Source organism: Cryptomeria japonica, chromosome 7 (genome assembly GCF_030272615.1).
Source record: "Cryptomeria japonica chromosome 7, Sugi_1.0, whole genome shotgun sequence".
In the NCBI taxonomy this organism is placed as follows: domain Eukaryota; kingdom Viridiplantae; phylum Streptophyta; class Pinopsida; order Cupressales; family Cupressaceae; genus Cryptomeria; species Cryptomeria japonica.
Genome location: NC_081411.1, coordinates 504,044,703 through 504,188,881, shown reverse-complemented (window position 1 = coordinate 504,188,881; position 144,179 = coordinate 504,044,703). Strand labels below are relative to the sequence as shown.

The window sequence follows — 144,179 nt, the reverse complement described above, 5'->3', positions numbered from 1 at the left end:
GTATCAAGATCTTTAGATCTACCTTGCTAAAGGATTTTACAACACTTATTCTAAAAATGTTGCACCTGGTTAAAGGCTTTACAATTTATAGACTTTGTTAGAGTCTTTTACCCTGTTAAAGGTTTCTCTTACAACTCAAAATATTACAATCAAAATCTTACAAAATATCTGCAACTTCACATCTGAAATGTTAAAGCAGATTCTATGTGCTCAAAATGAGATTACCTTGCTTATAGCATACCTCGGTAACCCATAAATTTACTCTGTAAACCTTTCTGTTTACTTTGTTCCTTGACTGTTCTCTAAAATCCTTCTCGATGACCTCTGTGTATCTGTAACAGTCATAACACTCAGTGCTTTCCCATGATTTTGCTTTTCACATATGTTTGTCTTCACACTCATACACACACACACACACTTTTGATCCTCAATTCATGCTGAATAAATAGATCTCTCATGACAGTGATCTTGTTCATGCTTTGATCTTACAAATATGATTCATCAAATGAATAACCAAACAAATTATTTCATTGGATAGATGTCCTCAAAATCATACAAAATCTTAAGTGCAATTTCCAATGTATTAACGGTTCCTTGTTCCTCGATCTTGTAACACGTTTCCATATGTGTGTCTAGGTTCAATGAATCTGGTAACATGTTTAACTCAGTGTGTATCAACTCGGTATACCATCTTTGTTGCTCGGTAGTCATAGAACGTTACTCGATAGACAGCTCAGTGTATACTAAACTCCGTGACTTGTAACTTTTGTAACCGACTAATCTGTGCTTACCGACTAATTATTTCGGTGGTAGTAACCGACTAGAGTATATAGAATGACTTTGGACATAAAACTAATGACAACTTAGTAAATAGTAACAATCTCCTCTTTTGACATTAGTTTTGAAATGTTTGACAAAACTTCTTTCAAAGTCATAACTCAAAAAAAATCTATATACTTACAAAATTTTACTGAACTGATAGTATATACAATTGTCAATAAAATAGTATACTCAAATATACTCCCCTTATCAATATACTGTACATAACTCTAATTATGCATGTGTTGTGATCAATATTCTATATTTCCTGCTCGGTTCACTGCTCGGTGATCACTGCTCCCCCTGTCAAAATTATCTGTATACTCGAATATGTTGATCTGCTCGGTATACTCCTCTTGTATACACTATACTCCCCCTTTTTGACAAACATCAAAACTAGTTAACATTCGGTGGAGGCAACTAGTCAAAAATGGATTTACACTTTGTTCTTGCATCAGTGAGAGCGGCAGAGAGTGCATCCTTGACACTATCCATGAGTGAATTTTGAATTGTAATATCAGCTAATAGTGAAATCAGTCCATCTAAAGTGCTTCCCTCTGGCTGAGTGGATAAGGAGATAGCCTTGTTGATCTATTCTTGGACGAAGGACAAGTGTGGAATGAATAAAGTTTGAAGAGTCATAATGTCGATCCTTATTTTGTGCTCTTCATTCCTAAGTTCCAATTGTTGAGTCATGAGCATTTGTAACTTGGTTTAGAAATTCTGAATAGAATTTGGCTCAGTGGTCAATTTATTGGAGATATTGGTGATCTCTTTCTCAATCACTTCTGTTTTATTCTTGATATCTTTAATGAATAAAGAGAATGTACAAAGTTTCTAAAATAAATAAAGAATATGCTTGAGTTGAGGGGACAACTTAGCAATAAATTTGACAAGTTTTACTTTGCCAATAGCAATGGCTTTCTGTACCTCTTCAATCATTTTTCGAGTTAGCTCTTTGTCCTTAAATTTGCTCAAGTATTCAAATGCGTCTACTCCAGATGCTTCTATTTTAGTGAGGAGTTCATCCAGTTGAATATGGATGGTTGCATCTTTTGCCACTGTAGCTTTAGGTAGCATATTTGTTAATAGTGCTTTGACCTTCTAAAGTACTTTGTTTTTCTTTTGAATAGCCATTTGTTTCTCTTGTTCTACTTTGGCTTTGCATAGTTCACCGAATTCAATAAGTGCTTGCCCTTTTAATTTGGATATGTCTACATCCCGCAACACAATTGGTTTTGACAAATCTAACTTGAAACTATGATTTTTCATTTTCTTTTCTTTAGATGAGGAGGCTTTCACCAGTTGAACTAATACAATGGCTTGGGAGGCTTGTGCACCCTCGGTAGGTTGCTCGGTAGAGGCAACACTTTTGTCGGTTTCTTTAGCCTCAGATGTAGCCTTCGGTGAATCCTTGCTCGGGGTCTCTATTGTAACATTTGCAGTACTTGTAGGGGCTTGAGAAGTCTATTCCCCAGTGGCCTGAGAAGTAGCTTCTCCTTTGGTAGACTATTGACCCTCTTTTCCTTTTTCAGTATCCTGAGGTGTCTCAGTTGAAACGTGTTGACTTACCCGAGGGTAGGATTTGACTTGTTCCAAAACTGACTCACTTGATACCAGTTTGGCATAAGAATTCCCTTCTATCATTTCCTATTCCTGTTCCTCGGTATCCATGACATCCTCATCAGGTTGTATAGTTTCAGCGGGATCTTTCTCCGTGATATCTACTATTTCAACTTCACCTTGCTCATCGGTATTCTTGATTCGAAAGATTTCTTGCCATTTTTCTTTTGTCTCTTTCTCTACATCAAGATAAAGACCATTCATCAGTTTCAGGGCTCTTTGCTTGACTAGAAAGTTTGTGTGGTAGTTTTTCAGATGTTCACTTATCTCATCTACCAACATGTCTGGAAAGAGATGTACCAGACTTCTTTCTCTCATCTTCTTTTCCGAGTCCATGGCATGTTTCCACCTGTTATCAATATGTAAGTACAAAGCTTTTGGAAGAGAATTAGTTACTTCCAATGGGACTAATCGGAATTTCAGAAGAGTGCAGATGATAACTTCTTCAATTTGTCTCTTTTCTGCATCAGATTTGGAGTCATATTTTACATATCTAAATTCTCCAAATCCACCATATTGCTTTAGATTGGCACAAAAATTATCAACACTATGTACATCTTCCTTTTTTCTCTTAACAATCTAAAATTTATTTTTGTCTTCAGATTCGGTGTCATTGGACTCTTTGTTCAAAATTAGTCTCCAAGTAGATTTCTTATAAGTTTTTGTTATCTTTGGAACTGCAACATTTTTCTGTTTCTTGCTCGGTGACACTACGGATGATCTAGTGTTTGGGCGTTTCACTGGAGGAGTCGGTGATACCTGTGATGTATCCTATTTCTTCCTTTTCAAAATTTTCCCTTTTGGCAACTCAGTGCTCAATGTAATAGCTGCTTCTTGGGCTTCAAATTCCTCCTCAGTGATGACTTGAACACTCTTGACAGGAGTGGAGGAAGAACCTTCTCCAAATTTCTTCGTTAATGCTTTAATCATTTTTGTTTCTTTCCTTGTAGCCTTTGGTACTACAATGCTCATTTTGACTTTTTCCTTAACTTCTTCATATGTACCGTATCTGATCTCGGTAGCATGCCTTGGCAGTGCAAGAAAAGCATTTATCTGTTGTTGTGTAAGGTCAAAATCAATCTCATAACCCATAGGTGGCAAAGATTGAGTTCTTGGTTCTACGACATTAACATAGCAGTAGTTGGTGTCCACTTCAAAACATATACTATCCTTGTACTTCTCCACTAACTGGGGTGGAATCATGTGCCTGTTATGCATCTTTTCCTGAAACTTGCTAAAATAATCATCCATAATATCATTGAAGTTATCACCTAGCTGTTTGATGAAGTCATTGATTTGATGGGTGATTGGTCGGTGTAGCTCCCAAACTACATTACCGACTGATGGAAAGAATTTCTCAAAATAGAAAAACATGCATACCAAAAGTGATCCAAACTTCAGTGTGTTTGCCGAGTTGTTCTTCTTTGGCTTCCTTATGGTGTTGAGATTTTCAAACAGATTTTTCAACAACACTTTGCATAGATCAATCTTCATGCCTTTCTTCACAATCTTATAGACTAAATCAACAGCAGCACAAGGTACATTGTTTTCCCTTGTCGATTGAAAGAAACAATAACCTATGACTCTAATTGCAAACTTCAGCTCTGCATCTATGACATTGTCCAATTTCAAACCTCTGCAATTAGATTCAACTCCGGTTAAAGTGATCAATTCTTTCTATGAAATCATTTTCTGAGCTCGGGCATGGTCGAAAATAGGGTAACCGGCGATCAAGTGGATGATTTCCTTGGTGATCTTGAATGGTTTCTCCTCTAACCACATAAAGTCATCATGAACTCTGCTCAAAACAAATTTAACCCATTGGGGTTTGAAGACTCGCAGGTAGGTTAGGGCTTCGGTCAATCCCTTGATTTTAATGTGTTCAAACTTGCTATCCAGTTTCCCATCGGTACACAATTCATCATATGTGCCCTTGATCTCAGTGTGACCTAATTCCTCAACACGACACTTAGTGAAGAATCTGACATCCTCAACTAATAGAACCCTATCTAGAATGAGTGAAAATGCGGTTTTATCATCCGGTTCAGATGCTACTTTGGGAGGTAGTGAATATTTCAATACGGGCTTCTCAATGTTCTCAACTACAACGGGTTTCTGAATCTTAGGAGCCATTTCAAACTTTGGATAATCACTAACGAATGAGCCTTAGGGTTTGAGAACTTTTAATCGGCAGACGTCTTTCACTTAGTAAATATAACACAACTGATATGATCGGTTAACTTGTAATCACAATGCATTGTGATTGATATAAATACCTTGAATTTTACTTTGGTAGAGATTTGGTCACCTTTGAATCGCTTTTCTCTACTTTCTGAAAACTTGGTAAGTGTACAATGACCGCGCAAAAGCTTTAAGTACACATTTTACCTTATCGGGCTTCGTGCAGTTAGGTCAAAAACATTAAATGCACTCGGTTCCACTAAACATTTTACCTTTCTTTTTGTGCTTTTACCGAGTAGCTAGACTTCCTGTATTTACTGACTAGATAGGCTTCCTGCATTTACCGACTAGACTAGTGCTCCAAAAGACTTGATAAAATTTCAAACTTGCTAATGCATCCTAGCTATGTAGATTTTGAATTAAGTACATGATAAGATATGATCTATTTAAGATTTTAACCTTGAGAGAATGCAGTCCCTTCGTACCTTTACCGATTAATTTGGAATAGATGCACCTAACTAGGTAGGTAAGGTGCTTTCTTCATTTGACACAATTTCCTTCTTTTTCCAAATCATCTGGAATTTGCTTTTTATTTCTTCAATATCTCCTCTAGGTTGATCTCTGTAATCTCTAGCCAAGTGTCCAACTTTGTGACCATGAAAACATGCCATACCAGGATTTCTCCATTATCTTCGGTTGTTCATTCCAAACCTTATAAAGCAGTTGGCACTTATATGTCCATATCTTCCACAGCATTCACACCATATCCTTGTATTGTAATCCCATGGTACTGTCATATACTGTCGGTTAAGATCTGTGTGAGTTCGGTAGCCTCTAGTATTTGCTCGGTGTGCAGACCACATATAGTTCTTCTGCTTAAACCAATACTTCTCAATACTGTGTCCATATCTATTGCAGTTTTTACAAAACCCTTTGAATTTTGTCTTTTGATAATTGCTAGTAGACTTTATCCTACATTGATTAGATGTGTGACCATATTTATTGCAATTGTTACAATAACCATTAGACCTAGTGACATTTGGTTGCTTACCTTTTCTGATTTGGCACATGTTGGCAGTATGTCCTTGTTTTCCACAGTAGTTGCAAATAGGATTCTTTCCTTTGATGTTCTTCTTGTTTCCAGCTTGCTTTGATTATTCTCCTCTCTCGATAGTGTGGATTCCCTTCTCAGTAGAGTCTTTTCCTTTGTAACCGAGTCATGCATCTTTGTTGGGTCTTCTTGTATTCAGTTGCTCATCCAACATCTTTGATGCTTCATAGCTCTTCTTCAATGTTTCCTTTGACTTCTTTTCTATTTCAAGTTCATCGGTCAACCTTGATATTTCAAGTTTCAATGTTTGATTCTCATCATCTTTCAAATTTGCTTCATGACGTGCATAACCCAATTGATCTGACAGATTACTTTGAATTCCAGTCATCCTAATGATTTCATCATTCTTTTCAGACACTAATGCTTCAAGCTATTGTTTTTCTCTTTCCATATCTCTTATGTTATCCTCGGTTGTCCTCAATGCATCAAGATTTTCAGTCATCTGTGTGCTGAAATGTTCATGTTCTCTTTTCATTGCTTTTAGCTGATCAGTCAATGCTTTGTTCTTTTCTTTCAATGCTCCAATCATTTCTTCAGTCTCTTCAGATATACTGTTCTCAGATGATGTCTCAATTTGTTCCACTAGCTCTTGAGAGTCCTGCAAATCATCAGACAATCTTCTTCTAACTTTCAGTGATCTTTGCATTTGTTTCTGCATGTCAGGAATCACTTGATTAGCATGATCCAATTCATTTTGAAGATTCACAATTCTCTGAGATTGTTTGTAGCCTTCCATTGATAAGATCTTTCTCTTCAGGCAGTTAAACCCTTTTCCAAGATTCAAGCTCTGATACCAATTGTTAGGCCCAATATGGAAAGCTAATGTACTGAGAGGGGAGGGGTGAATCAGTACTTCAAATATTTTCTTCAAAAATAACTTTACTGTTAAGCATAAGTTGAATATTGCTGAAACATAATATAATGCTAAAACAAATAGATAACAATCATACATGATTCACTCCATAACACATATATTTTGGTTACGCAGAAACTCTTGGTTAGAGAGAAAAACTGCGATGGGGATGGCACCCCCAACTTCACTACTACAATAATAAAGGTTGCTCAGTTAGAGCTACATATTTAGATATTTCTAATAGCTTACCCTGTCAGGAGTATCAAGATCTTTAGATCTACCTTGCTAAAGGATTTTACAACACTTATTCTAAAAATGTTGCACCTGGTTAAAGGCTTTACAATTTATAGACTTTGTTAGAGTCTTTTACCCTGTTAAAGGTTTCTCTTACAACTCAAAATATTACAATCAAAATCTTACAAAATATCTGCAACTTCACATCTGAAATGTTAAAGTAGATTATATGTGCTCAAAATGAGATTACCTTTCTTATAGCATACCTTGGTAACCCATAAATTTACTCGGTAAACCTTTCTATTTACTTTGTTCCTTGATTGTTCTCTGAAATCCTTCTCGGTGACCTCTGTGTATCTGTAACAGTCATAACACTCAATTCTTTCCCATGATTTTGCTTTTCACATATGTCTGTCTTCACACTCATACAGACACACACACATTTGATCCTCAATTCATGCTGAATAAATAGATCTCTTATGACAGTGATCTTGTTCATGCTTCAATCTTACAAACATGATTCATCAAATGAATAACCATACAAATTATTTCATTGGATAGATGTCCTCAAAATCATACAAAATCTTAAGTGCAATTTCCAATGTGTTAACGGTTCCTTGTTCCTCGATCTTGTAACATGTTTCCATATGTGTGTCTAGGTTCAATGAATCTGGTAACATGTTTAACTCGGTGTGTATCAACTCGGTATACCATCTTTTTTGCTTGGTAGTCATAGAACGTTACTCAGTAGACAGTTCGGTGTATACTAAACTTTGTGACTTGTAACTTTTGTAACCGACTGCTCTGTGCTTACCGACTAAATATTTCGGTGGTAATAACCGACTAGAGTATATAGAATGACTTTGGACATAAAACTAATGACAACTTAGTAAATAGTAACAATATCTCCTAGATTTTGTTATATACCCCATTTTCGTAGTTGATATGATTCTTGCTCCGATGAGACATTGTATATGACCGTTGAAAGCATTTGTACTCTTAAACACTGAGACTATGACGAGATATACAAGCTCTTGATTCTATTTCATCGTACTTGTGTTGATTGATTATGAGATGTTTTTCTATATGCTTTATTCTCTATGTATGCATATCTTTTTAGTATGGATGTATGTAATGGAGATGAATATGGATGTTTTTATTTATTTATTTCTTTTCAAATGCAATAAATGATGAAAATGAATAACTAGTAATGCAAATGTCTATTTTTCATGCAATAATATGAATGCAAATAAGTATATAATGAAATGTACGGATCTATATAAGATGCTCATATATGCAGCTAACATCTCAATACACAAGTACTCAATCAGAGAAATGATGATGAAAAAAAAAAGAGACCACTTAGCTGAGAAATGATGATTTCTTCAAACTCTCATTCAAAAGATAAAGAGATCATTGTTATCATGCCGAAATCACTTGAAATGCCTAAAATTTAGAATGAATGCAACCTAAACTTACTCACTAGATTTGGAATTCTTAATTTTCATCACTTAGCGTTTTACAAACACGTCAAGCAAAATAGAGTTCCTTTCTTTTCATATGCAATATTAATTATCTTGTCTGCAATGACCCTTTTTTCGTTCATATCCTTGGAAAGATTACGCATGTATCCGGATTGCACTTAAAGAAATTCCCTCAAAATAGACAAAGAAATGACTCCAACCTCCTTGTAGCATACAAATAAGTGGAGTTGAGGTATGTGTGGCAATTTCACTTTAATGTGAAGGCACTAATCACAGACACCCAACTTAATATATGTTTCCAGATCATTGGAATCACTCTTACAAGAAGAAAACAAAGAAAAGTATTATGCCCCCAATCCTTGCTCCTCTTAGTCAAGATAGACTTCCTCGAGTTACTAAGAGGGAATAATAATCGAAAACCAATGTAAAAGAAAACACACAAAGAAAATTTCAATCACATCTCAAACAGTTTAAAGATTGTTTTCAGTAATCTTGTTTAGCTTGTTTACTTAGTGATAAAACTCTTTAGTAGTTTGGAGACAGGTGACTGACTCGGATTGGATGACCTGGTACTACCAATAGAAAGATGACTTGGTTGATACTGTTGAGGACATGTAAATTGATCAGTCGATTACCCTAAGACTAGGACGTTGATCGGTTTCAAGCCACGAGGGTTCCAAAAGAACCAAGATGTCACAAAAGTGACTAAAAGATATATACAGGCGAAAGAAAAGATGCAGGAAAGCGGGAATGAAAACGGGAAATGTCAAATTTGCGTTGATAGATGGAGCACTTGAGTACAAGAGGCGCTTGTTTACCAGGTTTTCACCTGCTTGGCAAAGTTTTTTTTTTTACCAAGTTTTCACCAAGGCATTTGATTTTTTTATATTTTTTTATATATTTTTTTTTTCAGGACTTTTTAGTTGTATAGGTTACTGGAGCAAAGAATACTAAGTGAAGAATTTCTTCAAGTGGATGGTGTTGATTGGTTCACGAAGCTATCCTCATTCCGATGTTGACAGTTGATAGGCACCCGAGCTAAAGACAACAATAATGATGTAGGGACCCAACCAATTGGGTTCAAACTTCCCTTTGTTGTCTTGAAACTGTTGATTTTTAGGATTCTCTCTCAAAACAAGGTCACCAACCTGAAATTCTCTTTGTCGAACTTTCTTGTTATAACCTCTAGACATTCTCTTTTGGTAGGCTCTCATATGATCAAATGCCACTTGCCGACGTTCATCTAGCAACTTGAGCTCTTGCAATCTAGATATTTTGTAGTCTTTATCAGTAATAAGACCTTGCAAAGAAACTCTCAAAGAAGGTATTTCCACCTCAACCAGGAAAGACTACTTTAGACCCATACACCAAAGAAAAAGGTGTAGCCCCAGTAGGTGTTCTGATACTTGCTCTATAAGCCCATAGTGTAGGATTGAGCTGCATATGCCAATCCTTTCCAGATTTGTTTATTATTTTGTGCAAGATAGTTAGCATATTTTTGTTAGAAGCTTTAGCTTGTCCATTACCTTGAGGGTAGTATATGGATGACCAGTGCTATTTGATTTTGAACTTTTCACAGAGCTCATCTAGATCTTTGTTTTTGAGCTACCCTCCATTATTAGTCACAATGGAAGAAGGTATCCCATACCTGCAGATGATATAGTTAAGGATGAACAAAGCTACTTGTTTACCGATTGTTTTGATTAGCGGAACCACTTCTACCCACTTAGTGAAGTACTCAGTGGAAGTTATGATAAACTTATGTATGTTAGATGATGCAGGATATATTTGGCCAATGAGGTCAAACGCCCATTGTTGAAAAGGCCAATGTGTGATGAAAGGTATTAGATCCCTTGCTAGAACATGTATGAGGTTCCCATGTATTCTCACAAGTTTTAACAAATTTTATAGCATCTTTTTCCATATCTGGCCAGTAGTAGCCAGCCCTTAGTAGTTTTTGAGCCAGAGTAAGACCGTTTGAATGTGATCCATAAATACCTTCATGGACTTCAGATAACGTGCATTGGGATTCTTCAGTTTCTAGACACCTAAGCAAAGTACTATCCAAGCCTCACCTATACAAATCATTAGCGACGATAACATACCGTGAAGCATTTCGAATGAGGTTTCTTTTCTCATTGCGGGTAAGATTAGTAGGGATAATTTGGTCACACAAGTAAGAGTAAATGTGGCTATACCGAGATGAATCATGTCTGATGATAGAACAGACCATTTGGGACTCAAGGGAATCATAAGCAGGATAATATAACTCTTCCACCTGGAATTCATAGCGGAACTCAGATTCTTGTAGTTGTGGTATAGACACCAAGGTAGCCATAGCATCTGCTGCTCTGTTTGCTGATCTAGGAATCTGTTGAAATGATACAAAGGTAAAGTATTTCTTGAGGTCATCAACCATTCTTTTATAGGGCATCAAATTCTCATCCCGAGTCTAATATATATCATTGATTTGGTTGATAATCAACTAAGAGTCTCCATAGATGTGTAACTCAACAACCTTCCATTTGATAGCCATCTTGATTCCATTTACCAAGGCTTCATATTCTGCAATATTGTTTGTGCAAGGAAAGCGAATCTTGTAAGCCTTTGGGATAGAATATCTTTGAGGAGTGATAAAAAGTATTCCAAAACCAGAACCATGTTGAGTGAAAGACCCATCAAAGAATATTTTCCAGGATCATTGAGTAAGGTGCATGATGGATTCATCCAGAAATTCTATGTGCAAAGATTGATTGTCTTCAAGCGGAGTATCAACAAGTTGATCTGCAATGACTTGTCCTTTGATAGCTTTGTGTTCTACAAATTCAATATCAAATTCTACAAGAACCATGACCCATTTAGCCAATCTTCTTGTAAGTGTTGCTTTGCTGAGAAGGTATTTGAGCGGATCAATCTCAGCCACTAGCTTGATAGAATGTGCTAGCATGTAGTGTCTTAATTTATGTGATGCAAAAACCAATGCCAAACAAGATTTCTCTATGATAGTATAGTTCACCTCATAGGACACCAAGGTCCTGCTGATATAATATATAGCTCTTTCCTTTTTATTCTCATCATGTTGTGCCAAAAGTGTCCCTAGTGATGTATCAGCAGCCGATATGTAGAGAATCAATGGCTTGCCTTGAATTGGTGGCATCAATATAGGTGAATTAGAAAGATATTCCTTGATTTTCTTTAGATGTTGTTCACAATCTTTATCCCAGTTGTATGTAACTCCTTTCCGTAATGCCTTTGTGAATGGTTGAGCCTTATCTGCTAGCTAAGAAATAAAGCGTCTTATTGATTAGAGGCGCCCTTGTAAACTTCTCATTTGAATGACATTCTTTGGAGGTGACATTTCCATGATAGCCTTAATTTTTTCTGGATCCACTTCAATTCCTTTCGCTGAAACAATGTATCCTAGGAGCTTACCAGATGTAACCCCAAATGCACATTTCTTAGGATTTAATATGTTTGAATTTTTCCATCCTATCTAATATTGGACCTAGTTCTTATAAATGTGTTGATCTTTTCATAGATTTAACTAGAGTATCATCAACATAATCCTCCATATTTTTGTGCCTCATATCATGAAAAATTGTTGTTACAACTCTTTGATAAGTAGTGATTTCATTCTTTAAACTGAAGGGCATTACATTCTAGCAGAAAGTTCCCCATGCATAGGTGAATGTTGTTTTCTCTTGATCCTCAGGTGTAATTTTGATCTGATTGTATCCAAAAAAACCATCCATGAAAGAGTACACTTCATAGCCAGTAGTCATGTCTACAATCATGTCTATGTAGGGTAGTGGAAAAACAGCTTTTGGACAAGCTTTGTTTAAATCTCTGAAATCTGTGCAAACAAGTATTCATTTGTTAGGTTTGGAAATAGGTACAATATTAGATATCCACTCGGCATAATCAAATTCTCCAATAAATCCAGCTTTTAGTAATTTTTCTAGTTCAGCCTTAACAAGTAATGCAACATGAGGATGCATTTTTGGAGTTTTTGCTTAACAGGTTTAACTCCGGGAGTGATAGAGAGATGATGCATTATGAGGTCAGGATCTAGACCCGACATATCAGCATATGTCCATGCAAAATTGATCTTCTTTTCTGTGAAGAAATCAACAAATTCTTTTAGTTCTTCAACTGACAAGGATTGAGCTACATGTATGGTGTGTTGAGCTTCTTTTGTTCCAATGTTTACTGGTTGTGTAGGTTCAATTAGCATTTATGATCTCTCTTGAAAGTGATCAGGCAAAATGTCAAGTATCTCACCTTCAGGCGCCTCGGAGAGGTTTTCACCATTAGGTATGTCCTTTATTTTTACTATTTTTGATTCTGACACCGCCACAGTGTGGTTTTCGCCATCAGAATATTTATTTCTTTTTTTAATTTTTGTGACTAAGATACTTGACATTTGCTGCTATCATGTTCTCACTTTTTTTACTGGTGGAAGAGTCCATTTGTTCAACTGCATTAAGATAACATGTTAATGTATAGTCATTGGTAAAGATAGGTATATTCAAAGGTTGATCTTGGAGAGTACAGTCAATTAGCTCAGGATGTACCGGGGATAAAGATTTAATAGGTTCAAGGGAATTCACGGTATTATCATCACAACCTTGGACCGACAAGTCAAGTTCTAGAAGACTACCTTGCGTAAGTGTCTTGAGACCAGGAAGAGTTAGAACACGATTATCGAAGTTTACATAAGTATTTAGGGGATCTAACCCAATAGACCTACTACTAGAATCGTCTTCTACTTCGGACTGGACTACATATCATGATTCGACAGTAACAAGTTTAGCAAACAGAGTTTCGACATTCATGACAAAGTAGTCATAGTTTGGTGTCTAGTAGGTAATGTCATAAATAAAGCTTATGTCATAGTGATCAGAGTTAGAAGATGAAGCCTCTAACTCTTCTTCAAGTGGCTTAGTGAAAGCATGTATAGAATCAATATCTACATCTTTGATGTTGCAAGTTCCTTCGTGATTTGGCTCAATGATCACTTGTATTTGACATACCTGTTGACCTAACCTTGATGACTCTGTTAGTTGTCGTCGTCTTTTCCATTCAGCTTCCTCTAGACTAATGATCGACCCTACTTCTGTAGCCTCCAATTCTTCATTTGTAGTTCCATACCCGATTGGCTCTATCTCATTAGAGGGAGATATAGTAGTTGAAGAATTTTCTTGTCCTCTTTCTTCTTTTAGCTGTTATTCATAGTCTTCTTGTCTTTTTAGTCTAATTTCCTCTATTTCCTTTTGTAGTTTTAAGTGCACTATCTCTTGTGCTTCATCTATGATATCACTAGGTTCTTCAAAAGTTTCTTTAGTAGATGCATCTAAGAGAGGCTCTGGATCCTATTCATACTCATTTGAGTCAATTTCTGAATCATCTATTTGCATTCTACCTGTGTATGTGACCGGAATGTTCAGTGGTGCAAACAACTCTTTAATTCTTTCCATTTCTTCTCTCATATCTTCTGGGATTTCTACTCCTTGTAGTGTTATTGTTGATACAATTGGAACTTGATTACAAGATGCTTCTTCTCTCTTGATTGCCAATTCTTCTTCTTATTTTTCATACTCTTCACGAGTTTGCTGAGTATTTACTTTCTGTGATGTTGAAGGTAGTATCTTTTTCCTCCACTTAGACTGATGATGAGAAGTATGTTTTTGATTCGATGACTCCTCTAAATGGTATCCAAGTCTAACTTTATCATTTGTAGACTTAGTTTGTAACTGAATAGGTTCAACAATGCTTTCTTGATGCTTGCCCAGAGGACCAGTACCTGAATATCCCATGCATTGAATCATCTTATAGCTTGGACCATATTGTTCAAGGGGAATCTCACAGTGTTGCACTTCTTTGTTTTCACTATCTTCTTTGAAAATCCATTTGAGAACAACCTCCTCTTTTGTTTCATCTGCAAGGGAAGTAGAGGAATGTACAAAAATACCATCATAAATGACATTTGGAGTTGAAGTTTGTGGCTTCATAGCCTTTGATGGTTTTCCAGACTGTCTTGGTGATGGAGGAAGAGATATTAGTGAAAGGCTAGGTCCTATCTTGTATCCGTCCATGCCAGTATCTATGATTTTCAATTTCTTTTCTAAATCTTTCATAAAAAGTTTCTGAACTTTCAGCTGCAGAGGCTGCTCTGTTATGAGGAACAAAGGTATCAATACACTATTTTAATGTACTACAGGTGTAACTTGTATCAACGGGAATATTGACTTCAACTCCATTATAAGGAAATTAAGAACTGATGATAGGTAGATGATATTGCTTGCATTTCATGAATCCATGGCCAACCCAACAAGATGTTGTATGAAAGAGGAAGATCAAGCACCTGAAAAATAATATCTTTTTCCACAGGTCCTACCATGATCAGTAATAGTACCAGACCTTTAGAGGTTCTCTCTTCTTCATCATAAGCTTTGATTGTTATTTTCTTTGTTGGATCAATGACATGTTCAGAAAATCCCAACCGTGTCAGTAAATTGTAGGTACACATATTCAACCCAGCGCCTCCATCTATCAAAACACATTTGACTCAGTGTTTATGGATCATAGCTTCAATGTGTAATGGTTGGTTATGTGGGTGATTCAATGAATTGTCATCTACTTCAGAGAAGGTGAGGTAATGAGGCGAAGTCAGGTGACCCACCATAGATTGAAACTGATCTACATCTAAATCTTTGGGGACATTAGTAGTGAGCAAAGCTTTGTCCAAAATCTCTCTATAAGCAGAAGAGATCTTAAGCAGCTCAAAAATGGATATTTGAGTGGTAGTACGTTTCAATTGTTCGACAATGCTATAACCAGGAGAGGATGATGAAGCCAACTGTTTAGATTTAGTTGTGATTGTATCTGATTGTCTGTTTGAAGAATTTGGTAGGTTTGATGTTGTTTGCTCAGGAGTGGAGGAACTAGCTCCTTTTAGAGTAACCTTCTTTTGAGCGCGGGTTACAAATTTCGCAGTTTGCATTTTATTTTGTTTATCTTTGACTATGATCACGTTGCAATACTTGGATTGGAAAGATTCAATCATGTTGATCACATTGTCATTGTTAGTGTAGGTGTAATTGACTTTGGCATCTCCCTTGGATTTTGAGGAATCACCTTGTTCATAAGTAGGTAAGGGATCTTTAAAGGCTTTGTGATCAACATTAGTTGTGTGATTTCCAACAAAAAATTTGTTAGTATCGATGAGGTCTTGAATCTCATGTTTGAGTTTCATGCAGTTGTTTGTTGTATGACCCTTGTTTCGATGATATTCATAGTACTCATTTTCCCTCCACCATTTGGGTTTAACTTCTAGATCATAGGGTCTAGAGTTGTCTGGCAATGTTATCAGATCATTTGCCAATAAATTTTTAAGGGTTGATTCATATGATTCTTCCAGAGGAGTGAAATCGCGTTTAGGCTTTGAAAGCCAAGGTTTCTCTTTAAACCACTCTTTTGATTTCTTCGGAGGGTTTTCCGTCGCAGTTTCAGCTACTTTGAGGGTTTGTGTGTCGCTAGCCAGATTAAATATTGTGGGTTTTGATTTTTGTTTAACATTATACACCACTCTATCATTAACAACGTTTCTGTTGTTATCTTTTCCATATTTTCAGTATTTATTCTTCTCTTTGGAACTAGAACCTTGCCGTGTTTCTTTCCAAAGTGATATATCTCCTTTCTTTACAAGCGCATCTTCCATTATGAGGGCACTATCTACCATTTTGTTGAATGAAGGGTACACTTACATTTGGATATTGTATTTCAATTCAGGGATCAGGTTATTGACAAAAATGTCCATCTTCTCAGAATCTGGAATAGGCCGTGAATATCTAGAGAACATCTTTCTCCAACGTTGAAGAAAAGTGAGAAAAAGTTCTCCTGTTTTTTGTTTGGTATTGCAAAACTCGATCATAGTGACTGGATGATGAATGTTAGAGGAGTATTGTTGGAGAAACAATTCGATTAATTCCTCAAAATATTTAATTCCCATGGGTAGGCTTGAAAACCATTCCATAGCTTGTCCTCCTAAACTCCTCGGGAAAAGGTGCCTGAGATATGTTTGTTTGTGCATGAACTCCATACATAAAGCACAAAATTCTCTGACATGGTCTTGAAGATTTGCATTACCATCATATTTGTCAAACTTAGGAATCTCCACTCTTGAAGGAAATGGAGGCATGTAAAGGTTTTTGTCAAATGGGAATGGATATATCATGTCCAAAGAATATTGCTTTGATGATTTATCCTTGTTTTTCATTTCTGTGATTTCAGTTTGTAACACTTATAATTGTTTGTTTACCATCGCTAAGGGTGTCTCTTCCTTTTTAGTGATAAGGGTTTGAATGTTATAATCAGTAGAAAGTTTAGCGCCTTGTTTTGCTAGCTCTAGAAAATAATCTTCTTTTTCTCTAGCCATGATAATCTTCATCATTTTTCGGAAATCTTTATCCTTTTGACAACTATTTATAACTACTTCTGTAGGTTCAGAGGCTTCAAACTCACTAGATGAGGAATGACTGTCACTAGCATGGGTGTTGATATTGTCATAAGTATCGTGTTAAGCAGCTCCTCTTTCTTGCCTTTATCCAGACATGGTGGGAGATAAGGATTGATCGAAAATTGGTATATTTGATGATGAAGGTTTATTAGAGATGGGGTCCTCTACAAAGAATGGATTATCTTGTAATGAAAAGGATGATCCTTTACCTTTGGCAGCTTTCTTACGAGAACTTCTGGTTTGAGCAGGCATTTATAACTGATGTGACCGAGAACTAGATGCGATGCAAAAGTCAAGATCAAATTGAAGCTAGTTGTTTGTTTGACACAGTGATTTGAGAGAAGCGACTAAGACTCAGTCTGGTTTCAGGAATGATCTATCTCGTATAAGACATGATCTAAGTAACTTAGTTTGATTTGAGAGAAGTGACTAAGACTCAGTCTGGTTTCAGGAACGATCTATCTTGTATAAGACGTGATCTAAGTGACTTAAGTTTGATAAGTAATTAATTGAACTAGCTGAAAGATGATCGACAAAATTGTGCAACACAGCGGTAGGGGTACAGTATCAAGATTGTTTATGCCCAGAATTATGATGACTAGATTTATGCCCATTGTAGGCTAATTAGGCAAGTATGACAGTTTTGGAAAAGTGTGTAGATAGACAAATTTTCTGGACTGACAAAATCAGGAATTCGTACGATAGAATTTTAGGACCTAGATGATAATTTAATAACTCTCAGATGACACGGGAAGTTTCTCGTACGAGTTGCTGCCTAAACTCACACGATAGTCTAGTGCTCTACAAATGACAATCTGATGAGTATGATGATTATTCGTACGACAATAGACTAAAGGATAGACGACAATTCTCTAGTAATAGAACGACAATTCTGGCAAGACCAGACGATAAACTGACATGACCAATGAAGACTCGTACGACAACTCGTATATAGCCAGACGATAATTCAGTAGACTCGTATGACAGAGGACTGGACAAAGACTAGTTTCTAACATGGACAAAGTTTTGATGACTGATAGAGACTAGATTTTGACTAGGACAAAGTTTTGATCACTGAGTTGTTGATGTTGTTGATTGTTTTCTCCAATTTCAGTATTTTAGTTTCAGTTTCAGGGATGAACACATAGTAAACACGCAAGATGTATAATGACTTCAAGCACAACACTTTAACCCTACGAAAGTTGGCTTAGAGAAGAAAACCTTTGCTTGCAGACTCAGGTACACACCCAATAGCTAGTCTCACGCAATGGATTCTCAATACCGTATTAGCTGACTCCAAACGCTAATGGGGGCACGAATGTCAAGTATCTTGGGAGAGTTACTATCTCTCTTGCACAAAGAGTATCTCCCTTTTGGAGGTGAATCGGGTAGCCTCTATCTTATAGTTCTTAGTCAGGAATTTCGTTCGAAATTACCCCTTGAAGTCACGCAAGCATGATTGAGGCCTATAGCCGACAAGGTACCAAAACAAGTTGTAGTCACATAAACGTGATTGAGACCGTGAGGCCCTACAAAATGTTCGATATGAGATATCTCAAAGAGAAAACTCAAACAATCTTGTTCTCTGAGACTTTAATCACCAGAGGCCTATTTATTATAGTGATTTGGAATGCTCAGGTTTAGTTGTACTCACTTGGGTCGTTCTCACAGGGTGATTACTTTTTCCCACTGTGACAGGCCCGCTAAAGGTACACAAATCTTAAACTTAGAAAAAGCTTCGAGGGTCTGGATTTCTGATTGTCTGTGCAGACAAGAGCATACTCTCCTACCTCTTAGATTTTTCTTAAAACGCAAAAGACAGATTTGTTCATTAACCAGATAGCAATTTAAGTGCCAAAAAAATGAATTTAAAGAATACACGAAGCTCACTTGAATCTTCTCAAGCAACTTGCAAAAACAACGAATCAATAGTCATATTGTTTTTGTGCGACAGGTGTGTTCTTCGACAAACGTTTTGCAAAAAAATGGTTAGGCTGTCAAAATCTCTCAGGCAGACAGACAACAAGCCAAAGTCAGCATTAGTACCATAAAAATTCAATTAAAAAAAAACCCAAATTGCAATATGTTTTAATACCAAAAACTAGTATATCGTACGAGTATTCTCACTGATTCGTACAATAATTCGCGATGAACTGTACGATACCTACAATTTGTCGTTCGGGCCTCTGTGAAAACTCGTACAAGTTTTTGTAGTAACTGTACGGAAAAAATCTAAAAAATAGAAATAAGTTAATCTGCGAGGCCGAAAGATGTAGTCTTCTGCCCCACGGTGGGTGCCAAAAATGTGTGTGAAAAGTGGAATAAAGTCTGCAAGTTGTAAGACACAACACTTAAATTAAGTCATTGCATGCATGGTTAGACATATATAATCATGAATATAAAAACCATAACAAATCGACCTATTGCCTTCTAAAAGATGCGAGTATAGACTTGCTCTCAGATTTGTATAAGCAATACCAGTGACTAGACTACACCAAGACGAAGGATTTAATCTATATGAGCACAAGAATAAGCTAAATGTATGCAAGATTAAGCTAGATGAATTAATATTAAGCTAGACGATTGAAAGCAATAACAATTAAACTAAATATGCGAAAAGCTAAACTAAGATGCAATAATCTCAAGCACAATATTTTCAATGACTCTAGAGTAAAAACTGCACAATAACAATAAATCTCCAAGGTGTTTTGAATGAGAGATGAAGGCTGAATTTATAGAGACTCAAAAGAGAGACCAATGGTCAAGATCGATTAGCAATGAGCGGTTGAGATTCTTCAAGAAAAAGCACAATTTAGGATAACTGAAATAATTGAGAGATCAGATTCAGTTAATCTTGAGATAGATTCCAATTATAGCTTGATTGAATGCATTCTTATTATAAGTCTAAGTCTGCATTGGAGATAAAATTTAGTTGATTCCATGCACTTGAAATAAAAATAGGTGATTTCATGCACATTTCTTTAATTTGCTCAAGATTTTTATTTAGAAAATGGCCTTTTCAATGCAACTGAACTTCTTTCTTCAAAAGCTTTGAGTTTTAATTTTAGAGAAAATGATTAATTCAATTTAATTGCTTTTCTGATTTTTCAAGTTATCTCAATTTTAGAAAAAGAAATATCTTAAGTTTGATTTATTTCTTTCAATTGAATTCTTTTCTTTTGTTTTCAATTTAACTCTTTCCTTTTGTAGATTAATTCCTCTTTTTGTGATAAATCTCTTTTTGTAAATTAATTCCTCTTTTTGTGATTAATCTCTTTTTGTAAATTAATTCATCTTTTTGTGATTAATCTCTTTTTGTAAATTAATTCCTTTTTTTATGATTAAATAACAAATTTATTAATTAATTAAATATGCTAGGATATTTAATTAAATAAATAGGATAATTGATCAAAATGATTTACTTGGAATGATTTAATTAATTAAATAAATATTTAATTAATATAGAGTGATTAACTTGCCATGTAACATTAATGATTGAATAATTAATTAATTAGACGCTCAAGGTTGATTTAATTGTCTTTGGTTAGGACCTTGGTGATGTTGTCGAGATTAGGGGCTCGTGATTTAGATGACCATTTTTAGGGTATTACATTATGCACATTTTTATTAAACAAGATTACATCAACCAAGAAAATTAAAGTAACATAGAACATATTTATGTAATCCAATTGGAGGAAAGCATATAACTAAATGTTTGATCAAAACATATGATTGCTTAATATTTTTAACAATTGCTTTGTTGCTTCTTGAAGTATAAATATTTAGTCAAATATGATAATAGTATCAATGACTTGAATTATACAATTTTTGAGAAGGGTGCCTTCTTATAAGTTCATACATTACTCTGATAGAGTTGCCTAAAGTTGTACAATAGAACATTGTTAAATTTATTAATATTAGAGTACTATTGAATAACTAAGGATTGTGCAAGTACGTACATCTTTATATTGCATGAAAATTTGCAACATTGAGGATCTATTGTGATTAGTTGAATGAAGAATTTGTTGAACATTATGAAAACCAGACAAATTATTGTTCTTCCCTGAGAAGGAAGATGTTGATGAGCTACTTATAACTGTTATGCAAATTATACAATAACTTTGATAGAAAACCTATGAAAGGGGTTGAATGTATAGTTCTTTTATGTTGGCATGTTCTTATGAGAACCCCACATTGCTTGTGCCATTCATTTTGGTGAGGTGGATGGCACTTGCATAACTTAGTCACATGCACATGCTTTAAACTACTTGGATATGCTTGAGCCACAAGTGGATTCTTGTGACACCACACAATATACTATTGGAATAGAAAAAAAATAATGATGCCTTGCCTTCTATGGCTAGGGAATGGGGTGGTGTTATGCATATGACCATCAAATTCCAATTTCAAGGAAAAGTGAGCTAGAGGTTGCATTGAGGCTATCTTGATTGAACAAAAGGCCAAGAAAACACCTTACCAAAATATAAGGCAAACCCAATTTTGATCCAACCCTCTTATGACAACCTTTTAGAGGCTATTGCATATCAACTTTTCCATATGTTCACCAAAAACTTTAAGCACTCATGATAATGGATCTCCAAAACATGGAAACCCAAAGTTATCTTTACATTGATAATGGGATCCAAATGTTTCCTTTAACCATCAGACAGTCTAAAACTACTCCATGTTTCTATAAAAAAATTAATTCCAATCTCCACATATAATAATAGACCCCAAAATTCCACCACACAATGAAAAACATTATATGTTGACCCATTATCAATTTGAAATTTGTAACATACCTTGAAATTATAAGACGTAACATACCTTAAAGGCTCCAAATAAAATTGAAAAGTCTATAACAATCTCTATGGATTTGTCATAACTAAAACATTTCATTTTCTTGAGTATTTGTAAAGATAGAATTCTAACCATTTACTACTAGAGAAACTTACCTCGTAAACCGTGACTTTTGAAAGAGATTAAACATTTCTTACTTTGTGGAGTAGCCATTAGACTATGCGCACATATTTTTAAAATGTTACCAATGCAATTAACATGATCACTTTTTTGGCATTGTTCCTATTCCTATTACTTTGGAACTGCAATGGAAGCCCTCAAAACCAAGAGCTACTAACAAATTAACTAATAAAGATGACTTTCTAAGGGCCAAGCATGGGCATCAAGACAAGGACCATATAAATAAGGTTAAATAGTTTCTTAAAGCTAAGTCAGATTCTATGAATGTATTTGTGGACACTTAAGAAAACCAAATACCAAGTACCGACATAAAGGTCAATATACAACCACAAAATATAAAAATGGATCAAAGATGAGATAAGTTTATAAGAAAGTGGAGATCCCTCCTTGATCTATAACGCGGAGATCCTTTTTCCAGATCAAAGTATCCTCTAAATTAGTCTATTGTAATATCTAAGAAGACCACAAAAACATCAAGGACTCAATAGGGCAACGGGAATTAACTAGTAACCTTTCAAGGGCATCCCAAGCAATCCATAAAAATATAACCCCGTGGTGTTATAGGCTTTCAAGAGAACCAATCCCAACAAGAAAGACATTCTCTAGGTCTAGAATAGACGAATTAAATAAAAAAACACTTGAAAATCCATGCACAAATTTTAAGTGGGAGGCTAGAGAGTAGAGGTAGAGATTAGAGGAATTGGGAGGTGTAGTTCCCTTTCTTTTCAATAAATTTAGTCTAAATCAATAGGTATCATGCAGAGATGAAGAGGATATGGTCGTGGACTACCCATAGTGTTTAGATTATTGTGAATTATTGTGATCTCAGAAAACGATTTACGTATTTATGCATTTTTATTGTCCTCTTGCTCTCTTCATGTTGATAATAGACAGATAGGCAGCCTCTAATCATCTTTGGATGCAACTAACTTGTCGCCACAATGATATATAGATCGAGGATCATGGATTTGATGTGATTTTACTACTTGATATATAGAATAATGTCTATATAGAGACAAACCAAAAATACTGGAGGAAAAGCACAAAAAAATTATAAAGTCTTTAATAAAAGTGTTGGTCAACTAAAGAAATGCATCGTTACTGCCGATGTATCCTACAAGAGCTTGCGGAACCCATGTAACTTCAGTCAAAAACTCATAAGCCATTTGTTTAGCGTAAGGTAATTACACGCAATATAGAATGACATAAGATGCACCAGCCATTGTAACCACAACAGATGTGACTGTATGCTCTGAAAATGGAAGTTACAAAGATTATATTTATTATGGAAATTCACTGAACAATCTCAATTTACACCAACTAGATGAAAATTCATATTTCAATTAGCTAGTGGTACACGGCAACTTACAGACCCAACTCACATCAAATACCAACGAAAAAATATAATCCAAAGAAATTTACAGAAAACAATTTACCACTCACAAAGGAACAGATAGGGGGAAACAATCTTGCTTCTTTTCACACAATCAATACTATCGAACATTGTCTCCAATACTTTTTCTCATATTATTATCATCTGATTTCATCAGTGAAGGAATAAGATGAGGAGGTCATGGTTCTGGAACTGTCTGAAAATAGTTAGAAATCGCCTTCCTAAACCGTTTTTTGTATTCCTTTGGAGAAATAACAGTAGGTGACTCATTCTTTGGACCTCCAAGAATTCCAGAGGCTTTTACCCAAGTTTCAAGATGCTTATCCCACGTATATTGCCTCACAAAATCAATAATTCCCAAAACCAGTTCTTGTTGCTCTTCATCAACTCCAACAAGTAATGAATAGTCCATCACATTAATTGACTGTAACATCAAACACACATGAACAACCATAATAAGAATCTCAAAACAAACCCAAATCAACCTTTCAAGAATCTGACACCTAAGAAAAAGTGGAAGAGCATTTACATTAAGAAAAGAAGTATCATTCCAAACAGCTCGCTCCAGATGGTGCTTCGCCTTGTTCCCAACAAAGATTGGAGAAGATAGCATTGCTTCAATTAAATTCTGGTCTAGAAGAACTCCACTGGATTCTGGATTGTAGCGGTTGCGAAGAGAACCTTTAAGGTCATAAATCCTTGTTACAGATCTCCCAAAGAAAAGGTTTTCCATCACCATAAGATCCATTTTTCCATCTTTGCTGCCTTTGGACTGCTTTATACTAACCTGCAATAACAGTCAAATTATAAAGCATCCAGATTTGCAATTGGAAAACTAGAATCTTATTTCGGAACAGATTAGGGTATCAATACAGTTACATTGAAACAATCCTCTCAAAAGTGAGGATTATGTTATAGCAATCACCTGATAGACTCCAAGTACTTTTGCAAGACAAGTGGGGCTTCCTGTGCTTAGAGAGTTCGTAAGATGTTTGAAATATTCTGGGGCAAACTTCAAAAAGGACTCCAATTCTGTCTTGGTGAGCTGCTTGATAATAAATCTATCATCTAAAGTTTTGGCAAAAAAAACTTTGCTCTTTCCACCTTGTGCTACCCATTTTTTACAACGACTCAAAGAACATATAAAGTCTATCTCTGTTAGACAACATATTTTTCTAAGAGCACTAAAGTTTTTTGCATGATAACAAATTACTGAGTACTTCACCTTTCCAAGTTGACATACATCGCTAAAACTAATTTCTGCATGTGTGACCTTTGTATGTAGCAATGGTTCTGAATCTGCAGTCCCATGTGAACCAGAAGTAGAAGCATTCTCAGAGGAATTACTTCTACCTTCATAATCAAATTCAGACACCTCTGACGAAAGATCAATGTTTTTATGTAATCGAGAAACAACTCTATCAGTACCAATTGAATCTATGATTTCTCTCTGAATGTCCTCATGTTTGTCTCTCTGCTTCTCTTCCAATGTGTTATCTGAAATCTGGGCCCAGTATTGTTTAGATGAAAGAGCATAAGCTATTAGGCTTGTTGGTTCATCATCATAAACAGGAATTACAATATTATTAATGCCAGAAGGTAGGAGTAACCTGGCTGCACCTTGATTGAGCAGTGTAAAAGCCGAGTTTACTAACACTGGGGTGTATTGACTGATCAACTTATAGAGAAACTCTTGAGAAGCCTTGCTTAAAACAACATACAAGCATGAAAATGGATGCCAAATTAAGTTTTTGAAGTCTTTTAGTTCATTAAAAGATTTGACAGGCAATGAAGGTGTGCTTGTACTTGGCTTTAAAACATCCTTATCTTGCATGTTCAAATTAGAGTCACAAGACTCAATGTTAACAATTGATTGAATTAGGCTTTGTTGGACTGAATTCTCAAAAGGCAGTTCGCTGACTTCCTCAGAATTCAGTATCTTATTCAAAGCGTGGGATGCAAATAAGTGAGCACCAGTCCATGCTGCATTAAATGTATCAGAAAGATCAGAGACACCACAAGAATTCCCTTCTGATGGTGGTCTGTGAAATTGCAAATTTCCTTCCAAAAGACTCAAGTCAACCTTTCTACCCTCTAAACCAAGAGCTTGATTTCCTGAAATATTGTCCCTGGCAGAACATTTGTTGCTGGTAGACTGAGATGTCATTTCCTGCCCAGCTATATCAAAGTTTCTGATAGGCTGCTTTCCATCCACCATCAAGTCCAGAGACTTATCATATGTTTTTGGTACCTCTGTCAGTTGGTCCACCAAATTTACATCCTGTAGACTGCAAGGAATGTTAAGGGACTGGACAATTTCATCAGCAATCACTTTCTCACAGCCAAGTTTTGTCTCTTTAGTGCCAGTACATTCACTATTTACCCCATGGCCATCACCATGCATAGAAGATAAATTGAAGCCACTGACACTCCCATCATGATTATTGGCCATGTGACTCCCTATTTTTTCATTACTCCCGGTTTGCTTCTCCACAGAGCTATCGAGATCTTGTGGTTTAATAACAGAACTTATCAAAGATCTTTCAACTTCAACTGATGAAAGCAACTGACTGAAACGGCACTCCCATACATAAGATTCAAAAAGAAGTTTCCGTCTTAAACAATTGAGCTCCAAAATATCAGCAGCTGGTTGACCTGGCTGCCAGTTTTTAGTTATAGCCTTTTGCAATGAGTCCTGTTTCACAAACTATAATATATGAAGGCTGGTTGTATAATAAAATATTAGACAACCTAGACAAAATTTCGGAAATGTCGCAATCAGAATAAAATATTATAAGGCCTGAGAGGTCATGACCTTGAATTCTTGCCTCTCTTCCTGTAGCATTCCTTCAATTTTTGAAAGATCTCTCAACCCACCAGTAACATTGCATTTAATCCCGTGAATCAAACGCAAAATCTCTGAAAAGAAGTTTGACCCCTCTTCTGCAACCTGTTTGCTTGCACAATCAGTCAGTAATATTGTAAACCAGCAAATAATCCGAAAGAGCATGCAAGGCTTTGGAACTATTAAAAAAGTTAAAACACACACATAAAAGAGCACAGCATTCATCAAAGGTACCTCTGCCACTTTCTTTCCGAGCCATTCTTGCTGGTTTGAGTGGTTGAACATTATTTTAGAAGGCAAACAAACCCCAAAAACATTGATGGCAGAATAATGGAAACATGCTACCAGATTGCCCAACCTGCTCCAGCCAATTTGCAAAAAAAACATTATAACAAGTCATTCCAAGATTCTGAAATAGAAAAGCAAAGGAAAAGAGCTAGGAAGTCACTGCAGTTGATGACATTGGCATAAAAGACAAGTTATATTAATACCCGTAAAATTGAAGGCAGTCTCTTTGCAAGCAATGTCCACAACTTGCAATATGTGCTTCAATATGATTTAAGAAAATAAGCTCTAAAAATTTTCCATAGGAGAGAACTGAAGCTCCATCAGACATCACTACTCTCCTGTTTCCCTGTGGAATTCCATCTTTCCATTCACATCTCAGACAACGATGCCACATCCATATTTTCCCTTCCCCTACACTGGGTAAAATAAAATCAGAATGAAGCTGTTGAACAGATATTGTAAGCTTTCCCTGCCGATGTGTATAAAAATAAGCATGAGCAGTTGGAGGTTGATCACAAGCATGGCAGCGAGAACTCTGCAAAATCCAGGGAAATTATAGCATCCAGTTCTTACAACCAAAAATGCTAGATTTCATGCTCTATTCACTAAGTTATCAACCCTGGTGAGTTGAGATGCAGATTTGATCTACGTTTGCAATTCCATCTATGAACCCATTACTGCACACATTCAAATACATCCACACATGCAAAAACGCACACATATGCACATACATCTGAACACAGAGAAATGTCTTATGTGGATATATATACTATTATACACACACACACACACACACACACACACACTCATACACATACACATACAGATACATATACATATACATATACATATACATATACATATATATACATATACATATAAACATATACATATATATATATATATACATACATATACATATACATATATATATACATATATATATGTGTGTGTGTGCATGTATATGTATGTCTATATATATATACATATATATATGTGTGTGTGTGTGCATGTGTATATATATATATACATATATATATACATACATATACACATATATCTGTGTGTGTATGTATATGTTATGTATATATATATGTGGGATATATTAATATTTTAAAAAGGAAAAAAGGAAAAGACAGTTTCTAGGTCACAGTCAAACAAGACACTAGTTTGATCATTGATGTATGAGAGCTATCTTATGCGAACATTTCTCAAGAAAATTATTTTCCATTAATAAGGATATGAATGAATGTGAGAAAGGGTATGGGGATTGGATCACATTCTCGTAACCAAGTTTACTAGTAACTATGTTATCCTCCCATTTATATGTGAGCTTAGGTTCAGCACTTAAACTGTCTTCTTTGTGTAGGAAATCTTCTTCTGCATTTTGAAGTTGAATACATGTTCAGCACTTAAGCTGTCTTCTTATGTGTAGGAATCCTTCTTTCTGCATCTCAAATTTGAGCTTATGTTCAGCACTTCAAAAGTCTTCTTGTGTGTGGGAAATCTTCTTTCTGCATGTAAACGTTGAGCTTATGTTCAGCAATTAAACCACATCTTGTGTGTAGGAAACTTCCTTTCTATATCTCAAGGTTTAGAAAGCAGAACCAACGATTCAGACTAAGATGTGTAAAGTTTCAAATTGGATTTCATTTTGTGCACACATGTGCAATGATTGCAATCTGTCTTCATTCCAAGAGCTTATCATGCACAAAGCATTAGGTATCATACACACAAAGATCTGTGACCTTCCAAGGTTATAACCAAAGATTCCAAACACAACCCTGTAGTCTGTTAATGAAAAAACCTATAAGGTAGTAAGAAAATACTCGTGTCATAGAAAAGAATGCCTTGTCAAATAATCTATTACTCATCACAAAAAGGAATGCCCTGTCAAACAATCTATCTCTGTGTAAAATAGTAGAAAGTACTCATATCATGAAAAAGAATACCTGGACAAATAATCTATCCTTCATGAACCTTTCAAGAGGCTTGTCAGAACTTCCATAGTAGTTGATACGAGAGACATGGCTACATTCACACACAGTTCCCTTCAAAAGACAGTGGCTGGAAAAAGAAACCAGAATACTCTGATGTAAAGAAAGAGAAGTTGTTAAGCCTTCTTTAGAGATTCCTCCTTCATAATGAGTACAATCTTTGTTCTTGGATTCGATTTTTGGCTCAGAATCTAAGGAGTCAAAATCATTCCGAATATCAGTTATTCCTTCATTCTTTGACTGCACTTTACCAGGTGATTCTTCAGAGATCTTTCTACAATCATCAGTTCCAGAAGTATCAGAAAATGTGGATACATCACCTGTAGTGCAATTGTTAGATTCTGAATCCTTCATGCCCAAATAAGAAGTAATTGCTGCATATGAGCTTCTATCAGTAAGTGGGAAAGCTTCCCCAAAGGCCCATTTTAAAGAGGCAGATAACCCAGACATTAAAGGAGATGAAGATACAGGTGACAACAAAACCCCACGATAAGCTGCATTTATAGATTTTTGAAGCATCACCTCATTTGTTGGACAAACATCCCTGCAACTAGGCATGCTAACACATTCTTTTATCTGTAAAGGTCCAGTAGAAATAGTGGGTTCAGAATCTTGCTCAATTTTGTTCAAATAATCTCTTGAAAGATGAGGAGAAATGGCGAGACTTTTATCTTTGTTATGTTCTTTAAATTCTCCTGCATGTGCTTTATGTAGAACAGGAACTGCAAAACCATGTATTGTACAAATGGATGTTTCTGAATGCATTTGTCTGCTTGGTTTGCCAACAATTGCTGCAGAATGAGAGGGAGTTTCAAGAAACCTGGCCCTTTCATCTGTAAGGAAGGATGTCTCAAGAACCAAATGGTTTGCTGCAAAAACTGCATGCTGAACAACACGTTTAACTTTTTTCAGCTCATCTCCACTGGCCCCTTTTAGCAAAATCTGTAAACAAAACATGATAATAAGATTTGTCAATTAACTAAAAGAAGTATCCAAAACCACTAGAATATAATTATGAGGCACAAAAGAAGCCAATACATCCCAAATCAATCAAATAATAATTTGCTAAAATCCATTTAGATTAAGAAGAACAGTTGTTTTAAGTGTTAAGAAGGGCCTGCATTCCATCTAAGGTTGAGTGATGCAGGAAGGGAGGAGGCCCTATCCTTCCCATATTGAGGAGAATGGAGGAGGAAGCCTGCTTATCACAGTGGAAAGTTACTGAAATTACCAAAAGAGTGGTGCTGCTGAAGCTTCAATAAATACATCATTCATGCAACTTAAGTGTAGTTAACACACAAAAACAGTTAAGCCAGGAACTTATCTGTACACCATCATTCATTTTCTTAAATCTAACTAAAATACTCACAAGCATAGACACAAAATAATGCAAAAGTTAACCCTATATAAATATGGCATAAATGATATCAGTAAGCAAAGACATAACATTGATAGCAAGGAAACAAGCTGAAATATGTATTTGAATTCTATTTAAGACTTAAGTGAACAGAATAACAGCCATCTCCAAACCTGAGTTTTTCGGTTCCTTTGTTAACTTCATATATGCTTGATTGAAATTTAGCATTTTTCCTTCTATGTAGGTTATTTCCCAGTTATATGTGAAATGAACTTTGTGACTACGATTACAAGAAATTATTTAATTCCAATAAAATGTAAATGAAATTTGAATGCTTCTGGTTGGTATAGTATTGTTGATGTTAACAGCTTTTACTAGAATCTCTCCAAAATTAGTTAAAAAATACTCCAAACCTTAATATCATATCAAAAAGGAATATCAGCCTGTTTTCATGAAACGTGATTCTGACACTCATATGTAGCTCAAATAGAAAACATTTAATTTCTTGTTGACTGTAACTTTTGGAATATTTAAAATCTTCAAGTTAAAAGTTTATTCACCCTTTCGCTTGCTGGGACTTTGCTAAAAATGACTTGTGATTTTAATGGTGTTTTGAGTTTGAACCATAGAAATTTATGTGCTTAATTAAACTTTTAAAAATTTGTAAATTTAATGAACCTTCACCTGTACCTCTACCCAACGGTAAAATAAAAGGGAAATCACTATAAAACTTGAAGCTGAATAAACACCTAACACAAGCTCGTAAGCAATTTAAAGAAAAACAAATATAATACAGTAATCATAAATTACATGTCATTTCATCTATTCATTCATTTCATTTCATCATATTTGATTAGATTTGGGCCTTGGCTACTGCCCCTTACGTACTGATTAGCTATCCTAATCTCTGATGAGTTTAAAGGACTTTTCATCACCTGATTATATTGGGCTTTCATGTCTTTAACCCAATAATCCAACAATCACAAGCACACGTGGCTTGTACCCAATCATCCCCAACTATCAAAAGGAATTCAAGAGTTACACACAATCACTCAACTGTCACAGGCATTTATTGGTTCTTCAATATTTATCCCTCTTTTGAAAATAACAAGTATTAAATAATATTCATTCAAAGCTATGTTACCCCGAGATTCCGGGACGGGGACAGTAGGGGACGGTGGGACGCATTTCCGGGACGGCAAATTTTTTGCCAAATTTGGGGACGGCGAGGGATGGCAAAGGGGACGGCTATATAAAATATAGGGAAAATTTAAAATATATAGAAAAATTCTAAATGTTCATATGAAAACATGGATAAAGCAAGCATATATACATTATATTCATATGAAAACATGGATATAGCATGTGTATGATACTATGAAAAGTTGAAAACATTTTAGAATGTAAATTCTGAACATACAAAATTGTTAATACTCAATAGACAATATGAAATTATGCATTCATAAATCAGAATTTCAATTCATTCACATTGTCAATATGCATATCATAATAGATATTAAAGAAATAACATACAAAATGTCAAAATGCCCAAAGGACACTGCTGCCATATAGTTTTATTGTCAATTACGATATGAAAATCAAAATAGTACTAAGTAAAACTAAATACAAAAAAGAAAAGTATAATGCTGCCCCTAAACTGCATCTCCTAACATTGCATCAAAATCAGAGTCCTCTGAGTCTCTCCCATTATCATGGTCTACGTCCACCTCATCCAATGGAATCCCAACCAATCCCTGTGGTGTCTCCTCCTCATCAACCTGACAAAGTATAATTCTGCCCCTAAACGGCATCTCCTAACATTTTTTTTATTTTTAATAACAATTTGAATTAATAAGGGGCCTATATTAGAAAAAAAAATTTAAAAATTGAGAATACGTTTTTTATTATTTTAATATTTTTTAATGGCCTTAGATATGGGGGACGTCTGGCCATCCCCGGGACAGATTGGGGACGTCCCAGCTGTCCCCAGCCATCCCCGGGATGTACGGACGTCCCCCAGAGCTAGGGCAGGCATCCCCCCGTTTCGGGGACATCCCCTCAAAATACATGACAATTTGGGGACGGGGGGAAACATCCCCTGGCCGTCCCCAAGTCCCCGAAACGTCCCCGGGACTAGGATGGGGGTTTTCAGGTCGGGGACGCGTCCCCGGGTAACGTAGATTCAAAGTAATCCTACACATGCAAGATTCAGCAATTTTCTAAGAGTAAATATCCAGTCAAATTAAGCATACAAAATGGCTATACCTTTCAAAATAATTAGCTAAGAAGATAATTGCCTTATCCATACTTAAAAAGCAGTTTTTGCAACTTAGTCAATGAACACTCACAAAAACGTCAATGCTTGTTAACAGTATAATTTCTGACTAAATTCTTCTTCAAGAGGTCAAATGCAATGTAATTATTTTTTTAATATTGAAATAAGTCTACAAGCCAACGGGTACTTGGTCTACTAGTGAAGTTGAAAGGTTCTAAATGAGCCCACCAGGGGTCAAGTCTTGCTGAGTGCAACGCCCCAACACCATAAGGGATGAGGCCAGGATCATGCCCCAGGCAAATTTTGGTGGAATGGATACCCCTCAGACCTTGGCTCTTAGCTGAAGGAGACCCCCATGAGGTATCTCCAACCAAAAAAAAAGCCTACAAGTAGTATATTCCCAGAAAGAGCGAATGAAATATTCCAAAATACACCTGAAAGTGAAAGCTCCGAAAGAGCATACTATCATAAAACACAAAATAACTCTGGTTAATAAGTCTCAGCTCCCAAAGGGAAGCTATCCATGCAGAGAAAAACTTAAAATTCAACCAAAAAAACAATTGAGAACAACTTCACAATAATCCAATAGGATCCTTCCTTTCGCAATCCTTGCCCTCACCACCATCATTACCAACAGGTCCCTCAGCATTAACACCCTATATTTCATTGTCATGCCCCCAAAAGCGAATTTGCATCTGCAATGACTGAGTAGGGTTGATGCAAGGAGGGAATAGGGCATTTGCATTGCCTTGAGATAAGAAATAGAGCGAACACATTAAGTGCTGGTTTGTTAAGACAAATGAATTAGTTTAGGGCAGCGGTCATAATATTTGAAAAGACGCGATCTTTCAAAGGAGAGGCTCTTTCCCAAGGGACACATCATTTCAACATGGAAGAGAGATATAAGAAAAGAGGAAAGCATCGATGAGGGGGGAACACACAGAGACTACTCCCAAAAAGAAAGCAGATAATATCAGAAGTCCATGATCCAGTAGCAGATTGAACATCAGCAATTAGCTTCATAAACATAATAACTATTCTGTGGTATAAATATTGCTTACATATTATCTGCCATTCATTATCTGCATGTATACATACTGTTTATGTATAATAAAGACTATTTAAATGTATTTTTCTGTTGATAGAATAACAGATATGTTTGTCTGCCTGAAAACCACCCTGTAGGATGGGCCTGGGTTGTAAGCAGAAAAGGGCATACCCGGCTGGTAAGAAGCTGTTCTAGAGATCAAAGGGATCCCCAAAACCACAGGACACTTACCAAGAGGACCAAGTATTCCACTTACGACCCCCGCCCAATCCCACAAGGTGGCAAGTTGTCATATTCCCATGTAGACAGCAGGCAATGATTAGAAACATTAAACAATACATGTACATAAATATATATATATTCAATACATAAATTATTTTTACCACTTAGAATACATTTTATCTTAACTAGTAATGAAAGGATGCATCCATTCCCAAGCCACCTCCGGAATAGACACCACGTTTCAAAGGGAATCGCGTGGTTTCAAAGAGGTATAAAACCGCACCCCAAGGAAACACAAGAGAGGGAGTGACAAGGAGAAAGCATCCAACAGGTAACTTCGTTACTCAGTAATAATATTTATTTCAGTTTTCATAATTTATGATGCCTAGACAACCATGAGGATTGTCCGGGGAATGCATCAGTCAGCAGACGATGTAAAAGGGCTAGTCGCTGGTTCTTCCCAGCGATGAAGAACTAGCGCCTAGTAAGCATTCCTTCCCATCACCAGTAGGCTGGTATGTCCCCAAGCCAATCTGCTTAAATGTCGAAATGTTGAAGTATGTTTTGTGCCAGTTGTATTAAATCTGTTTTCATTCCTCATATAACAATAATTAATATAATTTAACTAGTGACCCAGATTAATTGCTAAATCGGTTCCATGCCTAAGAATGTCTTACCAAATGAACTAAGCACATCTATAATGTACAAAAGAGTAAAATGAACTTAATCTTCACGCTAGATAGGTAACCTGCAATATCAGGTTTAGAATGTTGCATTAAAATACACTTTAGTGATAGACAAAAGAATAAAAATAATTCATTCATTCTCAGACACAACTAATATGTAGAGAAAAGGAATACTAATTAATGATAGTCATGTTTTTGCAACTAAGCACAAATATAATGAATTAGTCCCTACAAATTTATATATAATGGATAAATGTTAACCAAGTAATATAGTCATTAATCTATGTTTTATGTATGCATTTGTTATCTTCCTGATATTCTCTGTTTGTTAGTACATTCAAGATAATGAGTGCAAGCCAGGGGTATGCTGGGCCCATCCTCAGGTGGCCCTATTAGCCCTAAGAGACGGGATGGGTTTGGATGGGTAGCCTAGCCAACCTGGAAAATCCTCAAAATCTAGAATGGGTCGTGTATGTATTTTGTGCTGCAATAATTATGCCACCGATCTAATATTACTGCTGGCATAAAATAAAATATCTAAATGTTGCAGGAAATCGTAATTTCCTTTTGTGGCCCTAAATCCAACCTTCGGTGGATAGATCAGGCCCTAATTATCAGAAAGGCAAGGCAGGTACAGCAAAGGTTCATTACAGTGGTATCAGAGCCTCCTTCCTGCCACCCTGTGGAAATAGTTAATGCAACAAAGCCAAAGATCCCGTAGGGCCTTAGAAAGAGAGAGAAAAAAAGGAGCCAACAACATGAGTGAACAAGCTAGTAATAAACTTAGGGCCTTCATGGAGCAAACTGCTCAAGCACTAAGGGAACAAACTGAAAGAACCATGCAAGCCTTCATTGAACAAAATGAGAGGAATAACCAACTAGTCCTTCAGGCCCTCCAAAACATAAGCAACCATAACACCAAAGAAGCCCAATCCAATCATTCTGAAAACCACCACCCCACCCCGTCAAAGGACACTAGCTCAAGGCCCACTCGACCTTCATTCCTACCTGAGGAAGCGCCAATAAGTGATGATAACCATGACATGCCCATGGGAAATGTAGATCAAATCCTTGCAGACTACCGCGGGTTGGATCCCGAACTACAAGATCTTGTAACCTTCAAAGACTATTGTGATGCCAAACTAAAGACATTGGGCCGGAATGAAAGACATCCTCCAGCCCACAAAGAGCTTCAAAACAAGCTCAGTAAGGTGACTATCCCCAACTATGATGGGGAAGGCAAGGTATTAGCTAGGTCATGGGTCCAAAAATTGGATACCTATTTATCCCTCAGCCCCATGACTCAATCCAATGCCATTAAATTTGCTATACTTCATCCATCCGGAGTTGCCCATGAGTGGTGGCACCATGGCCTTATCACTCAAGGACATCAACTTATAAACACATATGAGGAGTTCACCCAAAAGCTCATAAAAAGATTTGACCAAAAGCATCCTGAGTGGTACTTTCGAGAGCTCACCCAACTAAGGCAGCAGGGGACTATTGAAAACTATGCCACAGAATTCCAGAAATTAGCAGTGATGGTACCAGGTCTAACACAAGAAAGGCTTACTTACCTATTCATAGAAGGCCTGAGGGGATCAATCAAAAGCACAATGAGTGCCCATGAACCCCAAACATTAGATGAGGCTATACAGAAAGCTATGAAATTTGAAGAAAGCTCACCCAAGGACAAGACCAAGCCCTTTGGCAACTCCTCCAAACCTCCGCCCAAGGACAGTAAACACAATCAAGAAGGGATTGTAAGGTCTTGCACCTATTGCAAGGGAAAGAGAGAAAAGGGACATATGTGTTCAGCCTTGGAGGACCTTAAAAAGAAGGGACTTTGTTTCACATGTCTAAAACCCTATGAAGGAAGGAGCCATAAATGTCAAGGCCGGGCTCACAAAATAGAAGCCTCACCATATGAGGATGAGGAAGAGCCACCTAGCAAAAGGATGAGACTGGGGGAGGAAGATCAGGCCATAGTTGCCACTATCACCCATGCTGCTAAACACAATCTGTTTAGAATCAAGAGTTCGCTTAAAGGGAAGAAAGTAGTCGCACTTGTGGACAGCGGAGCCTCCCATAACTTCATTGATGAAAGGGTTGTCAAGCAGCATAACTTACCCACACAAAATTTTAAGGGGTTCGAAGCAGCAACAGCCACAGGGGCAAGGGTCCAATGCACTAAGTTGGTACCTAAGTTGGAGTTCATAATAGGTAGCCATCCGGTAAGGGAAGATCTCTACGTGGTACCATTGGACACAGATATCATATTGGGGACTTCATGGATTTATTCACTGGGATGTTTTATGTTTGATCTCCCAAACCAAATAATCAGATTTCAGAATGAAGGGAAGGAAGTTACTCTCAAGGGCTTACCTGATGGTAGCCCTGAAGTGGTTTCTTGTAAGAAATTGGAGCAAATTTTTAGAAAAGGACGAGGAGAATGGGTGGCCCAATGCATGATACTAGATAAGAGCAATACTCATGAGAAATCCACGCATATGGACATCATACCCATCATGGAGAAATATAAAGGGGTGTTTGGGGAAATTCCCCAAGGTTTGCCTCCCAAACGGGGGTTTGAACACACTATAGAATTGGAAGAGGAGGCAAAATCAGTCATCACTACCCCTTATCGCCACCCTCACAAATATAAGGAAGAAATTGAGAAAACCATTAAGGAACTACTTGCTATGGGACACATCCAACCTAGTTCCAGCCCTTTCGCATCATCAGTGGTACTTGTTAAAAAGAAAGATGGCACTCTAAGAATGTGTATTGACTATAGAGCACTGAATATGAAAACCATCAAAAATAGGTACCCAATCCCAAGGATAGATGAGCTAATTGATGAACTACACGGAGCCAGATATTTCTCCAAGATCGACCTTCGATCAAGATATCATCAAATCAGGATGAGGGAAGAGGACATCCACAAAACAGCTTTTCGGTGTCACTATGGACATTTTGAATTCTTGGTTCTACCTTTCGGTCTAACCAATGCACCAGCAACATTTCAGTCATGTATGAATCATACTTTCCGCAAGCAGCTAAGGCAATTTCTACTAGTTTTTTTTTACAACATTTTGATCTACAGCAAAACTTGGGAGGAGCACCTCAAACACATTGAGGACACATTAAGGATCCTAGAGCAAGAGTCACTTTATGCTAAGGCATCCAAATGTGAGTTTGGAATGGAGGAAATCCTATATGTAGGGCATAAGATTAATGCGGAGGGGGTTAGCGTGGATGAGGAAAAGATAGCCACTATCAGAGAATGGCCTAGACCTAAGTCCCTCACACAATTAAGGGGGTTCTTGGAGTTATGCAGTTACTACAGAAGGTTTGTACGGGGTTTCTCCAAAGTGGTAGCCCCTCTCACCGATCTAACTAAGAAAGGGGCTTTCACTTGGAGCGAAGCAACCCAAAGAGCTTTTGAAAGTCTAAAGGAAGCTATGAGCTCATGCCCCGTCCTAGCTATCCCTGATTTTTCCCTTCCTTTTGAACTACAATGTGATGCCTCCGGAGAAGGGATTGGAGTTGTCCTCATACAAAAGAAACACCCCATAGCCTTCGAAAGCCGTAAGCTGACAGAAACAGAAAAGCATTACCCCGTCTATGATAAAGAGATGTTAGCCATCATGCATGCCCTAGCCAAATTCCGCCAATACCTAGTTTGCACCAAATTCCATGTAAAGACAGACCATAACAGCCTAAGATTCTTTTTAAACCAAAGGGATCTAAATGATAGGCAACAAAAATGGGTCAGCAGGATACAAGCTTATGACTTTGATATTGAATAGGTTAAAGGAACAACCAATGTGGTAGTAGATGCCTTATCAAGGAAGCAACAAATAAATACCATAACTTCTATAAATGCTGATTGGAAATATGATCTTTTGGCAGAATACGCCAAGGACACTTTTGCTAGCGAGATCTTGAGGGACCCATCAAGTCATGCAGAATACAAAGTTGTGGAGGAGCTTATCCTATATAAGGACAGGTTGTACTTGGTGCCCAACTCTAAACTCAAGGAAGTAATAGTTAAAGAGTACCATGATAATCCATTGGCAGGACACCTAGGGTTCTATAAGACATATAAACAAATCAGAGAACGGTATTCTTGGAAAGGACTTAAGAAAGAAGTCCAAAAATACGTACAAGAATGTACACAGTGCCAGAAGAACAAAGCAGAACTCAACCACCCAGCTGGGTTGCTACAACCATTGCCCATTCCCGACCAGAAGTGGGAAAGCATTTCGATGGATTTTATCACTGGCCTACCCAAGGGCGAAGGAAAAGATTGTATATATGTGGTTGTGGACCGTCTCACCAAATATGCACACTTCTTTGCTATAACAAACAAATTCCAAGCATCTCAAGTAGCAGAAGTGTTTTTTAAGGGAGTTTTTAGACTTCATGGGCTTCCCCAAAATATCATAAGTGACTGAGACAGCCGGTTTATGGGGCAATTTTGGCAAGAAATCTTCAGGATGGCGGGGACTAGTCTCACTCCGAGTACTAGCTATCATCCCCAAACCGATGGACAAACTGAAATCGTCAACAAATGGATTGAAGGATATCTAAGAAATTATGTCATTGGGCAGCAAAAAGCTTGGATCAAATGGTTACATTTAGGAGAATACTGTTATAACACTACACATCATATGTCTATCCAAATGAGCCCATTCAAAGCACTTTATGGTTATGAACCCACCTCTTTTGGATCACTAATTACTCCAGAAAGTCAAGTACCACGAGCCAAGGATTTTATTCAAGAAAGCATGGACATCCTAAGGGCTCTAAAAGATCACATACATCAAGCCCAAAATCAGCAAAAGATATACGCTGATCGTAATCGTATTGAAAGATCATTTGAGATAGGGGACTTAGTCTTCCTACGGTTGCAGCCTTACAAGCAGTCTTCGCTAAAATCTAGTGGGGCAGAGAAGCTGAAGCCACGATTCTACGGACCCTACCCAATATCAAGGAAGGTAGGAGAGGTAGCATATGAACTTGAGCTTCCTCCAGGCAGCCGCATCCACAATGTATTCCATGTGTCTAGATTAAAAAGAGCATTAGGGCAGCAGATATCCCCATGCAAGGAGTTACCTCCAATAGATGACGAGGGAAAATTAACACTCGAGCTAGAAGCCCTTTTAGACGTAAGAGAAAGGAGAATAAAGAGTAAAAACATTGTAGAATACTTGATTTTATGGAAAGGGTTGCCGGAGGAGGATGCAACCTGGAAGGGTGAAGAGATCTTCAACCACCCAAATCTCCACATCGCTTGAGGACAAGCAATGTAAGGGGGGAGGACTATCATATTCCCATGTAGACAACAGGCAATGATTAGAAACATTAAACAATACATGTACATAAATATATATATATATTCAATACATAAATTATTTTTATCACTTAAAATACATTTTATCTTAACTAGTAATGAAAGGATGCGTCCATTCCCAAGCCACCTCCGGAATAGACACCACGTTCCAAAGGGAATCGCGTGGTTTCAAAGAGGTATAAAACCGCACCCCAAGGAAACACAAGAGAGGGAGTGACAAGGAGAAAGCATCCAACAGGTAACTTCGTTACTCAGTAATAATATTTATTTCAGTTTTCATAATTTATGATGCCTAGACAACCATGAGGATTGTCCGGGGAATGCATCAGTCAGCAGACGATGTAAAAGGGCTAGTTGCTGGTTCTTCCCAGCGATGAAGAACTAGCGCCTAGTAAGCATTCCTTCCCATCACCAGTAGGCTGGTATGTCCCCAAGCCAATCTGCTTAAATGTCGAAATGTTGAAGTATGTTTTGTGCCAGTTGTATTAAATCTGTTTTCATTCCTCATATAACAATAATTAATATAATTTAACTAGTGACCCAGATTAATTGCTAAATCGGTTCCATGCCTAAGAATGTCTTACCAAATGAACTAAGCACATCTATAATGTACAAAAGAGTAAAATGAACTTAATCTTCACGCTAGATAGGTAACCTGCAATATCAGGTTTAGAATGTTGCATTAAAATACACTTTAGTGATAGACAAAAGAATAAAAATAATTCATTCATTCTCAGACACAACTAATATGTAGAGAAAAGGAATACTAATTAATGATAGTCATGTTTTTGCAACTAAGCACAAATATAATGAATTAGTCCCTACAAATTTATATATAATGGATAAATGTTAACCAAGTAATATAGTCATTAATCTATGTTTTATGTATGCATTTGTTATCTTCCTGATATTCTCTGTTTGTTAGTACATTCAAGATAATGAGTGCAAGCCAGGGGTATGCTAGGCCCATCCTCAGGTGGCCCTATTAGCCCTAAGAGACGGGATGGGTTTGGATGGGTAGCCTAGCCAACCTGGAAAATCCTCAAAATCTAGAATGGGTCGTGTATGTATTTTATGCTGCAATAATTATGCCACCGATCTAATATTACTGCTGACATAAAATAAAATATCTAAATGTTGTAGGAAACCTTAATTTCCTTTTGTAGCCCTAAATCCAACCTTCGGTGGATAGATCAAGCCCTAATTATCAGAAAGGCAAGGCAGGTACAGCAAAGGTTCATTACACAAGTGTCTTTAGGGAGGCATCCATAGCCATTCCCCTTCATCATGCCATCCTTCTCACCCTCTTATGATTGAAGGTCCCTTGAGTTCATCTCAACAATCTATCAATATAGAGGTTGTAGAGGAAGCTGCAATAGGGTGCCCCAAAATGACCCTCTACCCAAGGCCCAAGAGCAAAACCCTATCCCTCTTGGCCTCATGTGGCCTTCCGCCATTGCATATGAGGTGGTGTACCTTGTGAGGGATCCATAGCCATTCCCCTCCTTGCATTCTCTTCCTCACCCTACCATAATTGATTGTTGCAAATTGGAAATCATATGTTTTCTCATATCTAATATTGTTAAATGCATAGGTATATATGTTATATTAGCATATAAGGAATCACACACTCATTTCTGCATACAAACCGATATAGATATACATATATGGTAAAAAATTATTTCTACATGCCACAAGAAATTAGAGTATCACAGTTCAGATCAGGTCTGATCGCTGTATATGAGAGCTCCTACTGTTCTTCCATGCCATTTGATGAATGCAGATTCCATGTATAAGGATTTCTGCTCTCCACCCTTATTTCCTTATATTGGCTGGGCTGACAATTAATAAAATCAGACCTCTGCCTATTAGTAGATCCAATTACTTATAATGTTTTTTCATATTCCCCTTATTCAAATCCTAGGCTTCAACTCTTTTATACCCCTTAAACTGGGAAGGGACATAGACTTTGGAAATATACAACCATTCTAAACACTGCCCTAGGTCGGCCCTTATTTAATTTAATTAATTTGAATAAATTTCATAGCTTGCTGCCCTAGGTCGTCCCTCAAAGCTTAGTCACTTATAAATCCTTGCTCAGCTCTCCCTAAATAATTATGCCCAAAATTATTATTTATTTGGGTCAGCCTTGCACCTATTAAATCGCCCGTTTTTTATTATTTAAGTTGTGGTTGATATTATTTTTCCCTAGTCTCAAGCAATGTACAACTAAAATCTCCACCTTTAGAATCACACTAGGAGCCAACCATGGAACACCGATAGTCGGCACTTAGGATTTCACATAAGATGTCCCTTTGTGGATTTGAACCTGGGTCTTCAAAATGAAAACCTGTGACTTTTGTTGAAATAATAGCTAGTTCGGATCAAATATAACTATTACTTGTATTGGGTTGGGCCCAAACGCATTAAGTAACTTGTAACATGTGTATGTAACTTGCAAATATGAAAATTGGGCGTGACCCATAATGTAACTTGTGGGTGACTAATTGGCCTATCGGCCTTAGTCACATTAAACGTGCAAAATTAAATATAACTTGTAATTTGGTCTAGCCCTATAATGGGCGATGTAACTTGTGGATAGGGCTAACCCTATATTGAACATTGTAACTTGTAAATGAAATGGGGCTGATCATATATTGGGCGCCAAGTTTAGGTCATCATATTATTATTAATTGATTATCCTTGTGACCCGACCTAGGATGAATTAGGTGGCTAAGATCACATATATATACAAGGTTCATTCATTCATCATTACACACAATGGAAGACATCGAATTTCATCCTTGATCAATAGTGAAATTATCCAATCAGCGAATATAACTACAAGGACAACAAATTGCATCATAAAGATCAGCGAGCATATCCCTATGGCAGCGAATTCATCTCCAAGAACAGCGAACTAATTCTGGAGCAGTGATTATCATTCATGGTCAGCGAATTGACTCCTTGATCAGCGAATGGTCCTATGATCAGCAGTAGCAAATCATGGTCCTATAATCAGCAGCAAAAAATCATCTTCAGTCAAGTATATTGCAGATAAGTTCATCATACTGCTGTGTATATGTTGATGTTCATATTGCTTCAAGTGTTGAAGTAAACTTGTAAAGTCACATATTGATGTTGGCTAATATAAACTGAGATTAATTGCTGGGTTTTTTCACCTCCAAGAGGGAGGTTTTCCCAGGGTACTCTTGTGTTCTGTGTGTTCATTGTGTTATTTCTGATTATTGCTATCAATCTGATCTAAAATTAACATGGTATCAGAGTCAAGTTCCTTGTATAAGGCCTGATAGCTTGAAGGAAGAACCTGTACTTCTTCTTGTGCAGATTAGGGCTGAAGAAGTCTACGGTGAATCAGAAAGTTCAACAGCAATGTCTGCTTGACAAATTGAAGGCATCGATGGGACAATAGCAAGAATAAGATTTCAGGTGTTCTCATTCCTCTATTCTCAATTGTAGGGTCCACTTGGTTTGGAGATTTGCATCTGATTGCCTTATTGTTATCGGTGTCTTATCTAGTGCACAAGGTTCTCTTGCTTGTTAACTACTTCATCTGAGGGTGCTTTCATATGTCGGTTTGTGCACTTGTTTTTCAGATCTTAGTATTCCTTTTATTCCTTTAAGGGTTGCATAACTATCTTCCTAGGGTTTGTAACAATCACCCTAGTTCGAGCTTTGTTCTTGTGTTAAGAATTTGTTCTAATCCAGTTTGAATTATTGAAGTTAGTATTTGGTTATGCCCTACTCTCTATTTTGAGTATGTTTATCTCTCAACCTATTTGATGTGGTTTGCTATGAATATGTAATGATCTGAATTGATGCATTGATCTAAATACATCCTTGGCACTTAAGATTTCAGCATGTGTATTCAGATATAAAACTAGGAGCATTATGATGGATATAACAGCAAGCACAAATAGGAAGATTGAAAGCTGAATAAAATTATAGGAGATTCAGAAACATGGAACCTTAGTTGAAAACATATAGTGTCCTCTAATCATTGGTGTGGTAGGCATGTAAAGGTAAGATGTCTTAGTCATCCTATTTAGTATCTATGCCCAATGATGACCCTTCTATCTTCTTCTGATGATACTTGCTGCATAGTTTAGATGCATCATATTGTTACATCTCACTTGTGCCCTAGTTGATTTTGTGCAGTATTTACGTCCTGATACATGTTAACCCTAGTGCATTTTGATATACTCATATGATGTATAATGTGCCTAGTTTTATGCTTTAAATGATGGATTTGTTCAGATGATTATACATATGTGAATAATGATAATTATGTTTTCTATGCAAATTTGATGTACTTTGATTTAGTAAATTGGTGAATTTCAGTTAGCAATATGATATCATGTTTCACTTTTATCATGATTTATTAATTGTCAGAACTAGACAAGATTGGATCTAACCGATTTCCGTGGGCCAAGTGTGTGCAGGAGACCGTCGTCCTCCACAAAAGGAGGGGAAGTATCATCAGGTCAGGAGGTGAAAGGATGGAAGAACTCAATGCTGTTTGGAAACCCTAGCCTAAGCCAGGTAAACCTAGGTTGATCTTGTCGAACCTTGTTAGCCAGTGCGTTAGGTAACCTGGTAGGTCAGTGCATAGAATCTAAGGTTTGTCGCTTCTAGAAATAATTATTAATTATTAATATTAATAAATTATTTCGTTAATTATTAATTTATTAATTAGGTTGATTGGACTAATGTTACTTTTATTATATAAATATATATATTTATGTATATGTATATATGCGTAACTTATATATCCTATACGAGTACCTGGGTACGGTAGCACGTATACCTGATCGTATACGTACTACCGCAGTTAGGTATTCGTAGGGAGTATAGGTCGCATATATATAAATATAAATAAATATGTATTATTAAATTTAATTATATTTGCCTGGCAAGTTTTATTTTAATTAAATAAATTATTATTTTTGCCAACTTTAATTGGCAACTCAATAGTTAAGTAAAGGTTATGAGAGGGGGAGATATGAAATTAACCTCTCCTATAGTTGCTAGTTAATTGGCTTGGAATATTTTAATCATGCCCAGAGGGAAATAAGTTTTTAATAAATCCTTTTTCATCGCTCCACCTTACCTTGTGATTTTATCGGGCATGAAGGAGGTATTAATAAAAAAATATAAAGGAGATTAAAAGGATTTATTTCTCAACCTTGATATAATTTATAGAGCATATTGGGAGGGAAAAAGCACCAAATATATATTTTATTATGCATTCATTTCTTTGGAAAAAGGATGGAAAGATATTTTTCATGGGAAGCTTCTGCTGGAAGCGAGAAATGCGGAAGGCGTGAATGGAGCACAGGATTAACGTGACTCCTTGGGCGGTTTAAGATTTCCGCCTGGTATTAGGGCGAACAAATGAAGAGTCACGTGAAAGTCTATACTTAAACCATTTTTTGGAAGAGAAAAGGAGGGCGTTTTGTTTTATCTTTGTTCTGCTTGGGGACAGCAAAGAAAGAGGGTTTTGCTCTGCAATTTCGTGACTTGTCTGCTCAGCCATTACCAAGTTTCAAGGGCTTCGAGTGTGAAGTGCATTAGAGTGCAACTTCTGACAGATTTTGCTTCTTTCAGGTCATGTGGTCCGGTTACCTACTGATTCGACTATTTCCTTTTCCGTCTTTCATTCGATTTCTGGAAAATAGAGGAAAGAAAGTAAATGCAGTTTATTCTTTAGTATGTTATGAAATATCTGAACTATTTTCCCTTTTGTAATGCGAATTCTGAAAATATACTATAATGGGAAGAGATAAATCCTTATGCTGTCTTAAAGAAAAATCTATAGATATTATATCTTCTTATTTCTGTATTAAACCAGATTTACTTTCTGTTCTTGGTAAAATTTAGGATGGTTATGAAGTTATGAACTGGTTCTCATACCTGCACAATTATGGAATATATATATATATATATTATATATACTCATAAATATATATATGTATACATGGGTATGTGTGTATATATATATATATATATTTATGTGTATAGATATAACTTTGGAATGTATATGTTATGAAAGGTCAGGAAAATTATTATAGTGCAGAAAGGCTCCATTCGGTCAAACTTAAACCAGAAAACCATAAAGTTTATAAACAGCAAGGTCACACTGTTATCAGACCAACATGATTAAGGTCTGCTTGTATGAATGAATATATAAATGTATTATGTCTATAAATACAGGTATATCTAAGTAATGATGTACAGGCTTGGAAGTTATGTTTACTCACACCATTCAGCTAACTGAAATCTGAAATCATAAGAACATAACCAGTATTGAGGTGCAGAAAGGCTCCACTTGGTCAAACTTAAACCAGAAAACCATAAAGTTTATAATCAACAGGTCTATGTTATAGATATATTATACACCCTTACGCGAGTACATATATCTCTAAATTAAATATAATTGTGTATAGTCAACTGCAGGTCTATGTGTTAGATTTACATGTATTCCTCAGCTGAACTATGGACTGAAATAAATCTTATCCTCAGAATCTTTGCCTTCATGAAATTTATGTCATTGTGATACAAAGGTTAGGGCTATTGTGAAGTCTATCCTAAATAAAAATAAGTTGTAAACCTTAGACATCGTGATTACTCACTGTGCATGTGAAGGGCGGGTCCACGTGCACGTAAGTACAAGTACTTGGGCATATACCGACAAGTATGTACCAGTGAAGTTATAACTGGTAATATTTGACGTATATGCAAAGGTAATTGTACTCACGTGTCCATGTACGCATATCTTAGCATGCACGGGTAGACATGTTCCAGCATAGCAATGTAGACTTGTACCAAGCTAGGGGTTCAGTTGAAACCTGTTGAAAACATAGTAGTTGTGCGAGGTAGAAATGGTTGTTAACACTTGAAATACCTATATTATAACTGTTGAACGCTAAACCCAAGATGGTCCTCAGAATTACTTTCGAGTTCAGCTGAACTCCTTAACCCCGACTTTTGCCGAGAAGGGTGAGATCATTGATAGCGCGTAAATTCATGCTTACAGTGTAAAACCTTGGCCAAGGTGGTGCTGCGTAACGCATGCACTAGTTTGATCTTTAGCACCAGATACACCCTTAGTCAGAGCATCATACTAGTAGGGAGTTACCCTTAGTGTATGACCGACTAAGTGTGTAGGTCCTAACACCAAGTCTCCGATGGCATTGAGTTCTCGTATTCCTTTACCTCCCTGCAAAGGGTCAGGCCAGTCCAAAAGGATATGGCACGGAGGACTAGATAGTTCGTGGTTGGGCAGAAAAGCGTCCTAATGATACTTTCCCTCCCCACCGGTATCATGACAGAGTTTGAAGTTCAGAATTTAGCATCAGTTGAAAAGTACTCTCTAAACCCTATCTCTCTTTCATTTCATGCAAGTTAATTAGTTCTTAATATTGCATGTATGCTTAATTTTAAGTTCAATGTACTTAATCTCAGTTATCGTTATTCATGTTCCTGTTTTGAATTTTAAATTAAAAAAAATATATCCATCTTACTATGCTTATGTTAACAGCTATTCTTTTGCAACGGTTAGATTATTTGAATTTAAATTTCTTTCAAAATTTTCAGCATGTTACACATATTCTATCTAAATCTTGAAATGCTTAATAGTCTTGCTGATGTGTCTCCTAACATCATACGGACTGTAGTCTCTGTTCTATGATAAGGTTGGCATGTAGGATTGGGACTGTGTAACACTTGGTTCTCTTCAGCTCTTCATAAAAGGCTCTCATGTTCCTTGTTATACATTTATTATAACCTTGCTCTGCTCTTCTTGTGTAGAGGATTGCCTTTAGCTCTAATACATTTTCTGTCATGGCTTTCACTATCCTCACATAATATTCATTGTGATATTATCTCTTCAATTTGGGCATACTACCTATTACATTCTTGAAGTAAGTATTCTCTTGATGATGAAACCTAAGATGAATGAGGTATCTAACTTATTGAAGTTGTCTTTTGATCATACGCTTGTGCTCAACTACAATGTGTATCCTTTTGAGTGGTTGATACTCATATCTGATTTTACGTATTGGCTGGAAAAAAAATTTGTCTTATATACCTGCTTGTGAATTTTGTAAAATGTTAGATTGTCAAAGTTTTTTGAAGTCATACACTTGCCTTAGTTTTCTGATGTGATCAAGCACTGCTAACTCTCTGTTATTCAACTATGGAAAACAATTTTACATTTAAAGAATGTTGTGTAGCTTTACACTATGATTGAAGTTGATCATAGACTGACAATATCCTTTTGAGCAATCTTGGCATATGTTGTCAATGGTGGAAGTCTAGTCAATAAAGAGATATTTAATCATGTTGATGCTTCTCTTCAAGATATTCTTGAATTACCATGCCTTCAAGCTTAAGAGGAAGCTTGGTTTCTTCACTTGAAGGTATGCGATGATCATAATGATTGTGCTATGGGTCCATTTCGTAGAAGTGAAGTAAGGAAAAGATTGGCATTTCTTATCTTTGATTTATGGTAACTTATGTTGGCTGCCTTCCTTGATTGATTCTTATATTATGCAATCTTCATGAGACTTGGTTACCACAATTTTACATTAAGAATCAAGAGGGAGTTCCATATGAAAGTTTTTTTTGAAAAAATATGAAGCTAGATGTGTAGCTCATAGTTAAAAAGAAACATTTGCTCTTGCTGCTATATATACTAATATTAGAACCATTATAGCTAATGCTGCACGCTGGAAGTTGGATATAAAACTGTTTTCTTAATGTTATCTATATTGAATAACTAGAAGGTTATGAGAATCAAAATAGAGAATCTCATTAAAGAAAAACTCTTTACGGCCTCAAGCAAGCTTCTTGAGCTTGGTATGAGACGATTGACAAGTATTTGATTAGTTTAGGATCTTACAAGAATGATGATGATTCTAACCTTTACTTTAAAAGTTTTCAATGGTGAATTGCTAATTCTGTTTCTTATATATATGTGGATGATTTATTTCTAACTGTTGGAGATAGTCTCATCATTAGATGTAAGAAAGAATTAGCCACTGAATTTGGAATGAAGGATCTAGGCCTAATGAATGACTATCTAGGACTAGAAGTATGGCAAAGATCTTATCCTTAGTCAAGAAAATATGCCATTGATATGATGGATTGTAAACCTATGTCTACTCCTATAGAAATTGAGTTTATCTGCAACTAACTCTGATTTTGCAGATCCATCGGAGTACAGTTGATTGGATCCTCAATGCATCTAGTTAACACTAGACATAATATTTGTTATGCAGTGAGTGCCCTTCAGGCAGTTCATAAACAAACCTAAGCATGTTCATCTTGTTGCAACCAAGGATATCCTGAGATATTTGCGAGAAACAGTTGGCTACGGGCTGAAGTATCGAATCAACACTGTCATCACCCTAGAAGGCTACTCAGATTCTGATTGGGCAAGAAGTGTTAGAACACTTCAAGTATTTGCTTCAACTTGAGTTCTTCTCTAATCTCTTGGGTCAACAAGAATCAGTCCTGAGTTGCATTGAGCACTGCTGACGCTGAGTACATTGTGAAGCGGTGTGGCTTCACAAAGCTTCTTGCTAGGTTGTTTGGGCAACCTTGGGAACCCTCAGTCATTAATTGTACCAATCAGAATTGTATTGAGATGTTTGTTAATCCTGTGTTTCATGACAGGCCAAAACATGTGAAAACTCATTATCACTATATTCATGATATGGTACAGAAAGGTGTCATTCAGCTGAATATGTCAACACCGATGAGCAGATTGCAGTTGTTCTCACCAAGCCTTGTGTTCGAGTGAAGTTTGTGTGCTTCAGAAAGAGACTTGGAAATTGTGGAGAACACGGCCTTGGCTGAGAGGGAGTCTCAGTCCTAGTGATGCATTAAGTTGCATCTTCCACCCTCTGCAGGCAATGCAAGGTGACATTAGATCCTTCTCTAGGAGAAGGTTGAGGTGAAAGACATCCTCCACCCTCTGCGGGCAATGCAAGGTGGAACCATCCTCCGCGAAAAGCAAGGTGGCGGGTCATTCTTCTCAGTAGAGAAGTTTTGAGGTGTAAGACCTCTTTTCACCCTCTGCGGGCAATGCAAGGTGGATCCATCCTCTGCGGGCAATGCAAGATGGATATTATGAAAGAAGTTCATGATGTGTATTTATATATTTGTGTGTATTCATTTCTTGCAAGTGTGCATAATAAAGTTTTTGGATCCATCCCTTGTGGGCAATGCAAGATGGATATCATGGAAAGGTCCATGATGATTTGTTATTTGGCTAGAATCTTCCCTAGCTAAGAGGGAGTGTTGAAATAATAGCTAGTTTGGATCAAATATAAGTATTACTTGTATTGGGCTGGACCCAAACGCATTATGTAACTTGTAACCATTAAGGATGTTGATATGTGTATGTAACTTGCAAATATAAAAATTGGGCGTGACCCATAATGTAACTTGTGGGTGACTAATTGGCCTATCGGCCTTAACCACATTAAATGTGCAAAATTAAATATAGCTTGTAATTTGGTTTGGCCCTATAATGGGCGATGTAACTTGTGGATAGGGCTAACCCTATATTAAATATTGTAACTTGTAAATGCAATGGGGCTGACCCTATATTGGGCACCAAGTTTAGGTCATCATATTATTATTAATTGATTATCCTTGTGACCCGACCTAGGATGAATTAGGTGGCTGAGATCACATATATATACAAGGTTCATTCATTCATCATTACACACAATGGAAGACATCGAATTACATCCTTGATCAGTAGCGAAATTATCTAGTCAGCGAATATAACTACAAGGACAGCAAACTAATTCTGGAGCAGCGATTATCATTCATGGTTAGCGAATTGACTTCTTGATCAGCAAATGGTCCTATGATCAGCAGCAGCAAATCATGGTCCTATAATAGCAGTAGCAAATCATCTTCAGTCAAGTATATTGCAGATAAGTTCATCATACTGCTGTGTATATGTTGATGTTCATATTGCTTCAAGTGTTGAAGTAAACTTGTAAAGTCACATATTGATTGTTGCCTAATATAAAATGAGATTAATTGCTGGGTTTTTTCACCTCCAAGAGGGAGGTTTTCCTAGGGTACTCTTGTCTTCTGTGTGTTCAAAATGAAAACCTGTGACTTTAACCAATTAAGCTACCTTGAACTAATAAAACAAAGTTAAAATACTTTTTTCATGGTGATGATATGATAGCATCATATATAAACAATTATTACACCGTATTGTACCAAACAAGATATATTTTTATTAATAGTTGTCGACATGGAGATATTTAACACAAAGATGTGACTAGTTTGTGATTGTAAAACATTTTATTTTATATTTTGAACTTCAAAAAAAATGAGGAAGATTTTGGTTGAATAAACTACTAATGAGGAAAGAGATGAAACGGAGCTCTTTAAGGCTAACTATCATCCTAACAAGGAACAAAAGGACTATGTCTAACAAAGGGCACAAGGTGCACCTTGGAAGTTCCTAGAAAAGCATTGGGCAAACTAACTTTTAGATATTACATAAGCCCTTCTCATTGGCAAAAATTGTTAAGCTTCATGATATTAGTACAAATATGCATTTATTATGTATTTCTCGTGTATTTATTATACCTTAGGCTAAGCTTACTTGGGTAGGCGTTCACTTGGGTAGAGTTTTTCTTATTGGGAATGTGAAGTTGTCACCCTCTTCCATAGGAATGTTAAGCTTCATGATATTAGTACAAATCCTTCCTTGGTAGTTACACTTCTTGTAGGGTGAGTTGTCATCCTCCAACCCTTGTAATATTTTCCTATACATGCACCCATTCTACTTGTATTTGTATATCCTCATTGAATGGATAGTCATTGTATTGTGTATTCACATTTCTTTGTTGTTATAAGCAAATAGATCATTTGGATTAGTTCTTTTCATTTTGGTCTTTGGTAGATTGCTTAGGCAAATCTTACATAGTATCAAAGCCATAATACTCTTATGCTAGTTCTTGTCCATATATTTAGAGATCATTGGGGTTTGAGGTGATTTATTTGTAGGTTATTTTTGGTGAATTGTGGAGCAACTTTGAGCTCACCATTCAAAGAATTTGTAATAGTTTTGGGTTTTATTTCACCCAAATTGAATGATTGAATGATTTTAGTGACGTCCACAAGACTGGTCAGTCTATGGGACCAAGAAGTCACAGCCTAAACTATCTTCATATTCCTTTCAATGTTAGATCTCCCGCTAATGTATCTTGACTAGAAAGCTAGCAGTCTGGTTGATCTTATCCTCGTCAAATAAACTATGCATGTTGTTGGTCTTCAAGATGATCTTATATCGAGCACGAATATCATCATACGATGTGCACTCAATGAGAAAGTTCCATTCTATCTCAATTGCACCCATCCTGCAAAACAAGCAAGTTCTCTCTTCCCATACCTCTTTGAGCCTTTTCCACCTACCCATATCACAATTGAGATGATGCGAACCTGTCCTCAATTGTGCCACTAACAACCTTCCCTTCCCTTTAATAACTGCCTCTAAATATGCTTTCTCTTCATGTTCCCAAGTTGGGTTAAACTCTTTGATGTAATACGACTTTTTATGTCCAATGCGGGTAGTCCACGTGGTAGTTTGAAACTTTTCTATGACAAACTTTTTTATTTCCTCATTGGTATTAGGACATTCGTGCAGCTTGATGTTCCACTTGTTCAACCACTTTTTGTTTTGTTTCATCCAAGTTTTCTTCCTATGATTAAGACCCTCTTCCATCACAATTTTGGGCCACCGTAGGTTATCCATGTTTTCAACCTTTTTTAGATAACTTATTAATCGGGATATTGCTGACGCCTCCAACGGAAAAGTACCTGCTTCCGCTAAAAGGATTTCATATGGAACTGATGTTTTAACTTTGAGATTGCTTGTGATTAGGTGTTTTTGAATTCTCTCTAAATGTCTCCACCCATAGTTTGACATGTTGCCTCTCCAAACTTCGCAACCATGGAGAACAACCGACGTGACCAAAAAACCAAAAAGAGTTTTCTTGGTTCTCCAATCCACAATTCAGCTTTTTTACACCTATTTTGGAGTAGATATGCCGCTTTCCATCCCCCTTGTATCCTTTTTGCTCTACAAGTCTCCCAACCAGAGAAACGAATATCGCCTGGACTCGCCTGGACTCGGCGAGTCCGAGTGCGAGTCACCCTCGCCAAGTCCTGGGGACTCGGACTCGGACTCTGCCGAGTCCAGGAGCCAGACTCGCCAGACTCGCCGAGTTTGGCGAGTTTGGCCCAAACTCGCCAAACTCGGTGAGTCCCGTGCCTGGGACTCGGCCGGCGGCGAAGTCAATGAAAAGTTAAAAAAAAAACAATTTTAAATGGTTTTTTTGACTTGTTTTTTTTGTGTTATTTTTGTTTTATACCTAAAAGTGACTTTCATTTCATTCATTTGCAAAAATAGGAGTAAAGTGAGATAAAAAGAATAACAAGGGTGCATTGAAGAAAAACCAGCAAGGAAGATTTCTTCAATTTCTTCAATTTTTTTCAAGAGTTCTAAGAGGTAACATTGTTTTTTTGAGATTTTTTTGTTTCTTATATGCAAAAATTCATTTTTCTATTCTTTTTTTTTTGAAAGTTTTACATTTTATTCCAAAATCTTTTCTATGTTACTATGTAGGCCCAGGGTTTGTAATTTTATTTTTTTTAAAGTAGGGTTTGACAAACCCTACAATTTAAAAAAAAAAAAATTGCAAACCCTACTTTAGCTTTTTTGAAAAAAATGTTCAATGAGAATGAAATTATGAATGCACAACACAGAATGAATGTCTTAATTTATTTTTGCATTTGTAATGTTTTATTGCAGCAACCTTCACATTCTTATTTGCCTCAAGTTTCACAAAACAATCATACAATGTCCTCTTCTAGACCTCCCATTAGAAAGGACCCTGCTTGGAAATATCATGAGGATTTTCCAGGGCAAAGAAAAGGGCAAACAAAGTGTATATTTTGCAAAACAATATTCCATGGAGGCATATATAGATTGAAATACCATATTGCTGGTGTGCGTGGGCATGATGCCGACCCATGCACAAAAGCAGTCACTGAGGCCGTACGTGATTGCTATGTAATGGTTGAAGAAATTGAAAGGAAAAGGAAAGAAAAAGAGGATCTCACAGTCATTGGGAGACATGCACCTTTAGGAACAGGGACACAATTAGGTTGTGTTGGAGGGCCTTCTTCCTTACCTTCATATCGTCCCACTCATTTTGCTACTACTCATGCTTCCGGTTCTGCTTCTATAAGTGCCAGTGCCAGTGCCTCTGCCCCTTCTCATGTTCCTAGCACTGGCAGTGGTAGTGGGAGTGTTAGCATTGGACCTAGGATTCGTAAATCTAGGTTGGATACCTCTTTTGCACCTCGCACTACTCCTGGGTCCCAACAGTCACTTGAGAGCATGGGTTGGAACAAGGAGGTCCATGATGCTGCTAAAATGGTAGTTGGCAGATTTTGGATCTATGGCAGTATTCCATTCTTCACAGCCAGGTAAATGTTTTATGTTTGATTGTTTTAATTTTTATAATTTGATTGTTCGTATTAATTTTTGTTGTATATAGTTCATTATACATAGTACATACTTATCTCATTAAAATTATTTGTGACAGGTCACCTTATTGGCAAGAAATGGTTGATGCCCTTACCATTTGTGGGGCGGGGTTCAAAGCCCCTTCTGAGTTTGATTTGAGGGGACCCATTTTGACTGAATTGGTGAATGATGTGAAGAAAGAATTGGGTGATCAACGCCAAATATGGAGCACTAAAGGTTGCACCATCATGACTGATGGTTGGACAGACAGGAGAAATAGAACTCTCCTTAATTTTCTTGTTTCTTCCGCAGGTGATTGATTAATTTTAGTTTCATTTAGGCATTAATTTTTTATTTTTCATTTAATGATTTATTGAATGATCATTGATCTTGCTTTATTTTTTTATTTCAGGGGGCACCGTTTTCATCAAGTCTATTGATGCCTCCGCCCATTGCAAGAATGCCACCTACCTATGTGAGCAGATAGAGGAGGTGATTAATGAGGTGGGTGAAGAGAACGTGGTACAGGTGGTGACTGACAATGCACCAAATTATGTTGCTGCAGGTAAACTTTTGATTACAAACTAATTTTGTTTGCAAATTAATTTCTATTTTGTAACCTCATTAATTACAATGCAACAAATTATGTTGTTGCAAGCAGACTATTGATGGAGAGGCGCCCATCTATAGTTTGGACTCCATGTGCCGCCCATTGCATTGACCTCATGTTAGAGGATATTGGAAAACTTCCATGGGTCAAGACATGTGTAGAAAAGGCAAGAAATGTGTGCAAATTTGTATATAATCATTCATGGGTGTTGGCTCTTATGAGACAATACACAGAGCATAAGGAGTTAGCTCGTCCAGGAATCACAAGATTTGCCACAAACTTCATCACATTGCAGTCCATGCTTCGTTGTAAGATGGCCTTGAGACGTATGATTGTTGGTGAGGAGTGGTCTTCCTCATCCTATGCTGCCACCCCAGCAGGGAAAGATATGGCAGACTGCATTTTTGATGAGCGAGGCTTTTGGAGCCCTTGTGATGAGATAGTGAAGGTAATTTTTTTATAAATTCTACAATTTTTATTTAACTTTTTGTTTTATAACTTATTCATCATATTCTCTTATTTGCTCATGTTTTAAATTACACAATATTTTCAATTTTACAGTTTGTTAAGCCCTTGGTGGTTTTGTTGCGAGTTGCGGATGGAGAAAAGCCCGCAATGGGCTACATATATGAGGGCATGGATAGGGCGAAAGAGGGCATCAAATCTATCTATGCAGGAGATGAGAGCAAGTATGGTCCCATTTGGCAGATCATTGATAAGAGATGGCATCATCAGCTTCATAGGCCCATCCATGCAGCAGCCTATTATTTGAATCCGGCATTCCATTTTAGCCCTACTTTCAAGGCTGATGCGGAGGTCCTTGATGGGCTATACTCAGTCATGGAGAAGATGGCACCTGTTGGTTGTACTCAGACAGATCTTATGCGAGAGCTACAGTTGTTCTCAAATGCACAAGGGGAGACCTTTTCTCGTCCTATCGCCAAAGAAAGTAGGACAACTATGATGCCACGTAAAAATAAATTGTAAGGCTTAATTTTAGTTTTATTGTATATTGTTAAATGAGTTTATGAGAGACTGATTTTATTTATTTTTCTCATTTCAAACTCAGATAATTGGTGGAGCTTTTTTGGCCCAACGACACCAAATCTTCAGAAGTTGGCCATTCGCATCTTGAGCCAACCATGCAGTGCATCTGGTTGTGAGCGCAATTGGAGTATGTTTGAGCACATACACTCCAAGAGGCGCAATAGATTATCCGTGGAGAAGATGAATGATCTTATCTTTGTTCACTACAACCTCCGCCTGAGAATGAGAAAGAATGCATTAGCTGACATCTCTCCTATCATTCTAGATGAGGTTGATCCTGAGGCAGAGTGGGCCATTGAGATAGATCCTGTGGCTGTCTTTAGTGATGATGACACTGATTGGATCGACCAGGTAGATATAGAGGCTGAGGCTGTAGCCATGGCAGAGGAGGAGCAGAGAGCACGAGCAGAGAGAGGAGATTCAGAGGTAGATAGTGATAGTGACACAGATGGTGACAGTGACACAGATGTTCCTGATGTTGGTGAGCATGGCGTGGTGTCACAAGGAGCGGCTATGGCTGCCCAATCATCTATGACCTACCTTAGATGCCTTCGTAGGGGGTCGGGGCCTTCATCGGAGCCGACGTCGGGGCCGGAGGGTGCAGACTCCTCTGCGCCATAGGCTTGTAGATGTATTTACCTTTGTTATTTGTATGGAACATTTGATGATGATCATATGATGACATGGATTTTTTATTCCATGAGTTTTGTAATATTGTATACATTTGACAATATTTATATATCTATGTTTGTTATTTCCTTCAGCTACAATTTGCGTTTATGCTTATGTGATAGATCATAGATGTATACTTGTGTATGTATTATGTAATGAAATGAGCCAAGTTTGATGATGTTATTGTGTCTTATTCAATAAAGGGTGCATGAAACAAGTTTTAAATCTTAAAAAATCTCTAAATTTTTTGAGTTTTTCACTTTCCCGAGTCCAGCCGAGTCTGGAGCCGAGTCTGATGCTGAGTCCCGAGTCCGAGTCCGATTTGGCCTTGCCGAGTCCGAGCCGAGTCCGAGTCCCGTTTCTTTGCTCCCAACTAAGCTTGTAGTGGAAGTCAATCCCAAGATATTTGTATTCTTTCACAATTTCAAACGGGCTGCCATCAAAAAGGAAGGTAATTTGTTTTTCTTTCCTCTTTAAAGAGAAGATCATGATCTTGGTTTTGGCAATGTTCACATGCATCCCTACCTCTTGACAAAAGTGCTCTAGGGCCTATTGTGACCTTTTCACACATCACCCCATTGCAAATGGGGACCCTCCCTTTTTCCTGCTTTCTAGGGTTTTTGTTAGAGCCTTGTGACTTTCCTACATCAGTATTGCCAAGTTTGTCAGTTTTCAATGGTCTGAATTTTGAAAGTCATGAGTCAGTTTGTGCAAACCAAGTCAAAACAGAGTCTAGACACCATAGTACCTAGAAAAGCTAAAGGACGAAGATCGCAATTGATTTGAGCTAATTTGGACAGCTTTCTATTTTTAGAAAGTTTTGCTTTTTGCTTTTTCCTATTTTTTAGGAAGTTTCGTTTTTGGCATTTTAAGCACGATCCCTGAAATGGCTATTTTTAGAAAGTTTTTCCTATTTTTTAGGTGTTGGTTGAAAATTTTGTACACTTGGGGAAATATACAAAATTGTGGTTTCAACCACAACACGCGAGTAAAAACTCTCCTAATTAAGGGAAGGCTCCCCCTATCTAACTACAACTTGGAAAATAAAATGGGATGGAACAGCAATCTTTCTTCTTTTTCAAGAAAGACAATATCCTTTTCTCTTCACAGAAAAGGATAGCGATTGAATAACAGCAGTAACCACTTTCAAGTGAAATAAGAGAAAGGAAATGAAATTTCCTGAAAGCGCAAAGACTTCCGTCACTTCCTTCGGGACGGGACAACAATATCAAGCTCAAAGACTTGACTATTGGAAGTCCTATCTACCCTTTGCTATACTAAATTTTACAACGAATAAAAGATAACAGCTCAAAGACTGAAATAATCTATTCTTTTAACACAAAGACAAGAACTAATGCAAGCTCAAAGACTTGCTGCTATTTCTTATCAAACAATAATTTTTTTCAAGAATGGACGCAAGCTCAAAGACTTGCTGCTCCTTCAAGAGAGTTTCCTATTTTAATTAATCTTCTCTACTTGTAGCTCAAAGACTTCAAATCAGATTGGACTAAGCTCCTTTGGAAACACTTTGCATAGAATAAATAAAAAGAATCAAACTCAAACTTGTAGCTCAAAGACTCAAAACTTGAGTAATCCTTCTTTATTATTCTTCAAAACCTTCAATTAACATACATAAGCTCAAAGACTTCTTGCTGTAAATTTGGCAGAGTTTTTGCTTGCTTTCCCAAAAAGATATATTTATAATGGACCTCTCAAGTATTTATAGAAGAGGAGCCTTGAGAAAAAGGTGGGAGGATCCTAACTAACTTGAGAGATTCTCTCAACCACCAAGACTCATTCAATAAATAACTGAGACTTCTTTAACTAACTAAGAGTTACTCTAACTAACTAAGACTTATTCCAACTACAGTCCTAATCGGACACAACTTGTAGTTGCCTTACATGTAATTACAAAAGTGCAAGTAATGTGTAACTTGCATTTTACAAAAGTTACTTTTACATGTAACTTGTCAAAACAAAATTACAACTAAAGATTACAAAAGAGGGAAAATTCAACTAAGTGTTGAAAAACACTTAAGTTGCATTTTGTGAAGACACGAATCCTTGAAATTTCCAGATGCTCGCTTGTAGTTCCTCGGGATTCGGTTCATGGGTGTTCTTAGCAACAACCATAGTCTTCACAATAGTGTCATGACAGCGGAGGAGCACGGAATTGTCTTTATCCAGGATAGACTGGATCTCATGCAAAAAGGTTTGGTGTTTCATCAATGTTTGAATTGAAGTTGCCGAGAATTGTTCGCTCCTCCATTCATTATGAATCCTCATCTGTAAATCAACAAGAACTTCTTCTTCTAGAATCAGCTCTCCATCTTGACTTACTATATTGCAAGAGGCCCTTTCACAATGTAAGACAATACCTCAATAGACTTCATCCCGGAATCTCCTTGCATCACTGATCTCCTCAATGAGGGATTTAAGAACAAGGGTCTTGTTTTCCATGAGTTCTTCAAATTCCAAGTACATGACCTTGGAAGAGATGATGGCGTGCTCCTGCAAAATACTCAGCTGTTATTGGGACATGGTACGCCAGATTGCTAGACTTTTTTCAACACTTTCCAGATTCTTTTTGAAAGTGTCAGAAGTCTGATCCAGTTTCTCCTCAATGGTTTCCAACTTAGACATTATTTGAAAAATGTCTTTTACCACTTGTACACTTGATCATGAAGCTGATCAACCCAGGAATCCAGTGCTTGTACTTTCTGAGCAGCCCTTTCCACTCCACGAATCGATTCTTGGGAACCAGAAGAACCTATAGAGTTACTCCCTTCAGCAGCAGGTTTTGTGATTTTATGAATGGCTGCCATGAGTTGTCGGTTTTCTTCTTCTAGCTTGTCTTTCTTTGCAAGAAGATCGTCACACCTTTGCACTAGTGAAGCAACAGAAAACTGAGCATTATGTTTAATGACCTCATGTGTTTGCTTGCCCAATTCTACCCTTGTAACCTTATAATCAGCAGCTGACATTTCATCAAGTGGTTTATCTGCAATAGGTTCCACAATTTCAGCTACTTTCATCTTGTTGCTATCAACAGTTACCCTAGAGATAGTCTTTGCCTTCTTAGCAACTTTGGATCTGGACTGTTTGAGTTGCTAGTAGTCAAAGGCATCAGGTGAGATCTCTTGCTTCTTCCTTTTCGGGGTGAAAGAGCTAAGCCATGGAGGCAAAGTCATCAACTCACTTCCAGTAGCAGCCGTAGGCAAAGGAGAAGCAGTTTCTGTTCGAATTACCGTGCTCACCCTGGGAGGAATATCTGTTTGAATAGCGACCACAGTTTGCTCAGTTACCAATGGACATGAAGATTGCCTCATGAATTCTTCAAAACCAGAAGTGGAAGTATCAATTTTTGATAACTGAATGCAAGTGGGTTATCTTCAGGAACTTTCAACACACTTTCTCGTTGTCGATCAGGAGAAGGCTCGTATGCTGAAATGGGAACTGCATTCTGAGGAGACTCATCTATGAGCAAATCAGGAGGAGAAAGAGGTGTCTCAATGGAAACTGGAGGAATGACCTCGTGAGGCGAGTCTGAAACTGGAGACTTAGGTGCATCGTCAGATTGTTGCCCCTCTTCTGGATTATCCAAATCGATCACCCGAACATGGAACCGTGATTTCTCCTTCCCACGAGTAGTCGTCTCCTCAGGAGGAAGCACGACTAACTTGTAACTTGATCCTTGTGCCTAAAGATGAAGCACCCTCCTTGTTATCAATCTGAATCTCAGACTTCCGTCCAAGAGGCCCTGTAGAATCATCTTCTTTACCAACCTTGATTTTGATAAGTCTAACAGCATTACTTTTCAGCCATGCATTAGTGTTGGCCAAGATAGACTGAAATCTGTCAAGGATGGAGACGCACTCCTTGTGTGACCATTGGATCAAAGGAAGTGGAGCTTCCTCAACCCTTCGTGAAGTGTATTCAGGATCAAGTATATGCCCGTCATCGATCATCCCTTGTGGGATATCCGCCAAGTTCAAGTCAACAATTTGCTCAACAGTGAGCCTGCAGTAATCCATCTTCAGAACTTCGGCTTCCGTGCGGAGATCTACCCAGATGTCTTCAATGCGATGAACATGCACAAAGGATTTCTTGATCTTCTCCTTCATACCTCTATAATCAAAATCAGCTCTAGGTTTGAACCACTTAAGCTTGATTTCCTGCAATTCAACCTTCAACCTCCATGGCCTTAGCCTTCACAGATGTGACAAGGGAGTATCGATCAATTTTCAATGGGTTTGTGCTAGAGATCCCCATTCCAACCTTGTGTCTAGCAGACTGAAAAGTATGAACAGCCATGATCTGTCTTCCCAACTCCATAAGAATTATCTTATCGGTTGGGTATCTTGGAAGCATGTATGGCTGACCATCATAGCATCCAATCCTCATATAGGTGAAGGTGGGAAATTGCAAGAACAAACACCCATACTCAGACACCTTGACCCATGCCTCATCTGATACTATTTTGTTTCTGAGATCCACGTCAAACTGACACATGAAATATCTGAAGAATGCATCTTGGACTCTTCTGAAATGCAGTCTGCTGGGTTTCAATGGCAACTGGTCATAATATTCCCAAACTGGTATAAGCGAGCGATCACCCTTGGTAGAAAGACCTGGAAAGTGTCTAAGTGACGCTGCTAAATATACCAAATAAGAATTCATGAAGAAGGTCATAGTGGTAGGAACTGCTGCAAGTTGTTCGCACAAAGCATCGCTGATGATTTCACCCCATGAAATGTGATGCGACTGCCGTATGAACATAATGAATTGATACATCCATGGCTCAAAGACATTGGAGTGCTCAAGGCCCAACATCCTGCTGAGAAGAGTGATGGTGTCTCCTATCTCCCACTTGAAATCACAACGGTACAACTTTGCCCATCTTGAGAAGGAAAGATGTGGCTCTTTGATGCAGAGGCTAGAGGATATAGTTGAAATCTTGTAAACTAAAGTGGAATATGGACCCAAACCCCAACACTCCTATGGTGTTTCAAATGCTCAATATGCCTCAATAGGCTCAAAACTTGTCTTCACCTTAATCAGGTGTTTCCCCTGCCTCCACACACTTCAAAAAACTTCACTTAACATGTTCCAAAGGTTTTCAAACCATCAAACCTTCAATTGATATCAAAACCCAAATCTAGCCCTTCACTAGGCCTAGTTTCCTAGTAGCCTGCTGGGCTGTTTTTGGCTCTTTTCACACACATTTCCCAAAACATGGACCAATGTTATGACTGATTTAGATGCACAATATAAACCTCTATCAACTCCCAAAATATTGCCTATGGCTGTTTTGGAACAAAGCCTTCAAAAAACCGCTGTCCTCATTCCCCAAGAGGGCTAATTAGGTCCACTTTGTGAAGGAAGTACCCTCCAAACTTACAACCAGATTAAACCCTTTTGTACAGTCTTTAGTTGGGCTCCCAATCCAAGGATTTTCAAGGTTTTAAGTCTTGGTTGCACTCCTAAATATCCAAACACCAAAACTCTCCTTAAAATGGCTTAAAAACTAGGGCCTTCTTGTTCAAACCCCAAAACTCACTTCCAGAACTTCTCCTTCAATATTCACCATGCATTTACCATCCCCTAACGCTGTTTCACATAAAAATACTACCTCCTTAAGGTAGATCTTCTGCTGCTACAACTATGGCATCAAAACCATGTATTTTCCCAGTCAAAACCCATGGTGTACACCTGCAACTTCACATCTCCAGCATGTTATAAGGGTTAGAAATGTATTATACATGTTAGGCAGAGCCTCTCCTATGAGAATCAGATTCTTACATCCATAGAAGGGCTCCAAATTGCATTTTGGGCCTTCAATGCCAATGAAACACTCAGAAAATTTAGGACAGCCAACACAAAATGATAATATCTGATCAAAACCTTCTATAAAATCATTCAAAACAATGTTTAATACTGATTCCTAAATTCCTTTAGCCTCCACCATGAACATACAACACTTCCCAATCAATAAACCATCAATAAAATCAAAGGAAAAGCAAGAAAAGACTAGTTTTTATTGATTTTACTGTTCTGTCCGTACTATGTCCGTACAGTACATCCCACCCAGCCAAAATGGCATTACAAAGCTTTATAAATCCTTCCTCTAACTTCCCAAACCGAAATCCAATTAGTTTGAGTGATTAGAGTGACAAAACAACTCATAAACCACTTTCCCTCCAAAACTGTAACTAGCCATTAAAATTCAAAATTTGAATTTCTAACTTTATTTCTAAAGCATTTCATCAACTAAAACCTATCCTAATCAAATTATTTTGACATGATATGACCATTAAAGCATATTAGAACCCTATTCAATCTATCTAGACTCCTAGGCATCATTTGCCCATTTACATAGCATTTTTGGTCCTAAGGCCTTTATCAGGACCTTTAGGATTTTTTACTTTAAAATCATATTGGTCATTACAAATGGCCATTATTGGCTTCAAAACATTCCAATTCACTTTCAAGGATGCTTTGGGGTCTTCATTCATGCTTTTAATCTTCTTGGTCTCATGTGGTCTCTTGGATGCTCCTGCATCACTCTTGGATCCACCTATTGATGTGTCGCTTGCAATCTTTTTCCCTTTTCACATAATACTCTGCTGCACTTTCTTTGGTGATTTCCATATAAACAGGTGGAGGAGGTAGTTTGAAGACCTTCTCGATTGTATCCGCATCAAGACGAATTATAGCTTCACCATCATCATTTTTAATGACTCTTGACTCTTTGTCAAAATGATGGGCGCATGCAAGAACGAACTCAGGTTCTAGGGCAGCCACTAGGAAGGAAGATGCATGATGGATATGGCTGTCCAACAGCCGCTGCAAGTTGTTATCCTGTGGATCTTCTACCCTGTTGATGAATTCTGCTATATCAACGTGCCCTATTTCCGTGTCCCTGATGCGATCCAAAGGAGAAGAAACCTGGGAAGGTGCAACCTCATTCTGGTATTTGTCATATTTGTATTTCATTTTCTTTGGAGTTGGAGATGCCGGCAAATCTGACATTGATTGTGAACCTGGAATGCTGTGATGAAGACTTAAAAGAGTTAAGGCAACATCATAGTTAGCTGCAAATATCATTCTTCCTTCTTCAAATGGGTAAAACTTTGATTTCTGAATTTCACGGTTTTGTGAGAGGAAGAGGGGAGATATGTAGAAATGGGAAAATCTTGACTTTGACCAATTTCGGATCTTGGGAGAATTTTCGCAAGTATACAAGTTGGAAAGGACATACATGCAATCGGGGTTTTAAAACCCGAATACAAGTACACTTGTAAATTCGAAAATGGAGAAATGGACGAAAAATGAGATTTTGACTTGTGGGAAATTATAAAAATGAGATTTTGACTTGCGGGAAATTATGGAAATGGAAAGTACAGATATGGGGAACATGAATGGATAGAAATGGGAATATCCGGGGAAGTCATTTTCATGAAAATGGGAAGAACTTTTCAACATGTAATCCGGTTTTTAAAACCTGAATTTGCAAGGGAGGGGTATTTCACACTTTTCAAGCTTGGAATTTTAACCAAAAATGATTAAATTCCTTAACCGTAGGGGAAGAACAAGAATTTCCAGCGAACTTGTAATCGAGATTAAAAATCCCGAATACAAGTTAAGAGGGAATTTTGAGAAGAACAATGCAATTCAACAATTGCATATCAAGGGGAAGATTTCTTTCACAAAAACCAAATTTTTTGGGGAAGAACATTACATGCCAAAAATGCAACTAATAACGAAAAATAAAGAAAACAAGAAAATAATAAAATGAAGGGAAGAAAGGAAAGAGAACATACCTTTCTTAAAAATGCAAAATGCTTCTCCAATAAAGCAACAATTCTTGAAATGAAGAAGCAAAACCGGTGAAAAGGAGCAATCCGGAATGTCAAACTCTTATCACGTTTTTTGTAAAAATGCCCCAAATATAGCAGCAATCTTAAACTTGGAGGACCAAAATGCTAATGAGAGTGTGCATCCAAGTTTATTAGAGCAAAACGCCTAAGGTAGAAGAAGAAGCAATGATGCCAAATGTTTTAAAACGTTGCCAAAGGTTGAAAACCGTTGCCAAAGGGAATCACGTGGCCACCATTATAAACTCCAACGGCATCATTAAATGGTGCGAAAATCCTCTCACCCTCCACGCCTAAGTAGGAAAGGGCAAAACGATTAAGGAGACTGCAGATTCATGAAGTAAAAAACGCCCAAAATGTGGGTTTAAAGAACCACGTTTTTGCTGATTTAGCTCCAAAAACCAGTCAATATAACCTCCATTTGGCATGAAAGATGTTGATGATTGCATGAAAATAGGATAGAAGCAAAAACGCCTTTCCTCCCTAAAACATCTCCACAAAAAATTGCTTTGAAATCTTCAACAAATCGATTTTTCATGCAAATCGGGTTTTGGAAGACACATGACAAGTTCGAATTGCCCAAAATGAAGCAAATCGGGTTTTAGAGAGAAAATAACAAGTTTTATTTTCACTTTTTCCATTTACATGCCAAAATCGGGTTTTTAAAGACAAATAGCAAGTTTAATTTTTCACTTTTTTCACTTATCAAGCCAAAATCGGGTTTTTTTGGACAAATGACAAGTTTAAAATTATCAAAAATGCATTTGCAAGGCAAAATCGGGTTTTTTGGAGCAAACTGCAAGCTTAAAATACTTATAAAAGGGAAATAAAATCCCTACAACAAGTTAGAAACACTTGCACATATGTAATGGGGATTTAAAATCCCTATTACATATGAAAACCATTAAAGTAGGGGTTTTTTGAACAAACTGCAAGTTTACTTGCAGTTGAGCTAAAAAATCCCTATTTTAACTAAAAATGACCAAAAAACAATAAAAAGATAAAAACATCAAAGGGGAAACTTAAAATAAATTACAAGTGACATATTTAAAATAAAAGTGCACATGTAATTGATCAAAAATTCCCCTACAAAGACCATAACAATGAATATCATTAAAACTTGCAGTTTGAAGAAAATTCTCCACCTGCAATTTGGGTTTTAAAACCCGAAATTGAAGGAAAGGCATAGCAAACGAACCCAAAATTGGACGAAATTCGAAACGTAGTTCGAGAATGAACTGAGGATTAAGCCAGTCCAAGGATTAGTTGAAATTTTGCATCGGGAAGCGTTCCATAGAATAAAATTTTTCATTTTTTTATAAAAATTTCCCCGTAGTGGTCCTTCATTTTTGGAAACAAAAATGAGGACAACATTAGGGAACCTTGTTTTTTCTATTTTCAAAAAGGGGTCTAGGGTTTGTACTATTGACACTGAGATGCACTGAAATGATCGACAAATTCCTCCGAAAATCCAAGGTTTGACCCAAAAAGCTAACCTCCTAAATTTTAGGGATCTTGAGGAATTCGATGGATGAATGGAGTCTAGTTTTCAAATTTCAAGATGATCCGGCAAGAATTGCACAAGTTATGAAGATTTTAAGTTTTGATCATGTGGTTCCTGAGATCCACCAAGTCCACCTTGTAAAAGGTGAGGTGGTGTAGTGTTCACCCTTGATTTGACCTATTTTGACTAGAGTTGACTTTTATATTATGCTTGATAGACTTATCTAGACTATATTTGATGATTTGGATGATGATTACTCATGTGCTTCAGTTACTTATTATTGATGTTAGACACTATTGGAAATATGCTATTTTGATGATCTATATGGATGTTGGTACTATCATGATTGATCATGTGATTTGATGATATATGTACTCGATGGATTTTATATGCTCACTATGTGATGGATTATCGATAGATTTGATTGATCATGGATTTGATGATGATTACGATTACACTAACCCTACTTCATGATTACATTTGATGAGATGTTTATGAGATGTGTTTGACTATTGTTTGACTGTCTTCATGATAGAGACGATTCCACATCACTCATTGCGAGCGGGATGTGTCGTCGCGATTCTCTATCACTTGCTTGTTCTATATATATATATATGTTGTATGTTGTATTGTCGTTTTGTGGTTGCAGGATTTTGCAAGTACCAGACATCGACTCCACCTGGCTTCACAGGTCTTAGCGTGTCTTTAGTTCCAATGGCTTATGTGGTTCGGAGATGGCATGAGTTCCCCTCACATACTCTAGGTCTAAGTTGTTCACCGTGAGTAGTTAGCATCTTGGCATAATTCACCATGTCAGATAGTAAGCTTGGTTTTCTTGGTGTTGTAAGTTCGGTTCGTGTCGGTTGATTTACTTGATTTTGTTAGAGCAATTATGTGGCTCTTGATGTGTGGTTTTATATTTATTAATGTTTATTTTAATGTATTTAATTTATTAGTTTTGAATATATAATTATTTGGCGTATATATTTATTTGATAATTAACGTTTATTGATTTTATGATTATTTAATATTTGGTAAGCCTTATTGTTGTTTAATATTTATTTTATATTTGTGATTTAATCTTTAATGGTATTTGATTGTTTAATTATTTATTTGATTTTCTATGGTTTAGTATTTATTTAATATCATATATTTATTTGGTTCTTTAATTTATTTTATTAGCTTTTGGTTTATTTAATTTTAATTCCCATTTGGATTATTTATTTATAGCTTATGTTTATTTAATAGTTTGACTTTTATTTCCTAAGTGGGGTGTATGAACACATTAAATTAAAATAATAATAAAACATTCCCACTTAGCTGGATAAGTACATTTTATTTTTACTATACCTACCCTTCACTCTCATTAGCTAAATTCAAAATGGGAGAATAAATTATAATATATGGTGGGTTGGTAAAATATATTCTAAAATAGAATATTTTGATTCGCTGAGATTGGGGCTAGGATTTTTGGTTATTGTTGCTTTTCATTTTCATTCCCGTGATGGTTTTCGGGTTGGCTATTCTCTGGAAATTTTTCCAGCAAGCATTCTTCCCTGGTTTTGGATTTCGTTTACTCTTGGTTTTGGCTGGAGCTTGGTTGGATTTTGGTTTGGCTTTGTAGGAGCTCTTCTTCAGCTTCATTCCATCACTTCAAGTTGCAAGTTGGAGTTCTTTTACTTTTGCATTTTGATTTTAATGGTTTCTCTGTGTATGCATTGTGTCTGCAAGTGTTTTGGGCTTGGGTTGAAATATTATGATATTCTATGGTTTAAACATTGTTTGGAGATTAATATTTTGGGAGGAAAACTTATATTATTTGGGATTTTATATAATTGCTGGGAATAATTTTCTGATTGTCTGGGAATGCCATTTCACAACTTTGTTAGATTTTTGTATGAGCTTGGGTTGTCGAATCTCTTGTTTGTATGGATATTTTCCCCCTTTGTGAGTCTTTCAGTCTGAGAGTGTTTGCATTTGGTTTCATTGGTTTTTCTGTGAGTTTGAGGTGGCTCTGTATGCCTATTGCCGTGAAGAAATTTTGGTTGAATCTTGATTTATAGTTTGAATTTATTTACCTTGTTTACACCTATGTATTCCTTGGTTCTGGGCGTCTCTATTAATGTGTTTTTCGAGTCCCTTTGTTTAAGTTTGGAATTTATTTTTCTGTCGTAAGTTTTCTGAGTTTCCGTGTGAAATATGTAAATGCGTTGTTTCAGTGAATGCGATGTTTAAATGTGTAAAAGCGTTGTTCTATATTGTGTTTGCGTTGTTCTGCACAGCATAAGCGTTGTCTCAGAAGGCGTAAGCGCGAATCCGAGAATGCATGCACTATCTTAGGAGATGTATGCGCGATTCTGGAAATGTTTGTGTTGTCCTACAGGATGAAAGCGATGTTCTATTGGACAAAAACGTTGTTCTATGGGATAAAAACGCTAAACTGTCTGTGTTCTGTGTTTTCTCAGTTTTGGTCATTTTTGAGGTATTGTCCCGAGTTGATTTTTGTACCAGAGGCTTTATTTGAGGTCTGCTAATATTTTCCAGTTTTGGGCTTGATTAATTTTGATGTATTTTGATGGTTTAAGTATATTTACTTCTCTATGCCATTGTGGATATTTTAGACTCTCTTCCATGTTGAGAAGCCATGGATGTTTGAGATGATTATTTTACTGTTTTGGACCAGCAAGTGAGTTGGCCTTACTGTGATGTTATCTTTTACTTGATGGTAGATTTTGATGGCTTGATATGCTTTTGTTTATTGCTGGCCAAGAGGCTCATTTTACTATATTGAGGTTGTTGTAGCCTTGCATATGTTGTGAGAGTATGTGTGGAAGTTATTGGCTGCATTGAGTGTTATTTTCATGTGTTTATTTTGGTTAGAGCCTCTTGTGATTTATTGTTGGACCATGTTAGGGGGAGTGGGCTTCCTTGTGATGACCGAGGTCACGAGAGATAGGCTTGCATGAGGTTCCTTGTAAGGATGCATGAAGTCTAGACCACCAGGGCACATTGGAGTTTACCATGATTTGTAAATAAGTGATAACCTAATAATTGATGGGTTCGGTAGCTAAATTAATTAATAAAGATGATAAATTGATTTGAGTCTCATGACTTAGTCCTAGGGAGGATGTTTTAGGATAAGCATGAGAAGGTCGTGAAGACGGTAAGCTAATCTCCCTTAGTCTCTCATAGGTTGAGATGGCTCCACATGTCCATCAGGCTAGTGCCTCATGTTATTATGTTTTGAGGATGGCATGTGATGACATTCCACCCCTACATGTGTTCCCCTTTATGATTTATGATTATGCTTATTGGATGCATTTATGTCTTGATGAGTTTTAAGCCTCTGGGAGTTCATTCTTGTTGTATTGTGTGAGTTCTTGCTTGAGAGTCCTTGTGTAGTTAGTCTCTTTGGTTAGAGTGCTAGCTTAGGTTTAGAGTGTGTGTTGGGACCTTGTGTCATTTCCTAGCACGGGGGTGGTTCCTTTGGTTCCACATGGTCGGGAGGTTGGTGTTTTTTTAACCATTGGGATGTTCTCTTGGATTCTTCTTGCGTGGATGTGGATTCTTCTTCATGATGGACTATGGATATACCTTGTAGCAGATTTATGTAATGAATAAGATGGAATGCATGTAATGTAATATTCTTGTAAATGGTAGATGGATTCTTGTAGTAGGAAGAGCTATGCTCATGATGTATTTAATGTACTTGCATTTATAAGATGAATTGTAGTTGGAATTAGAATTAAGTCATATTTGTGATGAAACATTAGGGATGTATTGTACTATTGTAGAGATGTGATCTTATGAATCATGGATATAAGTGGATTATAGTTGGAATAGAATGGATTTGCATTATGGTTCAATTGTATCATCTCATGGAATGTTTAGAAGCAAGTTAGAATGTGAAATAATCTTGAAAGAGGAATATCCATAGATTAATAAATGAATATGTTAGAAGGTGTTAGTTAGATCTAGTGAAGATGAATTATTCATATAGATGCATTGGTAGAGAGGAAATTATGCATATCATGAGGAATAAGTAATGTTGTAGGTTGCATATCTCATGGTTAGAGAATTAAAATATGATGCATTAAAGTAAGATGAAATATACCTATCATGTGTGTAGTATGTTATTGTGGTAATGAATTAAGTAATGATGTTGAAGTACCCTAGGGAAAGGTTAATGATGTTATGTTATTTCCGCTTGCGTTATTTGATGAAATGAGCAATGATGTATGTTCATATTGGTTAATTGGTTAATGAATGTAAATAGATGGAAATGTTATGTGTTGCATTAGTTGTTATTAGATGTTAATTAAGAAAAAAATTCTCTCCATTTGCATGTTATTGTTTAGTTTCTCTAGGGTATTTTGGCGGGCATTACAGGTGGGTCATCAACTTGAAGAAGTCCACCCTACCAAGTTGAAGGTGCAAGAAAATGATGAAGTCCGCCCTAAGTAAAGAGCATCAAACTTGATAAAGTCCGCCTTGGAGTTGAGCCATGGAATACATCAAGTCCGCCCTTGGTCAAGGACTATGGTTCCTAAAGTTTGTAAAGTTTGGCTTCTTGGTGCACAATGTCAAGCAACCCCGCCCTATCATGAGACATGGTGCAAGGAAGTGAGGAAGTCCGCCCAAGGGTGAGGGAATCAACAAATGTTTGAAGAGCATGAAGTTTACCAAGTCCGCCCTCCATGGTTCTTGAAAATGTTCAAGTCCGCCTTGAGAATGACGGTTGTGTCATGAAGTTTATGAAGTCCGCCTTGTGGATAAGGTGGTGTCAAAGTCCGCCCTCAAGCAATGAGCCATGAAATCAATGAAGTCCACCCTTGACTGATATGAAAGGTACACAAACATTAGGAAGTCCGCCCTAGCAAGGAGAATCAATGCAATAAAGTCCGCCTCATGTGAAAACTTGCTAAGTTTGAAATGAAGGAATATTCCAAGGAGATGTCATCAAGATTTGATTCCCAAGTTCGAACTATGACATATTTGGAAAGTTTTTAAAAAGAGAATATTGCAAATTTGGTTCGAATTATGAACTGAAAACTGAATTAGAAAGTTGCATTGGAAAGATAAGATGAGGATTTCGAACTTGATAGTGATGACAAAGCAACTAAGGACCAAAATGGAAACTTTCTTTGCAAACTCGAAAGACTAAATGTCCAAGTTCGATGAATGAAGAGCAAATTAGAAACAAATTTTGGAGATCCTCTGTGTTTCCAATCATGAAAATCGAACCTCATACAAATGCCTTTAGCTCTCTCATTTACTCATTTGAAGTTTGAACTTTCTGAACAAGTTGAGAGCAATTAAGAGAGGTTTTCTGCAGGTGAAGGACATTTTTGAGAGAATTTTTAAAAGTTTTTACAGGTTGGAAGTAATTTCAAGGAGATTTCAAACTTTCACAAGTTTCAACACAGATTTTGGAGGATCTTTGACTGTTTGGAAGACAAATTTATTAATTTTCTGAGATTAACATCTGATTTTTCATCCTCCAAGCAACTTCTTTTCTCATCCTTCTTCATTCTTCGAAGGTGAAAGTTGATTTCATAGGCAGAGTATTGGGTTTTGAATCCAATCTTCAAAGTTTTAAAGAGAAAGAACAAATATAGCAGATTTCCTTTCTTCTCTTTCTTACTTTCTGTCTTTCAAGGAGTTTGAATGAACTTAATTTTTTCCCAAATTCTGATTTTGAAGTTAAAATCAAACTGTTAACTCCTTAAGTTTGATGATTATCAAGGGATTTTCTTAAGATTTTCAAAATATCAAAGTATTTGAAAATCCAATTTTCAAGGCTAAGTGTTGAGAAAAGAGTAAACTATAAATTCCTTAGCCTCCAAACTCTGAAATTGCACCTAAAATGCAGATTATAACTTAAGTTTATTTGTTTCTTGTGCAGATTTGGATGACCTTCGAAGAAGGGACATCACGCAAAATGAAGTTTCTAGTGGACAAAGATTCCCCTTCGGAATCTAAGATGAATTCTAAATGGAAGCAAGTTGGTGACACAAACTTGGGTCACATCGACCTCCAGGAATTTAAGAAGAGAACGTATGGCACGGGCACTCAGCTACCTACCGCAATCGCATGAAAGATGATGAACAACGGGATAGTACAGGCTGTTGGTTTCCTTCCCGCAATGCAGTGTACTGAGTTAATTGTAGAATGCTCCAGGAATTACAACCCAATGAACAGAGAGATAGTACTCCTGATGGCAGAATCCTCGCAAACATTGGAGAAGTAGCGATCAGAGAGGCATTTTGTATCCCTGAGTACCACAAAATTGTTTACATGACCAGAGATGAAACAACACAGTAATGCAATGACCACATAGAAGAATATGAGGCTAACATCAACCATCAATGGTTGGAGAAGCCCAGGAAAGGGACCAAGATACCTAAGATCCTTGTGAGGGTGCATTTCAAAGAAGATTACGAAGACCTCATAGTCTTGTTGAATAGAGTCATGGGAAGCCAACAGGGTGCTCCTTTTGAACTATGGATGTACTACTTTATCCATGAAGTCACCGCTGGAGTGAGGATGATTAACTAGGCGAAGATGATTAGTGATAATCTAGATGATCAATTGAGAAATTTGGAAAAGAATAGGACATTCTACGTGAATTCTTACTTAGTCTATTCTTTGACAAGAACATATAGGTACAGAGGCCTTGTATGTAGAGGTGCTGTCGGGAACAAAGAAAACCAATTTCCAGTTTATGACTATTATTCACAGCTACACCTAGAAGAAAAGTTCCCCCTGAAGAGAGTCAATGATGCATTCTTGATGCATATCACCAGAACCCTTCAGGGAGGTATCCATCAGCAACTCTCTCAAGAGTCGAAGGATTTTATCAGCAGATTTGGGTATTGGTATATCCAATATCCCAAGTTCACTTACCTGAGGATCTAGGTATTCTCCAGACAGCCATATAGATTGTCCATGTTCCCTACAAACAGGATGGTACTACTTGAACTACTTGAAGTAGTACGGCAGTTGGAGAATTTTATGAGTGTAAAGAGAAAGAAGCAAAAGACAGGAGCATCCTCCCTCACTATTGGGAACGGATTGGAAACATGTCATTCATCCCAAGCTGCTACATTTGCTGATAAGGAAATTCAGTGGTACCCATTCTTCCAGTACCAAGCAAGGAGTCATTTTGATCCTTTTCATCGAATGGGGAAAGTGGATGGAGTAAAATTTGAGCACAGGCCAAACCTTGAAGACTACTGGGCTAATGTTGTTGATAGCTTTGATGTGAGAAGAAGACTATGGTCTAGAATTCCATTGAGTTTGATCAAAGTTTTTGAAGTATTCTGAATAACAGACCAGCTTGAGGAGGATAATGAGTTTGAGCAGCCACATTATGCCACCTTGAAGAACGAGCCCCTTACCCCCATTGATTGGTCAGATTCTGAGAGATCTAACCTTGGAGATCTTATGAGGCCGGTAATTGAGTACTCTAAATGGTGGGCAGCTTGAAGGAAAAAGGAGCTTAAAGCGAGAAAGGTTGCCTTCACATATGACCTTATTGGGACAGATGAATCTATGTCTTCGAATCATGTTGTAACCTCTAGCAGTCCAAGGAATCCCGAGAGTGTTGGGTCGAGGAAAAGAAAAGAACCCACTGAGAATTCACTAAGGGTAAAAGGAAAGAAAATCGCTGGAGAAGTAGATGTGGGCAGGTTGCAGCAGTTAGGAGAAGGTCACTCAACCATAAGTGCTTCCTCTACCACACCACTGAGAGTAATAATTGATGAACAAGAACGGGATGTTGAAATGGAAGTTCCTTCTCCTGTCATTGAGGAGACCAATTCAGGAACCCAATATAGCTAAGGATGTCGAAGTTGAGCACCTGGAATAGCCAAGGGAATTCCTGGATGGCATAGTCACTTCGCCGAAAGAGGTAGAAGATAATTTTGATAAAGGTGGCATGGAACAATCAACCATTTCTGATTGGTTGAAGGAAAGAATGAAAGCCAAAGTTTCTGAGGAGGTGCACCATATATATAATACAACTGCACTTTTGGCTGAATTAGACAAATCCAGCAAGGAAAAGCCACCCAAGCCAGCCAAGAGATTTTCTTTGATCCAGAGAGACAGTGCAGGATGCAAGATGGTTCAGGTAGCAGTACCTAAGGTAGGGAAAACTCGGGATGATATCACTTCTGAAGAATATGAGATTACTACCGTAAACTTGGGTAATCCTACCAAGGCCCAAGAGGTCCAGGATTTTGATGATTCCTGCAACACCCTCAAGGCAAGGTTGAACAAGGAAGTAGAAAAGAGGAAGAAGGTTGAAGCTGAGAATGAACAGTGGAAGAAGTATGTTCAACATTTAACAAAACCCATTGATCGAGAAGAAGTACTTGTTACTCCACCCATACCTCTTCCACAGGAATCATTAAAGGAGTATGAGGACATGAAGACCACTTTCAGAGAGGCCAAAAGATGGATTGTTGATGCCTTAGAACTATTAGAATATTTAATTATATTTTAGTCACCTATATTTAGTTCCTTGTTTAATGGTCATTTAGCTTTTAAGTTTTATTTAGCATTTAGCTTTTTCTTATTAGTTAATTAGCTTTTAAGCTTTATTTAGCATTTAGCTTTTTAGTAGTTCACTTTAAACGACTTGTTCTTAATTTAGAACGTCGTCTTGTAATCTCTGTATATACGCTTGTATATTGTTGAACACATTATCCGATTATTGAATCATTCATTCAATTTATTTTTCATGGTATCAGAGCGGGTCGATGGGATTCTTTAAAGTTTGGCGAATTTTTTAATAAAAATTCATAGCCATCTTTCTAGAATATTTTCCAGGTTTTTTATAATTGTTTTTTTATATAAAACGATTTTGCTTTTTTTAAGGCTTTTTGAGGGTTTCGAGGGTTTCTGGTTTGTGGACGAATTTCTTTGTGCTGGGCAGCAGTTCATGTTTTTTTTTAGGGGTCTGGGCATTTTTCGAGCCTACAACCTAGAGGTTTTTTTTTGCATATTGAATATTTTACTAAAGTTTCTAGAATTTTTGACTAGGGTTTTAACTCTTCAATTCAAGTCGAAATTTTATTCTGGTTGCAGATTCTTAGTGGGTTTTTCGAAACCTCAACTGGGTAGTCGTCAGATTTTTTGGGTGCATTGTTTTCTGTGCCTCAATTTTTGAACCGTCAGATCTACATTTTGATTTCAAATTCTTGGTTTTTTTGAGAGCTTTTTTGGGTTGGTCTTAGATTTTTCTGGGTGCCTCGAATTTTGTGCCAGTGAATTTGCCTTGGAATTTAAAAACAGTCTGTGATTTCTGGTAATTTTGTGGACATCGAAAATTTTGGTGTCTTCTGGGCGTCGTTTATGTTGTACATCCGACCTAGGGTTTTTGCCCTTATTTTTTTTGCGTTTTTTTTGAAAAAAAAATCGTCTATATTTTTCTACTTTTTTTACAAAAAAATCAGAGGTATTTTTTTTATTTTCTACAAATTATTATTTTTCCGATTATTTTCAGGAAAAATTTCAAGTTTTAAGTTTGTAGAAAATTTAATTTCAGGGTTTCTTCCAAACCTTGAAATTCGCGCCTTAGAATTCGTGCCAGAATTCTCCTCCACGGTTTCAGATTTTTTGTGCAGCTGCTTCTATTCTGATTTTTGAATCAGATTCTTTTGTCTCATGTTTTCACTAGGTTGACCTCGTTCAACCTCCATTTTTGTGATGGCATCTTTGACCAACATCATGTTGGAACACAAAAAGAAGTTCAACAGCTGCCACAACACTTGGAAACAGTGCATGTTCACGATATTTGAATATCGGTGCCTTGATTAGATTGATTTAGGCCAGACCTCGTCTTATAGGTCCCAGGATTTTCACGATTTTTTCCTGAAAAATTGTCTGTCGGTTTTTTTATTTTTTCCACAAAAAATCATGGGTTGGTTTTCACATTTTTTCCCTCAAAAATTGTTCGCAAGGTTTAGAATTTTTTTATCAGCAAATTCTCCATCCATTTTGTTTAACCATGCTTCTAATTTATCAATGTATAAACCAAACAAAGTGGAGGATAGAGGCCATCCCTGCTTAAAGCCAATGTCACTACCAAAACATTCAAACATTCGTTCACTAAATCTGATTTTAGCTCTAACTCTCTCATATAGTCTATGCACTGCAACTCTATATATGTCAGGAATACCCAATTCTTCCATTTTGTTCCATAGCTTGTCTCTAGGCACCATGTGAAAGGCTTTCTTAAAGTCCACAAAATAGCAATATGCTTCTTACCCTTGATTGTCCCATATTTTCTCTATCAAATGCCGAAGAGTGATGCAATGATCAATGGTGGAATGTCTAGGTCTGAAACCAGCTTGAACTTTGGCTCTTTTCCCTTCACCTTATGCCCAACTGCTGATTCTATGTTCCACCATCTCCCAAAAAGTTTGCCTAGACAGGGATTGACCATAATAGTGCGATAGTTAGATGGATTATTGATATCCCCACTTTTAAAGAGGGGAATAACCACACTAGTTGTCCAATCCGCTAGAAAACCATCTCGCATGACACTATTGAAGATTCCCTTTATGTGAGGTGCAAGAAGTTCAACTCCCCATTTTAAAAATTCAGCTTGAAGCCCATCAATATCACTTGCCTTACCATTTGCTATATTCTTTATTCCCTGTTTGATATCGTCCACCATGAATAGCTCTACCAATGTGCACTATGGGAGGGAAGTTCTTCTCATGTAACAGCTCATAAAGAGGCTTTGCATATTCTAGCCATTGAGCATCTATAATACTATTCTCAGTTTGTTTTCTCCTTTGCTATAGTTCCTTCTAAAACTCCTTGGGGTTGTGTTTACCAAGAGAGATTAATTCCTTCCTTCTTGCACTTACATATTCTTCATTTTTTGCTTGAATCAATTTTGCATACTTCTTGTTTTCCTTGCTCAGATCTTTCCCCTTAAAAGATCTTTTGGCTGCCTTACACTCTTCATCATACCATGGGTTTTTGCCAGAAAAGTATTTGCGACCCTATTCCTACTGCAAGTCCTTTTACATGCACTCAAAGCCTTGTGGATTATAGGGATCAGCAAACAATTGGATGCCTGAAATATTGCCAATGAGGGTTTGAAGGTGGCATTTGCTTGTGTTGATCTTGTAAGTAACAATTTTTCGATTGTGGTTAATGAAATGATGAGCCTACCATTCCATTCAGAGCAACTAAGAACCTAAGGATTGCCCAGCTATTCATTCGAATCTAGGCACTTTTCCCAAAGACCTAATTGTTTTCCCTAGTTCGTTGTACAACACAAAACTCGAGAAAAGTTGCAATGGAGAGTACTATAAAGTTTTTCAAAGATTAAAATACAATTTGGAAAGTTCTTAAAAAAATTAAAGGTGAAGAGCTTTATTTATGTGAAGCACTTTATATGAAAGAATAAAGTTCTATGTGCTTTCTTCAAATTCTATAGTAATATTCTCGTGCTCAAGCATGCCTTGTGCTTTGGCTTCATATGACATAGGAGCACACTGCAATCAATATTCCATCTTTGACCAGCAACATGTACCTCTATTGTGCCACCTCAACAATACCCTACCTAGTTAACTAAAACACAAACCACTATCTCACCTTCACTACCTCAATAGCCACCTCCACACCACATGTCTGCACAATCATCTATCCAATCAACATGCCACGTAAGCACCTCGTCACCCTTTCACCACCTTAGCACAATGCAAGCACCAAGTTAGCACAACACACCATGGCACCCACCAAGAAATAAACTTTAGAGGCTCATAACTTTTTATCCACAGCTCAAATTTGAGCACTATTTCTTTTTAAGTTCATTGAAATTCTTGTAAATTCTGATTTTAATATCAAGTTTTTCCATTTTCTACCCTTTTCCCTATATACCACTAAAATCATTATGGGATTAAAAGCATGTGGTTTGGGCTCTTGTAATCACATTAATCATAAAGTGTCATCATTGTATTTCTTTGGCAGGGGGAGGGGTTTGTTTATTGAGTGAAAATTGAGGGCTGTACTCTTTGTTACTGTGCATTGTTGCACTTTTTGCATCTCTCTATGTTTTATATTTTATGTAAAGGATTGACAAAAAATTCCAATACTAACACCATACAACTACAATCTATGGGAATGTTTAGGATAATCAAGAAACTGAAAAAGAATTTACTGCAAAAGTTGAAAGATAGTGGTTAAACAAATGTGATTAAGCATATAAATTATTTTTATAGTTATATCCCCTAAATTTCTTTTTTATATTCAATATCTTAACAAACCTTAGGAGATTTGGGACAAGCTACAAAATTTGATAGGAAAAAGTTAAAAACAAATAAAATGAGAGGTCATCAACTTGAGAATGGCCTAATTATTCTTAAGTCTAAGCAATTTCAACAACATTCAAGACTATATCATATAATTCAAATCACTTAAAAAGCAATTTTAAGAACTATAATATTAGGAGGGACTCAATTAATCTTGAGTGTGTTGTCTAAATAGTCCTGACTATTTTGTAATTGTTTCAATTTTCTATGCTACAAAGAAAGTCTTGGAAATAGAATTCACTATGCTTTTCTTTCTTTCATTTTCTAATGGTCTCACTTGGAAGCAATATAAATTGACTAAGATGGACACATTAAAGTCTTCAAAATATCTTGCATTGGTTGCAAACCAATCCACTAAGGTTAGAATGCTTCTAGTAACACTAAAAAGAAGTAAAAGAACAAGTTACATACCACTTCTAAAAAAAACAAATCACAGTCCTCTTTTGCTCCAAAGGCAGATTCATAGACCTCTTCTTCAAAAAGGAACTCACAGAAAATAGAGAAGATCCAATGTGAGTTGTATGAAAACAAGGCATGATGAACCGAAACCTATGAAGAAATAATGTGAGTCCCACTTGTTTTGTGACCCTTGTCGCAGTTGTTGCACCCTTGTTTATATTGTGATATTTCTTTGATCTCCATGATGACACTCTTGTGACTATGATTAGATGATTATTGACTTATCATATGATGCCTAGAGATTCTTATTTATGATGTGATTCCATTCTTATTTTCATTATGGATTCTTATAGTGTTAGATGGCTTAGTTTGAGGGACTTTGATTATAACGATGACTAATATTGATTTATTTGCTCATCATTTATTTATAATTATGTGATTATAGAATGGTTAAAGAATTCATGCATGGTATTTGTGATATCATGTTAAATGCTTGCGTGAGTTTTGGAATTGTGAATATATGTATACCTATTTTGAGATCATAGATGATAAGTAGTTTGTCATGAGTTTGGATTGATGATGATGAGTATGTTGATCATGAGATGAGATGTACTGAGGTGTTTTGATGGATCATATGGATTGTAAATCCATTTTATGATTATACTTATATAAGTGATTATCAATGTCATGTTATACACATTTATTCTTTGAGATTATAATATATGTGAATATCTTGCGTGTGATCATGCATTATGTGATCTAACTCTATTGTAGTTCGATCATGCTTTTCATGATGGGATTTAATATGCATAATGGGTGTGTGAGACTTTATAATATTGGTCAATAAAAGGCATTGGAATATTTTCCATGGATTACCCAAAGACATGGCATTCCCTTATAAACAAGGTTACCAAGAGACGGGGGTACTTGGAGACTCTGGAGACTGGTACTAGTACTGGTATGGCTAATTTTCAAAAATAGGAGATGGGGGTACTTGGAGATGCCATTTTTTTCTAATATAATTTTATAATTTCCAAAAAATATCATGACGAAGAACTTTGAAAAACAAGAACAATGGTAAAGTTTAACATTAACTTTAAAATTGAACAAAAATTGAAATTAAAATTGCTTATATTGCCGGTACCATAGCTAGTCTAAATGGTTTAGTGAAAGTAAGGTAATAGAGGTGTTGAGCACACTCAATATTGTTGGCTAAATAGTAAAGACAATTTCTCTTTAGACCATTACAATGACAAGAAATCAGTCATACAACTACTTATGTCCCTCTCAAAAGGTCTACAATGTCAATAGATCCAATCACTTTAACTTTGCATGGATTTTTGTCTTCGTGCAACATGTTTCCTTATTGGTTATTACTTATTTCCCTACGACTTTTCTTTGCTGCAGGCTTATTTTATTTATTTGCTTTCCTTTTTTGCCTTTTACTGCATTTTGCCCTCAGTTTTCTAGCAAGAGACGTCAATTTTTGCTAGGGAGACTTTGGAGACAACTAGAGATGTTAGCCAAAAGCACCCTATGCATCAAGAAGTTTCTGGAGACATCTTTGGTACTGTAGACGTGTCTCTGTCTTTGAGACATGTCTCTAGGGGTAGAAGATGGGTTTCCTGGTAACTATGCTTATAAACCTTTTTCCTTGGGTTTCAAAAGGGTTATGTGTTGTGTTCCATGAGGATGCATCCCCCTATAAAACCCTGCATCCCTAGGACAAGGACATTTTTAGGACGTGGGGATTTGGAGGAAATGTCCCCACACAACACCACCACCTTTGCCACCTCTATCAAGGATGTCGTCAAGTTGCTTACTATATGCCACACGCCATTACATACTTATTGCAATCTTTAACTTTGTGAAAACTAGTTTTCCTTTCATGGGGCACTCGCAAAGATGTTATATTGTAGATTTTACCTTGAAGATTATAATTCACCTCAATTTGTATATCTATGCTGCCCCCCCATCGTCACTTTGCCGCCGTCCCTCCATTGTCCCTGTGTTGTCCCCAAATTTAGGCCCTTGGTCCCCTCGCCCTCGTCTCCCTCCATCCCCCTATTAGGAAACTCCATGGAACTATGGTTACATGTTTTGGAGTATTATCCAACATTTGAGATGGAGAGAAAGTTGGAGTTGGAGAAGGAAAGAGGGATACTTGATATTTTAGAGCTTGGGGGTAGAGAAAAAAGGATTCCTTTCCACCATTGGTGAGAGCTTGGAATTGGGTGGTAGGGTCTCATATTATTTAAGTTCTCTTTTGTCTTCTTCATAGTTTTGAAATGTTTTTTTTTCATATCTGATTACTTATGTATGTTTTGGAATGGTTTTTTCTTCTTTAAGCCATAATTTGTTTGGGAAAAAAGACCTGTAAATATTGATCTCATGATGGCATTTTGGGAAAAATATATGAGTATGTATTGTGTAGTCTTAAAGAATCTTGCTTTGTTATCTGTGTGTTTGCAAGGTTTGTTGGGTGAAACCCTATGGATTGTTGACCTCAGCATGTTCAAGGTTTGACTTGGGTGAAAGAAATCAAGAGAGAATGTGGTACTTGTTACTTATCTATGTGGAGAGATAAACTATGTTTCTTGATTTGTTGAGGGGTTGTGGCTATGGCATGGAGGAGAAATAACGGTCAATCAAATAAGGAAAACTCCTGGCAAATACTTCATTTCCTCATCATCCCGAACACTAGTAATAAATCATTCTCCACACTTTAGAAATAGTGACTTCCCGCATTTAGTAAATATAATCAAAATATCAATAACCCACTGCTCTACAAAGTATTCCCGATAAAGGCAAGCTTGGATAAAATATTGGACTTGAACCCAAGTCTACTTATTAAATCAATATTATCTATGACCCCACAAACATTACGGCAAACTCAATAATATTTAGAATAAATATTTATTTTTTCTTGAATCATCTACAGATATGAAATGCCACAAACTCGTGAATATCTTTATTTCTGAAACAAACCTTTACAAATTTGTCTCCAATGGAGACTTCACAAATTTGGTCCAGCTATGAACTCTGTTGCAAATCCACCCCTTGGAAGAACTAGGGTTTCGTCCAGCTCTTCTAACAACTCCTGAAGGTTTCCGTCTCCAGAAATCATAAAACGTTTATGAAATCAAGCATGCCTTGTCTCAACCCCAGGACCTCCTTATAAAGTCTCCAAGAAACATCTAGAAGATCAGGCCCACTGAAGAACTTAGTTAAATAAAGTGACCTTATAATAATATTTTATTATTTTATTTTTATTTAATTAAATTAATTAATATTAAGTCATCGTATGAATATTTTATTTATATTTTGATAACTTAATAAAAATCAATTTAATTAAATGTCACCTTAAAAATTGGGGACATTACAGTCCTCCCAGCCCAACATTGCTTGTCCTCAAGCAATTCTCTGCTACACCACCAAGATCCCAAACTAGCCATATGAAAAATACTATATCATCCTGCTTTTCCACTTTGGTGCAACCCACAGTACCGATCCCTGCAATTCTGTTATTCTGAAACCTTCCCACTATCAAGTTGATTAATGGATTCCAGATCACCATGCTGTCCCATTCATAAAAAATGAGGAGATAGAAGTATCCCAAGATGCTGTCAACAATAAACAACTCTCCAATTCCACTTGATCTTCCATGGATGTGCAAAATATCCCTCATGGTGCGCAAAAAAACATATCAGCCCATTTGAGGCTGCTGGTGCAAACCTGAACAAAGCAACCACTACGCCAAAAACCCGAACTATACTCATAAATCTGAGAATCAGACTCATGTTGATGTAAGAAATGTTTCTGATGACCAAGGATGAATTTGCCTCATCATTATGCCAACTTACAATGATAAAGAGATGATCCATGTCTCTCCAAAACACCCAAACAGCTGCTACCTTCAAAGTGCTTCCAAGAAAATCCATGTTCGATGTAGAACAGTCATTACTCAACAATGTATGTAGTGACCCATGAATTAAGATTGGAATCTTTTTACCCTAATGCTCACGTGTACAACATATATCATAACCCAGCTGAAACACAAACATTTGCAACTCAAAACCAAGTATCTTTGTGGCAACTTCTCCATACCTCAGTTCATAGACGAGTTGTGTCTCCACTTCTCCAAGTGCATACCAACCAAGAGCAAGAATCTCCATGACAAGTGTCACAAATCTTGAAAATAGGGCAGTCTTAGACCTCGTCAAAAAATCACCAATGCCCCTATCCATGCATACTCCTTCATAGGCTGTCCCCAAAAGAGTAGGTTCTACTATGCCAGCTTCTAAAAGAAATAACTCCTCATCAAACTCCCCTTGAATGACCACGAGCCCCATCAAATTACTTATGCCTCCCTCAGCATGTGTAAGAATAACACAAGTGGCTGGTCCACCAAGGGTATGCTCGACTATCCCATCGTCCTCTAAGGCTTCATCCTTCAATGGATTCTCTAAAAGAAGTAACTCCTGGTCCACATGATGGATACAAACAGGAATTACTGAACCATACCTCTTTCCATGTCCACACAATTCTGAATGTTCCTCTTGTAAGTGCTGCCATGCTTGGGCAGTCAACCACTTGACCTTCCTATCTCTTTGTAGCCATCCACCACATGTACCTTGTGACTTCTTGACATTTTTCCTACCGAAATATACAAACTCAGACCCTTTGTGGCTGGGATCCATATCAAATGCCTCATGTTTGGCTCTCAATTCTTGAGTACCAACATTGGAAGTTTCTGTAACAATAACATCTTCATGTATATGGGCTACCATTTCATGGTTCTGTAAAGATAAGGAGCTGCCGTCCCAAATCAGTAAATCTCCCTTTTCCTCATGCCTTTGTGTGATGCCATCATGGATCTTGAGTGGATAGTCATCAACAGGTGCTGATACAAAAGAGATCTCTAACTGAAAATCACATGCTTCAAGCTTAATTCAAGCCTCCAACATCTTGGCTGTCTTGTTCATAGGTGTGCCATTGATCTTTTCTGTCCCAAAGTGTGAACCACACCAAAGACCACCCTCCATAAGGTTGTCAACTATCCCAACTGGAGTACTGCTGTCAACAATCTTTAAATCCGAATTTTCTGAGTTTAGGACAGCATCATGTCTAATAAAAAATCACCCTCTTCACAGTGAGATGTCAAGACACAAGGAGATCTCTTCCATTCTGAATCAAGGATAATTTCTTCCCCATAGATCTTCATTGCAACTTCTTCTAAGGAGGTTGCTCCACAACAAAAACTGGTCTAACATAAGCATCCCCATATAAAATACACATATCTTCTTCATGCTTGCAAACTGAATCCCCTTCTCTATGAAGATCCTCCATTACTTGCTCAATTTCTACCATTCTTGCATAATCTTCCTCCTCCTTAGGTGAGGCTGCAAAAGATAGTTCTCCTTCAAGGCCTTTATGTCTCCTTTGAGCTTTCCACCAATAATCTGCCATTATCTTATGAATATCAACAATGTGGGTTAGAGATGCATTACTGATGCAAGAGCACCGTCGTAGTTCAAACTGGCATTTGGATTTGTTTCTGGTGAGACATCAATCCCGGTATTAGTCCAGTATTGGTATGTTCTTACCGGTTGGTCTTGCAGTGTATGGAGCGAAGATGAATCGGGTTGCGGGTGGTTTCCGTAACTTGCGGATCGTTGAGCGGTGTTGTTTTGGGCCTTGACCGATGTTTCCGGGGGACCGCGTGAAGTTTTATGCATTTTGGGATGTTCTTGGTGATTTGGGCCGACATGTTATCGTTTACACGTTTCATCATTAACCGGTTGGTCTTTGGCCGACTTGGCCAAGTTCTTATTGCTTGCAGATGGTATAAAGGGAAGTTTTGATTCATTTTAGGAGACAGAGGTCGGAGGAAGAAGAGATCGAGCGAAGATGTAGTTTCCGGAGAGATTCTAGTCCGGGGGGACTAAAGTCCGGATCAGTGCAAAACAGTGCACCCTGTTACCGGAGACCTATTTGTCGAGCAGAAGATCTGCGGATCTTAGATTTGTGTTGTATGGATTGTTTTGTAATCCTGGGTTGTGGTCCAGCATGAGTAGCCGTTGAAGGCATATGTAATTCATTAAATGGTTATAATGATTGATTTATCTGGTTACCGGTTACATCGTGTGTTACTTCTACCAATTAGGATTGCTCTTTATCTGTTTACCGGTTATCTCTTGCGTTGTATCTACCGATTGCCAGTACCTTGCATGGTGTTTTGGGTTACAGGCTGCAAGGCGGGGATGTCCTTCATTGGATCTCCCTACCTTGGCTGCGTCAAGTGGTATCAGAGCTGGTTTGTGAACCTGTTGATCGAAGAAGACCTGGTTATGTACCGGTTGGTTGGAAAGGAAGTTGAGGCATCTTGTAGACTTGTTCAGATCACCGAACGTGAGGCAGTGCAAGGCTTGCAAGCAAACCGCCGAGCCTAGAGCTTGAGCCTGAGGCAATTAGTGGGTGGAGACATGAACAAATCGCCGAACCGAGGCAGGCTGCATGGTGGACCGGTAGATTTGCCGAAGAGAGGCAACCGAAACCTATAGTCAGACCATCGAACCCCTGAGGCAGTTGCAAGTACCTACTAACAGATCGCCAAACCAGATCAAGTGATGGGACTCACTTTTCAATTAACCTCGAGAGTCTAATGCAAGAGCACCATAGTAGTTCAAACCGGCATTTGGATTTGTTTCCGGTGAGACATCGATCCCGGTATTAGTCCGGAATTGGTATGTTCTTACCGCTTGGTCTTGCATATATGGAGCGAAGATGAATCGGGTTGCAGGTGGTTCTCGTAACTTGTGGATCGTTGAGCAATGTTGTTTTGGGCCTTGACCGATGTTTCTGAGAGACCGCATGAAATTTTATGCATTTTGGGATGTTCTAGGTGACTTGGGCCGACATGTTATCGTTTACACGTTTCATCATGAACCGGTTGGTCTTTGGCCGACTTGATCAAGTTGTTATTGCTTGCGGATGGTATAAAGGGAAGTTTTGAGATTCATTTTAGGAGACAGAGGTCGGAGGAAGAAGAGCTTGAGCGAAGACGTAGTTTTCGGAGAGATTCTAGTCTAGGGGGATTGAAGTCCGGAAGGACTAAGGTCCGGATCAGTGCAAAATAGTGCAAACTGTTACCGGAGACCTATTTGTCGAGCGGAAGATCTGCGGATCTTAGATTTGTGTTGTATGGATTGTTTTATAATCCTGGGTTGCGGTCCAGCATGAGTAGCTGTTGAAGGCATATGTAATTCATTAAACGGTTATAATGATTGATTTATCTGGTTACCGGTTACATCGTGTGTTACTTCTACCGATTAGGATTGCTCTTTATCTATTTACCGGTTATCTCTTACGTTGTATCTACCGGTTGCCGGTACCTTGCATGGTGTTTTGGGTTATAGGTTGCAAGGCGAGGATGTCCTTCATTGGATCTCCCTACCTTGGCTGCATCAATTACTCATGTCTTCGTTTAACCCCAATTGTCCTTCCAAGTGACGTAACTCGAACTCTCTTCAAACCTATGTTCTGATTTGCCTTCATAATTAGACCATTCCAACTCATCTCCCTTCACAACATTTCTTCTTCCAAACATGTTTTGTAGTTAGGCCATCATCATGCTCAGTCAAATGCTCACCAACATAGTTGTGAGTAGAATAAATTACCTCATACCCTTCTTCAACTGCTGTTACGGAATCAAACTATGAGCACTCTGAATTTCCATCTTTTACCCCATGGTTATCAATCCACTCTTGAATGTCCTCCATGCAAGGCACATATGATAACAAAGGACTGCTAGTCAAACTCAAAAATCAGAATCATGTTCTTGCCTCTTCAAAGTGTCATTGTTGTCCTTTATTACATTTGTTGAGACATGGACCAGCTAGGACTCAAACCTAGGACCTTCCATACGCTGCTGGAGTGCTCTACCACTAAGCTACTGGCCCCTCTTGGACCAGTCCATCGTCGGTCCGAGTGTGGCTTATTTCCAACACCAACACCCCCCCTTAAGCCACACCTCTCATGTGCTTGGGGCTCTGTTGTGACGTTTTCACACATCGCCCCATTGCAAATGGGGACCAATGTTTTTTGCTTTTTAGGGTTTGTTTTTGGGTCTTTTAGGGTTTTGTTAGTTAGCCTTTGCATTTTGAGTGTTGTCGGGGAAATCAATAGGATAGCAAGTTCGGCTTGAGTGATGTCCTAATCCTGAAAATTTGGCTAAGTCTGAAAGTCCTGATCCTGAAATTTGGCTAAGTCTGGAATGTCCTGATCCTGAAATTTGACTAAGTCTGGAAACTGAAAAACCTCAAAAAACTAGATTTTGCAATATAACTCCTGGAGGTCTGAAACCACTCTCAAACATCCTGAAAGTATATATGGAATATAACTTAAAGTATAAGAAATGTCTCTTATACTTAAATGTTATATTCCATAAAAATTATCCTGATAGAGAGTTCAAAAAGTCAAATTTCGCTCCTGTCCTTCACTGAGGATCCAGAGCGAAAAACGCTCCTGTCCCTCTCCAAGGGTCCAAGGCGAATCGCTCATGTCCCTCACCAAGGGTCCAGAGCGAAAAAGCTTAGTGGAGTCATTCCTGACCTTGTTTGGACAAATTGAGACATCAAAGGCATGAAGGAGGACGTAATCACTCTATTGAAGATAAATTTGAAGATTGCAAAGCACAAGTGAGACCTATTTTGCCCAAAGCGCTCCTGTCCCTCTCCCAGGGACCAGGGCGAAAAATGTATTATCAAGTCTATTCCACCAAATTTAGGTGAATCCAAGCCAAGGCACATGATGGAGACGACATTGGGAATACTTTAAAGGAAAACAAAGTTGCAAAGACCGCAAGACTGGACGAGTGATGGCCAAGGCGCTCCTGTCCCTCACCAAGGGACCAGAGCGAAATAGTCAAGTATGCCTAATTTTTAAATGCCTCTTTCGTTTCAAACGTTCAAGATGAAGTAAGAAACAATGTTTTTCGCCTTGAAGAAAATTCGATGTTAATATGATTAAGGATTTGTGCCATAAATAAAAAAACGCTCCTGTCCTTCACTGGAGGACCAGGGCGATTTCTACAGAATCAACCATTCCCTTCAAAAGTTACGTCAAGGCAAGGTTACACAAGGTCAAAAATGACTTTCGAAGGACGATGAACGTGGAATTAACCTCAAGAATCAACAATTTTGAGCTCAAATGCAAAATTCGCTCCTGTCCTTCAGTCAAGGACCAGGGCGAAAAATCCTTAGGAGGGCTCATTTGGTCTTGGAGAGACAAGTTTGGCATGCGTAGAACAAACATGGATCATCAATTGCCCTCACAAGTTGATTTGACGATTTAAAAGACAAGGGCCAAGGAGGAAAAGCAAAAATCGCTCCTGTCCCTCACCAAGGGACCAGGGCGAAAATGGTTTAAAAGGCATTCATTCCAAAGATGGAATAGGTTAAACTCAAAATACCAAGCGAGAACCCCATTTTGGACGTAAAGGATGAAGTTTCAAACGTGAGAAATGAAAGATGGAGGACCAAAATGCATGATCGCTCCTGTCCCTCTCCCAGGGACCAGAGCGATATTGATTAAAGTCCCAAATTCCTCCCATGTTTAGGCGCCAACATTTTTTGAAGTACATTAAATGCCAAATTCGATAAAACCTTGAAATATTTTGAAATTAAATTGACATTTAATGATGGTGCATGGCATTTAATAATTAATTTTGAGCCTTAAAATCGAAATTTTTAATTATAAAGGCATTTAAAATTAATTATTATTAATTTAAAAATAAAATTGGGGCGCTTGGGGTATTATTTAATGTTTTTATAAAGTCGGCCTCTTCTTTTATTAATTTTGTTTATTTTTGGCTTATTTTCAAAGTCAGCCTATGGGAAAATAAAATGGTGAGCGCTCTATATAAGAGAGGTGTGTTGAGCGATTTTAATCCATCATTCACTCATCATTTCAAATGCGATTTGGAAGGGCAAAGAAGAAGTGCAAAATCTAGCTGGAGTGGAGCAAGTTTCTACAAAGTGTGGAAGCTAAGGAAGGCGAAATTCATCTTGAAGGCTATTGGAGAGACGTATTTCTTGCTAGATTGGAGGATAATTTCCAGATTTTGAAGACATTTGAAGGCAAATTTCCAGATCTTGAAGAAGCTAGTGGAAGGTGGAGTTCTTTTCCAAGCTAAAGGGGGCGCATTTTGCTAAAGGGAGTCTTGATCTACATTTTGCCTAGCGAATTCTCCTATTTTTGCATCATTTTTTTAGAATTAATTCCCAAGTGGAGGTATGGCGTAATCACCTTGGCACCATTTTTTGAAGATTTAAATTTTGCTTTGAAAATCCTAAATTAGGAAATGATAACTCAAGATTTATCATGAGGTTTCCTAATTTAAAACTTAAATCCTCTTTCTAGTCTATATTTCCACGTTGCAAAACATGTTATTAATTGTGAAATGTTGTGTAGGTATCAAGATGGCGACTCCAAGCTCGAAAGATCTACAAGTCGGAAGACTCTCCTCAAGGAAAATCAAGCCAGATCAAGGACGATCAAGCAAGGACAAGGACGACCTTCTTCGATCCAGTCTAGCATCATCAAGGACGGCCTTCTTTGGACTAACGTCATCAAGGGCGACCTCTTCCAATCCAGCATTCCAAGGCGAGGTACAACAATCATCCTGCAAATCAAGGACACAAGAAGTTAGAACAAGGGTTCGTTGAAGAAGCAGATAGTTCCAGATGAATTAATTAAAGCTGGCTTCTCAACAACATCAAGTTGAATATCTACCAAGTTACAAGTGTCAGACGAGGTGGCATCCTAGTCATCACTTCTCCAATCAGTGTGGTCCACCTCAGCATTTCCAGAATCAATGTACCTAACTCATGGAAGGTGGCACAAACTCCGATGTACCTACCCCAGCTATCCATTGGTGGAATTTTCCAGAGAGGACATGTGTCCAAGCAATACAATTTTATCATTGGTCAAACATTAAATGTTATGTAATGGTTGTAACAAACCCTAATTAGGTTTTCATTGTTGAATCTTGGCCATTGATCTCGAATTGATCTAAGCCATCGAATTGTATTGAGGGCACTATATAAGCCCTGGCATTTCATTTTGTAAAGGTAATAATTAGAAGGAGTTGGAAATAGTTAGAATAGAATAGAGAGTAGTTAGAAGGTGATTAGAATAGCAATTAGAGTAGAGTAGAGAGAGAAGGCAAAGATTGTTGCCAAGATGTTGTTGTAAAAGACTTGTAACTTCATTGAATAAATGGTGAAATTTATGGGTTGATTTGACAATTTGCATGGTCTCTATACTTCTCGTATTTGATTTCATGTTATTAGATGAGTGGAAGAAATGTGCTTGATTGATGGTGGAATTCGTATATCCATACTACTAGCAGTTTGTTGATTGCAAACTTGCCTTGTGTAGTCAACTGGAATCGTTCAGCTTAAGCCTAACTTCAATTATCGCTTCTTCATTGATATGCATCAGCGTGATGGTGTCTATGCCTGCAGTGATGATTTGAACATCATAAAGCTTTCCTTAGAAGATCGCACTAGCCTTGTGGAGATGGTCCTGCGATGTCAAAACAAGACTTAGAATTTCATCAAAGATCATTCATTGCTCCTACATTCTTAGTATTAGGATTAGATCCTTTCCTTGCCCTCATCTTTTTTCCTTTTTTTTCAAGTCAAAGCTAGTAAGAGCCTATGTTCCAGCAATATTCAAAGCAGATCGGACGTTCAATCATCAAATGTAAGTCCCCTTGTGATTCCAGCAAATCACATCATACCACAGAGAGCTTATCCACACGTAGAGATCCTACATACAAGAACCTTGAAGTCATCCTGATTGATCCTTTTTTGCGACATCTTCAGCAATCAGAGGCTTTACTCAAGAGAGGATAAGGTACCTTTAGGTATTTTATTCTGTGTTTGATAGTGTACAAAATATACGTCAACAGGCTCCTAGCCTGGACCTGGCTCTGATACCATGTTGAGACATGGACCAGCTAGGACTCGAACCTAGGACCTTCTATACACTGCTGGAGTGCTCTACCACTGAGCTACTGGCCCCTCTTGGACCAGTCCATCGTCGGTCCAAGTGTGGCTTATTTCCAACACCAACAACATCTACCTCTAGGGTAAGTTGCTTCTTCATAAGAGCTGTTATATGGGGTAAGCCCAGCTGGAAGTCACATATTCCCCTGGCTACCTTAGTGGTTAAGTTTCTTACCTCCAACCAGCTCAATGATGTTATGTCCATGACAAACCAAACATTATCAAATTGTAGGGCTTTCTTATTAGGCAATCTCTTAGTCTGCATAATCAGCTCATTAAGACAACCTACCTCATATGCTCTTGACATGTTGGGCACGTAACAAGGAGAATCAATCTCACTACATGACCAAAATTCTGTATTGCTCTCAAATACATGAACATTATCACTATCCAAATCACAAATTGAGTCTTTACCAATGAGCTGTAGAGTTGGTTCATGCAATGGAACATTAGTAGGATTTGTACCTCCCCATAACTGATCAGTCAATGCTGGTTTGGCCAATTCTGGGAAAGCATTTTCTTCAACCTTGTGGTCGCCATGCCAACTTATGTATTCTCCACTTGTAAGTGCCTAGTTGATTCTTGCTTGAACATATCCTCATATTGCTGATTGTTGTCTTTCCCATGATCATTTGTACATTGCACATTACAAACAAGGGGTTCCTCTTTATTCTCCATTCTCTCTTCAATAGCGACTTCTGAGTTTTCATCTTTCAAGGTTGTTCCAGTTGGCTTCAGCTCTTTATTCTTACCATCCATTTCAATTTCTCCATCCAACTTGTCTTTAAGACAACACTCTAATTCCATACTCATTTCTTCTTTCCTTTTCCTGATATAGTACTTGTCAAAAGTTTCAGTGGCTTTGACATCCTCGGGTTCACTCAAGTATTCCTCAGAATTTCTGATAACCTCCTCATTCACAGGTATAATAAGGCTTGACAAACTATGATATTCTTGAAATAAATCCTTCATCCTTGGATATTTGTTATACCATTCAGTAATTTTGGAAACCGCAATTTCATTATCCATTTCTTCCATCTCAGTACTCATACTTAGCACCCCATAGGCTAGCAGAATGCTTAGCTTTGATACCACTGAAATGTCCCTGACACACTTTCAAAACAATTTTCTGTTTCTTTCTAGAATCAACATACAAATATGCATCCACATTTGAACATTAGGAAAGAAATAACTTAGCACTTCAAGCAGATTGAACATCAAATATTCTGAGTATTATTATTATTGAGATTCAGCTGTACATATTCTCAGACAGACTTACAGCCATACAATGCCACGGGTTTGACAGTTCAAACACTTACTGGTCTCTCTTTACTCGATTGGATTTTATCAGAAATTCAGATCAGAATCAGCCTTCCAGTTGTCAATGATTATAGTCAATATACCTTCAGGGCCTGCGTGGACCAAACTCAATCTAGAATTATGTTTGCAATGTGGATTTGATTTATTTTCCTGTGTCAATCACTGTACCTTCTCCTGGCCATGTTGTAGCTTCACTTTGCCCTGTCGAAGACAAAGGCAAAGGTGAGCTTTCATTTCCACAACCAGTAGTGAAGGATCTCTCATTCTGGTCTACTCTTCAATTGCCTTAAGGAATTACAACTCCCAGGTGCAGACCCTTGCATTTGTCTGGAAATAGTTCTTCAACCTACAGAGGTCCTTAGCTCCTCCCCGCATCCATGGATTGGGAAATGGCTTTTTTTTGCACTGGCATCAATATAAAATCAGTTCTTGAAACAATCTTGCAGTCACAAGCTCAGGTGGAAATATCGGTTCTAGTGGAAACGGATTTTACAAATGTTTGCAGCCAAAATAATGGGTAATCAAATAAGGAAAACTCCCGACAAATATTTCAGTTCCTCATCATCCCGAACATTAGTAATAATTCATTCTCCACGCTTTAGAAACAGTGACTTCGCGCATTTATTAAATATAATCATAATATCAATAACCCACAGCTCTACAAGTTATTCCCGATAAAGGCAAGCTTGGATAAAACATTGGACTTGAACTCATGTCTACTTATTAAATCAATATTATCTATGACCCCACAAACATTACAGCAGACTCAGTAATATTCAGAATAAATATTTATTTTTCCTTGAATCATCTACAGATATGAAATGCCACAAACTAGTGAATATCTTTATTTCTGAAATAAACCCTTACAAATTTGTCTCCAATGGAGACTTCACAAATTTGGTCCAGCTGTGAACTCCATCGCGAATCCACCCCTTGGAAGAACTAGGGTTTCATCCAGCTCTTCTGACAACTCTTAAAGGTTTCCATCTCCATAAATCATAAAATATTTTATCAAATCAAGCATGCCTTGTCTCAACCCCAGGACCTCCTTATAAAGTCCTCTAGGAAACATCTAGAAGATCAGGCCGTCTGGAGAACTTAATTAAATAAAGTGACTTTATAATAATATTTTATTATTTTATTGTTATTTAATTAAATTAATTAATATTAAGTCGTCATATGAATATTTTATTTATATTTTGATAACTTAATAAAAATCAATTTAATAAAATGTCACCTTAAAAATTGGGGACATTACGAGGAGTCAATGGAAGAAGGAAGGAATGGGAAGTATAAAGGAAGCAACTTCTCCAAAGGAGGGCAGGAATTATGAAAGGTTGTGACTCTTTCTAAGGGTGGTGATCGTGAAAGGTTGTGACTCTTTCAAAGGGTGGTGATTGTCAAAGGTTGTGACTATTTCGAAGGGCACGCATGTTGAAGGGGTGTGACTTCTCCCTTACAATGGAAGATATAAAGGGAAGAGGATCTCATTTGAGGAGGGGAGGAAGAGAGAACAATTGGGAAAGAATATATTATTTTAAAAGGTAGTAATGAAGGCTGGTGACCCAATTCTAATGAAGGCTGGTGACCCAAGTCTTATGAAAGGTGGTGACCCTTTTACCAATGAAGCATAAAAGAGATCATTCTAATTATTACTTATTGATCATCATTCCAATCATTCAAATCAAGCAAAAATCAATTAGCAAATCATTCTATCAAATCAGCATACATTCAATCATCATTCACCAATATATCAAACCAGCCTCATTACATTGTCACTCATCAATACTTCAAATCACACAATCAAAGGAATTTATTCAATCAATCAATTATTCATCAATCGTTCAACCATAGAAGGATTCTGATTTTACAAGGATATCAGACATTTCTCTCAGCAGTTCAACTTAACACTCCAGTTAATATGAGTTTCCTGTGCACATACATTAAATACTGTAACAATATTTATGACTATTTCTGGATATAAGTAACTGTATATTTCTGCATATTCATAATACCGATATTCTGCATATTTATAATTGATACCGTTGATATTCTGAATATCCATGTTTGACAATACATTAGGCTCATATATGTTGTAATAGATCTGAATTGTGATATATTACTGTTGGTTTATTCTGGGTGTTACTCACCATGATGGAGGGAGAGAAGTTTACAAGTAGGGGAACAGTGTTGGGGCCACCTTCTAGGCACACCACCTCGGAGTATAGGACCGGGGAGTCCCATGAGGCCAAAGGGGTACAGAGGGTGCTGCCTTTGGGCCTATTAAGGATAGACTTCCTGGGCATCCTATTGTGATGGCCCTTATGCTCTCTATCATGGTGAATGAATGTGTTAATCTTGATACATAAGATAGGGGTGACAAGATTAAGGAAAATGGTGATAGAATACCTCACTAGGTATTCCACCTCATATAGTATGGGCCACATGAGGCCAAGGGGGAATGAGATTCACCTTTGGGCCCAGGGTAGAGGGTCTCTAGGGCACCCTATCTAGTCATCCTCTTCTATGCCCTCTATGATTGAACTCTCAAGCATAATTTAATCTTGTAATAAGGACTATGTCTTACATATGTATGATTAGTGTTTCCTAATTAATAGATCTATTTAATGAAATATGATTATTGTATATTTTCTAACTTACTTGCAGAGTTTCAGTCAAAGTAACAAGCATCTCTAAACCCTACTCTACCTCAATTAGGGCAAAAATTGGGCATCTCTGAATTGGGGACATTACAGGTAGTGTTAGTTAAGTGTTGAAAAGGGATTGTATTGTCATATGCCTTGCTGTAATTTGAAGAAAGAAATTATGTACGAAAATAATAGTATGAGATCTATTTAGATTGAATTCATGAAATGTTGTGCTATGATGAACCATTCTCTCTCTCAGTTTATTCTAATTAAAAGAAAAACCATGCTCCCCCAAGTTTTCCAAGACGGGGATGGCAGGGGATGGTGGGATGTGTTTCTAATATGAGGGTTTTTTTTGGCCATTTTTTAGAGGATGGCTATTAAAAAATAAGATTTTTTTAAATATAAGGAAATTTCAAATATTCATATGATAACATTTGTAAAGCATTCATCATAGACATTATAAAACCTTTATAAGAATGGGTAATTGAATAGGAATTATGATGTTATTTATGTATACATATGAGCATGATTAAATAAAGACAAGCCTGACTTGTGTGTATATTCAAGTGAGGGATTTATTACTAAAGTTTTCCTAAAGCCTTCAAGACTGCATTTTTTATTGACAAACGCATTAACAAAGAGGACTATTTAAGTAAAAAGATAATTGGTTATGTTCCAGTTTGACCTTAGCTGGGATACTAATAGATGGAATTGTTCTACGATTTGTCTGTGAAAGCATGATATACATTTTTGTATTATGAAAATAGCATTCCTACCAACTATAACTTAACACATATTCAACAGGTATAATGACTATAACATGCTAACTTTGTTTATGGTAGTTCTTGTATACTAAACAAGTTGTCCAATGTATGGAACAAGATAATCCTTGATTATGGCTTTGATTGTGAAGATGTAGAGATTTGTAACAAGGGATATGTACTTTGTTGATTTTGTGATCATGATTCATCATTGGTCTATTACTTGGTTAGACTTATAGTTTGATGAAGGTTTGGGCAATGCCCCCAATAGAGTTGAGCGGTAGCACCCCTTCGTAGGGGTTTGTGTGCAATACCCCCAATGGGGTCGAGGGGTTGTGCCCCTTGTGGGGACCTTTTGATGGGTGTTTTGACACACTCGCCAACAGGCAGGTAGAACATGAATGCACATACCACCTCTCCTGAAAAGTGATCAATCTTGAACGATCGACAACTCCAAGGTCTGTGTAGTCGGGTCATGACGGTGTTGGATCATCCAGTGGCTGATGCGATTGTACCTGTCAAGGGGCCTGCTGATCGCAACTACAAGCAAAGTTCTTTCTCTATTTTTTTTTATTTAGGTATTTCGGAATTCTTAACTCTAATTCAAAGAAATATCAAAAGATAGACCAGGGTAACTGTTGACGCGGATGAAATCGCATTGCTGCAAACTCCATACGGCCAACGCAGAATAGAATAGCCGACTGATTATCCTACTCTCTCTTGAGATAAGGAAGTCTCTAATGTTGTTTTCTAAGTTTGATCAAAGGAGACTACCTCAAGGTTTCTTTTGTCAGGTCTTGACTGCGGGATCTCTCAGTGGCTTGATGTGTTTATGCTGGAAACACAAGGGGACTTACGTTTGATTGGCAATTCCATGTATAAATTCCCGGGGACCTCTTACGGTTTTCTTTCAGGTGATGTTGGTTAATTTGAAGCTGATTTAGCAGGACTGCAGATTTCTAAAAAGGGGGATAAAATTGGGAGGAAAGAAAGGAAGGGTAGGGAGAAAGAGAACTGTAAACGTTTAACTAAGACAGCAGATTCACTCAAGCAGACAGACACCTCCAGGAAACCAAATTAAGCATCATCAGTCATTCAGACACAATGTTTGCATAAACTTAGTGCAATCTTCAAAGGAGAAACCGGATTTTCATATTACCAAATACAATATTCAGAACTTCTACATTCATGATATGTATATATTTGATAATCGAACTGAATCATAAAATAGCCCAGATTAACCATGCAGAAAGAAAAAAAGCAATCAGCTATCCTCTAATGGTATGGACTGTGAAGGTTCTATCAGATGCTTGGTAAGAACTGCTGTGCAAAATGAATAGACATAATTAAAAGCTTTCTAAATTAAATGAAGAAGGAGACCATGCACTCACAAGGAAACTTGAAGGTAATTTTAATCCATTGTATTAATTCCTGCAAAATTCCTTCAGAGCTTTCGCAACAATCCAAGAACTTCCTCTCAAATGAGGGAAAACCAGTCCCCTTAAATAGGTTTCCAAAAATGGATGAATGGCCAAGATCTAATCTAGACAAGTGGCCCAGATTCATCCTTACAAAAAGAGGGACCCACAGCCATAAATGGGGGTAAATATCTACAACTACCCCAAAAGGGAGCAATAACTACCAAAAGGATAATTACAACTATTGAAATAATCCAAAAAAGGGAGGTGTACAAAAAAAACTTTTACAATATGTTGACCAAAAGTCAACTGTCACCTTTTTGGGACAAAAGTGCACCTTTTAAGACTTGGAGGGAAAAAGGCATTTTTGAGAAACTACTTTCTCTATTTCGGTTTCACATTCTTTCTGTAGAAACTGGTCTTCGCCATGCAGGTATTCCCGCCATAAATCACGACCTGCTGCTCGTTCCTTGCGGACATATTCCTGAAACTTGATACATGATTGGAAGAGGGGACTAAAAGGTGGCATGGGAGGGTGGCGAATTTTGTACTGCATGCCTTCGAGATACTGGTCCACGTGCCTTAAACCGTCCTTCCAGCTGGAGCGATTATGCTCGAAGCACAATATGTCTGAATGGAACTGACCAGCAAAACTCAAGTCTTCAATGGAATAAGAAACCTTATCTGCTCCTAACCTTTCCTCCCAATCCGGCCGGATTACACTGTCGGATAGGTCATTTATCCACCCCGAAACCATTGATCGGAGGATGGTCTTGCCTAGTTCTTGCATGTTCCCCAGAATTGCCTCACATGCGTCATTTTCTTTGTCAATAATTTCTTGGGCGTCGTTCTTCATGGTGACGGTCCAGTACCATTCCTTGAGAACACTGATGCCATGGGGATCTAGGATGTCAGGCAGTGTGGGAATCTGTGTATGTGTCCAGAAAAGAGCTCTTAGGAGGGGAAGGGTAGAGGCCGCTACTTCATGCATGTGAAGGGATTCCCTCTTTACTTCCAACAGCCTGACTAGAGTGAGCTCTCGATGGAGAGCCATTTCCTTTACTTCTTTGAGGATCTGTTCTCCCTTTTTCTTGATGTCCTGCACCCACTCCTTGACGGCCTTTGCGGTATCCCGAATTCCTTCAAATTCAGTTGTGGTCCTTTGCGCCAATGCCATCGGGGGAATATGGGATTCACAGGGGTTGTGTAATGGCCGTAGGAGCTTATCGATATATCCCTCGGCCTGTTCAGCACGGGCCCTATACATATCCTTTTCGACAGTGATTTCCTCGAGCTGTCTAAGTATGTTTTGCACTGAGTCCTTAAATTCCTCCTTTTCTTGCTCTTTTGTAGCTCGCCCGATGGGGACAGTCGTAATGCTATAATCTGCCAGTGTTATCTGATCTGCTGGCTTGTTCATGGGCGGGGTGGCAATATGAAGAGTGCGGTTCCTTTGCTCATCCTTGGTTATCTTAGAGTATGTTCTTGGTTTCTTCTTCCCTTTCGCTTTTGCTTGATCCTTTCGTGAGAAGATGTCCTCTAGATCGATGGGTGCCTTGGTGGCGGCCCTGCGCTGAGCTCTGGCGATCAGCCACTCTTGAGGCACTATCTGGGTTGAGGATAGGGTTAAGTTAGCACCTTGTTCTCCCATGCTTTCAACCGGCTGATCACAAATTAGCAGCTGTCCCGCCATCGGAGGGGTGAAAGAAGGAGGAAGCTCCTTGTTTGCATTTGAGTTCTCCCCTATCTCACTGAACAATTGTCTGACATCCTCCTGTGACGGTGGCTCCTTGGTTCCCTCGAGCTCATGGATCTCGTCTGTTCTTTGTTCCCCTTCGACAGTCGAGTCGTCCTTGGCTGCATGGAGGAGTAGCAATTCGTGGCGGCTCTACTGGGTAGGTTCATGCACTTCGATCCCCTGGGTGGATGGGATTTCTCCTTCCTCTATTTGGCCACCCGGCTTAGTCGGATTGGGGCCCTTTTGCTCGGTGTCTGGCATATCTGGAGCAGGAGGATCATTGGCTTGGAATGCCTCTATGTCGCTCTGGGAAGGCGGAGCAAGTATGCAATCCAAATCTATGGCGTCGTCGGACGAACTGGGGTCCCTCGAAGATGAAGTGGTCTCTGGCCTCCTTATGGGAATCTTCTCCCTTCTTGTTCTTTTGGACGTCCGAGTCCCTCTGCAAGCCTTAGCTTTCTTTCTTTTCTCTGGTTTCTCAGCTGATGTCCTTTCGTCTTTGGAAGACTGAGAGTCGAAACTGCCCATCAGATGGTAAGTAAACTGGACACCCTCATGGACTAGCCTCTCGATCTGGTGATGTAACCATTGATCTGTGTATCTTGCCGGGGCTGCCATGACTGCTTCGAAATCCGTGATTGGGTCTTGAGACCAATCAACGCCTGGCAAGAGATGCCTTACTGCTTCGAATTCTCGGACTTGGAGGCAGTTCCCCGAGTCTGTGAGCTGATCCGCGACCTGACGGTACTCAAAGAGTCGCATTTGCTGCACACTCAATCTAGAATATTCCCGTCGCCTGACTTCGTAGTCATCGGAGCAATTTTTCCAATAATCTTCAATTGACTCCTTTGCTCTGTAGCGCCTACCGTAAGCTCTCTTCGCCAAATTGTCATGATCAAAACATTTCCTTGGGAAATGTTCCTGTAGGCCATAAGAGGCTAGCTCTGCAAGGGACTCCTCTGCTAGGGTGGGGGTTCTCAATTGGACATCATGGTTGCCTATGATCATTGGAAATGCGAATCCAGCCTGCTTGCTCTCTCATAGTAATATGCCGGCAGGGCGTGATTGTCTTGCCACCTCCATGAGGACTACTTTATCGGTTGGGTACCGCGGAAGTCGAAGGGGGGCACCTTCGAAGCCAGCTATTCGGATGTAGGAGAACCTTGGGAACTGAATGAACCAGGCCCCATACCTCTGCACTAAAATGGTAGCTTGCTCTGAGAGCCTTATGTGTAACCCTCCCTGCATTAGCCTGACTAGGCGCATTGTGAAGGCGTCGTTGACGCGTTCGTACTGACCAACCGCGTAAGCCGGGCTGCTCTTTTCCCGTTGAGCTATATCCTGGTAGTGCAGCTGCGGGTAGCAGTCATAAACCTTTACTTGACCAGGCCCATTCCCGATCTCACCTTTCATTATTAACCCTGGCAGTGGCTGGTTCTTTGCGAACATATAGACCAAATAGGAGGTCATGGTGAAATACTTCTTTGTCTCGAGCTCAATCAGCTGAGCGTGGATGTTATCACTTATGATCTGGGCCCAGTCAAACTTAGACTTTCCGACAAAGACCTGCTCTGTAAAATAGAACATCCACTCTTCAAAGTAGCTGGACTTAGGAAGTCCCATGACTCGGCTGAGTAAGGTGACCATGTCCCCATGTTCATTATGAAAGTCACTCCTGGGGGTCTTTTTCACAATCCTGGTGCTTGAAGGCCTTTTCTCCTTGAACCATTCTTCGTTAATCAATGCCCTGCATTGGGCCGGGTTCATATCATATGCCCCCTGTGCCTCGTCCATTGTTGTAGCTATGGGATTATTTGGAAAGGGGATATCAAATGCATCACCGATAGCCTCAGGGGAGAAGTCGGCAATAGTCATATCTTCCAGAAGCACTAATCTGGACTTTGGTTCGTAATGCCGAGCAGCCTCCACCACTAATTCATAGTTCTGGATTGCTGGAGGAAAACCTGCTGCTTGGGCGATGCCACTTTCCACCATTTGCCTAGGCCTGCCATATGCGTTGGGTGAGAAGACCCGATCCCTGAAATCCTGAATATCAATGTGGCCAAGGTCGGTGTCACCAATGTTGTCCCAGACGCTCTGGACCTTTGACTCTCTTAATCCTCCCCTCTGATACTGATACTTCATTCTTTCAACTTTCCGCGGGATGTCTGATTTGGATGCTCGTGAGGTTTCGGCTGCAGCGGGTGTTTTTGATGATTCTGCCGCCGATTTAGGCATTTATCCTGCACAGCCAGACACGGATTACAAGGTGATACAAGAACGATAATGCGGGTTAGATAATAACAGAAGTGCTTCAACAGACCGGGATTAGTTTAAATATCATTTTGGCTAACAATTTGATTAACTTAATCAGCATCATATTCCTGAAGATTTATGACCATGCATTATCACTTTCGAATTTTTTGGATTAATTTTCAACAGAGGCAAAATATGAGAAGTTTGAATTTTGAAAAGAGATGCAGTTTCTGGCTAAACCTCGGGGATGAATCCTAAATTTCGGATGTTCGAATAACGGCGATGCAGACTCCAAGCATTTTAAATTTTGCGTATTTGCCTATTTGATTCACATATTTTAAATGACCATACGCGATAAAGCATACTTACCTGATTGGAGCGAATGATGAGTGATTGCTCGACCTTGTTGCGCGAGGCGAACGGACGATCCTGCAAAATTTGAATCCCAACGGTTATCCCTCCTATTTAAATTTTCGCGGTTTGGAGGACGAAAGAGGATTTATCAATTTCACATGGTTCTGTGCCTAGCAATCTGAATTTTAAATGGTTGATGGGGGGATAATGCGGCGTCTTACCTCCTTGTTCTTCGGATTTGAGAGCTCTTTCAAACTTTGAATTGCATTATTTCTAACTTTGAATTTTGACAAAATTGGAGGCTTCGGATTTAACCTTCGCGAACTTCGAACCTGGGGTAAAGGGTGTGGTTTGCGCTGAATAGTAGAGTTTGCGTTAAAAATGTGCCTTCGCGTTTTTGCTTTGGCTCTTGCGTTACAAACTGTGCCTTCGCATTTTTGCTTTGGCTCTTGCGTTACAAACTGTGCCTTCGCGTTTTTGCTCGCCCTTGTCAAAGTCTGTGTTTTAACTTGCCAAAGTTCGGATCTTTAGCCCGAAAAGGAGATGCATTAGGTCTTAAACTCGACTTTGCCCTCGTTTTGGTTCGGACCTAAAGTCCGAAAATGATCGCGTTATACAATGTTTCACCTTCGCATTGGTTCGGACCTGGGGTCCGAAAATGATATGCACAGTGTTATGTTACTCGACTTTCGCCGAAGTTCGGGGTTTAGGGTCCGAAATGTGATTGCGTGATGTTTTTAAAACTTCCATCTCCGTGTTGGTTCGGACCTAAAGTCCGAAATGATCGCGTTGCTTTCAACTTTCATCTCCGCCGAAATTCGGACCTGGGGTCCGAAATGTGATCGCACAGTGTTATGTTACTCGACTTTCGCCGAAGTTCGGGGCTTAGGGTCCGAAAATGCCTCGCGTTTTATTTTTAAAACTTCGCCTTTGTTGAAGTTCGGGGCTTAGGGCCGAAAAGGAATTACATAGTGTTTTAAACTTAACACTTCCGTGTTAGTTCGGACCTGGGGTCCGAAATGGATCGCACAGTGTTTTTAACTTAACACTTTCGTGTTAGTTCGGACCTGGGGTCCGAAATGTGTTTGCACAGTGTTTTTTAACTTAACACTTTCGTGTTAGTTCGGACCTGGGGTCCGAAATGTGTTCGCACAGTGTTATTTTTTAACTTGAATTTCGAAATTTCGGACCTGGGGTCCAAAAGTGATTGCCACCTTATGTTTTTTTATTTTGAATTTCGAAATTTCGGACGCTTAAGTCCAAAAAAGGAGCGCATAACGTTTTTTTACCTTAACTTGACTTTCGCCAAGTTCGGACCTGGGGTCCGAAAAGGAGCGCATTCGGTTTAAACTTGCCTTCATGTTTTAAAACTTTTACTTTCGTAAAAGTTCGGACCTGGGGTCCGAAAAGGAGATGCATCATGTTAAAAAATTTCGTTTTTTAAAACTTCGCTCTGGGGTCCGAAATGTGTTGCGATATATCCTTTATCTTCGTTTTCTTTTTTTCTTTTTTTTTAAAAGTTCGAAGCTTAACGCGTTAACAAGACACCGCAACCTCAGATCTAAGCACCTTTTCGGGCTTTCGGACCCTATGCATCCTTTTCAGAACATTCCGCCTTCATCAAAATTTCGGGCCTAGGGTCCGAAAATCGTTCTCCTATATTGGTGATCTCGGGGGAAGGAAAATCTGTTCCTTAGAGAAAATTCGGAAACTTACACAGAATGCCGGACCTCCCAGCAACTTCGCCAGACTCCACAAATTTGGACTTGGGAGGCATCAAAATACCCAGGCGCTGGGCCGAGCAATTTGATCCTTTTAGGAGGCAAAAATCATCTTTTGCCCGTTCGTCGCAGGGGTCGAGTAGCGAACTTTACGCAATTGGCCTTATAGCTCTGGGTTGGCGGGGTCCGTTGGTTCTTACCATCTTACGCCTATCTAAGGCAATCTTTTAAAATTTTAGAACAAAGCTTTCGGCATTCACGCCCGAAAGCCGGATCAGCTAGGGGGACTCACTGGTTCGTTACTCCAACGTCAATCAGCTTATGGACTGGTCACGAACTCGCTCGAGGAGACACGAGAAACTCTACTTGGATCCTCGGGATAACGATCAAAAAACTCAAAACAGGAAAGGGGGACCCTGTCGGCGACAGGGAGCGTGTGCAACGCACAACAGTAACAAGAGAAGATAAAGAGATCAATACATAACAACTGGATGAACTACGAAGTTAGTTTATCACAAGAAGGTAGTATCAATAACATTTGACCAGCATTCAACGTAACGCTCCAGCAAATATGCAAAATCATACAACTTACATATAGACAGAGATGGATAACACTGGATCGTATAATTGCTCTTATCATTTCATTCCTCATATAAAATCAACATGTAATATGATTCACAAAACAATAAGGTTGAAAAGAACAAGTGCTGATACAAATGGAAGAAGATACCAAACTATGAAGAACTGTAACCAAGAGAACACATACTGTAGATCAGGCAATCCACAAGTTGCTTTGCATTGAACTTTGTAAAATGAATGACAACATTTCAAGAGTTTATGAAAGAAAACTGCTTAAAACTATGTTTACTAACTAACTGGCCTTGAATCATCAATTCGCGGACCCTCAAAATGGCCCAAATTCTACAATTATAGAGTTTCACCCTACACCCTAGGAAAGGATCATGCCTATAATCTAGGATTACAAGAAGGGAGGAGTTGTAGTCGACATGCAAGTCGCTGCCTATGAACTCCAGTTAACTGTTACTAAACTAGTGTTCACTGTTTGTTTACGTAACGGTGCTCCAAAAGCAGGAACTTCAAACCATGCAAAAATTAATACCCAAAAAGCAAGTGTGAGATGCAATGTTAGTTGAAGACTCAGTTGTGATGGCGATGATGATGATTCAACATGCAACAGCTTTTTGTAACTACCTGTTTATCATTCACTTCTTATAGTTTTGGTAGTTGTTGATAAAACATTCAATGGAAGCAGTGGGTGGATCCGCAATATACTTTGTTTTGAACTTAGATACTCTAAGTATCTCCTTTACACTTTCCATCTTACTGACCATATCATCCATTATTGTCTCATCTCCCTGACACTGGAATACCACATACATATATCTATTCATTGTTTCCATAGTGAATTCCGTAGTGGCTGCAAAATGGTCAGCAATATAAGAATCCCACCTGCTAAGTATGGTCTCTTGATGTAACTCCCCATTTTGCTTGAGACCATACCCATACTTTCCTAACAATTTCACCAAGAGTTTCTCATATTGCTCAAGTGCATTGAGGAGTGGAGGATGTTCCTTAAGAACCTTAATGCGGCCATGTTCCATTATTTCCATCTTTAGATCCAAAATATCTATACATGATTGCAATTTATTGATAACTTCTCCTCTTAGTAGGTCCTCTCTAACAATCACATCTCTCCTAATCTTCGGACTTTCTTGAGCGTCTTAAGTTGTTTTGAAAACTGGAGAAGTTGTTGTTCCCATTGCGCAGAACAATAAATAAGAGCATTCTCATTGAAGTGGGCTTCTTCAACTACCTCTATTTTATCTTGCAGAAACATCTTTATTTTATTTAGCTGATCTTGTGCCCATGTCTTAACCGTTGTTGCCACTTTTCTCATCTCGTATAATGCTTTTATGTCACCTTGGGGGAGAGATGAAGTAGACGGCAAGGCGTCATCAACCCTAGAGTCAAGTGGCTTGGCTATCTCCATGATCAGTTGTTTATATTGCCTTAATTGCGCCTTGACTTTCGCTTTTGTCTTATACTCTTTTTTTATCCTTGTTTGTACAGTAGAAGTCGCAGCAACTAAAGTGGTGATTTCTCCGGACTTAGTCTGTTTACCCAAATTAACCTCTGACACTTGATATTTCGGGGAGGCTTGTAGCTGTGTTTCAGGATCATATACAGGTGTTGCTACACTAGCAATTACGTCACTCGAGTCTATTCTTGAAAGATGGTGAATTGTTTTTGCTCTCTTAGCTCTTCTCGGAGATTCAGTAATTGCTTCTTGCAAAGTGATATTTGGGAGGACGAACTTCTCCTTTTTCTTGAAAGTAAAACTCAACCATTGAGGTAGATTGTCGTCTTTCTCGTCTCCCTGTATTGTTACCTCTGTATTGACCCTTTGTGCTTCTTGTTGTTGTTTTGGTTCCTCTTCTTCTTCCTGATGTTCTTGTTGATGTGGAGTCGATGGCTTTTGTTGTAGTTGAGCAAGGTTTGCTTGGAGCACTTGGTCAAGAGTAAGTTGTTGTTGCTTTGCCAACTCCTCCAATTTTTCAGAAACTTCTTCCCCAAACACCCTTTCTGATTCATCTGTTTGCTTTTCCTCACCTTCTTCCAATTGTCTCAACAAGTTCTCTTGATCTTGAGGGGTGAGAACCATCCTATCATCCTGCTCCTCAAGTTCATCTAGTTCGTCCTCCTCCATCATCTGTACCTGTACCTCAGCAAGCTGCACTTGAATTTCAGGTTCTTCCTGGGCCGTTGGCATAGCATAAACTTCAATGGGCTGCCTTTTCTTTGTCTCACCTTTCTTTCTTCGAGCAACCATTGCAATGAGCTCATCATCATCTTGATCGGAATCAGTTTCAACATTATGTATGATTACCTGCTCTTGTGTTGAAACGAGAGCGGGTGTTGGTGCCTGTACGGGAGGAGGAGGTTGTGCTTCAGTTGTGTCAGCTTGTGAGGTGCCTTCTCCCGGCACGATCCCGATGGCTGGAACAACGAGATGATTTGAAGCTTGAGGAATAGCTTGCAATCCTGTGGTTATCCCATGCTCGGCAACTGTTTTAAGCAATTGGGACTCTTTCATTTTTAGGAATATTTTTCTAAGAGTCTAATCTCATCCTTCTACTATACTCTTTATGAACTTTAGTTTGGGGATTATCCGTAGCCTTACCCTTCTTTTTCTCTCTTATAGAACTTTGTCGGATCCTCAAACTAAGCCATTGCATTGTTCTTTCCACCACCTTCTCAGTGACTGAATTAATATCAACTACCTCTTGATCTGACCACCTAATAGGGGTGAGTGGTCTTTTATCAATCTCTTTTTCCTTGAATATGGGATCCAATAGTTCCCCATCATCCCTGAGGTCTTTAGGGATGTTTGTTTCTATTTTGAAATCCCTAATTTGAAGCACTGTTAACCTGTGATACCTCTTCTCCCTAGCCTCGAAACTGTCTTGTAAGTTGGCCCAAAAGTCCTCTAGGGATGGTTGGTGACCTAGATAAGAAATAGGCATCATTTGTTTCAATTTCCCTATCGGATCATAATTATTTCTAGCATAATCAAATTCTTTTAGACTTAGATCCTGGAGCTCTTGCTCTGCCACCTTGGCTGCCTGAATATTCTGACATGTGTAGTGCTCCAATGAGATGGGAAAAGTGACCCCAGTCTTATGTTTTAGGGTCAAGAGTGCTTGCAAGCCTACAATTTGTCTGGTATACTCAAGTATTATAATTTTATTGCTGCAAAACCAAGGAAGTGGGAATGGGTTGCCAATAAAGCCACTCACCCTGATGTAGGTGGAACGTTGGTTTTGAAGGAACCAACAACCCCACTCACTTATCTTCTTCATTGCCTCTGGTGAGATTCTATAACCAACATCACCTATTAACTTATTTATAACTGCATAAATGAATGCATCATTTATTCTTTTAAAATGGAGGTTTGCCTGCGCAATGGGCAACTGAGTGTAATATTCCTAAATCTTCATCTTCCCTGGGTCTTCTCTGTTGACGTGTCTGAAATTGCATTGCTGCAAACTCCATAGGGCCAACACAGAATAGAATAACCAGCTGAGTATCCTATCCTCTCTTGAGATAAGGAAGTCCCTAATGCTATTTTTTATATTTGATCAAAGGGGACAACCTTCAAGGTTTCTTTTGTCAGGTCTTGACTGTGGGATTTCTCAGTGGTTTGATGTGTTTATATTGGAAACATAAGGGGGACTTACAATAGGATAGGTAATTTATAGATAAGTTCCCTGGAATCTTTATGGTCTTTTTTTTATCAAATGATTTCGGTTAAGTTGATACTGTTTTTAATGGGACTGTGGATTTTCTTGATAAAAAAAGGGGGAAAAAGGAGGCAAGGATAGGGAGAGAGAGATACATGAAATGTAAATTTTAACTAATATAGCAGTTTCATCAAACAGACGAACGCCTCCAAATAACAAGACTAAGCATTACCAGCTACTCAAGCACAGTGTTTGCATAAATCTAGTGCAATCTTCAAAGGAAAATAAGATTTTTCATGTTATCAAGTACAACATCAAAACTTTTACATTCATAGTGAGTATTCAATAACCGAACTTAAGCGTATAAAAGGTTCAGATTAACCATGCATAGAGAAAGGCAATCAGCCATTCCCCAATGGTGTGAACTGCGAGGATTCTATCAGGATGTTTGCTTGAAAATGCTATGTAAAAGAAATAAACATAACTGAAAGATTTCTAAATTAAGTGAAGAAGGAGACCATGCACTCACAAGGAAACTTGAAAACAGTCTTAATCTTTGCATTAATTCCTGTAAATTTCGCCAGAGCTTTTGCAACAATCCAAGAACTTACAAAAAGAGGGAAAAATAGTCCCTTAAATAGGCTTCAAAACAGGATGAATGGCCTAGATCTAATCTAAATAAGTGGCCCAAATTCATCCACAAATCATGGCTGCCCATACCCATAAATGGGAAACAAATATCAACAACCACCCCAAAAGGAGCAATAACTACCCAAAAAAGGTAATTATAGCAATTTCATAAATAATCCAAAAAGGTGTATTAATAATGTTTTACATTTTGTTGACTTAGAAGTCAAATATCACCTTTTGGTGCAAAAGTGCACTTTTAAGATTTTAGAGAGAAAAAGCACTTTTAAGAAATCATTTTTTCTTTTCCAGCCTCAGACTCCTTTTCTAGAAATTCATCTTCACCGTGCAAATATTTCTGCCACAGATCACGACTTAACGCACATTCCTCACGAACATATTCCTGGAACCTGATGCATAATTGAAAAAGCGGACTAAATGGCGGCATAGGAGGATTACGAATTTTATATTGCATGCCTTCAAGGTACTGGTCCACGTGCTTCAAACCATCCTTCCAGCTAGAACGGTTACACTCGAAACACAACATGTCCGAGTGGAACTGACCAGCAAAACTCAAGTCTTTAGCGGAATAGGTAATCCTATCCGTTCCCAATCTCTCTTCCTTGTCCGGCTGGATTGCATCATCGGACAAGTCGTTCTTCCATCCTGAAACCATTGATCGGAGGACTGTCTTACCTAGTTCTTGCATGTTTCCCAGAATCACCTCGCATGCGTCATTCTCTTTGTCAATGATTTCTCTGGTGTTGTTTTTCATGGTGATAGTCCAGTACCATTCCTTAAGAGTACTGATGCTATGAGGATCTAGGATGGCGAACAATGTAGGAATCTGCGCATGGGTCCAGAAGAGAGCCCTCATAAGGGGGAGAGTTGTGGCAGCTACTTCATGCATTCTAAGAGATTCCCTCTTTACCTCTAATAACTTGACTAGAGTGAGTTCTCGATGGTGGGCCATCTCTTTTACTTCCTCAAGGATTCGCTCCCCCCTTTTCTTGATGTCTTGTATCCATTCCCTGACGGCCCTTGCGATGTCCCGTACTCCCTCAAATTTTGTTGTGGTCCTTTGCACTAATGCCGTCGGGGGAATATGGGATTCAGAGGCATTGTGTAATGGCCTCAGGAGCTGATCGATGTATCCCTCGACTTGCTCAGCACGAGCCCGATACATGTCCTTTTCAGCTGTTATCTCTTCGAGCTGCCTGAGTATATTCTACACTGAATCCTTGAATTCTTCTTTTTCTTGCTCCTTAGTGGCTCGTCCAATGGGGACAATTGTGATGCTATAATCTACCAGTGTAATCTGATCTGCTGGCTTGTCTGCAGGCGGGGTGGCAATGTGAAGAGTGTGGTTCCTTTGATCATCCTTAGTCATTCTAGAATATGCCCTGGTCTTTTTCTTCCCCTTAGCTTTTGCTTGGTCTATGCACAAGAAGATATCCTCTAGATCAATAGGTGGTTTGGTGGCGGCCTTGCGCTGGGCTTTGGCAATCAACCACTCTTGAGGCACTGTCTGGGCTGATGATAAGGTTAAGTCTGCATTCTGTTCTTTGACGTTTTCAGCCGACTCATCACAGATTCGCAGCTGCTCTGCTACCGGAGGGGTGGAAGAGGTGCGAAGTTCTTTGCTTGCAGCTGAATTTTCTCCTACTTCACTGAACAACTGTCTGGTATCTTCATGTGATAGTTGTTCTTCAGTCCTTTCGAGCTCATGAGTCTCATCTATCCTTTGCTCTCCTTCGACGGTAGAGTCATCTTTGGCTGTATTGTGGAGCAGCAACTCGTGGCGGCTCTGTTGAGTGGGTTCATGTACTTTGACCCCCTGGATGGATGGAATCTCTCCTTCCTCAATTTGGTTGCTCGGTTCGGTTGATTCAAGGGCTCTTAGCTCAGCTTCTAGCATGTCGGGCGCGGGAGGATCATTAGCTTCAAACGCGTCGACATCACTTTGGGAAGGCGGAGCAGGTATATAATCCAATTCTACTACATCGTTGGACGAACTGGGGTCCTTTGACGATGACGTGACCTCTGGTCTCCTTATAGGAATCTTCTCCGTTCTTGTTCTTTTGGACGTCCAAGTCCCTCTGCAAGCCTTGGCCTTCTTTCTTTTCTCTGGTTTCTCAATTTCTTCTCGGGGTGCACTAGACGTTCCCTCATCTTCAAAGGACTGAGAATCAAGGCTACCCATTAGGTGGTAGGTGAACTGGACTCCTTCGTGAATTAGCCTCTCAATCTTCTGATGTAACCATTGATCTGTATATCTGGCTGGGGCTGCCATGACTGCCTCGAAATCGGTGATCGGGTCCTGGGACCAATCCACGCCTGGCAAGAGATGCCTTACTGCCTCAAATTCTCGGACTTGGAGGCAATTCCCTGAATCTGTGAGTTGATCTGGGCCCGACAATATTCAAAGAGCCGCATTTGCTGCACACTCAGCCTAGAATATTCCCGCCTCCGGACCTCATAGTCATCAAAGCAATTCTTCCAATAGTCTTCAACTGATTCCTTTGCTCTGTACCGCCTGCCATAGGCTCTCTTCGCCAGATTATCGTGATCGAAATATTTTCTTGGAGAATGGTCCTGTAGGCCATAAGAGGCCAGCTCTGCGAGGGATTCCTCTACTAGGGTAGGGGTCTTCAGGTGGACATCATGGTTGCCTATGATCATGGGGAATGTGAATGCAACCTGCTTAATTTCTCTGAGTAGGATGTCGGCTGAACGTGACTGCCTTGTGACCTCCATAAGAACCACTTTGTCGGTTGGGTACCATGGAAGTCGGAGAGGGGCACCATCAAAGCCCACTATTCGGATATAGGAGAACCTTGGGAACTGAATGAACCAAGCTCCATACCTCTGTACTAGAATAGTAGCTTGGTCTGAGAGCCTTATGTGTAATCCTCCCTGCATTAGCCTGACCAGGCGCATTGTGAAGGCGTCATTGACACGCTCATATTGGCCAACTGCATAAGCTGGGCTGCTCTTTTCTCTCTAAGCTATATCTTGGTAATGCAGCTGCGGGTAACAATCATAGACCTTTACCTGACCAGGCCCATTCCCGATTTCACCTTTCATTATCAAACCTGGCAACGGCTGGTTCTTGGCGAACATGTAGACCAGATAAGAGGTCATAGTGAAGTATTTCTTCGTTTCAAGCTCAATCAGCTGAGTGTGGATGTTGTCGCTTATGATCTGGGCCCAGTCAAATTTAGACTTCCCAGCAAAGACTTGCTCTGTGAAATAGAACATCCACTCTTCAAAGTAGTTGAATTTAGGAAGTCCCATAACTCGGCTGAGTAATGTGACCATATCCCCATGTTCATTATGAAAATCACTTCTTGGGGTCTTTTTCACAATTCTGGCGCTTGGAAGCCTTCTCTTCTTGTACCACTCTTCGTTGATCAGTGCTCTGCATCGGGCCGGATTCATATCATATGACCCCTGTGCTTCATCTATAGTTGTGGCTATGGGATTGTTTGGGAAGGGAATGTCGAATGCGTCGCCGATGGCCTCAGGAGTGAAGTTGGCGAGAGTCATATTCTCGAGGAGCACTAATCTGGAATTTGGCTGATAATGTCAGGCAGCCTCTACCACTAACTCATAATTTTGTACTGCTGGAGGAAATCCTGCTGCTTGGGCAATGCCACTTTCCACCATCTGTCTAGGCTTGCCATATGCGTTAGGGGAGAAGACCCAATTCCTGAAATCCTGGATGTCAATATGGCCAAGGTCGGTATCACCGATATTGTCCCAGACGCTCTGAACTTTTGACTCCCTCAATCCTCCTCTTTGATACTGGTATTTCATCCTTTCAACTTTGCATGGGATATCTGATTTGCGTGCTCGCGATGTTTCGGCTGCAGCGGGTGTCTTTGATGATTCTACTGCTGATTTAGGCATTTATCCTGCACAGCGAATGCGGATTACGAGGCGATACAAAAGAAGTAAGGCGGGTTAGATAGAGAATACTCCAGCATTCACGGATCAATTCAAAATTTAGATTGGACATGGAGCGACATTTCTAGCTAAAAGCTTGAATGATTTTAAAACCAGAGTATTCATGAAGCTTTTGATCGCGAATTTATACTCAACACTTCGGATTAATTTTCAACAGGGACAAAGCTCGAAAAATTCTCCTAAGTTTGAAAAATGCAATTTCTGGTTAAATCTTAGGAGCAAATTCTAGTTTTGATTGCTTTGCACAACGTTCTATAAGTGGAGAGATGCGAACTTTGAAAATTTAAGCATTTCAATCAGATTTCGCACACACATCTATTTGATTTATAAGCATTTCAGATGATCACGAGAGACAAAGCATACTTACCTGATGAGAGTGGATGGCGAGAAATTGCCTGACTTTGTTGCGTGAAGACGAATGGACAATTCTGCAAATTCTTTTTGAATTCCAACGGTTACCTCCTTGATTCAAATTTTTGCGGTTACTGTTTGAAAGGAATTTATCATTTTTAAACGGTTTTTACCTTGGGCAATTGGTAATCTGAACTTGAATGATTTGGAATAGTTTATGCAGCGCTTTACCTTGAATGTGAATCGCGCGAAATTGGCTCTCTTTCCCTTTCAAAATCGGACGTGATCTTCCTTTACATGAAATTCGGCAGTATGGAGAGGTTTTACAAATTCGAATGGCATCTTTCTCTGATGAAATGCTTGAGCGCTATCACACAACCTCGGACCTAGGCGACTTTCAGGAGGAATGGAGGATTTTTCAACTTCGAATTCTTTATATTGCTTCTTCGCATTGCAGTTTGAAGTTTTATGGCGAATCTCGGAGCTTAGGGCGTTATTTTGCAAATTTTAAACTACGTTTTCTTAAACCCTAGGGGCAAACTTCGGACTATTTAACGCCTTTTGCAATTTATACAAACCTCGGAGCTATTGCATCCTTCGCGATCTTCGCGTCTTTGGCGATTTTCGAAGCATTCATGAACTTTGGGATTGTTTGGGAGTTTTCAAACATTTATGTTAACTAAGGCATTTTCGGACCACGCAGCGCCTTTGCAAATTTCGACGAAAACTTCGGACCTCAAGCCTCTTTTCGCAAATTTGGAAGTGTTTCGGCCGTTTAGCATGTTTGGAATTTCGGAGTTTTTAAGGCGTTTTGCGATTTTAAGGGTAAATTCAGACCTCTGGCGTTTTTTGAAAATCGAAGAAATTTCGGACCTTTTGCCTATTCTTGCAAATTCAATGTAAATTTCGAACCTTTAGCCCCTTTTCGCAAATTTTGGAGTGTTTAGATGTTTTTGCAACTTTATCATTTTTTCGATTTCGGCTCCAGGGTCCAAAATTGGGGGATTTAAGTGAAATTTCGGACCATTGAACACTTTTTGCAAATTTCGAAGAATTTCAGACCATTTAACATGTTTTGCAAATTTAGACAAAACTTTGAATTTCGGCCCCAGGGTCCGAAATTGATGTTTCAAGTGAAATTCGGACCATTTGGGGGGTTTTGCAACTTTTCCAAATTTTCGAACCTAAAGCCAGTTTTGGGAAATTTTGAATTTTTTGAAGTTTAACCCCAAGGTCCGAAATTCGGCCCCCTGGGCGATTTTAACAATCTTTCAACCTTGTGAAGTTTTATCATTTTGGCCTCTAGGTTTGAAATTCGGCCCATAAGGCGATTTTGGGAAGTGAAATTTCGGACCTTGGACCAGTTTTCGCAAGATTCTACAAATTTTGGATTTTGGAGGCTTTGGAATTCTAAGGCATTTGGGCAAGTTTTGCAACTTTGGCATTTTGGCCAGGAAATTCGCTCCTTTTTCACCAGCAGGCGAAAATCATCCTTTATTCAAATCCGACAAACATCGCGGAGACAAACCTTATGCAATCTACCTCATAGCTCTTGTGCGAAAAACGGCACCTTTGGGTCCTCGTGCGACCTTCAGACGCACTGTTCTTGCTTGGTGGGCTTCGCCAATCTCTATCACCTTACGCCTATCCAAGGCGATTTTCAAAATTTCGAACAAACTTTGGGATTCGTGCCCGAGGGCTAGACTAGCCTAATGGAATCATATGCTCTTTTCTTTGGCATCATCACTTTACAAACCAGTCGCGGACTTGCTCGAAAGGACGCGAGACACTTTGCGCGAAACTCAACAGGGAGAGAATGAAAGGCTCAAAAACAAGAAGGGGGACCCTGTCGGTGACAGGGAGCGTGTGCAATCGCACAACATTCTCCTAATCTTCCTTCAATCTTCAACCCTGGATATTTACCTGCTCGTGCCACTACCCAAATTACATAAGAAGTCATATAGAACTTCTTCTTCTATAAAACTGTGATGGGTTGATTATGGATGTTGTCAGACACGATTTGCGCCCAATCAAAATATTCCTTACAAATGAGGATTGTGTGCATGTAATGGAACATCCATGAGTGAAAGTGTTTGCAATCTAGTTTACCAAATGCCCGACTCAACATGATTACCAAATCTTTGGGAGGCTCTTTGAAGTCCGCCCTTAAGATCTCAGAAGCCTTCAATCCTGTCTTCCTCGGTTCTTCTAGCCAGGCCTCATTAATATGACACTTATTGTTTGACATATTCTTCCTGAATATTGTGGCTGCCTCCTCTTCAATCGTCAGAAGTAACTTTTCTCTATTTGGTATCCCAAAAGTCATGCCAATCATCTCTAGCGAAAGATCTACTATAACATTCCCGCTTGCATCCACACACTTTCTAGTTTCCGAGTTATAATGTTGAGCAACTGTAAGTATCAACTCGGGAGATTGTATTGCCTGGGGAAAGATGGTTGCCTCAACCAACCCTAATCTCTTTATTCTTCTATATAGTGCATCTAAATTAGGTTGAACCACATGTTCCTTTACATCTTCAATTTCGATATGGCCAATCTTTGTGTCAATTACCCACTGTATCTCATTGTCTAGTTTGGATACCAAGGTTTGCCCTTGGTACTGGTATTTCATGGTGGCAGGATTCTTCTCCAACTTAATTTCCTCTTTGGCCCCCCTCCTGCTTGAAGATGCTTCCATAAATCCGCTTTATTCTGCAAGAACAAATCAACAATCAATTTACATAACATACTGGCAAAACAACACTAACTCTGGAACTCCGGGGTTCCGAGGCATATAAACACTAACTATAAGGAGTTTCGGGATTTCGGGATCCCGAGGTATAAAGGGCACTCAAAATAGTTGACTTCGGAATTCTAAGGTTCCGGGGTTTCAAGGTTAGGAAACCTTAAACACAAATGACTTCGGGATCCCGGAGTTCCGGGATTCCGAAAGTAGTTAATCTCATGTCACAAAAGGTTTTGGGATCCCAAGGTTCCAGGATCCGAAAGTGGTTACTCATCGTCCAAAACAAGGCTCTGGGATCTCGGGGTTCTGGGATCCCGAGTTGCGAAATGCAACATGGGGAGAAACTTCGGGATTCCGGGATCTCGAGGTGGGTAAAACTTGGGACAAAGGGAACTTCAGAACTTCAAGGATCCGGGGTTCTGAAGTGGGTAAAATGACACCCTCATGCCGCGCAATCATTGAAAATGAAACAACCAATTTATTGAAAACATGGAAAAATCTAATCTAACCTACTCTAGCAAAACGAGAAAACAAACACAAAAACAAGGAAAAACAACAAAGAAAGAACCAACCTGAAAGAGGTGGTCGAACAGGCAAATGAGAAAACACAAGGAAGCAAATCACTTGGGAGGCAAAGCTCAAGTTCCGCAGGGAAGGAATGCACAAATGAATCAAAATCACCAATTTCCCCCTATTTATACCCCCCCTCGAACGACCGTACATCCTCACTAAACACGACCTCGGGATTCTGGGGTTCCGAGATCCTCAGACAGAACAAAGAGGAGCTCGGAACTCCGGGGTTCCGGGGTTCTGAGGTTCCGAACACAAACAGAAAGCACCTTGGGACTTCGGGGTTCTGGAGTTCCGAGGTGAAACACAAAGAGGGCTCGAGATTTCGAGATTCCGAAATTCCGAAACTGGAAAAAACAAAACAAAACATGAAGAACTCGGGATTCCGGGATTTTGGAATTCCAAGGCTTCGACAAGACAAAGAAGACAAGACTTTGGAACTATGGGGTCCTGGGGTTCCGAGGTCTTGAACGGAACAACAAAACAAGACTTTGGGATTTCGGGGTTCTGAAATTCCGAGGTCTTGGCAAAAAAAAACAAAGGCACAAAGAACACTTCGGAACTCCGGGGTTCTGAAGCAAAAACTAAAAAACAAACAAAAGGACACTTCAGAACTCCGGGGTTCCGAGATTCCGAGGTCTCCAAAGCAAAAACACAAGGCAAAGCAAAAAGAGAGAAATCAAAAGACAAAAAAAGGGGGACTCGCATTTTCATGCCAAAGAAAATGATAGGGGTAGATATGCAAGGCATAACAGGACCAAGGACAGCACCCTAGTGCATTCCCTATTGTGATATAGGGCAGGGTTGAGGGGTGGAGCCCTTGCCACCATGCCCAAATTAACAGCTTTGAACCAATCGAAAAATTCAAAGAAGGAATTTAAAGTGAACTAGGTAATGTTAACCCTAAAAGCAATAAGGCAAGGAAGAAAAGCTTCCTGGTTGTTTTGACAGACTATAAAGAGTCCAAAGAATAAGTTGGAAAGTAAGAAGTTTGGAAGTCTCTAATAGGAGGATTGTGGTTAGGATATTTTATAACTATAGAGATGGTTTGGACTATTTAATGCTTCAAGAAGTTAAATTTGTCAGCTTTTCGTTAGACCATGCCTTCAAATACATATGGTGAAATGCTACCAAATTTTCCACTAATCATGATAAAGGTAGAAGAAGTGCATCAATCCTACTTTCCCCTAAGTGGGCTACCTGTGTAATAAATTTGGGATGTTCACCATGTATAAAGGCTGTTTGGGTTGTCATAGACTTTTAGGGGGGGAACTTTTGGTATTTGCTCCCTCTATGCTCTTATGGAGAGAGTTCATTTGTGGGATTGTCTTGCTATCAAACTGCATAGGATTCCTTGGATTCTAGGGGTTCACTTCAATATAATTGAGAATAAGCAAGTTGGAAATAAGTTTTGTTGGAAAGGAAATGAATTGTTTTTTTAGGCCAAAATAAAAAGGATGTTTGTCTTAATAGACCCCCTGAGTAGCAATAGGAAGGATAGTAAAGGGATTTGGTTTACATGGTGTAATAATCAAATTGATATTAAGATGTATACTCTAGACTAGACAAATTTTAGATGCATTAAAATATTCCTCTAGTATTGTAACACTATTAGTAACAATGAGGTAATGATGAATCACTGGATTTTTGTTATGATTAGAGAAGATTCTCAAGATAAATCTTGTAAAGAGGAGGAACTATTTAAGCTCAATGTTACTTTGCTTAAGGTCAGGGACTACCTTGACGGTAACAAAACTGTCAAAAAACTGATTAGAGGAGATTCTTCTACATCATCTTATTATGATCAATGAAATGAAGATACCAAAATGAAATCCATATGTCGAAGAAAAAATGCCAAACACCTAGACGAAAAAATGGCAAGGATAGAATATAGACTTCAAGATTCTCCCTACAACAATGAACTACAAAAGCAAATGATTAGAATGAAATAGGAATGGATATGTCACCAATCCTTTTGGCTCAATGAGATAAAATTAGGCCACAAATCACTTGGCTCAAGTATGGAATTATTGGAGGTTGGAGCAATTTTACAAGCCTAATAAATTGCAATTTGCTAAGTTTTTGTCTCCTTTGTGCAATTGTTCTATTTGTCCATTGTGGATAACCAATCTGAGAAAAATTTAATGGATCCCAATTTTTGTCAATTTGTGCCTAAGTGTGCTCTCTTGCCTTTCCCACATCCCCTTCACGCGGTTAAGTTTCTATAAAATCCTAATTTTCTATGGAAGGGCCATTTTTCAGCTTTGTGTTTTGATGTTGGCATTTCAAAGGTTCAAGAACCTCTTGAACCTCCAACAAGGTTCAAAAGGTTACAAAAACGATAACATGGAATACAATTATCAGGAAGTTCAAAGTTTGTGAACTCATCGACCTACTTCAAGGAGAAGAAAAAGTTATAATGAAGGCAGAAAAGAAGTGAATGAAAAAGTGACAAAGGTTGGATGTAGGTGAGTTCAAGGATTCTTGAACTCATCGACATGGTTCAATAGGTACCAAAGCTCCAAAGTTGACGAAGAAAGTAAAAAATAATAAGGATGAAAAGGACTTCAACAAGTTAAAGGGTTCTTGAACTTGCCAACACGGTTCAAGGATGGGAAAATTTGCCAACAAAGCAGGGTGTCAAGGAGTTCCAAGGTTCAAGGACTCCCAAACCTCTGACAATGTTCAAGGACTCCCAAGTGCTTCAACAAAGCTCAATGGAAGATGAGAGCTCGTGTCTCCAACAAGGCAAAGAAAGCAGAAAACACAAAGGAGAAAGAGTAAAGTGACATCAATAGGTTCCAAGTTTCTTTTTCCAATCATCCAATATGGTTCTTGGAATTCCAAGTCCCCTCCAAATCTTGACCCCCACTCTTTAGCATTGTGCCCAAGTATTTTCCTCCCACTCCTCCTCTTCATCTTTTCTCGCCAAGCCTTGGGCCTATGAATGGACCTTAGACTTTGGCACCCTACCCCTCGATACCAAGTTTGACCAACAATGTCATATCCCATTTCCAAAAATAGAACTTACTATTTATAATCTACGTTACCCCAAGTTTCCGGGATGGGGGGACGAGTTTCCGAGACGGCAAATTTTTTTGCCAAATTTGGGGACGGGGGGAGACGGCAAAGGGGACGGCTGTATAAAATATAGGGAAAATTTAAAATATATAGGAAAATTCTAAATGTTCATATGAAAACATGGATAAAGCATGCATCTATACATTATATTCATATGAAAACATGGATATAGCATGTGTATGATACTATGAAAACATTTTAGAATGCAAACATCGAACATACAACATTATCAATAGACTCAATACTCAATATGCACTCATAATTCAGAATTTCAATTCATTCACATTGTCAATATGCATATCATAATAGATATTAAAGAAATAAAATACATAATGGAGCCTAATCAGACTCAGAGGTTAAATTTTCACTACTTCCATCAGCGCAGTTCCCCCCTATATTTTTTGACGGGGGTTTGGGGGCAGCGCCCCCAACTTGGGGTCAAGGGGCAGCACCCCTTGCGCGCTCCCTGTCGCGATACAGGGCAGGGTCGAGGGGCAGTGCCCCGCGAGGCCAAAAATACTTTTATTATTTTATATAGGCGTCGGGTGTTATTTTTCTATTGACAAAAAACCCTTCATGAGATATTTCACTCCCTCAATTACGCAAAAAACATCATTAAAAAAAAATTGAAAATACGACTTTTTTTATTTTAATATTTTTCCCTAGCCCTAGATGTGGGGGACGTCTGGCCATCCCCGGGACGGCTGGGACGTCCCCAATCCGTCCCCAGCCGTCCCCGGGACGTACGGACGTCCCCCACAGCTAGGGAAGCCGTCCCCCCGTTTCAGGGACGTCCCCTCAAAATTTTGACAATTTGGGGACGGGGGGGGGGGACGTCCCCTGGCCGTCCCCAAGTCCCCGAAACGTCCCCGGGACTGGGACGGGGGTTTTCAGGTAGGGGACGCGTCCCCGGGTTTCATAGTTTATAATAAGTCCAATTGTCCAAATATAGTAAATCAGGACTTAAGGATAGACCAAAAAAATATATCATTTTTGATAACTTGATAAAATCAATATTTGGAGGGAATATTTCTGGCATTAGAAACTGCCCTTAATTGCATTTTGAAAACTTTTGCCAAAATGGCAGTTGCTTTCTTAAACAGAAGGTGGGCAGCAAGTGTCAAAGGCAATTACTTATCTTCTCCTGCAAGATTCTTCCCTATTTGGGATGTGTTTTGGGCACCCAAATTTCTTTAGAATTTATTCTGCGGTTTCAATTTTTTTTTGGCTCCATTTTTATTCATTCTCTCCTGTTAATTTCTGATAAGTTGTTGCTTTCTTTTCAGAGGCTGGTAATCCTATGAAGACTGTTCTTCAAGGCTGATAAACTGTGGAGATAGAAGCTCAAGGGTAGTGGTTCCAAGGGTCTCCAAGAGTAATCTCATCCAAAGATTTCCAATGTGCTGAAGGTTTCTCCTTTCCTTGTTTTTCCAAGTAGATTGTAGGTGATTTTTAGGAGTTCTGGGAGTGAACGGTTTCAGTTTTTTGTAGCTGATAACAACAGCATTGTTGGCTGTAAGTTGCTGTTGTTTATCATTTCAGACCTGATATTTTATCAAGAATTAAGTTTTGGTGTGTTGGGTGAAGTTTATTCAAAGACAGGGTTGCTCGGCAGTGCCTGCAGGCACCATTTTGTTTCCAAATTTTGAATTAATGTTTGCAAGAGTCTATTTGCTGTAATAAATCATTTTATGACAGTAAATACTAAATACATTGTTATTCCTTTATGTAAATTCGTGCAACAAGCATTTATCCATTTGTGTGAAATTAATTGTATTCCGAGTGTGTTTATAACTTTATACAGCCAGTTGTTTGGCAGTGTTTGGGTAATTTAAGAAATTCTGGCAAAGAATTGTTTTAAAGTTTTAAAAGAAATTTTCAGATCTGATATAATCATTTGCAAGGGATATTAAAAACAACACATCTTCTAATCGTGCACCTTTCCCTTTCCTCACCAAGTGCAGATCTTCAGATGGAACCAAGACCTTGGAACTTGGTTCCAAGTTCCTTGTTCCTCACACCTTCCCAATCCCCACTCCCTTTTCGTTCCAGTCTCCTATTGTGTTCCTTGGGGGTTGCAAAACCCCAAGCAAAAATGGAACCTCGAAACCAAGTTCCAAGGTCCCAGATCTACCCCAGGTCCCATGACCCATCTTATTACCCTTTATGATGGAGTTCTTGATCCCCCCCAAAACTCAATGCCCCACCTCCCTTAGGTCTTAATCCCAGATCATACCTCAAGACCCACCCCATCTCTTCCTTGTCCCCTTCAAACCCTAGGCCCCTAGAGGAACCTTGCACTTATATCCCAATTTCCTCCTTCCCATAATCCAATTCTTCCTTCCATAAGTCCCAGGTCTATGTTTCAACCTGCCTCTAAGTTCCCACCAAACTTCCTCCGCTTCATCCTACTGGACCTGTGAACGCCCTCTACATTCTAGAACCAAGTTCCAAGGTTCCATCAACCCTTGAAAACCCGCTAGAGACTAGTTACCCCCATGAAGACATCTCATTTACTTCCAAATCACTCATGCCATTAAGCTTGAATTCGACCCTGCAACAACCAGTTCATCCCTTCCCACCCATGAAACCTTTGTTTAATCTAAATGATGCAATTTTAAATGAGGATCTAATTACAAATGCTATGGGCAACCATGCCTCCATTAATGCTAATCGTTGGGGTTCCTAACATCCAAATCTCTCTATGATGATTCTCCATGACTTGTCTACTGATTTCCATAGATGAACAACTCCCACACACCACATCCATGGGTTCCTCTTCCTTCTAAGGTTCCCACATGCAATTGAGCACCAAAACTAAAAGCTATAAATACTCATCACTGAGCCAATTTTTTAGTCTAAAAGTGCCTTGAGCTGATTCTAGGGCATTAAATGTTAAATGTCTGGTCTACAAACGCTAGAATACATCTTGTAAAGTGTAGGAAGGATATTGTAAAATGCATCTACATGTAATGGTATGCCTCCATGACAATTTGTGATGACTCATAGAAATAATTTAATCGCAGTTATTTATTTCCTCTTACCACATTTACTAGTATGAATGTAATGAGGGTTTGATGATGTGTGACAACATCTAATGCATTGCAATGCTATTGTAATGGTTATCCATTATTGCATATGGGTTAGTGCAACTCTAGGATGAATTATTAAGCATGTGATCTTTATTTGTATGTAAATGCAATCAAATTTTGCATGTTTTCTAGATGCATCTCCCCCCTCCTTGCCATTCATGACTCAAATGCCCAATGGAGTAGGCAATGGTTCATATTGGTGGAGGAGCAAACTTTTGTCACTAAACAACTTCTCCATCCTTGTTCATGCTATTCACAATTTATTACTAAAAACCCTTCAAGCAATCCTCAGATAGATAAATCATTAGAGAATCATGACATATGTGCCTGCATCTTGCCACTTTATATGAAATGATAAATGAAATTATCCATAGGGATTATAATATTGTTGTTATCGATGGGCGCATGTGCAAGGTGTTTAATCAGATATATAAGAGGTTTTATGCAGCTAGTTAATCTTTGACCTAAGAGAAGGGAAGGTGAACTCTTAGGACCATATCCAGCCATTTCTCCTGCTACCAAGAATGGGGTGATATTTATAGGGGTCATGTGTACATTGGGTATAGATGCTATAATCAAGTTAAATTTTAATTGATTTAAAATCCTATTAAGAACACCTCTAGTAGTACACTCCTAGGTTTAACCTGAGTTTGAAGTGTCGAGAAATTACACACTATTGTCACTTGGCATTTAATCCTCCTCAATCTATTCATGAACCCATGTTTTACCTTCTTGATGACACCCCCTAGTCCTAAAGGTAAGATTATGTTCTAAGATTGAGGAGAAATGGTTTTGGAACTACGAGGACAATGTCTCCAAATTCTTTTTTATATGTTGAGAACCAAATGTGCTAGAGAACAAATAGGCCTCATTGACATTAGGGAAACACCGGAATATGATCCAAAAGAGATTAAAAAGGCCTTTCCTTTTTACTCTAATTCACTATTCTCCTCTTAAGGATGTAATGAGGAAATTGAGTAAGCAAGGAAATATGTAAGAATATAAGTTCCCAAAATTTGGACAAGGATATTATCTTTAAAATGGGATTAAAGATCTCACTGGATCACTAAAAATGATGAATCCTCTGGGATGGATGGACAGCCAATTGAATTCTACAAAGCTAATAAAGTATGGATTGCTTCTAACCTTTTAAGAACATACAAAGAGGCTTTTGAAGTCAGTTCTCTGGGAAAAGATATTAATATTGGAGTTAGTAAGCTTCTTCAAGAAGGAGATAAATCTCTTATTAAAACAAAAGACCTATTACTCCGTTGAATGCCTCTTATTAAATTCTAGCAAAAAATTTGGCTGTTAGACTAAAGGGAATTCTCCCCAAAATCATTTCTTAATCTCAAACAGAATTTATCAACGGATAGATATATATCGAAAGACACACTAGCTAGGAAGGGATGGAATGGGCAAAGAATTTGAAGCATGTGTGTATGGCACTACTTGAAATGGAAAAAGCTTATGATAGAATTGAATGGCCTTTTATGATGCTTGTAATAAAATCTTTAAGTTTACAAAAAAAATTGTAGAATGGTTGAAACTTTCTCTCATGATGCATCTACTCATGTAGAAATTAATGGAGCTATCTCTAACTTCTTTTACCTTTAGAGATCCATCAAAAAGGGCTGTCCAATGGCCCCCTCTTTGTTTATCATAGCTGCTGAAGCAATGCATTATCTCCCTAGAGACTCATTTGTTGGTCCCTCTATTAGAAATATTTCTTTATTCTACTATTCAAAGTTGGTGGATATTCAATTTGCAAATGATACTTCCCTCTTTCCTTATTTATATAAAGATAATTTCTCTAATACAATGACCAGGCTTCAATTGCATTCTTCTACCTCAAGATCTAGACTGTTCTCTCAAAAATTTGTAGTTTGGAGTTGGAGGGACACTCCTCACTGATTTAATAAGATTGGCAAGAATTGGGGTGTGTAATGTCCCCTTTTGTACATGCCCTAGTTTTTGCCCTAAAATCACAATCCCAAGTAAAGTAAGAAATGGAATGGAAATATCATTTACTAATTAGATCCTGATTGAGACCCCTCAATCATGTTAGACATAAAATCAATCTTTCCTACTAGGGTTGGGAACTTTATCTTAATCATCATTGTACATGTGGGATTCAATAACACTCTCCCTAACAACCTATCCCCATTATGGAGTCCCCGGAACATCATATAAGGCACCTTGAGCTTATCCATTAAGCCCAAGAGCACAGAATGACACCCGCCATTCAACTTCCCAGCCCCACTCAGGGTTGCTCTAACTAAATGGGTCATAAGCTACTTGCAATCCCTCATATGTATTCTATATTCAAGTAGTGACCAACAAACCATCCACACTATGGAGCCCCTTAGGAGATCGTACAAGGCCGCCCGAGCCGTTCCATCAAACCCAAGAGCATGAAATGACACCCACCATTCGGCCTACCAGCCCCACTTGGGGTGTCTCTACCTGAATGAATCCCTAGCTACTTGCATCCCTCATATGTACATTCTCCCCTCCATAATGGGATAGTTCATTGTTTAAGTATAAAAGAATCTTACATATATATACTCGATTTTAACATAGACATCGTAATGGTAAAAATAGCAACATAAATATATATCAGTAGCAATATGTTATCTGCATAACATCCCTACTTCCTATCAAATGGAAGACAAGATAATAAATCAGCCAGATCAGAATGCACTATACATCATACCAATGACTTGAACAATTATAAGTCTGCAGTCTAGTTTTATTAATTATGAAACTCAATGTTTCTTCTTGATTGAATATATATCACCTTCTTCGATGCCCTTGCTGTCTTCTTCCCATCGTGGCTTTATACCCTATCCTTTCTCTCAAGATGTGCAACCCTTGGAGTGACTGTCCTTCAATGAGGAGTCGGGTCTCCTCATTGGTGTCCCATAACTAATTACTAGTCATCATAATTAGTTTACACCTCATCATGGATCGCTGTCTTAATTAATTACTTAGTTCTTTTCCTTAATTCAAACCACTGCATTGTTTATAAATAAGGAGATCACTACCCTAGTTTTCTGTAATTGCAGCTTATTTTTTGGTTTTTCATGATGCCCTTAGGTAATCGCACCCTTCTTAAATATGCACCCTTAGTCTTCATTCAAAGGGAGTCGACCCTGTACAAAATTTAATTTAATTTGTTTTAAATATTAACAGGTCAGCTAGCCTGGATAACTTCAGTCGGCTCCTTGTAATTTTTTAATACTTCCTTTGTATATAAAATGCCATCATGGTGGGGGCATGACAGGGTGGCCCTTTAGAAAATAGGAAAATCAAAATACCTTGAAATTTCACTTTCCCTATTGCCTTCCCTTGATAAAATGTGGACCTCGGTGTTTCAGACATTTGATATAAAAGTCACTAAGTGGTAAGGGCATTTATTATACCTAGCTGGCAGATATTAGATATGCCAAAAAGTCTTATCATTTTCAGTAAATATTATGCTTCTGCATCACTTTTTGGGAAATCCCACATTAAAAAACTACATAAATTGTTAGAAGGCTTTATGTGGTCCAATGGAAAAGGCAACGAACAAAGGTATGCAGTTGCATTGAAATGGTATTGTGTAGCCAGAAAAAATGAAGCTATGGGCCTTACAGATTTAAAAATCCAAGGGATAGCTCTTGCAGTTAAATGGATTTTGAAATCTTTCGAAGAAGATAAAACATGGAAGATTTTAGCAAGATACAATATTAATAAATTCTATTCGCAAAAACAAAAGGGAATGGAAAGACATCCATCCTCATGATTTGTTTGACAAATTCCCTGTAAAGCCAACAGGGTCTAATATGTTTTGTAGCATCTAGAGAACTTGGGAATATGCCAAACATCTTCTCACAGGGCATGAAATTATTTATAGAAAGGATGAAAGCATTCAGAATTTCGTATCTTTGTAGCAAAATTTGCATTATAATAGTAGAACTTTTTCTCTCTATAAAAGTTGTTCTGCCAAGGCCTGGTTCTCCTAAGAGATTCAAATATTTGGAGATTTGTTTAGAAACAATACCATGCTATCATGGGATGCCATAAGCACTGAACTTTTATCCCTAGAAGCCAAAAAAACACACTCTATGGTGCCCAAGGCTTTGGAAAACGTGCCTAAACAGATCAAGTTTACATTCAATACTAAGATATGGAACAATATTCAGTGGAAAGATGGTCCTCTCTTAACAAAAATCTCTACCAATAGCTTATGTGATATGTTGTCCTGTATGCAGGTAGTTTATGAATACCTTAACATTGCATGGTGGAGTTGATTTTCATCCAAAGTTTGGGAGTCTAGACTAAACGCTTTTTAGTCTTAAAAACTTATTTTAGATGGCTGCTTCTCCTGAATAAACTGGGTGTGGGTTCTGTTATTAAAAGTTCTAGCTGCTCTATGTTTTTTGTGTTCCATTTGTATTGTTGAAGAAACCTGCTTTCACGTTATTTTATTGTCCTTTTCCTAAAAGTATTTGGTCTATGTTCCTGGTTCATTGCAACAGTTGGGCTAAGAAAGATGCCAATGAAGGCTTGAGATTAAGTTAGGTCATATCGATGGTTTGAATAAGGAGAATTGAAAATGTGCCTTTTTCTTTTGTCTGAGTTTTGTAGTGTCTTTATAGAGCAAGGAACAATGAGTTATTTCAGGGTACTAGGATACTACTCACTGACTCATGTGAAGTCATCTTCTCCTCTATTTGTTTGCAAGTGACAATGCTTCTAAATATCCCAAAAAACAAAAAATTCATAAACTGATGAACAAAGGATCTATCACATTCTGCAATAAGTATTAAAGCACGAAAAATGAACGTTGCATTCTGAAGACCAAGACAACCCCAAAATACCACAAACTATGAAATAGCTGATCCATCTAATGCAAACGCTCAGATTCTACATGAGGAAGAACAAACTGTTCCAGAAGAAAAATCACTGAGAAACAGTGCTGATGATCAAGTAAACTTGAAGAAACAGAATGAATCTATGCCTGTCTGGAACTGAACTCTAGTTTATCTTGTTTGGACAAGTATGCTGATATTCCTTTGGCCAACATATATCTTGTGCAAGGTATGAACTTAAAGCAAAAAAGACTACCGAAGAAATTGACCAGGATAATATCTATGCTCAGGAATACATCAAGAAGCTCTGATATTAGTACAATTTCTAGTTCTTTTGTACTAGGGATGATCTTCAAGTGATGTCCTGCTCATGTTTTTTATTCATTTTTTGTTTGTCAAACTAGATTTGAAATTCTTTTTCTGGAATCTAGGTGGATTAGTTTTTGTTCTGTAAATATAACGATGCTACTGCTGTGACAGTTTGACCTTTGGAATAATCATATTGTAACCTTACGTCAACTATTATGCAATCTAAAAAAAACTACAAACAACAATTTGGGTTACACTATTTAATAAACTGATTTCCACACTCTCTTAGAATCAACTTTTTAATGGGGTAAAATAACCCTTATTTGTATGGGAACCATACCGTACAATTAGCCTGTAAAGAATCAAACTGTATATCAAATTTCCAGCAATTCCTCAAATAAATTTTCTATTTGTGATGTACAATTAAAAAGAAATGGAGATCTACTCCAGATGATTTTATTTTATTATGGGGCAAATACTATGTAGCTAATGATTTCTATGAGATTTGGTGAGTAGAATGTTAAACTGATTTCCACGCCCTCTCTAAGAGTCAACTTCTTTTATGGGGGAAAAACCTTATAGAGAAACCTTTATATGTATGGAAGCCATACCGTGCAGTTAGCCTGTAAAATATCAAATTGTATATTGAATTTCCAGCAATTCCTCAAATAAATTTTCTGTTTGTGATCTATATTTAAAAATAAATTGAGATTTGACTCCATATGATTTAATTTTATTATGGCACAAATCTGATGTAGCTAATGCTTTCTATGAGATTTGGTAAGTAGAATGTTTCTTTCAATCATCTATGTTTGTCTGTGTTCTCTTGGTGTTCTTTCGAATTTAAACTGAGGTGTTGTGGTGAGATAATTGAATGCAAGTTTCTTCTAAGAATAGTTCAGTACTTGAGAAGTCCATTACAGAGATAATACATCCACCAGTTTCTGTTTAGTTACAACAGAACTTAATAGCAACCACCGCCCCTGCTCCACAATAACTAAAGATTATTGCAAAAGATAAGATTTATAAGAAGTTGAGCTTGTTATTCAATTCTACATTTTCATGCTCCCAAGCAAAAAACGCTACTACTCAATTGCAAGATCAAAATGTAGAGGACACAAAACACAAGAACCTGATAGAAACAGATAACATAGAACAAGAGAGGCCTTACCGTACAACCCAAAGACTTTGGACAACCCTCAAAGAACATCAAGTGTTTGGTTAACTTTATAGCAACGTTGCCAGTACTGCCATGCTCCTCAACAAATTTTTCAATATGAAAATGCTCGCAGTGCATTACATTTGTTACAGAAAGATTGTTTAGAGATGAAACAATCTGTGCACCAGTACATTGCGCAATGTACTCTAAGCGTGATTTATTGAAATCTGACACCAATGATATTTCCTTGGCCAAAAAGAATTCTTGGGCAGGACGGGAAACAGTCTTTTCTACCAACACTACATTAGGACGATGAGCTTCAATTTTCCCAAGGATCATATGAAAAAAATCATTCTCCTGTAGGAAGAAAAGGAGGGATGATTACACAAACAACACATATGGGATTGCCAAGGAAGAAGGCCAAAAAACAGGATCAATGAACATAGTATGCGCACCTGTTGCAGCAAATTATCGAAGGATGAGAGCTGGCTTGAAGGCCCATCATATTCAAGAGCCCCTCCCAGCAGCAGCAACCTAGGATTCTTATATCTTGTGGGCATGTGCTTGTGTGCTACATTCTTCTTGAAAACCGCTCCTTTAATTATCTCGCTGTCAAACCAACACATAGATACGTTAAAAGAGGAGAATGTTACCATATTCAAAGAGAAATAGGTTAAAGAGGCAAAGGCAAGGATACCTTTCAGTGTGGTGGCCACATGCTATACACTTGACTTTGACATAGCCTCGAGGGTCCATTGCTTTTCCTTCCTTTGAAGCATCTAACTTAATAAGCGAAGCGGCTTCCCATGACAATGAACAAATTATTTCTTTCCACCTCTCAGCATTCAAATTATCTGCAGCTATAAGTTTTCCTACCAGAGACCTAAACTGCCCATCTACCACTGATTGAATAGAGTTTCTCATTCTGTCTTCCTCACTCACCATCCCTGTCTCCTTCTCATTATCCTTTGTGCTACTAGAGCTAGAGCTAAAGCTGAGCAAGTCTGTTGATGAGCGTGGCAATCCCTCCTCCTCATCCTCCCCCTCCTTGTCCTGGTACTCTCGTTCCGCCTCGGGAGGCTCGAAAATCAACACATTATTAAAGATGTCGATGTCCAATTTCCGTTCTTCTACTTTCAATTCTCCCTTACTAGTGCCAAATTCAGTATCATTTTCCTTGTCCAAATTTTCATTTTCATTTTCTATCCTTGTAACACGATGCTCCATGGTACTCTCCTCCATATATTCTTGTGATTGCGGAGTAACACTCGACTCATAACAATAAGGAACTCCATCTTCTTCTTCATCATTACTACAATTGTACATGTACAAGGTACTGCTGAGCCACAAGAAAAACAGAGAATGTAAATAAAATTACATCTGCATGACAAAGATCGGACACAAACCTGTCATTGCAAGAGAATTGGTGTTCCCCCTCACCTGAATCCGTATCTGAATCACATAAAAACAAAACCAATCATTATGAAATGTATGGGATCGCAGTAAAGAGAAAAAAGTGTTGATTTGTGTACCTAGGCTTGATGGACAACTAGTGTAACTCAGAAGTGATGGAGATGGAGTGAAGTACAGGGTTTCATTGTCTACATCTTCGACAATTGTAAACTCCTCCCTCTGCCCCTCTTCCTCCTCCTCCTCCTCCTGTGAAAACTCATCTTTATCTTGTGGAAACAGAGTGATGTCTGCCGATTGGGAATCGCATCTCCTCTGTTCCTTCTCCTCCTCATAATCAGCATTCCACGTCCACCATTTTCTTACTGCCATAGAATTCGAAGAAAACATTTGAATTTGTGTTGGATAAGCAGGATCCCTCTCTTCTTCTCAATTTAGAGCAGAATGCACAAGAAAGCAACACACACAGTGCAGATGCAGCAAAATATAAGGAATCTTAAGCTTAGGGTGGCATATCACTTACGCTTTTCTTTTTCTTTTCCTTTTCTTTCCTTTCCAACAAACCACCCTCGCAATAGTGGGCCTCACACTCCTCTCCCTTTATTTTTCTTCCTCATTTCCAAATAACAGCATTCTTATTAGTACTTGTCCTTAGTCAATACTATTTAAATTGAAATTCTAATTATTTTTTATCATAAGTAAAAAAAAAAAATCTTCTGAAAATAAATTTGAATTTTTTAAAGGCGAGATGTATATTTTTTTTTCATTTTTCAATCAGATTTTCTATATTTTTTATTTTTTCTTATCATTTATCTTGGTTAAATTTTCTATATTTTTTTATTTTTTCTTATCATTCATCTTGATCAAATTTTCTATATTTTTTATTTTTTCTAATCATTCATCTTGGTCATGACAGTTTTAATGGCATTTTGATAAAATTAATATTTTTAAAGAGGGTTGATTTGGACATCTCCCTACAAATAAGGAATTGATTTAGATTTAAAGATAAACATTATGATATGCATTGTGCATAAAGATATCTCAACAAATATTTTTAAATAAATTAGAACTAAGGTTTTAGTTAATTAGAATATATTAATTAATTTGAATATTATTTAATTTCTGGGTTCTTTTTGAAGTGATATAATTTTAAAGTTAGAATATTTTAAAATGTCTTAATCAATTATATTAAAGTTATAACTTTAATTAATAAATATTTTAATTAAATAATTATTAATTGGGATTGAGGTTATAATTAGTAATTTTAATGTTATAATTAAAATAATTGATTATATCCTAATTTTATAGCTATTATTTATATTATATCTCTAATATTACTTGTTATGAATTATTATAATTATAGAATCATCAAATTTATGATTAGGGTTCAATTTAGGATTCAAATTATGGCAAAAATCAAAGTTAGAGTTAGAGTTAGGCTTAGGCTTAGGCTTAGGCTTGGATTAAGGACTATGGCTAAAATTAAGTGCAATATTAGGATTAGAGTTGTATTTAATGTTAGATTTAGGGTTAGTATTAGGTTAAGAATTAGGGTTACACTACAAATTAATGTTATGGTTAGAATTAGGGTTATAGTTGCAACTAGAATTTGAACCAAACTAGAATTAAGGTTAAATTTAGGGTTAGGGCTAACATTAAAATAAGGCATAAAGTCAGAATTAGAATTGTTGATAAGGTTAGAATTAGTGTTATGATTATGGTTAGGATTAGGGCTAGAATAATGATTGGCATTTAAGATACATGAGGGGTAGGGCTAGGGCTAGAATTGGAGTATTGTGAACTAAAGTTGGATTGAATGCTAATTTTAGGGTTATATTTAGGGTTATATTTAGGGTTAGAATTAATGCTAGAGTTAGATTCAGGGTTAGAATTAAGGTTAAGATTGGTGTAAGTATTAGGATGCAATTAAAACAAGGATTAAAATTAGGGATAGAACTAGGGATGCAATTAGGGTTAAGATTAAAATTAAGATTATAGATAGGATTAGGTTTAGGTTAGGGTTAGTGTTAGAATTAGAATTAGTGTTAGGATTATACAATATTAATGTTAGAATCAAGATTATGTTTAGGTTTAGAATTAGAGTTTGGATTACAACTATGGTTAATATTAAGATCAAAATTAGAATTAGAGTTAGAATTATAATTAAGGTTAGAATTATGGTTGTAATTAAGGTCTTAGGGTTAAAAAAACTATAATTAATGTTGGGGTTATAATAAAGATTAAGGTTGGAATCAAGATAATGTTTAGGTTTAGATTTAGATTTTGGATTACAACTTAAGTTAAGATTAAGATTATAATTATAGTTAGAGTTCAAATTGTAATTAATGTTATAATTATGGTTATGGTTATAATAGTGCATTATACTACAAAAATATATAAAAATTATTTTAATGTATACAATTTTTTTTTGTTTTTATTATGGGTTAAATAGGTTTTGAAGGGACCTAAAATCTTGTATAAATGGATTTTGTTGAGATCTGAAACCCACTTACAAAACGTTGCCAATGATAGAACAAAGACAAACAGCAACCCAACAACAACATACAAGACCAAGGTTGAAGTCATCTAAGAAACAAGGGGTTTGAAAAGGCTCCCATAACCTTCACAAAGAATCGACCCACAAGGAACTGGCAAAAGAACAAAATATAAATAGCTGATGAACAAGATAAGTGTGGCTAAACAACTACCATCAACCACACAATAGAAAACAAATTTCAATAAACGAATAACCAACTAGGAAAAAGGCAAGTTTTGAAGAGCATTTGAAACCCTATACAAATAGTAGAAAATATACCACTCTTGTAGCCTTCCAACCACCACGAGAACCATTGAATAGGGATTGAGAGGCATGGTTATGCTTAGAAAGACCTCTCTTCCTTCTTTGCACAATCGTCCAAGAAAGATCATCCTTTGAAGGTATAGAGCAAAGGGAGGCAAGGGGACAAGCCACCAAGGGCTCAAAAGGTAGAGAGATTGGAGTAGCATCCATACTCAAATCTTCATTCTTGCTAGCCTCAATAGGATTTGTAAGTAAAGTCAAACTCATTCACTGCTCAATAGGACCATCAGGAATCATAGAAGTAGTAGCATATTTTGAAATCAAATCATCATCCTCAAAATTATAAAACTCTCTCATAGTAAGATGCTCATGAAGAGCATTTTTCAATCATGTTGCATCACTACGGAAATATTTTTGACAATTTGTAACTAGGAGACTAGTAGAAAAACATCTCCTACAATGAAAAGAAAGACCCTCACAATCAAGAATTTGAGACCATGGTCTATCCCCAACCATAAATATGACCTCTCAAGGAAAATCTTTTGAGGTATCAATATCCACAAGAATGTGGGCAAAAGTAGGATGATCATAAATTAGAGAAGAAGCTTCAACCATAACAAAACTACCAATAGCATTTCCAAAAGAATCAAAGTAAGATTTATCCCAAATTGGAGAGACAGATTAGGAAGTCTTACCCAAGTAAGAAAAACGCTAATAGATTCAAAAATAAGGTTGAAGGGAGGGAACCAAGGCCTTAGAGAAAGGGAGTGTTTACTCCACAACCAAACACTACCTTCCAGCACCTGAGGCCTGTCATCCTTAATCTGGAAAAAAGCCAAAAAAAACCTTGGCAAAAGCATAGTTTAATCTTATCCTCAATAATGGGCCTCCTGGAATCTAAAACCCATATGCACAAATTTGGAAGGGAAGGCCATAAACCATTGAACTTGCATATAAGAGAAACATGGGAGAACTATTCTTATTTCTCTAACGCCTTCTTCCCATAAAAAACAATAAGGGTAGAAGAACAACACAAGGGTTTACCCCTATGAGAGGGATAAGTAGGAGCAGAATAATCATCTTTACCACTAGAAGACGTAGCCACATTAGCATAGGAAAGAGATATTGGGGAAGAAGTGGGAGCATCCACATGTAGCCAACTAGAACCTAAAGGTGGGAAATCAATCCCAATAGGGACACCACTATTTACAGTCAACAAATTAGCATGCATCAAACCAACAGTGGTCGTTGACAGTGAACCAACAATGAGCAGAAAATTAGTAGTAGATGACGAACCAGGAATAGACAATGAGCCAGTAGACGACAACCTAGAAACAGTAATTAGTGAACCAACAAAAGAACATATAAGGGTATCAACACAGAGCAGAAAAGCCATTTAAAAAAAAAATCACGAATTTTGTATTTTGACAATTTAATTATGTTATTCTGAAATTAAAGTATTTATCTATATCAAGTCTTTTGAATATAAATAAATATATTTGTTAATAAATATCAAAATAACTATAGTAAACTTTTCTTCTAATATTTTTCTTATATCTAGATAAATAAAAGCTCCAAAACTAATTATAATGTATTGTTTAAATTCAATAGATTTTACAAGTTGAATATGTTTTTGATTAGGGTAAAATGGGTTTTGAAGGTACCTCAAAACCCTTTACCAAAATGAATAGCTAATGTATAAGATAAGTTATACCAAACAACAACCATCAACCACACAACAAAAAGCCAAATTCTACAAACCATCAACCAGCCACAAGCAAGTTTTGAAGGGCTCTTGAAACCCTATAAAAATAGCTAAAGGACCAAAAATATGGATACTAAACCACCTTTGGAACCTTTTAACCACCATGAGCACCCTTAACTAGGGATAGAGGAGCACGGTTATGCTTAGGAAGAATTATCTTCCTAAGTTGCGCAACCACCTAAAAAATATCATCCTTCAAATGTATAGAGCAAGAGGAAGTAGGAGGACAAGTTTCCAAAGGCTCTAACAGTGGCTTTGAAAGAATCATTGAAGTAGTCAAATCTTTCAAAGCCACTTTCTCATCCCCAAAAATCATCCTCGATATTAAAAAACTCTCGCATTATAAGATGCTCATGAAGAGAATTTCTCCACCATTTCACATCATTACAATGAGATTTCTAACAATCTAAAACTAGGTGACCAATAGCAAAACATCTCCCTCAACGAAAAGGGAGACCCTCATAATAAAAAATCTAAGCCCATTGTCTATCCCCTACAATCAAGATGACCTCTCTAAGAAAATATTTTGAGGTATCAATATCCGTAAGAATGCAAGCAAAGTAGGATGATCATAGACTAGAGAAGAAGCATCAACCATAAGAAACCTACCAATTGCATTTACAATAGATTAAAGAAAGACTTATCTCAATATTGGAGAGGCAAATTAGGAAGTCTAAACCAAGTAGGAAAAATACTAATAGATTTAGAAAGAGAGTTGAAGGAAGGGAACCAAGGCCTAAGATAAATTGAATGCTTACCCCCACAATCAAACACCACCTTCCAGCACCCGAGCCCTATCATCCTCAAATTAAAAGGTAGCCACAAATAAACCCCTAGTAGTAGGATAAATTTCAATCCTATCATCAATAATGAGCCTCCAAGAATCTAAAACCCATTTGCTCAATTTTGGAAAGGAAGGCCATAAACCATTAAACTTGTAGATAAGAGCAACACGGGAGAAGTAATCTTCTTTTCACAACACCTCTTGCCCACAAATAACAAAAGGGGAGGAAGAAGAACAACTTAACAATTTACCCCTATGAGAGGGATGAGTAGGAGAATAAAAGGGTTTACGATCAGAAGACCTAGCCACCTTAGCATAGGAAAGAGATGTTGAGTGAGGAGTAGGGGCATCCACACGCAACAAACCAGAACTTAGAGGTGGAAAATTTGTAGCAACAAGGACACCACAATTTGCTAGCAGTGAACCAAAATTAGATGACAACATCAAATTAATGGAAAGTAGAAAACCATCAGCAACCAGTCACAACAAACCAACAACAAGCGATGAAACAACAACATATAATGCATTGGAATCCAAGAACACTGAGAGGGGGGGGTGAATCAGTGTTCTACCGGAATGATCAATTTTAACCTTATTAAAACATGCATTCACCAACCGGTAAACCGGTACATATAAGTTTGAAAGAAGTAAAGTAATCAAAAGCCAATCACACAAATGAATACCATAACACAGAGAATTATACATGGAAAACCTCAAAGAGGAAAAACCACGGTGGGATTTGTGACCCACAATATCAATCCACTAGCCATATGAAGAGATATTACAAAATATGGGGGCTTGCACTTGTAGGAAGGCTTACAGCCTAGAGCACACTGCTCATCACAAAAAAAGTCTCACTGACTACATAAAAATCCAAACTACAATCCGAAAGAATGAGTGAGCTGCAATGATAGCATCTCCTATGCCTGAATACAATTTCGATTAAGCTTTGTCTGTTCCGGTTCGGATACCCTAAACCCTTACCGAAATAACCTCTTACATAATCTTTGCATTACAACATTCCATATCTCTCAACGCATCTTACACACATCACATATCACAAAATTATCTAATCAACTGACCTATATACCCTTACAATCCTTCATGCCTTATGTCAGCTTACATAGATAATTACAAAAATGAATATGCATGTCGGCTCAATTACAATATACATAAATATCAAAATCAATTGCCGATTGTATGATCTCCCAAATGATGTCGGCCTCCACTACCTGTAACTTGATGAAGTCATGTCGGCCTGCAATGCCGATATCCAAATAATTCCTCCTACCGGTGAAGATACCTGTCGGTGCTGGTGTCGGTGTCGATGCTGATGTCGGTGAAGTGTCTGTCGGTAAACAACCAAACCAAAATATGAAAGTTGGAACATGTTTCCATCAATGACAATATATTGAAACCAATCACATGAGTTTCAATTGCCAACAATCTCCCCCTTTGGTATTGATGGCAACACTCATGTGAAAAATGTTAATGGTTTCCATTTGCTGATTTCACCCTAAGACTGCTCCCTCTGAGCTGAATATCCATTTGTGATCACAATTTGTACAAAATAATCCATACCTCCATATCTCATGATGTCAAGAATATATTTTTCACCTATAGCTCCCCCTTTGACATCAATGCCAAAAAAAAAACCAAAAATCGAGATGAAGAATGAAAGATTGTACAAAGAATGTCCCAAAATACCTTACCAGAGTTGAATATATTTGAAATTTTTTGGATAGGATTTCTCCAAAAGTTCTAGATAGGTATCCCAACCTGATTTGAGTGTGTCGGAAATAGATACAAGTCCATTAAGCATATGGGCATATGACTCTTTATCCTTATGTTTTGTCGGTGTGGGCTTACCAACCACATCAATACAATCCTTCTTATGTACACTTAATGAGTCCAACCGGGGACTCGCCAATCCTCTAAGACCTTTAGCTCTCCTTATAATTTTATCTTTATCCATCTCAAGAGCTAAAAATTGAGCTTCCAAAACCAAAATTTGACCATCAATAGATGTAGTCAAAGAATTTGAGCCATTAAAAGAATTGACCATATCTACAATCTTCTCCTAAGTATCCTTAATCCTTTTATCTAAGTCTGATGTAAGTAAACATGTGTTAAAACATACTCTATAAATATTAGTACATTGCCTTAAGGCATTATCAATCAACTTTAGCTTATCAGTAATCTCCTTCTTCTCTGACTCAATCATCTAATCAAAAGTTGCTCTCTTAGCTTGTGTAAACCTCGTCAACACCTGCCAATTTGATATCTGTTGTAAAGATTGAAAGTCCTTAGAAATGTGATATGTGATTATTTCAAGCTTGTCAAATGGGCTTGCTCCTGTTTCAAATTTGCACTCGGGGACAAGTCTTTGCAAAATAGGGATAGACTGATCAATAACTCCTTTGTCCACAGATCCTTCCTTCGTCATCTTTTGTGTAGCCATCATCATGAGCTCAGTAGAACTCATCTCAATTAAGATTTTATGCTCAACCTTTGAGGTGTCGATTGACAACAATGATGTGCTCACTACCGGTTCCTTGTCGGATTCCTCTTGCTTCTCCTCTAATGGTTTATCAACTTTAATAGATTCCTCTCTTACACTGGTGGGTTCGCCACTTGGTGAAGTATCAGTTACTGTTGGTTCCTCCTTATGAACTGTGACCTCAACCTGTACATTCTTTGATTCTGCCGATATCTCAACATTTGTCAGTATCACCTCCATTTCCCATACATTAGGTTCTATTGGGGGCTCTATATCCAATATCTTAATATCCTTCAAAATTGTAGATGAGGTACCCATTATACCTTTACCTTTCCCTTCAACGGAGATGTCTGTAGTGTCAGTTTTAGCCTTCGATGAAGTGTAAAAACCAGGGTTTGTAGCAAAGAATTGAACCCATGCCATGTGGGTCTCAATGATTATCTCATTAACCCTTCCTAACATAAGACTAACTATCATGTTCTTGCTGTGAAAGATCTTTATGTCTGCAACCTCTATAGTCTTGTCCAACTCCCTTGGAGTAATGGATGCACAAGTAGTTAACAACTCTTGAATCTTTATATGCTTGTCCTCCTCCATAGCTGATAATCTTCTACCATCTAAGTTGTCATATAGTTGTGTCAGTATTTGGTTTTCAATTTCTAACAAGGATTTTTTGTATATATCCAAATATAATAAGACTGCTTCCTCAACTTCTCTCTGTTCATCATTATCTAAATGCTCATAATAAAATTGCACATTTTCAACATATCATCCTTAGTTATTTCATCTACCAATTCTGCACAAGTCTTGGGTGGAATAATAGTTACATTACCGGTGATAAGTGCCAAATCAGTGTCATCCATCTTCTTTCTTCTACCAGTACCGGATGGAACAGAAGGTGTTTCCTTTGGAGCTCTCTTCTGTGTTAGTATCCTGATTGTAACCTTCCTAACCGGTTGCTTCCTAGCTTCCTCCTTAGTCTCTTCACCTTTCTTCCTTAATACCCTCTTGAATGCTAAGGGTGTGTCATCCTCAGATCCATAGTCTGATGGAATAGGCTCAATAAATATTTTAGGCTCTCTCATCTTCCTTCCTTTTTCCGAAACAACATCCATTAATGCCTTGATGTCTAGGGAAACTTGTTCAACAAATTTGTTTGCCTTGCCCTGCTGTTTCTTCCTCTTCTTCCGGTTAAACTCAGTTTCAACCTCTTGCTTTTTCTGTTTTGCAGTACCAAAGGATTTCTCAGCTTCATCAATAGTTGCATCAATTAAAAAAATTGCATAAGCATCTAGAATTGGTGCATCAACTTCATAACCCATCTCTTTAATCCATATCTTCCTGGGCTTGACAACTTCCATTAAAGTTTCATCCTTTTTAACCATGAAGCATATCTCAATTGAGTATTTCTCAACAATTTGTTTTGGAACCCTCTCTTTAGAATTCATAGCCTTCTAGAATGCCTTAAAGTAACCCATACCTTATCATCTCACTAACTACCCAATGTAGCAATAGATTATTTCAGTTGCCTTCCTATCGGGATATCAAATGCCCATTGTCTCTTCCCAAAACCGGGAGTTTCATTAATGAAAAATAGCATCAAACAAACAATAAGATTTCCATACCGGAATGTTCCCTTCTTCTCTCCTTTGATCTTCCCTAGGTTAATTAACAACTCATCTAACATCCATCCACAAATATCTAACTTCTCATTTTCCCTCATCATCTTATGTGTTGCATAAATGCAAGATCTAGAAACAGAGTCCAAACGGTTTGATAAAGTTACCTTGTATCCAATAATCATGCTTCTGAATCTGATGTATCTGTCGGTGATAGTGCCAACCCTCATCTATCGTCGGTCTGAGGTTGTGTCGGTGAGCTTGTTAACCTGATCATTAGAAATCTTCTTCTTCGGATGCTGACCAATCTGTGGCAAACCGGTGATGGCCCTAATGGCTCCTTTGAGATCTTATAAGGTTTGTCCAACTAGATGAATTCTCCATGCACTCTGCTCAAAACATATATGACAATCTCATCCTCAAATTCAGGAATATCCAGAATGTCGATAAACCCTAGATCCTCAATGTGTTTGTGCTCAGGCTTAATCTTTCTAGAATCTCCCATCAACTCGCTCATATACATGCTCTTAATATCAATGGTTCCCAAATCCTCAATGTGGCAGTGAATGTAAGCTCTCACATCTTCCACATATACAATTCCTTCCGGGACACGAGAAAAAGAGCCAACTGAATCATCCAAGGTGGCAATATGCGGACATCATTTGAAAAATGGCCTAGGACGGTCCTTGACCTCAACAACAGTAGGATTTGCAATAAAAGTAGGTACAAAGGATGATCCCGCTTCCATGATGAAAGATAAAATCGATAAGTACCTAAGAAATAGTTGTCGGTGAAACCCTAAAGAACTCTTCCGAATGCTGGTGAAATCGCTGAAGAAGATATCGACCACACTGAATTGCCTTAGACTCGCTCTAAATCGCTCTAAATGCAAGGTGATAAAAAATGAAGTGGATTCAACCTTTTATCCTCCAAGAAATTCTAATTCGTTATTGATATGAATAACTTTCGGTGAAAGATATTGGACCTTGGTCTAACATCTCCATGTCGGATAAGCATTTCCAATATCTGGAACCTCTTCCTGAGGCTTAAGAAGTATTGTCATGAATTTTTCCTACCCCTAAGGCATCTGCATCAGTTATCGGATGAGATTCCTACTGGTACAGGAGCAACCTCCTCTACCGGTTGAGTAACCAGAGCATTTCCATATGTTGATTGATCATCTGACTTCCTGACCCATTTCTTGATATGATCTTGTCGGATTTCATTGACCTTCTCTTTTCGTTTATCATTTGATCAATCATTGTTAACCGGTGAATTTCTACTTCTACATAACTCAGCTATGTATCCAACCTTGTTGCATGCATAACATGTAACATTGTTCTTTTGAATTGCTTTGCTAAAACCAATATAATTGCTTGACCTGCACTGATTAGCCATATGTCCAAATTTTCCACATGCATAACATTTAACATTCATTTTGCAATCTTTTGTCTTATCACCATACTTATTGCATTTAGAACATTGGTCGGGAGCAGAATTATAGTTATGATTTTCTCTATTTCTACATTGCCTAGCCATGTGACCAAATTTATTACAAACAAAGAATCTACCATTAAATTTGTAACCATTAAGTTGCCTTACTGGTGCCTTCTGGTTTTGATCTTCATTAGCAGTATCGGAGCTCTGACCTTGTTCAAATCCAAGTCCACTGGAATCTCCATTTTGTCTTTGACTTTTCAATAATTCATCAAGTTATGCTAAACTAGCATTGAATTTGTCCTTGTACTCACTTGCAGCAACTAGGTCATCTCTCAAAATTATCATTTGTCTTTCAAGTTCTTGTTCATTACTCTGGGATTGCACTAAATCAGTTCTCAACATATCATTTTCATTAACCAACCAGATCCATTCTTCAAATCTATCTTTCAGGGATCTCCAAGGTTTTTCTTCATTCATCTTCCGGTCTTCAATCTCCTTTGACATCCTCATAGTTAGGGCTTGCATTTCATTCCTCATGACCATGTTCTCCTGACTCAGCTTTTGACATCTTTCATTAAGTGCATCTTTCTCATCATTATCCTGACTTTGCAGAAGTTCCTTCCTCCTAGCTTGAACAGATGACAGCCTCTCCTGTAGGATAAGAATGAATTCCTGAGCAGAATTCAATTCATCTTGTAACTTCAAGTTCTTCATCCTTTCAGCATCATAATCTTCAAGTGCTACCTCAAGTTGCTTCTCCAAACTCACATCCATGGATTCTGGATTCAGGATCTCCCTCGAGCTATTAAACTTCCTCCAAGGCACAAGGCTCTGATACCAATTGTTGAATCCAATAACACTGCTCATCACAAAAAGAGTCTCACTGACTACATAAAAATCTAGACTACAATCCGAAAGAATGAGTGAACTACAATGATAGCATCTCCTATGCCTGAATAAAATTTTGGTTAAGCTTTGTCTATTCCGGTTTTGATACCCTAAACCCTTACTGGAATAACCTCTTACATAATCATCGTATTACAACATTTCATGTCTCTCAACACATCTTACACACATCACATATCACAAAATGATCTAATCAATTGACCTATATACCCTTACAATCCTTCATGCCTTATGTCGACTTACATAGATAATTACAAAAATGAATATACATGTCGGCTCAATTACCTATATACATAAATATCAAAATTAATTGCTCATTGTCGGATCTCCCAAATGATGTCGGCCTCCAATACTTGTAACCTGATGAAGTCATGTCAGCCTGCAATGTCGGTACCCAAAGAATTCCTCCTACAGGCGAAGATAAGTGTTGGTGCCGGTGCCAGTGAAGTGTCTATCGGTAAACAACCAAACCAAAATATGAAAGCCAGAACATGTTGCCATCAATGACAACATATTAAAACCAATCAAATGAGTGTCAATTGCCAACGCAATGAACCTACAGTATACGGAAAACCAACAACAAAGACAACAACAAAATGCAATATGGTTTAAATAGAGAGAAAGAAAGCCATTTCAATAGATTCTACAATTATCTTATACAAATTACAAGTCAAACGTGTTACTTTGATTGACTCACAAAATTTAATAATTGATGGAAATTGTATTGCCTTCAACTTTGAAGCCTGATTTGTTCATTACAATATTACAAATTCATGTAATCTCCACTACATGGATGCAATACATATGCTTGCAAGAACCTATTAGCTCAAATTATTATCCAACCTACGTTGAAATTAGTATTGCAATATTAGAAAGGTAAGTACTTGCCACTATGTGACACTTGTTAAAATTGATAAAGAATATTAGAATATTTAGTTCGATAATGTTTATGATTCATATTTGTGCTCTACAATTAGATTCGTATCAAGAGAGTTTTGAGAGTGATATTTATTGGTTCCTCTCAAGGGTTATATTTTATTAGTTATTAGTAATTCTTTTTTGAGATCAATATTTTTTCTATTTAACCAATATCTGTCTTTGTGAAAGAATAGATGCAAATTTCATAACAAAATATTTTTAAAAAATGAATTATCTTAAATATAATTGATCTAAAACTCTAGGTAATTAGAGTACATTTTTTGGAATGGTAGACATAAATAGAACTATTTAATATATCTTTTAGATTATATTATTATACTCTATAGATTTAATATTCTAGAATAAAATTATTAAAAAAAATTATTTTCATTAAATATTTAATGTTAGATTATTAAATACTATTATTGGTACTTGTCATGATAGCATTGCATTTAGTGAAACCTAAACTAGTTATTAACAAATTACTTTTTCACCAATTATATAATCACTAATATATATATTTTTAATAAGTAAATAGCTGCAAAGGGGTAGCACCCTTGTATTAATCAAAATAAGAGAATACAAGGCTTGATTCAGTGAGAGTGGTAGGGGGAAAGAACCAAGAAGAAAACCCCCTGCCCTAGCTCTATTCCTTATACAAAAATACCAGCAATGGAGGCTGGATAAGTAGAAAACATCAGATGCCAACCTCTAGAAGTAGATAACAGAGGCCTTTAAATAAATAAATAAAAGACAATAACCAAAATAGAGGAACCAGGGAGGAAGGTGACAACTACAGTCAAAGGGAGTCTTCAGAGTCAACATCCATAGGAGCATGAGCCGCATCCAAGACAATAGGGCATTTAGTGCCACAGTTCGAGTGAGCCGTCGATTCTGCCTTCTCCCTAGGGAGTTGGTAGTCATTTGGGAACCACTCCTTACCAAGCTCGAACCCCCAGTCATTACCATCAACCAAATCTCCATTCTTTAGAATCCCAAATTCATCAGCACTCGCTAACTCTTCGTCTCGAAGAAATTTTTCCCTCCATTCCGACGTGAAGCCATTTTGAATGCCAGCCGCCTTAAGTAGAAATTCAATATTCCTGGTAATGACAGGTCAGGTTGCTTAAAGAGCATCAAAGTCCAGAGAGTTCATAATCACAAACTTCCTCACCTCCGCCCCATTGCCCAAGGACATTTAGTAATTTTGGGGAAGCGGTATTCTCAAGTTGGCATCAATATTGTCCAACGCAGCATCAATTTCCCCCAACAGGCGATGTTTAAACACCATTTGAGTTAACAACTTTGCTCTTTGCTTGCTAGCCCCCGTGTATATCACCATTGCAAGGAAAAAGGTCGGGATATCGACATTGGCTCTGTACCTATGATAAGCCATAAGGAATTCCTTCCCCAATATCCTTTTAAGGTTGTGAAGAATAAGAGGGTGTCGAGAGCAGAGGACCTCCTGCAGACGTTTGTCAATGATTTCGCCTCGGAAGGCCATCTGTCGACAAGTAGCTTCAAGGAGAATTGGGGTCTCCATAGCAAGTCACCGATTGAAGAAAGCAAATGTTTGATGGAAAAATAAGGGCATTCCATTGTTAAATAGCAAGTCATCAAACCAGGGGATACGCCACCAGACAAGTAGTTCATGCCAATTGAATACACACACGCGTGAAATGCCAGTGTCCAAACATCTTCTGAGCCAAAGCTCGTCAACTTAATGTTGACCGACTTTATCCATCAAGTAATTATAAGCAAATCTTGAAAGGATCTAGTCGTAACTAGATATTAATTAAAGTACACTTATGTCCAATTGCCACGGGGCCCAAACCGACACATACCAATAATGATGGCAGTGTGCCACATCTTGGTGACTGAAGAAACCTTAACAGGTGAACAAATCAATCGGTCGATCAATCCACTAGAAACCATGACCATTAGGTTAAGAAAAAATAAAGTGGCAACTGGGGAGGCAATGCACCGGTTTGCGCCATAATCGGTGGTTCAAATGGAGAGAAACTCAACCAAAAGGAGACAGGAGAACGCAACTGGCAAGAAACTCAACCGGAGAGCACCCCCATCAATGAGATAGCCGGGATTCCATGTAACCGGTGGAGGCGATACTACCAGTTAGCACCGTCACCGATCGGCCAATCAAAGAAACATCATCTGGAAGGAGAAGACAATCGGTAGAGACCACTACTGACAAACTCAACCGGAAAGCACCATTATTGGCAAGATAAACAAGCCATATCAACCTGTGGAAGTTCAATAGGGGTAACAAACTAGTTAGAAAGACCCAGTCAGAGAGCCAAGGGAGGGTCACCAACGACTATCGCCAATTTAGAGATTCTATTAGCCTCTCCATTACCTTCCCTATAGATGTGGCTAATCCGAAATTCATCAAAGGTG

At 38.0% G+C, this 144,179-nt stretch overlaps 2 protein-coding genes across 2 annotated transcripts; one reads left to right on the top strand and one right to left on the bottom strand.

Annotated features, from left to right (window-relative positions):
- Nucleotides 1-23,056: 23,056 nt before the first annotated feature.
- On the bottom strand, nucleotides 23,057-129,574 carry LOC131060163 (1-phosphatidylinositol-3-phosphate 5-kinase FAB1A). The gene is made up of 12 exons (XM_057993293.2): nucleotides 129,155-129,574; nucleotides 129,029-129,074; nucleotides 128,320-128,934; nucleotides 128,078-128,231; nucleotides 127,635-127,979; nucleotides 28,282-29,268; nucleotides 26,533-26,864; nucleotides 26,276-26,399; nucleotides 26,012-26,146; nucleotides 24,122-25,891; nucleotides 23,726-23,983; nucleotides 23,057-23,620 (listed from the first exon to the last, which is right to left on the bottom strand). Exons 1-12 carry the CDS (start codon nucleotides 129,420-129,422, stop codon nucleotides 23,375-23,377), a joined length of 5,280 nt encoding a protein of 1,759 aa, XP_057849276.2. The 5' UTR covers nucleotides 129,423-129,574; the 3' UTR covers nucleotides 23,057-23,374.
- LOC131060164 (uncharacterized) lies at nucleotides 53,055-55,461 on the top strand. Its single transcript, XM_057993294.2, has 5 exons — nucleotides 53,055-53,826; nucleotides 53,946-54,178; nucleotides 54,279-54,431; nucleotides 54,528-54,924; nucleotides 55,038-55,461. The coding sequence occupies exons 1-4, from the start codon at nucleotides 53,063-53,065 to the stop codon at nucleotides 54,533-54,535; spliced, it is 1,158 nt and encodes a 385-aa protein (XP_057849277.2). The 5' UTR covers nucleotides 53,055-53,062; the 3' UTR covers nucleotides 54,536-54,924; nucleotides 55,038-55,461.
- Nucleotides 129,575-144,179: the final 14,605 nt, after the last annotated feature.

Excerpts from the sequence above, each read along its gene's own strand:
- LOC131060164 (XM_057993294.2), top strand. The coding sequence starts at position 53,063 with ATGTTCAATGAGAATGAAATTATGAATGCACAACACAGAATGAATGTC. Across the intron at positions 53,827-53,945 it reads ATTCCATTCTTCACAGCCAG|GTCACCTTATTGGCAAGAAA; the intron begins GTAAATGTTTTA and ends TATTTGTGACAG. Across the intron at positions 54,179-54,278 it reads TTTTCTTGTTTCTTCCGCAG|GGGGCACCGTTTTCATCAAG; the intron begins GTGATTGATTAA and ends TTTTTATTTCAG.
- LOC131060163 (XM_057993293.2), bottom strand. The coding sequence starts at position 129,422 with ATGTTTTCTTCGAATTCTATGGCAGTAAGAAAATGGTGGACGTGGAAT. Across the intron at positions 26,400-26,532 it reads GACTGCCTTCAATTTTACGG|GTTGGGCAATCTGGTAGCAT; the intron begins GTATTAATATAA and ends TGGCTGGAGCAG. Across the intron at positions 23,621-23,725 it reads ATGATACTTCTTTTCTTAAT|TCAATTAATGTGATGGACTA; the intron begins GTAAATGCTCTT and ends TTGATGTTACAG.